The sequence below is a fragment of the Primulina tabacum genome, chromosome 11 (genome assembly GCF_025594145.1).
Source record: "Primulina tabacum isolate GXHZ01 chromosome 11, ASM2559414v2, whole genome shotgun sequence".
NCBI lineage: Eukaryota > Viridiplantae > Streptophyta > Magnoliopsida > Lamiales > Gesneriaceae > Primulina > Primulina tabacum.
The window spans coordinates 1,381,984-1,518,924 of NC_134560.1; the positions used below are offsets into that span (position 1 = coordinate 1,381,984).

General features: G+C 34.7%; 21 protein-coding genes and 2 pseudogenes across 43 annotated transcripts; 14 read left to right on the top strand and 9 right to left on the bottom strand.

The window, feature by feature from the left end:
• Positions 1–5,704: 5,704 nt before the first annotated feature.
• On the bottom strand, positions 5,705–8,853 carry LOC142519329 (uncharacterized). Its single transcript, XM_075622312.1, has 9 exons — positions 8,393–8,853; positions 7,714–8,124; positions 7,511–7,631; positions 7,301–7,414; positions 7,087–7,152; positions 6,939–7,004; positions 6,793–6,846; positions 6,180–6,306; positions 5,705–6,101 (listed from the first exon to the last, which is right to left on the bottom strand). The coding sequence occupies exons 1-9, from the start codon at positions 8,521–8,523 to the stop codon at positions 6,028–6,030; spliced, it is 1,164 nt and encodes a 387-aa protein (XP_075478427.1). The 5' UTR covers positions 8,524–8,853; the 3' UTR covers positions 5,705–6,027.
• Positions 8,854–15,328: 6,475 nt separating this feature from the next.
• On the top strand, positions 15,329–17,204 carry LOC142519319 (DAG protein, chloroplastic-like). Its single transcript, XM_075622297.1, has 4 exons — positions 15,329–15,718; positions 16,377–16,474; positions 16,596–16,661; positions 16,753–17,204. The coding sequence occupies exons 1-4, from the start codon at positions 15,366–15,368 to the stop codon at positions 16,908–16,910; spliced, it is 675 nt and encodes a 224-aa protein (XP_075478412.1). The 5' UTR covers positions 15,329–15,365; the 3' UTR covers positions 16,911–17,204.
• A 1,027-nt stretch (positions 17,205–18,231) lies between these two features.
• LOC142518392 (uncharacterized) lies at positions 18,232–19,827 on the top strand (the record flags this gene model as incomplete). The annotated part of the gene is made up of 3 exons (XM_075621179.1): positions 18,232–18,448; positions 19,076–19,447; positions 19,523–19,827. Coding segments are annotated over 3 exons (645 nt in total), but the record flags the coding sequence as incomplete, so codon positions are not given.
• A 7,330-nt stretch (positions 19,828–27,157) lies between these two features.
• LOC142518890 (protein DESIGUAL 2-like) lies at positions 27,158–28,218 on the top strand. The gene is made up of 3 exons (XM_075621739.1): positions 27,158–27,454; positions 27,573–27,778; positions 27,869–28,218. Exons 1-3 carry the CDS (start codon positions 27,356–27,358, stop codon positions 28,110–28,112), a joined length of 549 nt encoding a protein of 182 aa, XP_075477854.1. The 5' UTR covers positions 27,158–27,355; the 3' UTR covers positions 28,113–28,218.
• Positions 28,219–32,640: 4,422 nt separating this feature from the next.
• On the top strand, positions 32,641–35,011 carry LOC142518398 (uncharacterized). Its single transcript, XM_075621186.1, has 4 exons — positions 32,641–32,766; positions 33,071–33,182; positions 34,297–34,522; positions 34,612–35,011. The coding sequence occupies exons 1-4, from the start codon at positions 32,641–32,643 to the stop codon at positions 34,691–34,693; spliced, it is 546 nt and encodes a 181-aa protein (XP_075477301.1). The 3' UTR covers positions 34,694–35,011.
• A 3,025-nt stretch (positions 35,012–38,036) lies between these two features.
• On the bottom strand, positions 38,037–41,222 carry LOC142519415 (gibberellin 2-beta-dioxygenase 8). 4 transcript variants are annotated; one of them, XM_075622421.1, is made up of 5 exons: positions 41,003–41,222; positions 40,601–40,671; positions 39,497–39,951; positions 38,579–38,900; positions 38,037–38,495 (listed from the first exon to the last, which is right to left on the bottom strand). In XM_075622421.1, exons 2-5 carry the CDS (start codon positions 40,637–40,639, stop codon positions 38,244–38,246), a joined length of 1,068 nt encoding a protein of 355 aa, XP_075478536.1. In that variant the 5' UTR covers positions 40,640–40,671; positions 41,003–41,222; the 3' UTR covers positions 38,037–38,243. The 4 variants fall into 4 exon arrangements, with proteins under 4 accessions (XP_075478536.1, XP_075478535.1, XP_075478537.1 ...); XM_075622420.1 differs by having other exon boundaries at positions 40,601–40,678; positions 41,002–41,222; XM_075622422.1 differs by having other exon boundaries at positions 40,986–41,222.
• An 8,822-nt stretch (positions 41,223–50,044) lies between these two features.
• LOC142517644 (chaperone protein dnaJ 50-like) lies at positions 50,045–53,279 on the top strand. Of its 10 annotated transcripts, none has more exons than XR_012813348.1 (6): positions 50,045–50,227; positions 50,338–50,399; positions 51,671–51,726; positions 51,850–51,930; positions 52,675–52,786; positions 52,960–53,279. XR_012813348.1 is itself a non-coding variant. In XM_075619975.1 (6 exons), the coding sequence occupies exons 1-5, from the start codon at positions 50,109–50,111 to the stop codon at positions 52,720–52,722; spliced, it is 366 nt and encodes a 121-aa protein (XP_075476090.1). In that variant the 5' UTR covers positions 50,045–50,108; the 3' UTR covers positions 52,723–52,750; positions 52,960–53,279. The 10 variants fall into 10 exon arrangements, 5 of the variants coding, with proteins under 5 accessions (XP_075476090.1, XP_075476086.1, XP_075476087.1 ...); XR_012813349.1 differs by having other exon boundaries at positions 52,675–52,781; XM_075619975.1 differs by having other exon boundaries at positions 52,675–52,750.
• Positions 53,280–53,895: 616 nt separating this feature from the next.
• LOC142518308 (uncharacterized) lies at positions 53,896–55,538 on the bottom strand. Its single transcript, XM_075621072.1, has 4 exons — positions 55,382–55,538; positions 55,128–55,245; positions 54,286–54,377; positions 53,896–54,203 (listed from the first exon to the last, which is right to left on the bottom strand). Exons 1-4 carry the CDS (start codon positions 55,395–55,397, stop codon positions 54,139–54,141), a joined length of 291 nt encoding a protein of 96 aa, XP_075477187.1. The 5' UTR covers positions 55,398–55,538; the 3' UTR covers positions 53,896–54,138.
• Positions 55,539–56,155: 617 nt separating this feature from the next.
• Positions 56,156–58,041, bottom strand: LOC142519464 (putative xyloglucan endotransglucosylase/hydrolase protein 8). The gene is made up of 4 exons (XM_075622495.1): positions 57,593–58,041; positions 57,412–57,512; positions 57,124–57,326; positions 56,156–56,655 (listed from the first exon to the last, which is right to left on the bottom strand). The coding sequence occupies exons 1-4, from the start codon at positions 57,786–57,788 to the stop codon at positions 56,250–56,252; spliced, it is 906 nt and encodes a 301-aa protein (XP_075478610.1). The 5' UTR covers positions 57,789–58,041; the 3' UTR covers positions 56,156–56,249.
• A 1,289-nt stretch (positions 58,042–59,330) lies between these two features.
• LOC142518300 (uncharacterized) lies at positions 59,331–60,973 on the bottom strand. Its single transcript, XM_075621066.1, has 4 exons — positions 60,817–60,973; positions 60,563–60,680; positions 59,721–59,812; positions 59,331–59,638 (listed from the first exon to the last, which is right to left on the bottom strand). The coding sequence occupies exons 1-4, from the start codon at positions 60,830–60,832 to the stop codon at positions 59,574–59,576; spliced, it is 291 nt and encodes a 96-aa protein (XP_075477181.1). The 5' UTR covers positions 60,833–60,973; the 3' UTR covers positions 59,331–59,573.
• Positions 60,974–61,590: 617 nt separating this feature from the next.
• LOC142519456 (putative xyloglucan endotransglucosylase/hydrolase protein 8) lies at positions 61,591–63,514 on the bottom strand. Its single transcript, XM_075622485.1, has 4 exons — positions 63,028–63,514; positions 62,847–62,947; positions 62,559–62,761; positions 61,591–62,090 (listed from the first exon to the last, which is right to left on the bottom strand). The coding sequence occupies exons 1-4, from the start codon at positions 63,221–63,223 to the stop codon at positions 61,685–61,687; spliced, it is 906 nt and encodes a 301-aa protein (XP_075478600.1). The 5' UTR covers positions 63,224–63,514; the 3' UTR covers positions 61,591–61,684.
• Positions 63,515–66,242: 2,728 nt separating this feature from the next.
• LOC142518309 (thiamine thiazole synthase 2, chloroplastic-like) lies at positions 66,243–67,656 on the top strand. The gene is made up of 2 exons (XM_075621073.1): positions 66,243–67,254; positions 67,347–67,656. Exons 1-2 carry the CDS (start codon positions 66,358–66,360, stop codon positions 67,512–67,514), a joined length of 1,065 nt encoding a protein of 354 aa, XP_075477188.1. The 5' UTR covers positions 66,243–66,357; the 3' UTR covers positions 67,515–67,656.
• An 880-nt stretch (positions 67,657–68,536) lies between these two features.
• Positions 68,537–70,522, top strand: LOC142519337 (pentatricopeptide repeat-containing protein At4g21170). Its single transcript, XM_075622319.1, has one exon. It carries the CDS (start codon positions 68,656–68,658, stop codon positions 70,399–70,401), a length of 1,746 nt encoding a protein of 581 aa, XP_075478434.1. The 5' UTR covers positions 68,537–68,655; the 3' UTR covers positions 70,402–70,522.
• Positions 70,523–71,727: 1,205 nt separating this feature from the next.
• On the top strand, positions 71,728–73,532 carry LOC142517889 (putative dolichyl-diphosphooligosaccharide--protein glycosyltransferase subunit 3B). The gene is made up of 2 exons (XM_075620386.1): positions 71,728–72,851; positions 73,158–73,532. Exon 1 carries the CDS (start codon positions 71,785–71,787, stop codon positions 72,805–72,807), a length of 1,023 nt encoding a protein of 340 aa, XP_075476501.1. The 5' UTR covers positions 71,728–71,784; the 3' UTR covers positions 72,808–72,851; positions 73,158–73,532.
• A 1,659-nt stretch (positions 73,533–75,191) lies between these two features.
• Positions 75,192–77,693, top strand: LOC142517890 (uncharacterized). 2 transcript variants are annotated; one of them, XM_075620387.1, is made up of 5 exons: positions 75,192–75,417; positions 75,830–75,997; positions 76,112–76,209; positions 76,313–76,397; positions 77,221–77,693. In XM_075620387.1, the coding sequence occupies exons 2-5, from the start codon at positions 75,937–75,939 to the stop codon at positions 77,418–77,420; spliced, it is 444 nt and encodes a 147-aa protein (XP_075476502.1). In that variant the 5' UTR covers positions 75,192–75,417; positions 75,830–75,936; the 3' UTR covers positions 77,421–77,693. The 2 variants fall into 2 exon arrangements, with proteins under 2 accessions (XP_075476502.1, XP_075476503.1); XM_075620388.1 differs by lacking the exon at positions 75,830–75,997.
• A 3,630-nt stretch (positions 77,694–81,323) lies between these two features.
• Positions 81,324–87,454, top strand: LOC142518400 (COBRA-like protein 10; annotated as a pseudogene).
• Positions 87,455–91,240: 3,786 nt separating this feature from the next.
• LOC142518779 (homeobox-leucine zipper protein PROTODERMAL FACTOR 2-like) lies at positions 91,241–96,650 on the top strand. Of its 4 annotated transcripts, none has more exons than XM_075621593.1 (13): positions 91,241–91,600; positions 92,027–92,234; positions 92,894–93,161; positions 93,260–93,377; positions 93,492–93,680; positions 93,784–94,221; positions 94,310–94,411; positions 94,545–94,745; positions 94,844–95,018; positions 95,228–95,499; positions 95,680–95,775; positions 95,862–96,240; positions 96,392–96,650. In XM_075621593.1, the coding sequence occupies exons 3-12, from the start codon at positions 92,941–92,943 to the stop codon at positions 96,225–96,227; spliced, it is 2,178 nt and encodes a 725-aa protein (XP_075477708.1). In that variant the 5' UTR covers positions 91,241–91,600; positions 92,027–92,234; positions 92,894–92,940; the 3' UTR covers positions 96,228–96,240; positions 96,392–96,650. The 4 variants fall into 4 exon arrangements, with proteins under 4 accessions (XP_075477708.1, XP_075477707.1, XP_075477709.1 ...); XM_075621592.1 differs by having other exon boundaries at positions 91,241–91,596; XM_075621594.1 differs by having other exon boundaries at positions 91,241–91,596; positions 92,899–93,161.
• Positions 96,651–97,197: 547 nt separating this feature from the next.
• LOC142519167 (N6-mAMP deaminase) lies at positions 97,198–99,781 on the top strand. Its single transcript, XM_075622099.1, has 11 exons — positions 97,198–97,366; positions 97,551–97,621; positions 97,780–97,871; positions 97,943–98,002; positions 98,103–98,315; positions 98,404–98,480; positions 98,570–98,639; positions 98,734–98,847; positions 98,976–99,042; positions 99,217–99,321; positions 99,431–99,781. The coding sequence occupies exons 1-11, from the start codon at positions 97,290–97,292 to the stop codon at positions 99,538–99,540; spliced, it is 1,056 nt and encodes a 351-aa protein (XP_075478214.1). The 5' UTR covers positions 97,198–97,289; the 3' UTR covers positions 99,541–99,781.
• Positions 99,782–99,914: 133 nt separating this feature from the next.
• Positions 99,915–102,544, bottom strand: LOC142519166 (putative serine/threonine-protein kinase PBL23; annotated as a pseudogene).
• Positions 102,545–104,280: 1,736 nt separating this feature from the next.
• Positions 104,281–108,206, top strand: LOC142518551 (tobamovirus multiplication protein 1-like). Its single transcript, XM_075621340.1, has 11 exons — positions 104,281–104,566; positions 104,851–104,941; positions 105,014–105,066; positions 105,820–105,912; positions 106,104–106,175; positions 106,686–106,758; positions 106,889–106,934; positions 107,050–107,113; positions 107,513–107,566; positions 107,671–107,748; positions 107,819–108,206. Exons 1-11 carry the CDS (start codon positions 104,414–104,416, stop codon positions 107,909–107,911), a joined length of 870 nt encoding a protein of 289 aa, XP_075477455.1. The 5' UTR covers positions 104,281–104,413; the 3' UTR covers positions 107,912–108,206.
• An 8,855-nt stretch (positions 108,207–117,061) lies between these two features.
• LOC142519308 (protein S40-6-like) lies at positions 117,062–118,087 on the bottom strand. The gene has a single exon (XM_075622280.1). The coding sequence runs from the start codon at positions 117,878–117,880 to the stop codon at positions 117,332–117,334; it is 549 nt and encodes a 182-aa protein (XP_075478395.1). The 5' UTR covers positions 117,881–118,087; the 3' UTR covers positions 117,062–117,331.
• A 2,153-nt stretch (positions 118,088–120,240) lies between these two features.
• LOC142519420 (nicotinamide/nicotinic acid mononucleotide adenylyltransferase-like) lies at positions 120,241–123,585 on the bottom strand. 2 transcript variants are annotated; one of them, XM_075622428.1, is made up of 10 exons: positions 123,149–123,582; positions 122,968–123,034; positions 122,643–122,716; positions 122,295–122,380; positions 121,736–121,819; positions 121,493–121,577; positions 121,086–121,165; positions 120,850–120,951; positions 120,652–120,710; positions 120,241–120,500 (listed from the first exon to the last, which is right to left on the bottom strand). In XM_075622428.1, exons 1-10 carry the CDS (start codon positions 123,264–123,266, stop codon positions 120,383–120,385), a joined length of 873 nt encoding a protein of 290 aa, XP_075478543.1. In that variant the 5' UTR covers positions 123,267–123,582; the 3' UTR covers positions 120,241–120,382. The 2 variants fall into 2 exon arrangements, with proteins under 2 accessions (XP_075478543.1, XP_075478544.1); XM_075622429.1 differs by having other exon boundaries at positions 120,256–120,513; positions 123,149–123,585.
• Positions 123,586–129,998: 6,413 nt separating this feature from the next.
• On the top strand, positions 129,999–135,029 carry LOC142518037 (soluble starch synthase 3, chloroplastic/amyloplastic-like). 6 transcript variants are annotated; one of them, XR_012813456.1, is made up of 10 exons: positions 129,999–130,246; positions 130,647–130,710; positions 130,798–131,228; positions 131,339–132,077; positions 132,262–132,390; positions 132,927–133,109; positions 133,609–133,740; positions 133,836–133,947; positions 134,233–134,682; positions 134,758–135,029. XR_012813456.1 is itself a non-coding variant. In XM_075620623.1 (10 exons), exons 4-10 carry the CDS (start codon positions 131,877–131,879, stop codon positions 134,867–134,869), a joined length of 993 nt encoding a protein of 330 aa, XP_075476738.1. In that variant the 5' UTR covers positions 129,999–130,246; positions 130,647–130,710; positions 130,798–131,228; positions 131,339–131,876; the 3' UTR covers positions 134,870–135,029. The 6 variants fall into 6 exon arrangements, 5 of the variants coding, with proteins under 5 accessions (XP_075476738.1, XP_075476742.1, XP_075476741.1 ...); XM_075620623.1 differs by having other exon boundaries at positions 134,233–134,356; XM_075620627.1 differs by lacking the exon at positions 134,758–135,029 and adding an exon at positions 134,058–134,159 and having other exon boundaries at positions 134,233–134,356.
• The last annotated feature ends 1,912 nt before the right edge of the window (positions 135,030–136,941 follow it).

Below are 136,941 nucleotides of genomic sequence, written 5' to 3' on the forward strand. Positions count from 1 at the left end.
CTCTTATTTGAGTCATCTATGAAAAAATATTATTTTTTTATGCTAAGAGTATTACTTTTTATTGTGAATATCGGTAGGGTTGACCTGTCTCACAGATAAAGATTCGTGAGACCGTCTCATAAGAGACCTACTCCAAAATAATTTACTAAACTTCTACTGTTCTCTTTCAACAACCTCAAATTAAATATTTCCACAAACTCCACAAAAGTCAAAAATCTTAATTTATGTCTTTCTATTATCCATTCAAAAATTTATCTCTTTCGTTTTTCGAAGAAATTTAACATCCAATTTGTTATTAGTAAATTGAAATGCAAATAAAACGTTAATATACAAATAAATTGTAAGAACGAATATAATAGACAAAATAATGTTCAAAACATGGTATTCAAATCAAGTTACATCAATCTCTAGAAACAATCGTTAAGCTTATGATGGAAGAATAAAAAACACAGACATACTCAAAAATATCATAATAAATCAAGAATGTAATGTCCTAGATTCGACGACTATCTCCACTATACCAATATTAGTCTTTCCATCATGCTTATGTTCTCACTCACACGTACTCTATGAAAATTCTCAAGTGTCACTTATCCCATAATTGCCTCAAGTTAAACACGTTTAACTTTGGAGTTCTTATGTGATGAACTCCCGAAAATCATATAAACATGCTTGAAAAATTGTCTTGACAGAATGGGGACAATCGTCAAATTTGGGACGTTACAAAACAGTTAAAAGTAACGCGGGTGGTATGGATAGCACGGGTGCACTGTCTCTTCTGAAATTTCCTTTTTTCACTGTTCTTTCATGCTTTTTTTTTTCGTCTTTATCTCATTCCACACTTTTTTACACAGAAAAATGATTATCGTTAGTAGTGTCAATTCGGGTCGGGTCGGATCGGTGCATAATACTATTTAAAAATTGCTCAACCCCAACCCGACCCGAATTCGATCCAACCCAAAAACTCTCAACCCGAACACAAACCCGACTAATCCGATTTTTTTAAAAAGTTAAATAAAATTCAAAAATATATTTTAATTTAAACACAAAAAACAAAATCTCTCTAATATATATGATTTAAATTTAAAATCCAATTGTAGAAAAATAAAGTATATTTACTAAATTAAATAAATCATTGTTTAAAAAATAAAAAAATGCACAAAATAAATATTAAATTATGAAAATTTATGATATAAATATACAATAAATATTTTTTTCGGAAATACAATATATAAAAATGTAGGCAATATTTATTAATTATTTTTTAAAATAAATATAAATTGGTTGACTCGAACCCAATCGATTTTTTCTGGTCAGCTATCAGGTCCAGCCCGATCTGACTCGAATCCGAAAACTTCAAACCCAAATCTGATTTTTTTTCGGGTTAAACTTTGTTGGATTGATAGATCGGATCTGATTTTGACAGCCCTAATTATCGCACAAATTTCTGCACTAGATACAACGCTTGAGAACTAACGTAAATTTGAGTTCAATGCGCTAACATCGTATTTATCACTGTCGAAGATCACAAATCCACCGGAGATAGATTGATAAGGTGAACCCGCACTTCCGATGAGCAAGTAAACGTCAAGTCAAATTCAAAACCAAAAAGCTATCTGCAACTACGAAACAACTTCTTGATAGAGCTTTCTAGTAGATGTTGCACCATTTATATATACTTAGGTACAGTTTAGTGCACTTTATGATGGTGAAATGATACATAATTTTTTATTCTATCTCATGTTTGTTTCATTTTTTAATTGACGTTCTAAAAGACGTCGTCTAAGTACTGGGCGGTCGTCCACCACCCCCCAATTTCAGAAGACGATATCTTCTGGCGCTCTTTAAAAAATCGACCGCCTAATATAATATATATTTTTTATTTAAAAAAAAAACATTGTTCGACATATTTTTCAATCAATTTTTATCGGATAAAGATGTCATTTATTTTGAATTCGAACGTGATCTAAAAGAATTATTAGATAAATATGAATATGAATAAGAATAATTAAATATTTAGGATAAAAAATCGTCAAAGCACAGCCTAGATGGCTGCCTAATGGCAAAGGCGCTAGGCGGTGGGTGGGCCGCTGATAAGCACGAATTATATAACATTTTAGGGACTTTATTTTGTCGTATTCGTGCTTATCTGGCGTGTTTTATTCCGAGTTTCGTGCTTATTTCGTCTCATTATGGCTATTTGTAGGTTTGACCAAAAAGATGATAAAAGCCAAAGAAATAGGAACGAAGTCAAACTTCGCAATACCACGTCAAAAATACCCGGAAAAATAGGAAGAAAACACGAGAGGCCAAACCCAGACCCTTACACGGACCTCGTGTAAGGGTCCGTGTACATCAACCTCCAAAGAAGAGAAAATTAGAGACTACACGGACCCGTTGCCGGACCTGTATCCGGGGTCCGTGTCATTTACTTCCGAAGGAAGACTTTTCCAGAGAGTAGACGGACCTCTACACGGACCTTTACACAGGGTCCGTGTCCAGTGTTCCAGAAGAAATTTTGGGCAGAGTTTACACGGACCTCTTTCCTGATGCATGCACGGGGTCCGTGCCATTGAGATCAGAATCAGATTTTGGCGAAGAATTGTTCGTGATTTGGAGGAGGAAATAAAAAGAAAAAAAAACCTAGACAAACGGGGGGTTTGTTGGATTTTGAAGGGCAGCCGACTTTTGAGAGAGAAAAAAAGGCGAGAGCTTGGAGAGTCTTGAATACGGCGACAGCTTGGGAGATTCGAGAGAGAAACCGCGCAATTCACACGCAAGATCCGCGCACCATCGCTGAGATTCTCTCTTCTCTTGTTTTCTTATTTTTATTCATTACTCCATAAATTCAAAACTAGAAACAAATCTATTAATTGTTTTCTTATTTTTATTCATGAATTCAATTAATAGATTTGTTTCTAGTTTTGAATTTATGGAGTAGTTTTTCTTGTGATCGGGACCACGATTGGGATAAACTTTTGATTTCGTTTATTCGTTGGGGTTGTTTGATTTATAAAATTATTTTATGTTATTGATTTATGTTTGCGTAATTTTCGTGCTTTTAATTTGGCCAATTATTTGCATGTTTGTTGTTTGATCTTGGACTTTTCGTTCATTTACTATAACTTGACCTAGTCCGCTTGCTAGAATTTTTCCCAACCGAAATAGTCGGTCAACCGCCTATCGTTTTTTAGAACACTGTTTGTTAGTCACCTCAATTTCATCCATTGTGGCTCGTGAAGACATTATATATGTGTTGCGTTAGATATCCTCTCCACTCACATGATGAGCATGCGATAAGTATTACATGATAGAAATTTTAAAATTGTATCAATTGACAATTATGATTGATTTAGATTTTGCAACAACATTTCACATATTATAAAATAGTGAACATAAAATTAAAAACATATCAAATAATATGTTATTCTTCCTTATAATTTCTCATCCATATTTTATCATTAATTCTTATTATTCATCTCATAAGGGTATATTACTTTCCAATAATGGGTTCTGTACACCCAAATTTGACTAAAAATATATGTAAATTCCTCGAGTAAATTAAAAAAGTATTTAGATCATATACATAATCTCGGTCTCGAAATTTATAGATATCATTACAAGTGGTGGCGGGGACAAATGACGGTTAATATATTATTTTAAGGCCATCCACAATAACAAGGGTATTTACATCAAATATTTGTGGGTCCCGTACTCCACATCATCAATCAAATATTTCATTACTCAAATATCCCATATTTCACAATCAAATATCACACCAATCAAATATTTATGGGTCTCACTGTTACTTTAATTAATTTCATCTACTATTTGGTATTATATTTTTATTCAAATATAAAATTAAGAAGTTTATAATGCTTATTTTTAAATGACAAATTTGTAAAAAAATAAAATTATTAAAATTAAAAAGTTTATAACGAATATATAAAACTAATTTAACACAAAACAATATTTATAACATTAATAATAAAAAATTACAAACCATAAAACAACATCTATAATAATAATAATTGAAAATTAGTAATTCACGAAGATACTAAAAAATAAGACATGAATTCCACGGAGCTAGAGGGGCGTTCAAAAAATATGGTGGTGGATATGGAAAATGTTGCAAATTCTGTGGGTGTTGAGTAAGAAATGGAAATGGAGGATGTTGGACACTCGGACGAACTCGAGAATTTTCTTCCACTTGAACTTTCATCGATATTTGGAGAGTTCAAAAAATCCCTAAAAAAATTATTAGGAATTATTATCCATTCCAAAAAATTTTGTATGTAATTTTTTTTTGTGAGAGAAATATTTTTATAAGATGTTAAAACTATGGATTTTAATTTCTTACAAATTTATGTATTTATAGAATAAAATTTGAACGTTAGGTAACGTTCAAAACCCAACGTTCAAAATATTCAAAGGTTTGGAAAATAGTGAAAGTTGTGCACAATTCATATCCTATATATATTTAATTATTTATATCATAATTAAATATAATTAAAAACTATTAAAAAACAAAAAAAAAAAGTAAAGGAGAAACCTGCAGCGTGAACGCTGCAGGTTTCTCTCACACGCGCGAACAATGCACGCGCGTGTCTCAAGCCAGCGTGAGTTTCACGCTGGCTTGATTAAATTAAAAAAATATGTAATACCCGGTTACAAATTTGTAACCGGATATTTGAATAGCACAAATATACAGCATCCAAATATCCACCATTGTGGATGCCCTAATTACACTATCAACTTATTTAAAACAAACAAACAAACAAAAAAACCCTGAATTTATCTCTATTTTATTCCTACTCTAGATTTCTAGTGAAAATTTTCGAATGTCTTAGTATTAAATAAATTCGAAAAAATTAAAAATAATTTGGAGTTCATAAATTTGAAATATTTAATATCGGAAAATTGTTGCTGTATATGATTATATCAATTGACGAGAAGTGTAATTAAAAGTAGCGAATTCTTTCAAATATCATTTTAATATTATGATTCTCAGGCTTCGCAAGTTACTTTATAAAAGAATTCAGGATCGTGTTCGTTTGCATTTGTGTGATGCCAATTAATGCTTTCTAATTATAATTAAATTGCATATATATGAGAATATTCATGTATTATATCATACAATTCGTTGCCCAAACTCTACTTTTTCTTTTATAATGAAGTTATAGAATAATCTCAGAGTACGTAATTTATTTATTTTCATGAAAAGAATAAAAAAGTAAATAAAACGACAGATGAGTAGAATACGAAATGTTCTTTAGGGATAAGATTCATCCAGAGGCTGGGGAATTAATGCTAAAAAAAAGTGAACGTTAAATAATAATAATATACACTAATTTCCTATCATTTTATCTGCTAGCTAGCTAGGTTCTTTTATGTACTGAAACATCCCTATATTTCATTTACACAATTTTGCATATTAATGCAGGAATTTTGTTTTCTATTATATTTACGTGTTTGGTATTGTCAATATTATAAAAAAATATTTGCCAATTAATGGATGGAATTTTATTTTGTCCTATAAGTATTATATTTTGTTAATGGGGGTAAATGGACGCATGCACATACACAACTTGTACGTACCTATCTCAAGAATAAGAAACCCTAAAACTAAGCATGCATTACAGAAATGATTTATAAGTTGCAAACTGTAATTCATTACATTCACTACAAGAAAAACGACAAAGGATTTCGTAGTTCATTTAAAATTGCTGTAACTGAGGTGTTATTGAAAGTGTGTTCAAAGTCAACAGGAACAATTCTGAAATCTATATGATCTGCTAATTTCAGACCAAACTGATAATGCACACCGCATCATCAAGAGTAGAAATCAAACTCAAGCTGAATTAAGCACTTGTTCCTTTTCCCTCCATCAATTTAAATCATAGTTGGCAACAAATTTATGAGAATCATTGGTTTTATAATCTGTTCCTTGATCATTCGTTATATGGGCCAGGATTGGCTGTCTTTCTTGAAGGGTGGCCTCTTTAGTTCCCTTCTCTTTTTCTCTGTCTACCTTTCCTGAATTTTTTCATACCCAACAACTTGGCGTCCATTTTCGCAGTATCTTATCTTTATCCAGCTTTCTTTCGGATAGATAAAATTTAGCTAGTGGTAGTCAGTTGTGTTTTTATTAATTCTTAAGCCTAATTGTAATTAGCTACCTGAGCTTCTTCCCAAAGTAGGGGTCCAGAAATCTGAAGTATTCTCAGCAGCAACAGGGAAGGTACTTGAAATTGGCACGAGGCAAAGACCTCTGCTGCTTAAATCTTGTTTTAGGCCTTCTTGGTCCTGCAAAAAATATTATAACTACAAGTTATGAGTAATATCAATGTTATAAATTAAATCTTTAGCATTGAATCAATATCCAAGATTCATTTATGTTGCAAAATTTAAATTCTTTGGGTATATATATGTATAATATATTAGGATTTAGGAATCAAAGGTCTTCCTAACAAACTTCATTGAAAATTTGGGGTTTTGCATTTAACTATGGGACCTCGAACGTTTGAGTGATCTTCAGCCCTGGTACTAAGTTAAAACCTCCTACAATGAAAAATGGTAGTCTCACCACTGGGCAGTGGGCACAACTCCTTGTTCCTCCTCAATGCTTACGAAACTTTCGTGTAATATTTGTTAAACGTATCGACTAATTTTAAGAATTTAAAGGAGGTGCATATTCACAAGTCGGAGAAGTACACGATTTCGAACATATTTTTATTTTTGTACATGATGCTGAGGAGCTGAGTGGATATAGCCATAAGAGGAAACACCTACCTGTTGGTGTTGCATTGGCGGAGACCCATTTTTCAGATATGGAGTGCTGAATACCTGAAACAAAACAAAAAACATATAATAAATCGTTACAGGAATCGTCAGTTGCAATAATATATATATAATATTGCAATTAATTAATGACATACATTGACTTGATCGTGGAGTAACTTGATATATTCAATTGCTTCATGCAGAACAGATGCAGTATCAGTCTGAAAGAACGATTAAATTCTCAGTTAATACAGATTAAGAGTACTGATTTCCTAAAAACCGATCAAAGATCCAAATTATTACCTTTCCGAAAGGTGAAACCAACTGTTGGAGTGCAGTTATACGGTCCCCCAGTTTCTCTTTTCGGACCTGGGGAAAAAAACAGGAGGTGAAAGCTATAAGATTCCACTTACTTGAAAAAACATGATCTTTACTTCCAAAAGAGAACGGGCCAATGTTCACTTTAAAATTTTGTCAAAAAGCTGAATTCAGTTAAAATCAAGTATATTTATTGTACCTTAAAGGTTGGTAATGGTAATGGAGTTTCTAATCTGGGATGCTTGAATGCTGGTTCGTTGCTGCTTGATTTCTTCGCCACTGAGGCCAAGTTCTTGGATTCTTCCTTACCCAGCTGAAATTTTTCAAAATTTTCTCCAAGTTAAGAAAAATCTCAAGAAATTACCTACATGCATAATAAGCAAACATGAAGTATGAATCTTTATATTACCTTTTGATCATCATGACTTGTTCTGGGGGAATTATTAAGACCTGATGTAATGTACTTGGAGGGTGTTGATGGGATAAAATCTGGCGGAGCCGTGGCGGCGTTCCAAAAGGGTGTGTTATTGCTGAAAATGCAAACGATTAGCAGACTGTTGCTTTGCTAAATAGTGCTTAATTTGCAAGGAAGAAGCTTTAGGAAAACCAGACATGAATTCATCGGAAAAATTTGTAGCCGATAAATAATTCATTTCTTGACTATCAAACATAGTTTGTCGGGAATGATAAGAATTCGAGTTAAACAAAGTTCGCAACAAGGTTGAAGTGTAGCCATATGAAGTTGAATTCAGTGGAAAATTGGTCGATAGCCCTTGACAAGTTTCAGTGCATTCGGTAATGGAAGCTAATGGCTGCGGCTGTAAAGAAAAACCGATCTGACTCTCTCGTTTGAATGCGTTGGCAGAAAAATCTCCAGAAAAATTAATCTGGGAATTCAATTTGTCGATTTCATTGCAGTCGTCGACCCCCCTTGTTTGGTGCCGATAATTCATGCTTGAATTCAGGGCTCCAGATGCTTGTTCGATTTGAGAATAATTTTCATCCGATCTTCCAGCACCATGGCTGCAAGATGACAAAAAATAAAATAAAAAATAAGCATCTTAGATAATTGACATACGTTTTCGTATTATCACAACGAAAACAAGACTAAAAAAAACTCAGCTTTTTTTGGGGGTATGTATTACTTTGGTTTTGGACCAGAAGTGGGCTGGTCAATGGGACAAAAGAAGTTCAATAATCACAAGGAACTCGAGTCGGTCGATCTCAACCAAAAACATAAAGAAATTCTAAAAGAACTGAATACACAGATATCGTATTACAAGAAACTTACTGCAAATCCTGATTCCAATCATCAGCAGTGGGCCGCTGCTGAAATTTTTGTACAGCACGAATTATCGTAGGACTGCAAGGAGAAACTGAACCGGCCGAGTTGTCGCTTGACCTTGTTGTTTTCATGTCCATATTCAGTTCATGGCTGCTCCGCCAGCCGAAGCTTCCTGTTCCGTTGGTTGCGGATGAACAAGGAGAGGAACTGAAGAGATTTCTAGGCGAACTCCACCAGTTTGATCCTCCACAAACTCCGCCGTGATCAAATTATTCTGCCATAACTCTAGAAAACTTGTGTCTGTGATCTACTTAATTTCTCAATGAATTTAGCTAGTAATCTGACATCTGGTGAGATGGATTCATTTGGCAGAGGTTGTATTTATACTGGTGGCGTACATGATTGGGGTACGGAGACACCGCAACAAATTGCTAACATTTGGAGGAGATTAGACAAATGAAATGAAAGAGTACACTAATTAACTCAAGACACTACTAGAAAGAATTTCTTTATTATTCATGAACGACGGCGTCTCGAAGTTGGTGGGGGTCCGTTCGGAATACGGGTCAAATGGCTGGCCCCACACAAGTGCATAAGCAGGATTGGGCCCCCACAGTCAAACCCTGGTCGGGTTGTTGACAAATTAAATAAAAATATCTATCTGTTGGGTATAGGTTGAGTGTCTCTGAAAGACATGCTGCACTATAAGTCAATGGGAGTTTAAAACATTGATTTGGACCAACCAGTTATATTCTGTCAGGGGAGTTGAGAGCCGTTACTGAGGGGAGTTGGGATAAGCTGTGGGAAAACAGAAACAGAGGCCAGCTCGTTCTATATATACGGCAACTCCCTGCTGATAGAAAAAGGATAATACAATGGAGAATACGGGACAGCAGATACGCGTCAGAAAGGAAGAGATCAAGGAGAAAAAGCTTGAAAGAAATCTTCTGTAGTTCTATGGTTAATCATTGTATTGTTAATTAGTCCCTGGTGATTCAATAAAGAAATCAGTCTTCTTTCTTCCCGTGGATGTAGGTCATTCAAGGCCGAACCACGTAAATCTTTTCTGTCTCGTGCAAATTTTTTTATTTACTTTGTGTGTGTGCTTCGTGATCACGAGTGGGGAGTAACAAGAGAGTTCGTCTAGAAGCAATAAGCTAACTCTGTGAATTGGCCAACACACTTACAACAAGTGGCGCCGTCTGTGGGAAACCAATCCACGATTGATCGATAAATCAAGAAGATGGGATCAATGAAATACGACATTGAAAAATTCACAGGAAACAATGATTTTGGGTTATGGAGAATCAAGATGCGTGCCATCCTAATTCAGCAAGGACTTATCGAATCTTTGAAGGAAGAAGATTCATCACATGAAGACTCGAAGGAGAAGATGATCAATGCAGCCAAGGCACAAAGTGCTATAATTCTGTGCTTGGGTGATAAACCCCTTCGTGAGGTCTCAAAAGAAACCACAACTGCTGCCATGTGGGGAAAACTCGAGAAGTTGTATATGACTAAGTCTCTTGCTAATAGGCTGTATCTGAAACAAAGATTGTATTCATACAAAATCGAAGAAGGCAAAGGAATCTCTGATCAGATGGATGACTTCATCAAGATTCTTGATGATCTTGAAAATATCGAAGTAAAGCTGGAAGAAGAGGATAAGGCCCTGATATTGCTAAACTCCCTTCCGAGCTCTTATGAACATTTTAGAGATGCCTTATTGTATGGAAGGGAACAATCAATCACCCTTGAAGAGGTACAATCTGCCATCAAAGCCAAAGAATTACAGAAGAGAATTCAGTCACAGGGACACACTCATATTGGACACGCTCATGGGGAGAGTCTGAACACTCGAGGAAGGACTGAAAGAAAACACTGTAAGGACAAAAGAGGCAGATCAAGATCCAAGAGCCACACAAGATTTAAGTGCTATATATGCCACAAAGAAAGACATTTTAAGCATGACTGTCCAGAAAGGAAGAAAAAGGGCCAAGAAAGAACCAATGATGATGGTGAAGCATCTGTGGCTTCTGAAGGATATGGATCGGCTGAAGCCCTTACAATTTCAGATCAAGATACAATGAACGAGTGGATACTAGACTCAGGGTGCACATTCAACATGTGCCCTTCAAAGTCCCGGTTTGAATCCTTGGAAGAATCAGACTTAGGACTGGTTATCATGGGGAATAATAAGTCATGCAGAGTAAAGAGTATTGGAAATGTAAGGCTTAGGATGCATGATGGAGTGGACAGAGTATTACAACAATTGAGGTATGTCCCTGAACTCAAAAGGAATCTCATATCATTAGGCACACTTGAGTCCAATGGATATTCCTTCAAATCCGAAAATGGAAAATTGAAAGTCCTCAAAGGGTCTCTTGTGGTAATGAGAGCTGCAAGAGAGAACTCTCTGTACATCCTCTTAGGGAATACAGTCCTAGGTGGAGCAGCTAACATTGAAAACCAGGACATCAGGTCTAAACTTTGGCACTTAAGACTTGGTCACTTAAGTGAAACAGGGCTAATTGAATTGTCAAGACAAAACCTTCTTTGTGGAGACAAGATCCATGGTCTGGAAACATGTGAGTACTGCATCCTTGGGAAAGCAAAGCGAGTAACTTTTGGGGTAGGAAGTCACACTACATCCAGACCATGTGAGTATGTACACTCAGATGTGTGGGGACCCTCAAGGACAGTCACACATGGAGGTGGAAGGTATTTTATGACAATATTGGATGACTACTCGAGAAGGCTATGGGTTTATGTACTGAAGTCGAAGGACGAAGCATTCTTAAAGTTTAAAGAAAGGGTAATACTGACTGAAAATCAGTTAGATAAAAGGCTAAAACACTTAAGGACAGACAATGGCCTTGAGTACTGCTCTGAACAATTCAATCAGTTCTATCAACAGAAGGGCATTGTAAGGCACAAGACTGCTCCTGGAACTCCACAGCAAAATGGTTTGGCAGAACGAATGAATAGAACTCTACTTGAAAGGGTAAGGTCCATGATTTTAAATGCTGGTCTACCAAAAGCTTTCTGGGGAGAGGCAGTAGCCACTGCTTGTTACTTGATCAATAGAAGCCCATCTAGTGCTTTGAAGTTCAAAACACCTATGGAGTACTGGTATGGTAAACCAACAGATTACTCGGACCTAAAAATATTTGGGTGCTTGGCATATGCACATGTCAAGCAAGAAAAACTAGAAGCAAAAGCTCTCAGATGTATATTCATAGGTTATCGCCCGGGAGTTAAAGGATACAAGTTGTGGAACCTAGAACAAGTTGGCCCAAGGTGTATTATCACAAGAGATGCTACTTTTGATGAAACCAAGATGGGATACTCACATATCAGAGGCATCATTACTACAACCGAAAATCTCACCTCCTAGTTCCCAAGTTGAGGTGGAGAATGTCGGGGAGTCTGAGAGACTACCTCAGGGCCAAACTGATATAGATCAAAGAGTATCAGATCGGGAACAAGAACCTGAATCTGAAGTAGATGAAAACCAATACATGTTAGTAAGAGACAGACAAAGGAGACAGATCAAACCACCTCAGAGATTTGCCCAAGCCGATATGATATCATATGCACTTACAATAGCTGAGCAGGTGGAGTCCACTGAACCTGCAACATTCAATGAAGCCATGAAGAGTAAAGATAGAAGTAAATGGCTGGAAGCAATGGAGGAAGGAAATGGAATCTCTGATCAAAAACAAAACTTAGGAACTTGTTGATAGACCAAAAGGGCAGAGAGTGGTAGGCTGTAAATGGATTTTTAAGGTAACAGAAGGCGGTCCAGACAATTCTAATGCAAGATATAAGGCGAGACTAGTGGCAAAGGGCTATACGCAACTAGAAGGAATTGATTTCCTAGAAATCTTCTCTCCAGTTGTTAAACATGGTTCCATCAGACTCATGTTAGCCCTTGTTAATCATTTGGACTTAGAATTGGAACAACTTGATGTTAAAACGGCCTTCCTCCATGGTGAACTTGAGGAAACTATATTCATGGACCAACCTGAAGGTTACTCAACGAAATTAAACAAAGTGTGCTTGTTGAAGAAGTCCCTATATGGTCTCAAGCAGAGTCCGAGGCAATGGAACAAAAGATTTGATGAGTTTATGTCACATATACATTTCACAATAAGCAATTTGATAGCTGCATATACATGAATGAAGATGGTCCTCACCCATATACATTCTTGCTAATATACGTTGATGACATGTTAATAGCAAGCAAGAAAGGAGAAGATCTGGAATCTCTTAAAAGGCAGTTGAGTTCTGAGTTTGATATGAAGGAACTGGGTGAAGCAAAGCAAATTCTTGGGATGGAAATAAGTAGAGATCGAGAAAGAGAAACACTTTTTCTCAGTCAAAACTTGTATATCAAGAAGGTTCTCCAACGGTTTAGAATGCATGAAGCTAAGAAAGTCAATACTCCCTTAGGACAACATTTCAAATTGTCCGGTGATCAATGTCCCACAGAAAATGAAGAAAAGAGACTCATGGAAAGTGTGCCCTATTCTAGTGGGGTGGGCAGTTTGATGTATGGAATGGTTTGTACTAGACCGGATCTGTCATATGCCGTGAGTGTGGTCTCTAGATTTATGTCAAATCCTGGGAGCACTCATTGGGAAGCCTTGAAGTGGACTATGAGATACCCGAAGGGACTGCCAGATATAGGATTGTTGTTCAAGAAAGGAACTGAATTGTCTCAGCCTTTGGTCGAGTATGTTGACTCTGACTACGCTGGAAACTTGGATACAAGGAAATTCATGACTGGATTCATCTTCACATTGTATGGAACTGCCATAAGCTGGAAAGCATCTCTTCAGTCTGTGGTGGCATTGTCCACTACCGAAGCAGAATACATAGCCTTAACTGAGGGAGTAAAGGAGGCAATGTGGCTTAGGGGAATTCTGACAGAGCTTGGAGTTAAGCAAGAGAGTGTATCAGTGCATTGTGATAGCCAAAGTGCAATTCACCTAACCAAACATCTTGTATTCCATGAACGGTGTAAACATATTGATGTGAAGTTACATTTTATAAGGGATGTCATTGCAAAAGGGGATATCAAGGTGGAAAAGATTTCAACACATGATAATCCAGCTGATATGTTAACAAAAGGGCTGCCACAAGCTAAGTTCAAGCAATGCTTGGACTTGGTAAGCCTGTTGACAGTGAACTAATCCCACAAGGGAGTTGGAAGGAAGAAAACGAGTTCTTTGTGAGACAAGGTGGAGGTTGTTGGGTATAGGTTGGGTGTCTCTCAAAGACATGCTGCACTATAAGTCAATGGGAGTTTAAAACATTGGTTTGGACCAACCGGTTATATTCTGTTAGGGGAGTTGAGAGCCGTTACTGAGGGGAGTTGGGATAAGCTGTGGGAAAACAGAAACAGAGGCCAGCTCGTTCTATATATACGGCAACTCCCTGCTGATAGAAAAAGGATAATACAATGGAGAATACGGGACAGCAGATACGCGTCAGAAAGGAAGAGATCAAGGAGAAAAAGCTTGAAAGAAATCTTCTGTAGTGCTATGGTTAATCATTGTATTGTTAATTACTCCCTGGTGATTCAATAAAGAAATCAGTCTTCTTTCTTCCCGTGGATGTAGGTCATTCAAGGCCGAACCACGTAAATCTTTTCTGTCTCGTGCAATTTTTTTTATTTACTTTGTGTGTGTGCTTCGTGATCACGAGTGGGGAGTAACAAGAGAGTTCGTCCAGAAGCAATAAGCTAACTCTGTGAATTGGCCAACACACTTACAACACTATCCATTTATCTACCTCCCATTCCATCCATAATCAACGATTTATGATTCATTGAAAATTGAATGTTTAAAAGAAGTATAAAATATTCAGACAAAAACTTTGTGTGGGACGGTCTCACGGATCGTATTTTATAAGACAGGTCTCTTACTTGGGTCATTCATTAAAAATTATTACTTTTTATGCTAAGAATATTACTTTTTATTGTGAATGTCGGTAGGATTGAGACGTCTCATAGATAAAGATTTGTGAGACCATCTCAGAAAAGACTTACTCAAATATTTATTAATACAAATCAACGACATTAATTGATTCGTGTATCTTTTTCTCATTCAACATTTATCTAAAAATGATTAAAATTATACATATATAAATATACATTGTGTGGACTGATGGAGTCGAGAGATGAGTTGGACCTACTCTTTTTTAGTTAACGGAAATATTGTCTTCACTCACAATTATTCCGATCCGTTTTATTATATTCCCTACATTTACTTTTGAAATTTACTATATATTACACACATTTTATTATTAAAATTTTGAAAAATAAAATATCCTATCCAATACAAGACACTTTACTCATTTTTCTGCCTTTTTCCTAGCTTAATATCATGATTTAATTTATTCTCTAACGAAAGATACGATACACGCCCTTTGATATTTTTCTTTTGCTTTCTTACAAGGAAAAATAGATATTTATTCACAAAACGAGTGAATGCGGTCCATACTTGAAATGAAAGTTAATATTTTTTCATGTGTCGGGTTGAATACGAGATTCGTCTATAAAATTGACCCGTGAGCCGGTTTTATAGGAGTTTTTGTTCTAATTGTTAAATTCTCATGAATTATTATAGCAATCCATAACTATATATTTGTATATTTTTTTATTGTTTCAATCATTAATCAGCAAGAACAATTGTTGTTTTCTAAAAATCTCCCAACAAATAATTGCATCATCTTAGAAAGAACACATTTTTAAAAATATGATGGTAATAGACAATTTTATAGAAATCTAAAAGAATGGTCTTAAACTTGGGGGCTCTTTTCAAATCGAAGTGATGGGCTTATATTATCAAATGAAACTGGGCCAACTCATGCCCCTTATAAGTAAGCCCAACAATTTTATCCAATCCGATTTGTAGGCAGATTTTTCCGCTTTATCAGCTTCACTGCAAAAAATTCACCAGTCACCTCAGAAATGGCGAGTCTAAACCTTTGCCTCCCTCCCAGAACCCTAGTTCCAAATCCGAGCAACCGTGTCCCTTGTCTTTCGATTCCCTCCACTTCCAACTTGTCATTTATTCCGCGCTATTCCCCACACTCGGCCCCGATTCAATCGAGAAGTGCCGCTTTTCCGGCGGTGAGAGCCTTGAAGGATGGGGAATACTCTACTAGAAGAAGCAGTAGCGACGAGGAAAGGGAGCCGATAATGTTACCGGGCTGTGACTACAATCACTGGCTTATTGTCATGGAGTTCCCAAAAGACCCCGCCCCCACCAGAGAGCAGATGATTGACACGTATCTCGACACTCTTGTCACCGTCCTTGGCAGGTTTTTCTCTTCTTTGTAACTTTGTTTTGTTTATTTTAAGATTATTAGGTTTTTGTCTTTTCATTTTTTCTGTGTATCCTCTGTTTGGCCGCTGGCTTTAAGTTTTCACTGGGGCTGAAAATTGTAATCTTGCTAGATTATACATGCTGCTTCAGTTTATCTTTCCACTGTGTAAGTAGTTATTGCAATGCATAGTAGTTCATTTTTATTTTGTTACATGCATTACGAATAGATTACAAGATCAATTTTTTTCAAGCACTGACTGCACACGAATATACCGTAATGGTTTCTAAGCGACCTGTATGTTAATGCATATTTGCTGGTAATTGTTGCTTTTTTAATTCAAAATATTGTTTGTGCGTTAAGTGCTGATTACTGTTTTTTACAGAAGCGATGAGCTTTGGGAAAAAAAACATAGACATGCATAAGCGATAAGACGCTCATGTAGATAGGTGGCTGCAATCATGATGCTGGTGAATGTTTTCTATGTGCTTATTATTGTAGCAACATTATGGGAATTAAATAGAATAATATTCTTGGAAAGCCGAGTTCTAGTAATGCTTGATATATGTGTACAGTATAGTGAACTTATTTTGAAAGGGCGTTATATAAGAGTTCGATATCTTACATTTCATTTGCTCTCAAATATATGGACCAGCATGGAAGAAGCAAAGAAGAACATGTATGCATTTAGTACCACTACATACACTGGGTTTCAGTGCACCTTATCAGAAGAAACTTCAGAAAAATTTAAGGGTATGTGCTCTCCCTCAAAAGCTTAAACCATTCTTTTACCAGTCACTGGTATATTCCATATGGTTCCCTGGGTTACTTGTCGTGTATCAAGACTTGATAATTTTTCCCCTCGTGCTTGCAGGTCTCCCTGGCGTTTTGTGGGTCCTGCCAGATTCATACATAGATGTTAAGAACAAGGATTACGGAGGTGGTTGATCATAAAATAAGTTGTGATCTTGTATTTGAAATTGGATTTCAGTTGTAAAATTCATTTTTTCTCTCTCGAATTTTTTTTGTAGGAGATAAGTATATCAACGGAGAAATAATTCCATGTCAGTATCCGACTTATCAACCGAAGCAATCTAGAACCTCAAAGTACAAGAGCAAAGCTTATGTAAGACAGAGAGATGGCCCTCCAACTGAACAAAGAAAACCAAGACAGGAATCCGACTCCTGAATTCAGCTGTTCAAAAACGACTGCTGGATGTTAAATTGTTCTACACTCTCCTATTTTATCACAAGCTGTCATCTGATATTGTTGCACACTTTGTTCGTCCAGGTTGCGATGCTATTGACGCACCTTATGGAATGACTTGTGACATTTTTCAAGTCAGAAGGCATATCAGGTTAGAAAATGTTGTTTGTATATCTCAAGCAAGGTCTAGAGATGGAAAATGTTTTGAGTTATTAGTGTGGCCTGGTCTGCTGTTGTATACTAGGAACAAGATTAAGAGCTATTTACTTTCCTCACAACTTAGCATGGTACTGAAATTTATTGAATAAACCAAGTTTAAGGAAAAACACGTAGTTTGGAAATTAATATACATGATTGATTGCCAGATGTTATTAATTATTATGTAACGCTGTTAAAAAACATTAACATAAAGCCACTTACTTGCATGCATATGTTTGTAAGCAATTTTATGAAGATGGCAGCATATGTTTATAATGATATGTCCTGTCCAGTCCAGTCCAGTCTCAATTTTGACCTCAACAAAATAAATAAAAAATAAAAATTTGGGAAGCCAGAATATCTTGAAATCCCCTACCCGAGTTAAGAACTTGATATTTTATTATATATATATTTGTTTAAACAATAAAATTGATTTAAGGTATTATTTCGTATATGCTTTGAATAAGTAGTCGATTAAAATTAAAGAACACCACAAATTATCTAATTTTTTTTTTACAAACTCCAGATATGAACAGTAAGAGGTCAAATGTAGAACAGGCAACAAAACATTTACAAACAAAGCAATGTCCGAGAATGTCAAAAAAAAAAAAAAGAAAAAAAAAAGAAGAAAAAGCAACAAAGCTTGAAAAGTCTGTAAAGTGAGCGAGTGTAATTATACTTGAAGTAGGTATCTTGTAAGATTGTTTCACGAATCTTTATTTGTGAGACGAGTTCAACTAGATCGATATTCACAATAAAAAATAACTCTTAGTATGAAAAATAATATTTTTTAATGGATGACCTAAATAAGAGATCGGTCTCATAAAATACGACTCGTGTGATCATTTCACACAAATTTTTGTTAAATGCTTGGTAATATGTCTCTTGAAAACGCATTGTTTTGTCAGGACGCTTACAATTTACAACTAACGTATGCCACTCTGTCTGAAATGTTGATATGAAATATTTGACATTAAAAATCTCATGCATAGCTCCAAGAAGTATCTAATATATGATTTTTTATGTATGGTTGGCCTCGTATTTTCCGTCGTCGTATTGGATGGAAAGAGGTGAAGTTTGTTCACATTAATGATTCTTTTTAACCCAACCTTTTAGCCTTAAGCCAATTGTCTGCCGTTTTGTTCACTTAAAATATCTTACCAACATTATCTTTTTACTTATTGATGATGTTTATCTAAGCAATTATATTTTTATTTCGTTTTTCTGTACATGGTACATTTATATATGCACTAAGTTGATTTGGGTACGAAGAAATGGATGCAAAATAGCTTTGGAGAAACACAAAAACTTTGGTCTCACGGGTAAATTTTGTTAAATGGATCTTATCCGACTCGATTCATGAGATTTTTTTATTTTTATGTCAAAATTATTATTTTTTCATTTTAATTATAAATCGACCAATCGGTCTCACAGATATCATAAGAGAGAATTTTTTTTGTTCATACTATCCATAGGGTAATGCACTCGTTCACTCAGCATATGATGCGTGTGATGACTGGATAAATCATAATCATTTATTCAACTAAGATTTATAAATATGTTGTCATATTAGTGGATGATGACATTACTAGAAAAAAATGATAGTGATATTATTTATTTATGGATGGTACTATTCCAATTTTAGGTGACATTAATTAATTAATAAATAAATTTTTTTTTTAAATACTGGATGAATCTTAGGTAAATAGATCCCTTCTGGCAAGATGACAGCCAACTATTGACCTTCAAGGATTTTATTTTATTTACTAAGGAAATGAGGCGAATTCGCCTAAAATAATAAAAGACGTAGGGCCCCAACAATTTTCACCAGTACCACCCTCCTTTTTAATCCATTCTTCTTCCTCAACCCAAGCAAGCACGACTATCAATGGCTGTCTCCTGCTCCTGCAGTGCTATTCTCGTTCATTTCTTGCTGTTTTCTTTTATAGCGTCGGCTTCCAGCACAATCCACGACTTGCTCCAAAGCAAAGGCTTGCCCGCCGGGCTTTTCCCCAAGAACGGCGTGAAATCTTACGACCTCGGTGAAGACGGGCTTCTGCAAGTGTATTTTGACAGCCCGTGCGTCGCCAAGTTTGAGACCAGGGTTTCCTTCGGAAGTGTCGTGAGAGCTGCTAATCTCAGCTACGGCGGGCTCATCGGGGTGGAGGGTCTCTCTCAAGAAGAGCTGTTTCTGTGGTTGCCCGTGAAGGATATCATTGTTTATGATCCTTCATCTGGGATTATTTTATTCGACATCGGAGTTGCACATAAACAGATGTCTCTTTCTCTATTTGAAGATCCTCCAGTCTGCGATCCTCAAGGTATGCCAGAATTTTTTCTGTTAATGATAGGGCCAAGAATTCTGAACTTGATTTTTTTTTTTTTTGGAAATGCAGGTGAGTTAATGGAGATGATTCCGAGGAAGGACTTCGGGTTTCAAGTGCAGAAATGAAAATCCTGTTTTCTTAATTTCTAATGTGACATGGCTCAATTATCTAATGTTGTTTGATTCTCCTAATCTAATGTAGAAGCTTGTAGGAGACTAATTAACTACAAAATTCGGGAAGAACAAAGAATTTGTTCTTATATTTTGTTGTGTTTTTCTCTTATGATTTTCAGCTTTTCTGTAACGGGGATCGATTAACTATGTTTTTCAAACGATGTGGAATCGTTGGTCGAAGTCAATCTTGAATTACGAGTTGTTGGCGTTGGGAAAATTTTCAAGGAAGTCCGGTTTAAAACTATAATTTATAGTAGCAAAGAGCTATCATGCCTAATTTCAGTTATGTAAACGATATATTAGTCGTACACTAAAATTGAAGAAGCTAATTTATTTCGATAAAATTAATCAGTTTACTTCAAAATACGTGCGACTGACTCAATCCATTTATGATAACTAATTTTATATTTTTTCTTTAAATGTAAGAAATCGTTCAACTAAGTACCTCAACTTAAAAAAAAAATGTTTGTTGAGGTTGAAGGGTCAATTTACCCTCTCAAAATTACCTGTTAAATACCAACTTCTAGCACAAATGAAAATGTAAAAAAAAAAAAAACTTTTGACCATCGGAGAATCTTGAAATTTGAAGAAAAAATTGAACTCTCATTTTGCATGAAAGCAGAGAATATGACAAAAATGTTGATAAGATGGGTGGCAGAATCATAAGCTGATATTAGGTTAAAAAACACCGCATGCTGTTTGGGAAGGAAACAGCTTTAAAGTTTAGGCTGGCAGACTAGGACTGAATCAGGATGTATGTCTATTTTTATACTAAAAGTTACCATCCTTAGTTCTAACTCAGTTCAAGGGCCATAGGTTTGGGTAGAATAATTGGACTTATCGTTGGTCCTACATTAACCGAATTCAAACATATAAGTAGATGAGACAGAGATATAATTACTGAAAAGGGATTGTTTAACATAAAAGTGCATAAACAATAAATTGTGTATGTTGAACACATTAGCTTTGGTATTAGTGTTAGTAAGCGCATTAACGCTTCTTACTTACTATTCTTCACCCGCCTATATACAGTGTAATCGCCTGTAACTAACTCACTTCTTTGCATTTTCTTCAATAAATTCGTTACTTCCGTTTGCTCCAAAATCAAATTCAACATGGTATCAGAGCAAGGAGGTTAAGCTAAGGATCCAGCTGAACTTCGCGTGACTGGCGATTGCCATAGATCGCGTTCTATTTCTGGACTGGAATTGAAGCTCCGATCCAATTTCTCTGCTATATTTCTGCAAGTATGGGCAGCGCTAACAATTTCAACGATCCGATGACCATTCATGCTTCGGATACTCCAGGTTTGAACTTAATTAATGAGCAGCTCACTGGAGTCGAGAATTACGGGATTTGGAGTAGGGCAATGCTGATTGCATTGCGTGCAAAGAACAAAGTTGCGTTCATTGATGGTACATGTAAACGACCAGGTTGCAGGCAATCTCATGTTACAACAGTGGGAACGATGCAATGCGTTGGTGTTATCCTGGATTATGAATTCGGTTTCGAAGGAGATTTTTGGCGGGATTGTTTATTCCACCGAGGCTTCGATTGTTTGGAACGATCTTAAGGATCAATTTGATAAGGTGAATGGTTCCAGAATTTTTTTGCTTCATCGTGATATAGGTCGATTGGTGCAAGGTAGTAACACTATCTCCACTTATTACTGCAAATTGAAACATCTATGGGATGAGTATGCTTCACTAGTTACTCTGCCTTCTTGTGAATGTGCTACGGCAAGGCAATATGTTGAGCATGATCAACAGCAGCGATTGCTTCAGTTTTTGATGGGGTTAAATGAAAGTTATGTACATATTAGGAGTCAGATACTTATGATGCATCCTTTGCCAACTGTTGGTCAAGCGTTTTCCATGCTATCACAGGAAGAGTCGCATAGATCACTTACTTCGAATGAAACTCAAACATCAGTGTTCTACTTCATGCAGAACAAGGATAAGAATACAGAGAAAAATACAGAGCACAAAAGAGACATGAAATGTGACTATTGTCATTGGACTGGACACACTATAGATTACTGTTTTCGTCTCAATGGCTATCCACCTGGACACAAGTTGTATAAGCCACAACAAGGAAAGCCTTACAATAAGAAGTTTGGCAAAGATTTTCCGAAAAACAAAAAGGTGCAAAGAGAAGTAAACTTCGTGGAGGAAGGATCTGTTGAGACACAACAGTCCAACACACCAATTGGTGCACAAATCTTTACAGCAGCACAATATGCAGAAATTATGAAGTTGCTTGGAAATTCAAATCTTCAATCAACCACTACAGCCAATGGTAAATATGGCAGGTAACAACTTACATCATGCCTCGCATGCCTGGATAGTGGATACAGGGGCAAATGAGCATATGGTTGGAGATGTTTCTTTGTTACAAAATTCGAAGTCCATCGCAAATTCCTCTAAATCTGTGCGAATGCCGAATGGTAGTCAAACATACATAAGCAAGATAGGAACAATACCTCTAACTAATGTCCTTACCCTCGAAAACGTGCTATATATTCCCAATTTCAGATTCAATCTTTTGTCCATTTCCAAACTCACCAAGCAGCATCATTGTTTTGTTACCTTTTATCCGTGTTTTTGTTTGTTTCAGGACCTCAAGACTGGGAGGACAATGGGGATTGGTAGAGAAGAGGGTGGGCTCTATCACTTTGCTCCAAACTGTTGGTCAACACAAAAACTACGTTTTTTCCCTTTTGGACCAAGATGTAATACTTTGACAGTAGATAAGTCTTTTGTTGCTCATATTTCTGTGAGTTTTCATGATTGGCATAAACGTTTAGGTCATATGTCTTTTAGTAGAATGAAACTACTGCCTTTTATCCACCATGCGGTTGTCTTGCCACATTGTTCTATTTGTCCCATATCGAAGCAATCTAGACTAAGTTTGCCATCTGAAAGTTACAGTAAAACCTCTCGGGCATTTGAATTAATGCACATGGATATTTGGGGTCCATTTAACACTCCCACATACAATGGAGAGAAATATTTTTTAACCATTGTGGATGATTTTTCTAGAGGTACATGGGTGTTTCTTATGCATTCTAAACTATATACACTTCAGATGATTCGTTTTTTTCTTGTCATGGTTGAAACTCAATTTTCAACCAAGGTCAAAATCATTAGGACTGACAATGCAAAAGATTTCTTCAACTGTGGTTGCACTACCTTTTTCAATCACTTGGGATAGTGCATCAAAGCTCTTGTCCATACACTCCACAGCAAAACGGATTGGTAGAGAGAAAACATAGACACATTCTTAATGTGGCAAGATCATTGAGTTTACAGTCCTCCATTCCATTAAAATTCTGGGGGGATTGTGTGTTGACAGCCGTTTATCTCATTAATCGAACTCCCACTCCTTTTTTGAACCATAAGACACCTTTTGAATTGCTTTTTCATAAGCCCCCTACATTTAATCATCTAAGGACATTTGGATGTTTGTGTTATGTTTCTGTTCTGCCAGTAGGACACAAGTTTTCACCTAGAGCTACTCGTTGTGTTTTCTTGGGCTATTCGACTGTTCAAAAGGGATATAGAGTCCTAGACTTACATACCAAGCGAGTATTTGTTTCTAAAGACGTGACATTCCATGAGAATATATTTCCTTTTGCCGCTGAACATTCTCAAGCTTCGATTTTTCCTTGTACCACTCCTTTTGTTGGAGATGAGTCTGCATCAGTCCATACGGAAACTGTAGCTTCAGCTCCTATTACTCATCCTGAGATTCCTGCTGATCCACCATTGCGAAGATCCTCAAGAGCCATTGTTCCCCCCATTTGGTTGAAGGATTTTTCTTGTTCTCAACTAACCAAAGCCAATTCAGCCGTGTGTCGTTACCCCATATCAAAGTACCTAACATATTCCAACTTTTCTTCCTCATACCAAGATTATCTTGCTGCTATGTCTTCACTTACAGAGCCAAATTCTTACCATAAGGCTATCACAGATCCTAGATGGCGAGATGCGATGAACTACGAATTGGCAGCATTGGAGAATAATCATACTTGGGATGTGGTTGATTTACCAGTGGGTATCAAACCTATTGGTTGTAGATGGGTTTACAAGATTAAATTCAAGTCTGATGGGACAGTGGATCGATTCAAAGCGAGACTTGTAGCTAAGGGTTATACACAGCAACCGGGGATTGATTTTCATGACACACTCTCACCAACGGCAAAGATTGTGACTATTAGATGTTTTTTAAAAGTGGCGGCTGTGAATCACTTGCCACTATTACAGATGGATGTCACTAATGCATTCCTACAAGGGGACCTAGATGAAGTGATATACATGACTCTCCCCGAAGGATATAACGAAGGATATAACGTGCAAGGAGAGCACAAGTTCCACAAGTTAAGGAAGTCCCTGTATGGATTACGACAAGCTTCTCGACAATGGAATGCTAAGTTTGGGGCTGTTATGCTTGAAGCAAGCTTCCATCAATCTCAGCATGATTATTCGTTATTCGTCAAACATGAACCGAGTTGTGTCACTCTCCTTCTTGTCTATGTGGATGATATTATCATCACCGGCAGTAGTTCGAAGGCTGTCCAGCAACTTCAGTCTTTTTTGCACTCTAAACTGCAAATTAGGGATCTTGGCAACTTAAGGTATTTTTTGGGAATTGAAGTTGCCAGATCCAAAGAAGGAATCTACTTAAATCAACGAAAATATGCGCTGGAACTGATTGCGGAAACGGGTGTAGCGGGTGCTCGACCGTATGATACGCCGATGGAGCAAAATAAGAAACTCACAAGTCATGAGTTAGATGTTGTCATGCGTGATTCTGGTCATGACAGTTCGAAAGATGTCCTGTTGGAAGATCCAAGTATGTAAAAACGCCTAGTAGGCCGGTTGTTATATCTCACAATTACAAGACCAAATATTTGCTACGCGGTGCAACATTTAACTCAATTTATGCACTCACCGAAGCAATCACACATCGATGCAGCCGTTCGTGTAGTTAAATACATCAAGAAATCACCTGGTTTAGGTGTCATGCTATCTGTGAATACATCTTCCTCTCTTAATGCTTATTGTGATTCCGATTGGGCTTCATGCCCAATGACTCGTCGTTCTCTCACAGGCTATTGTGTCAGATTAGGAGACTCTCTGTTGTCTTGGAAGACCAAGAAGCAGCACACCGTATCCAGGTCTTCGGCAGAAGCTGAGTATCAGGCAATGGCCTCCACTACCTGTGAGGTTGTGTGGATGTCCGGATTATTAGCAGATATGGGTCTTCAATTGTCAGCAACAACTACTCTCTATTGTGACAATACAGCTGCCATACACATTGCGGCAAACCCCATGTATCATGAACGTACAAAGCACATTGAAATTGATTGTCACTTGGTGCGTGAACGAGTTAAAGATGGGACAATCGTTACTGCCCATATTCCTACTACCGAGCAACTGGCTGACATTTTTACTAAGGCTCTGGGAAGCTCACAACATTCTTATTTGTTGTCCGAAGTTGGCGTTCGTGATCTCCATCAACTTAAGAATGGTGGTTGATGTGTAGTCAGTAACGTGTTAATTTTAGTCTTTCAAGGTTGCTTTGTTCATTCCGTTGCAACCTTGAGGGGAGGATGTTGAACACATTAGCTTTAGTATTAGTTTTAGTAAGCGCATTAACGCTTCTTACTTACTATTCTTCACCCGCCTATATACAGTGTAATCGCCTGTAACTAACTCACTTCTTTGCATTTTCTTCAATAAATTCGTTTCTTCCGTTTGCTCCAAAATCAAATTCAACAGTGTATATCATATTATAGTCTTGTTGTTGTCAATACTGTTCACGACATGTAGCGGAACATATTATTTATCAAACAGATAAACTTTAATAACCAAGATAAAACTGATTAAATTATGTACAAGTATAAATATTTGTAAAATGTCTCATGACAAAAGTTATCATTAGAAAACTTGTAAATCGTTTATAAAAATCAATACTAGTCCAAGGAAATAAATTTATCTAAAATCAACCAATAAAATCATAAATGCAAATATTATGTTGTATAAAACAAAAACCGCCGAGAACTCTTCAAGCAACACTCCACACGAGTGTTGTTCTTTGAGTGTCTTCAACACGGATCAACAACATAGCAAACTGATCAACCGATCACGTAAAACCTTCTCATATATCATCAAAATGTGTTCAGCTCTCGAATTTTCTTCTCTGCGAAAAACCACCACTCGCGGCCGTCCTCGCTTGCTTTATTTATATCTTTTTTCTTGACTTAGAGTATTCCATAAAAGAGTCATGCAATATATGAAACAAGAGTATTATTAGGAATAAAACTATTTTAAATAATGATAATATATCTAGGTATAAATACCAAGTTATAAACAAATCATCTATCATCTAAAGATAAATTAAATCAAATATCACAATCTAGAAAACAAAACTCTAAATTGATAATATCAGTATAGCAAAATAATCAAGAAATAACATATTCCTTTCCATTACAAACTTTAAGCAATTTTCAGATGACCATTTAAATCTTATATGCGAAATTTAAATTAAATTATTTATTACTAAAAATTTAAGTAAATGGCAAAATCATTAATATCATGAATAAAAACCTGCAGACTGATCAACTTTTAGCGCATTCTCGGGTGGTTTATGAATGAAATCCTCATTTATCAAGGCCTTCTTGGGATGGATTGTCATCAGAAGGAATTGTATGCGTTTCTGCTAGCAGAATCAGAAAATACTCCAATTCCATGCCAATGTCCTCTTTAATTTGAAACCATCCAGTGAAGGGAAAACCTCGGACTTCATCCACGGCAAGCAGATGTGAGATCTTTACCCAGGTTACGACCACGAAGGCTAATACGGATATAAAAATTGATAATAACCCAATCTTAATGGATCAACAATTAAAGGATTGAGCCACCAAAGGTATACTACTCAAAATCAGATGGTCTCAATTGCCGAAGCCTCAAAAGTGGGGGAAGAAGAGAACCAAAGAGAAATCACAGTAGCTTCGAGAGTGCGCAAAGTTCCTGCATGGATGAAGGATTACGTCACCTTGAAGAAGGACCACGCGGTTGAGTGTCAACAAGCTAACCGCACTACCGATCGGGAATCATTTCTGTTGCTTAATTATTATCTTTGAGGGTATAAATGATGTAAAAAAGACCATTGGGTTGTCTTTTTTTTTTTTGTTTTTTGTTTTTTTTATCGAGAGTGAATTGTAAGGAGTTTGGCCTAGACTCGAAGTTTGCGAATTTCAAACGTATTACTAGTGATTATTTAATACATTCATTGAATTTTTTTTATTTGGACAGATACTTTCATTGATTTTCAACTTTGGAATTGTTAATTCTAAAAATGCGATGCGTTCTCCCCTTATTTGAAATGCGAGGTGGATCTCAAAAATGGAGTAACATGGCATGCGGGTGATATATGAATGAACACCACGCTGCCTTTTCTTGTCGCCCATGAAACGAATCTGGTTGTGTGTACACCTAAAAATGCAGGGAAAAGAGATATCTGGAGACAAAAGAACCTTTTTTCTCGAAGCTAGCCTGTCCATATGGGTTTAATCCACTATATTCAGATTCTCGATAGTGCAGCTGGAAGGATTGATTGCTTGGTTTCGTAATTAACGTGCCTGTGAATAAGAAGAGGAGCAACAAGGATTGGAAGACTCCCGTTCTATTCGTAGAGTGAACAGCCATCTGCATCTGTTAAAATCATGGCAAGAAACATGGACTTTCTCGTTTGTATTCTTATCATGGTTATGGATATAGTAGCCGGAATTCTTGGAATCCAGGCTGAGATTGCCCAGAGCAAGGTTTGTCTGATTATGATAGGACACGATTTTTTTCTTTAAAAAAAAGACTTGGAGACTTTCATGTTCTTGTTTCCGAAATCGAATATTTATTTTTGTGCGTGTTTTTCTCGCACTGCAGGTTAAACATTCGAGAGTGTGGATATTTGAATGCCGAGACCCCAGTTATCAGGCTTTCAAACTTGGTTTGGCTGCAATTGTGCTCTTGTCCCTTGCTCACATTATAACCAATTTGCTGGCCGGTTGCGTCCTCATCAGATCCAAAGAAGAAATGGAAGGAGCTTCTCCTAACAAGCAACTCACCTTTGCTTCCCACGTTCTAGCATGGTACTTATGGTTTTGAGTCGTGTCTCCATATGGTTTAATTATTCTTTGAATTTTCACAGACATGTAACATCAATTGTACTGGTGTTCCAGGATCATGTTAGGCATTGCATTCATACTCCTCATCTCCGGAACATCAGCAAACTCAAAATCAAGAAAAGATTGTGGAATAGTGCACCATCGGGTATTGTCCATTGGAGGGGTTCTGTGTTTCATACATGGACTATTTGCGGTGGCCTATTATGTTTCTGCTGCAGCTGTCATGAGAGAAGAAAGGGAACTGCATCAACACGGAGGCCAAGCAAACAAACCAAATCAACAATCTACCCAAGCGTGACGTCTCATAATTAGTAATATATACGTCAAATCTTTCTTCTGTACTCGGCTAGAGCTTGTGCCAGCTTCACATGTTATATTTATATCAAGCTTTATAATTATAATAAAAATTAAGTTAGTAACAAAATTTGAGATCACAACATTTATATCAACCGCTCACAATCTGAAATTTCAGACTATATTGGGATAATAACGCTTGGGTAAATAGTACCAATATTTTTATTACTAATCAAAAGGAACAACATGCGTATCTGAAATCTGGAAACGTGGATTCTTCGGGATCAGGCCGGCTTAGCCATGAAAGAGAACAGGCCACACTTAGTATAATAACGACAATAGAGTCGGAAACGAGCGTAAACGAATATCCGGATTACCATTCGTACGTAGTGTCCGTAAGTTTTCTGATGGAACGAAATATGAGGGAATTTGATTGAGAGATAAGGCTAGGGAAATACGTGTGAATTTGAAGAGGCATGCAGAAAGAAGTTAGAAAGACATATAGTCACATAAAAGTTCTGAATTCTGATATATATGATATAGATTTCGTAAAAGCCGAGGATTTTCGATCAGCTTATCTTCTTACGGTAATTTTGTACGTTCTACTAGAAAACCATTTGCATGGGGAAGCAAAAAAAAAAAAAAGAAACACACATATACACGCATATTTTTTTATAATGCTCACTCACGGTGTCAACCTCTGTGCCCACAAATGAAGTGATACTCACCTATTTGATATACAATTTTGATATACTTCATCATATCTAATAGGTTAAGATCACATCATCGGCAGTAGGACTTCGTCAAGGATCCGCTTTATGTCCTTACCTCTTTGCTTTATTGTGGATGAGCTAACGGAATGTATTCGGACGAGATACATCAGTATATGTGAAGATAATATCAAACACGGCTCTAATATGACATATCTTAGATTGTCGAGTTAATGAAATGCGTAGAAGGATTGGTATGTCATTTAAAACTTGGATAAAAATGGTTAAGGATGATTTCTTAGATTTTGATGTAAGTTATTTCATTTGGGAAAGTCGCTTAGCTTGAAGAACTAATATTCATATAGTCGATCTCGTAACTCGCATGAATGTGTTATGACTATGATTTTATGTTAGGTTGATATGATCATTTAAAAGCTCAAAAGTATATATAAATAAATATCTTGTTATATATATTAATTACATAGATAAACAACAAATTTACAAAAGTAGTTTTTTTTTAAATATTTGTAAATTAAAAGAAGATGAAATATTTTTGGAATCTTATCGAGTAGTTTTTGTTTATCAAAATTTACATGGCACAAAATAGTTATTCTATGCATCTAGTTCTTATGTATTACTACCATCCATTGGCACTCGATGATTGCTTGTGTATTAAAAAAATTTGAAATTAATATTGTTTTTGTTAGACTTACATATCAAAATAAAAACTTTTAAATTTTTTTTTATGTTAGAGATTATATGATAATTTTAAAATTTAAAAGTATTGATAAAGATAAATTATATTTTATTAAGATATGATAATTATGGATAAATAAATATTTATTAAAATTGGTATTTATGATTTTTTATTAAATAAATGAATATGAAGTATTTTTATAATTTTGATTAAATATTGAAAAAATGAGTAGAAACAAATAAAATTTGGAGGTAAGTTTTATCGTATTTATAGATTTTTGTGACTTGAAAGAGAAATCATTTAACAGTTGAATAACTTAAATTATAAGAATAAAGCCAAAATAAATAAAGATACTACATATATATAGTAAATAAAATTATTCTGTGGCGATTCAGCAAGATACCCGGGATACCGTAGGCGGGGAGAGAAGTGATCCGGACCCGTAGTCCATATCCGAGACATGCTCAAATTTTGTATTTTTCACATTATGGATGAATTTGCTTTAAATCCTCAAAATCAAACTTAATTTTGCATTTAGTTCAGAAAAAATATGTGTTTGTAATTCTTGATCCACAAAGAAATGTTTTACACTCCTGGACCCCATATAGTTTTTTAATGATTAAAATGGATATAACATTGAAATTATAATACTAATATATAATATTTTAGTATCAACTGTTAAATATTTGATACAAAATATAAGAATTTGAGTATAATATTAGAACAACTTTATTAATATCAACATTTGTTGCACATATTTGAGTACTAAAAAATCATATATTAGTATCAGATCTGAAACAATTGACACTCAAATAACAAATATTAGTATCTTATTTCAATGTTTTGTACTTATTTTCATTCGAAAAGTCAAATTTGTCATTAATATCAGTACTTGTTATATATGTTTGAATACTAAAAAATCACATATTAGTATCAAATCTAAAAATATTGATATTCAAATATCATATATTAGTATCACATTTTTACTGTTTTGTATCGATTTTCGGCCGAGAAAAAATATGTGAATTCAGATAGTTCAAAAATATTGTTTTTATAAATTTGAGAGTATAGATATATAATTTTTCTGATAGAAACTAAATACAAACTTAAGTTTGTGTATAGAAATTTAAACCAATTTTACTTTTAACATTATTATTTTCCCTAAAGAAATAAAAAGCGTGACATATGCCAAGGAAATTTACTCCTTCCTATCTTTCCCCATTGCCAAGTTTTCTTATCTACAAATTCTTCGATCGATTATTACAACTCAACACCAGATATCATTTCATTTTTCCTAGGTTGTTTTTCTGCCAGAAAAAAACTATTATAAAGAAGAAATTTATAATTTGGTCGTTCCTTCCTTTCTAGAACTGTTTTTGCTTGTTTATTTTTTTTTGCCCTACGGGCTACGGCCAACTAGAGTTCAGGGGTGGATCATGGGTGTCCGGTGCCCCCACATCAAAAATTGATAATAATAATTTAAAAATAATATGATTTTTTTTATTAGAAAAATATACATAATCCTTACCTATTTTTAGTGAGTTTTTATATAAATTCTGTATTGTTACTTGTTGGTTGATTAGAAAGGTTTTTAATTTCAAGAAGCCTGTCATAAGTAATAATTATTTGACGAGTGATGTTACTTTTTTCTTTTTTTTTTTTGGCTAAATATCACCTTAAAACGTGTGGAAAAAATATGTTATTGTCAGACAAAGAAAAAATTAGAAATATTACATAACAATAAGTTTTGGTCAGAGAAATCTTAAATAGTAAATATATTCTTCCTTTGATTTCTAGTTCTTAATTTGTTTTTTAGAGCTAGAAAATTGACATGAGACGGTTGGATATATCCAAAATACGAGCAAAAAAAAAAAAACTCAAATATATAAAATTTTGCAAGGAAAATTAATTTTGTATAAATATTCTCCACATAAAACATTTACTTCATATAAAATTATATTAATGTGAAAATGTAATTAATATATAGGTTAGAAATGGCAACATGAACTGGAATAGGTACTTTCATGCGCGATCCAATTATTTCAACATTTTCAACTCAACACGCTATCTTAATATATATATCCTTAGCTACACTCAATATATATTTCACCACATGTCATTCGATAAAGAAAATTCAAGATAAGTCCCAATAATTAGTAGCGGATTTTTGTTAATCATTAAGCTTTATAATAATGATATTGATGGATATATAAATATATAATAACAAGCTGATAGATGGATTATCTATGAGACGACAGATCGATTAGGAGCTAAAATTAATCATTTTGATGTTATCTAATGAATTTGGTCAAATTTACATATGGATATAAAATTGAACTAATTTCTACTAAATAATAATTGGTTAATATTTTATATCAGTTATATATACATCATGCATTTATACATATATTTATACATATATATATACATATATATAGATATACATATATATATATATATCATTCCCAATCATCCTTGAAATTCACTCTTTGCCAACTCTCTCCTCTGGCCGGTTATTAATTTACAGGATTTGAGTTTTTCTTGTTGTAAATGCTTGAGAAGATGAAGTGATTCTTACAGGGTTTTTTTTTTGTCGATTTAGATTAGATATTTGTTGTAATTAAATTTGGTAGCAGTTGGTTTTGTTGTGCAAATGAATTTGTAAGCTTCTGTCTACCTTACATTCACGAGAGACTTACTACGATAAACTAAACTCGTGATTTCCTTTCATGTATTTGGGCAAACCAAAGTTGACCCGGCAAGATTAATTTGGCGTTTGTTTCTGAGGTTCAATATTACAATTAGAGCAGTAGAATTATTTAATTTGCATCTGATTTAATTTTCTTAATATTGGAGAAACCAAGAAAACCTGATGCTGGTTAGCTTTATTTATTTATTTATTCTTGTTTGGTTTAAGTATTGATGGTTACATACATTACTGTTTTCATTGTTCTTACCGTAAATGCCATTTTTGTTTTTGTTTTTTTTTAAAGTACAAATTAAGTTAAATATATGTAAAAGCTGCATAAAATTCATCGCTCCTTGTACGTTATTTTTTTTTCAGGTGGAGATGGGCTCAGAAAACGAGAGTTCAGTTAGGCCTGGAGAATTGGAATTAGGAATTGATGGAGGTCGAAAATCTTGTGTCTCTGGTAACTCCAGCAATATCAAGTCCGATAGCTTTGTGGTGGAGATGGACAGGTTCTCCCTTCCCGTCGAGAAAGACATCAGTGGATAGTTCAAGAATTACAGTAAGTTCTTGATCAGTTTTATATTTATTATTATTATTATTATTATTATTATTATTATTATTATCTGCTCCGATCTCAAGAAAGCGTTCTACATCTGGATTAAACAATTATCAATTATTGTTCCGGCTTTTCAAAAGCTCTTAATTAATAATATGTATTATCAGGGTAAAAAGTTTGATTAATTACTTTAATTTATCTTCTTGTTTAAAAAGAAAGGATATGATCTTCTAGCTTTTGTATATTATATACATGCATAATTATATAATTTGTGTCATTTATATATCCTTGGTGGATGCAATTAAAGTTGCAGAGAAACCTTTCAAGAAAAGGATCCGTAAAATGTGGAGAGAAGAAAATTAGTTCGATTCTTGGACCTAACGAGAGAGACGCTTGCATGCTGTCAACTTCACCTAGAGGTATGATTAGTTATCCGATCCCCGCAAAATTCTTTTTTTAAAAAAAAAGGAAAAAGAAAAAGAAAAAGAAAATCTATCATTTTTTTTACCTTTCAAGTTTGAATTTTGTTTCTCTCCCTCGTAATTTTCGACCAAAATACGGAAGAATGATATGGGTTTTCCTATATATTTTTTTAAAATTACGCTTCACGTTAGGTCAACAACAAGGCGAAGGTGGTAACCGAAAATTGGTAATAAACGTACGTACCACCATAAGATAATTCTTTTAAGTAAGTAGCAAATGAATTTAATAGAGAAAAAGACTCGAAAAGGGGCAGCATTTTTTCTGCATTTGCTCCGGTTGTCTTTGAGTTCATTTTGTACGCATGCACGCCTTTTGTTTCGAGAGGGTATATATATATATATATATATATATAATGAATTGCTAGAGGCCAAATGCCATTCTTAGCTCACGTTTGGTCACAGGTAGACGCCATTTCAAAACTTGTCTTGTGGTCAACCTTTTTTCACATGCTAAGATTTCATATATTAACTAATTTATAATATTGATTTAAAAGAAAGTTAGTGCGATTTTTATAAGGATGGAAGTCATATATTTTTAATGATACTCCCATCATGCTATTGCTAGCTAATAAAAATATTCGGGTTACTTATAATTAATTATTTGAATATCTTATAATAAATTATTTAGTTGTACATGTTATATTGAGAAGATGTAGTATGAACCTAACTTATGCAGGGCTTAGATAGTCAAATAATCCATTTCAAAAGCCAAAAATTCAATACAACTTGGGGAGTGAAACTCCTCGATAGTGTAGTCAGAATCATTGGACGTAATCGATCCAATGGTTAATGCTACATAATTGAATTTTTTTAAACTAGTATACAATTTAATAACACGACGTTAGATCATGAGTTTCAAGTTCAAGCCTTTCGGGACCTTTTGAGTAAGTTTTTATTCTGAAATCTCACGCATCAACGCTACACTGTCATTCTTTCTCCGTGCCTATTCTTTGCACCCTTACATTCCATTGGGCCCCTGCACAATTTTAAGTATACCAATTAGCATAGTACTACATTCTACAATTTAGCAGAGCATAATTTTTCTATGCAGCAACTTTACACGGAAGCAGCACGCCTGAAAAGCCAACTGTGGTAGTGGCGTTGGGGGCCACCGATCACGCCACCACCCACCAACCTCATCATCAGATTACCATCAATGGAAGCATGAGCAACACAGCTGAGGAAAGTAAATGTGGCAACAAAAGGTTTAGTTTCCGACGTTCTCCACTTTCCTTGACTGTTGATCCCCGGAGGATATTTTTCCTCTTCGCAACTCTGTAAGTGTGAACGTACCAACATTGTTTTTGCTCGAGTGTATGCATAAGATTTTCGAGCACATTGTGTAACTATCTTATATCTGTTACAGGTCGAGCATCGGGACTATAATATTGATCTATTTCACCTTATCCATGACAAAGATCAACGGGGATGACAATGCTGTTAATTAATAACAATTATTTCCAAATTGTGCACAGCCGAACAGAGTGTATTTTAGGATTTCATACTCAAATTAGCTATGTTCCGGATTCTTCTGTCCCAGAAAGCTGGCTTAATCTGCTAAGAGGGAGGGGACAAGATGCAATACAAAAAGAAGCAGGGAAAAAGAAACATGAGGTGGATACCTTTTTAAGTAGTGTTTGCAAGAATTTATTTTGAGTGTTTCCCATCTTCTGCATAACACTACTTTAATATTTCTCTAGTCTCTCTTTGTATAAAGTGCATTGGGGAGAGAAAGTGGGTGTCATTTTGCCACTTTTCAGTTTTTACCCTTTAATTCATATAAGTTTGCTCCTTCTGCAACACAACAAAGGAAACTCCGAAACTGAATTTTTTTAAAAAAACCTGGGAATCTTGTCATTCTGATGTCTGCCACTAAATACGGTTCGAGTCGCTGATGTCTGCCACTAAATACACCCTTTTTCAAACAGAGGTAGAAAAAATCAACGTTATCTCCGTCCAGCTGCTGCACCAGAGGAGTCATAGTTTCTCAAGTAAAATACCCCAACCTTCTCTCAAGTACTAGTTCCTCCAATAATTTTGTCTTAATGCTCCATTATTATGTACTGATAATAAATAAAAACTAAAATGTTCATTGCATAACTAATGATAATGGAAGATTAGGAATTCACTAAAATGTTCGATCACAATATCAAAATTTTTAAGAACTACCAACTGTTTTATTCAACTATGCTTCATATATTGGGATCTCGTTTTTCTCGTGTCCAAATCGCAATGAAAGTTTTAAAATGTACTTTGGACACTCGTATGGTTTGAATTAAATAAACATTCAGTTATTAAATTTTAACTTTAATGAAATTATCATTTGGTTTCAACTACTCCAATATTAGCGAATGTAATTCTTGTTGTAAATCCCTACGAACGTTCTTCGATCTACTAATCCGGTCCACGATTTGAATATTTATTCCTCTTCTGTTTTTGCGCGGAGATAGAACACAGAGAATAAATCGACTCGATGCTATTAATTAGGATTGCTGAAGACTTCTTGCAAAATTAATTTTTGAGAGCAGCAGTAACGGCCGATGGAGAGTTTCTCCCTGTTCTTCAAAAGCTTCGGACCCTTTTTACTATTAACCAAAATAATAACATATTTTATTATCTTAATTAATTTTAGTTTCCTTAATTAATCACATTAATTAAGTTAATGAATGAATTTCAACATATATTTGATTCTCGAAAAAAATAGCACACCACCAATCATGCAATATTATATTCTTTGCGTGCAAGTTTTTAAATTATGATATCATTAATATTTTCATAATATATAAATCAATATCATATTTTATAAAAACTTAATTGGCTATATTTTAATTCAATTAAAATATAATTTAATTATTAAAGTACATTTGAACTTTAATAAATTAGTATGATGGATTTATACTATTACAAGCCCATGATCCATGCTCTCATTATATCAATCTCATCATAATCCCGATTGACGATCCAATATCATCAATGTGACAATTTCAACTTGTTTGTTATTATGATGCACACTTTAATTTCGAGATCACCAATGTCTAAAATAAGGCAAGTGCACTCCCTTTGACTGTTTTAGCAGTCATGCTCTCAAAATTTCTATAAGTTTTTATAAACTTTATTTTTAAGCTTATCGATTCATCATATCAAACTTATTTCTTATAAATTCAACTCATTGAATTTATTATCTCAACGGGAATAAGTAAAACAGCGCTTATGTGACCCTTAATGGTTCAGGAATACAGCTAGTCGTTGGTTCACAACTCATTATGATTCAAGATAATTTCCTTCATTCGGGCATACCCTAATTTGTCCACATCCCATGCACCAACATTTGATCATAAGAATGTCAGAAATCATTTTTTGATTAAACCTATCGAATCATGGTAAGAGAGTCTAGTATCATCGCCCCATGATTCCCTAGATATCACTGATAGTGCCTGCAAGAATCAGTCGATTATTATTAACGTACAGTACGGTCCCTTCATCTCATATATCCCGATCGAATTTGCAACCATTGGTTCATCGAGGGTTGCATATTAATTTGATAGCTATGTGATACAATCATAAAATATTCATAGTATCATCACATGCACAACTAGAGAACTACTTCCCTAATGTCCATCTCACACTATGGCCAGAGATTTCATACACTATTATTTCGTTAGATTACATAGAATATACACACCCGTAGGTGAGTGACGAATTCTCGACTACAATGCACTGGTTCCTACACGTTTCGCAATTGTACCCAACCTCGCTACCTTGTGACCCTCGCGGAGTCGGTAAACGAGTCAAAGTATAATCCTAGTATATAGAGCATCAGTATTGTCCCGGGTCGTAAGGACTAATCATGTACAATCACAACCACAGACTTTTCCTCTCGATAAATGATAACCACTTGGAAAGTCCGAGGGATGGTTGCTCGGTACAACGCCGCGTGAACTCAGTGCTCCACCGCCCGTCCAGTCCCATCAGATACCATATAAACCGGTTCCCTCCAGCCACCACATCCTTTACGAACCTTCCACTACTCTCACATTCCTTACGAGGAGAAGATGTTTGGAATTCAGTTCCATCAGTATTGTCATCTATAACCCAAAGCCAAATTATCAGAATTCCTAACTTCAGCTGATAATTGCTGAATAGGACGAGACGGTCTAATTTGCGACTTGGGCATATGGCGCGATCTCTGGACCAGCGGCTCAACTGACTCCAAAAGCATTAAAATAAGATATTTCAATAACTCAAATAATATATTTATATTTGATAAATAATAAATTACCAAGACTCGAAAAAACAATTCATCAATTTATGATTTTAGTTGCCTTAGGATCAACTCAGATTAAGCTTGGATTGATGGAGTGCATTTGAAAAATTCATTCGTTCAAGAAAATCAAAAAAATTGAAATCAATATATTTAATACGAATTCTCTAGTTTGGTCAGTTTACCTTACCAGTTATCCGCATCAAGTCCAACATATAAGCCCATTCATTCAAACATAATCCGAATTCTCGAGTTTACTTTACCCGTTAGCATCACATTTTCGAGCCGAACACGTTAGAGTTAAGACCGAGGGAGTTGACACTGAAGTTTAACATTGAACATTTTATGTTTGTTTTATGGCCTTGATAGCTCGATATGTCATGGACTTAAACCTAATTCAACTATAAAAACTAATTCAATGTGAGAGAATTATCCAAATTATATATATAATTTCCCGTGATTTTACTCATCCAATACAGAATAATAAATGTACTAAAATAATTATATATATTTATACTATATTTCTACGAGCCAAGAACAAAGATTTTGACCAACAAAGTCACAAACCGAATTAAATAAAAGTCACATCACACATTTTCCACATCCCAAAAAATAAAAGAAACACGATGCTTACTTACTCCTAGTATTTGTGGGGGGGTGAAACCTGTATTATGCTCTTTATATATAATATCTATAAAATAATGTACCTCGGTGATCGATGTATATGTGCCTACAAATTAACTACGGTCTAAACTTGAGTTTAACAGAAAATTAGGAAGTCCTACTTTATACCCCAAACGCTTAACATCTTCTTGCACCTGTTCTCTATATTCTCCGAACCTAAAACTTCTGTAAACACGAGGCTCCATGTTACTTTCTATGATCGTGTAGTAGGACGGACAGAAGAAGTAGGCAGTCGAAAACCTCTCCTTCTCCGCATTCGTCACCACTCTGTGCTCGACGCTTTTGTACACATTGTTGCTCCAAGCCTGCAAATTATTACTCAGTATTATAAGATCCATCTTTTTCGTCAATCGGCACAGCGGATAAAATATAATTGCCAACTATTTACTTGGAACAAATCACCGATGTTAATAATTAGGGCCTCGGGATTGGGTCTAACAGCGATCCATTTTCCGTCTTTTACTAACTGAAGACCTCCTATGTGATCTTGGTGCAGCACGGTGAGGAAATCGCTGTCCGTGTGTGGCATTATTCCGAACATATCAGGGTAACTCGGGCACCTCGGGTACCGGTTCAATCGAAGGTAGCAAGTACTGGGAAGACAAGTTTCTTTGAAATAATCAGATTTGCAGCCCAATTCCTCGGCTAGTAAGTCTACCAACTTTTGTGCTAGTTCAGACACCATTGCCGCGAATTGCTCCATTGTTGAGCTAAAGATTTCATCCCAGAAAGTAAAATAAGTATACACTTTTCAATTAGTTAATAATGAAACTTGATTTGCTTAATGGTAGCTTAACTAATTGAATGGGGGTAACATGCATGCAGGGGAAGGTACGCAGTGGCAGCAGTATTTAGTACTGCTTCGGTCTGTGTCTGAGGATTAGGCACATGGAGAAGACAATGCCCTTTCCACCATGTCTCATTCTTTCAGACAATTTCGAAATACAATGTACATAAACAACTGTCAACACATGAATGATCAGTACTGTATTGTATTGCCATGTCGAAAGAATCATACACATATATCTCACTTGTAAATTTAATTTGTGAGGCCACAAGGATTTGCATTTAGATGGAAAGAAAAGAAAGAAGATATAAAATTGGTAGATAGCTGGATCAGGGAGTCGTCGTTTTTTTTAATTTGGAATATACGCCAAAAATTTTGAATAAAAATTAATATAAATTATATATACACATATATATATAAATTAAATGGCGTGCCCAAAACGACATGTATGGAGTATATTAGAATTTTTCAACGAAATATCATATTGTAAATGAGAGGGACTGGTTCAGTATATTTTACCTGAGATTGTTGTAGCCACCTGAGCCCAATATATCACTCAATAACACATGAAAAGCCTCGGACCAAGATAGCTGCCTCAAGCAGGTAGCGGAAGGCGTCCCCCATCGATAACTTCCGGTCGAGAAATTCAAATCTTTGCTGTTTGTTTTCTCATGGAATGGCTTCTTGAAAAGCTTGATTTGTTCATGTCTCATTCTTTCGAGTATCTCTGCAGAAATTCCGTGGTTTATTACTTGAAAGAAACCCCACTCTTTCGACGCTCGAGATATGTCCTTCTTGCATGCCTGCTTCTCAAAATCTCCAAGGTTTAAGCGGTTGAGGTCGATTAACGGCAGCTGGCATTCTTCCATGACTGGAGGATCGGTAGGAATATTTTTCTCCTTCAAGATGCTATTGAAGAGATTCCTGTAAGTTTGCTCAAAAGGTGGATCAGGAGATTCTTCCATTCTCACAAGCTGAAACACCCAATAATGATCAGCAACATATATAATATATATGTGTGTGTGCGCGCGCGCTCTATAATAGATAAACTGATGAGCAGGAATTTAGAGAAACATCAGAGAACTAGGAAACAAAGATTTGTACGTATAGGCGCTACTCGGTTCAATTAGTTTTGAGTGCAAGGTTCGAGTATTACGATCGGGTATAGAATTGGAGTAGAAACAAAGCGAGCCTCGGACGAGAGCATTGTTCCATAGAAAGTTGAGGTCATGTGGTGGATAGTTCTACAAGACAAGGGAAAGACAATAAAAATCATATTTTGACTATGTTTCTTGTTTTGTCCTCGATGAAAACGTTGCATTGTGTCTCTCCATTTGCACGCCTTTGATGAATTTGAAGACAGGGGCAAATCTGTCATTTAACAAGCGTGGGTGGGTGGCATCGCATGGACAACTAATTCATATATATGTGACAAACATCAAACTGATGCTAAATAAATTGACAATGTTCACCTTTATAGCAGGACCCATTTCCCCTTTAATACACGCCAAATTAATTAACTCGGAAATTAATACAAACTTTCTTCGCTTATCTTTTGATCTAAGTTTTTTATTTTTCTTGGGAAACTTCTAAAAAGAAAAATCAAACGATAGAGGTACTTACATTGTTGAGATATTTCGATCGGTTCAAAGACAACACCATGTCGATTGGTTTCCCACTTCTTCAGAAATGCACTTTGATCATGCAAATATCAATCATAAAGTCAATAATGGCAACTAATTAGAAAAGAACCAATGCAAGGTCTCTGTCATTTTGCACCAAAAAACCCATACGAGAATGTGATTAAATATTTGCATGGCGACGATGCACACACACGCACACCACATGTACATAACTGTGTTCACCAAGAATGTTTAAATGTTCACGTGGTGCCATATTTAGTATAGTACTACTTCATCCAGTCGACTAAATTTCAAGTCTACCGGAACTGTAGTTACATGCTAATGCCCATTTTGCAAGTACTTTAAATGTAATACTTATAAATAACATAAACTTGATGCGTACGTGCTGCCGACTATATATCTATCTCCGCCACCGATCACTCTCGCTCTGCCGAGATATTTAACATGAAGAACAAAGAAACTTGGGTAATATGGAAGAAGATCGAGATGGGGGGGAATAGTACAAAGAATGGCTTTTTGGGCTGTGGAGGGGAGTTTCGGAGTGAGGGTGAGAAGAGAGAGAGAGAGAGAGAGAAAGGGTGGATAGAGGATCGATTAGTTGTCCTAAAATATTGGAGTGGGATAGATAGATACTTATAAGAGAAATGGGGGCCATCTGCAATAATTTTGAATTGAAAATTTTTCTTAGAGATATGGTACTCGAGGATTGAGAATCTATGTTAAAAGAGACGAACACGCAGCTTGTAATACCACCACTAATCACTAATCCGACAATGTGTTTTACCTTTTAACGAGTAAAAATTTGATTCCCCCGTCTGTCCTGAAAATAGAAAGATAATGACAAAATTTGTGTGACGATCACGGGTTGTATTTTGTGAGACGAATATCTTGTTTGGATTATCTATGAAAAAATATTACTCTTTATGCTAATAGTATTACTGTTTATTGTGAATATCGGTAGGGTTGACATGTCTCACAGATAAAGATTCGTGAGATCTTCTCACAAAAGACCTCTCAAAAATAATTGAACTTATGATGTTTGTTCAAGTGGAGGATTAGAGTCGATGTTTACATAGGGACTAGGGTATGACATGGAATTAATATTGGAAAAAATCGACCAAAATGGAATCAATTAATTCATTGGATTCTCCAACATTTAGTTAAATTCAACCAAAGGAAGAGATTACGAATGTAATTCAAGTCAAAATTATGCAAATTAAATCAATAACCGAGTAAATATATATGTAGTGCCCGAGAATTTTGTTATTATAATCTGAAACGATTTGTTAGTAATTGATATGATTATAGACAGAACGGATCGGACCGGAAAAGCCGGAAAGAAGATTTGTTTTGTGCGAAGACTGAGCACCTCGCGCATATGCGCGACCCAGCCGGGCGCATATGCGCGAGGTAGGCAGAGAACCTCGCGCATATGCGCGACCAGGACCCGCGCATATGCGCGAGTATGGCAGAGAACCTCGCGTATATGCGCCGGGCGAGGGCGCGCATATGCGCGAGCTGTCGAGAAGGTTATGCGCCGAGACAGAGTGTCTCGCACATATGCGCCGGAGGGTCGCGCATATGCGCGAGACGTGTAGTACATAGATGAAGCTACTTGGTCCTTGACATCCATACTTAAAATACAAATCTTTCATTTCTTGAATTTGGACAGAAGAAAGAGACGAGACCTCAGGAGAATTGCTAGTTTTCTTCGAAGGCTATTATTGTGAATTACGAGAGATTCGTCCGTCTGATTTTTGATCCGAGCTCAGTACCGTATTCCTTGCGTTACAGGCTTTACACGGACGTAAGTTTTATTGATTTCTATTATGTTTTTAAAATATTCTATTGAAGGAATCGGATATGATTCATATATGGTGTTCTTGCGATATCAGACATCGTATAATCGAAATCGGCTTGAAGAACAGATACCGTATGGAATTGTTACGATTTTCAGAATGGATTTGATTGAGATTTGATATCAGAATTGTATTGTTATCGATTATGAGTTGTGAGAATTGATATCTGTTGAATTGTATTGCTGGGTATATTGAGATTGTGCAGTTATGCCGGTGAAACAGAATTAGATTGAGTTCTGATTATATTCAGTATTGATTTGAGTAGTGTATTGATATTGTACTTCTCGATATTGTCATTACCAGATTGAGTATGGACAGATTTGAATTCGAGACTTCGACTTCGTCAGACCGAGAAGAGAAAGGTATAAATCAATGTTGATCTGGGATTGCACAACTCGAGTTTGATTTAACTTGAGTTTCCCAAAATCACATACTTAATTGTCATTGCCTCGATATGTTGCAATGTGTGAGATTGATATGCTTATTCTATTGATTTATAATTAAGCAGATGTTATGTGAAGAGTTATGGGCGGAGGTGCCTAGTCTTTGGGCTGACGTGCCTAGTTTTTGGGCGGACATGCCTTGTCTTTGGCGGAGATGCCAAGTCTTTGGCAGAGGTGCCAAGACACCGGACGTTTGGTCATATCGATGTTGCTTAGGAGTGGATTGACTTCTATCGCCGAGATTCGATATGGACAGGACCAAATTTCGTAAATAAGAACGTACCGCCACCACAATCGGGAGAGTAGGTGGGAGATTGTTACGTTCTTATTCAGATCGGAATCCCTAGATTAGGAAAGAGTCGAGTAAGAGATTATGAGTCAGAGTTTGATTTGCAGTTTTATATTGATTCAGGTCTTTCAGATTTGATACATGTTATTGACAATTGTTTCATGCTTTTATATCTGTTTATGTGATCGCATGTATACATGATTTATACTGGGAATGTAATTCTCACCGGAGTTATCCGGCTGTTGTTGTGTTTGTATGTGTGCATGACAACAGGTGGGACATGATCAAGGTCAAGAAGAGGATGAGAGATTCAAGATTAGCGTAGAGATCCGGGCATGTAGTGAATGAACAGTAGTTTGATATGATTTATTTTTGTACTTGGATCTGGATATTGATCTTGTAAATGAAATAAGATTTATTTTATATGTTGCGCACTCTTGTATTTTTTTAAAAAAATTTAGACCCTATTTATCTTAATTGATTCAATTATTCCCAAAAAAGATTAAGAAATGAATTAGCGTCCGGGTCCCCACAATATATGTCATGTGCTGGGCCCGAAATGTATCGACACCGAAATTGTTTGACAAATACAAATTCGAAAAACAACAAGTCTCGGAATATAGTATAAATTAAACTAGATAATTTCATAAATAACTTGTCTTCACCACGAAAAATTTCAAAAACGAAAATAACATTGCGGAAACGTTTTACAACTTAATAAAAACGAAATAGCATAAATAATCACGTAATTTCAATTTCTCCTCTCCACAAGTCTCAAAACATAATTTGTTCTTCATCTCCAAAAGTCTCAACACATAACTTGTTCTTCATCGTCTAGTTGCGCTTCGTTTCTATCTGGAGAGGAAGAGTAAGTGGTAAATATTTTGTGAATATTCAACAAATAGTGCGATTGATCATAACAAATAACGAAGGTACATATATATTTAATTTAACAATTCAAAAGATATGCATGTCTAATACAAATCATAACATAACACAACAAATAGCACTGGAAATCATATTATTTTTCATAGTTAATTTATCCGTCCCTAATTTATTCCTCAACTTAATGATTATTATATCTCACCACATCGAAGCGACGAAAAAATGATTAATATATATCAAATTGAAAAATATACCACATTGATTGGATTTTCAAACACATGTGTTTATACGTTAAAAGCACAAGTCCATTTACAGATGATAAGAGAAAGATCTCTTGAAGATCGAAAATCCTGGCTAGAAATTAGCTCGAACTCGGACCAACTGTTGCTCCAACTCGGCAGAGTGTTGCTCGAAAATTTAGCTAAATTTGGTTGTGTGATTTTCGAAATTTGTGTGCTTGTGAGGGTGTAAATTTCATGTAGCCCTAGTGGGGGTATATATAGGTGGAGTAGTACAAAAATTTGTCATAAATCGTTTGATCACCTTTTCATAACTTCAAGATTGCAAGGTTATACAAGAAAATGAATCAATTACGAATTAGGAAAATATATGTTGAAACCTGAGCCCAAGTCTAGGGTTCCGGCTGCAAATTTAATATCTTATTGGGAAAAAACAAACTCCGTGGACTTAAATTTTGATCAATGATTAGAAATTTGATTTCTTCTACCAAAATATTCTCGAGAAATATGTCACACAGAGCTTGTCCAAAGAGATTTATGTAACCAACATAATTTACAAATAATTGTTTTAAGCTGGATAAATTTTGCGGTTACATGTTCACATGTTATAGTAATAATAATGATAAGGCATTAACCGACATAAAGTCTTAGGTAAAAGACATATTGTTGCAGGGTTTCGGAAATTTCAGTGCTCAATATGATAATTAAGTTAAATTCTTTAAACTTTGAGAAATTAATTATGTCACTGAGTTGTCGTTGGTCGGGTACATACGAGAGACGTTCGAAACACTCAGTCGATGACAAGCAATTTCAATGATACAGACATAAAGCTTGGTGCAATAGTCAAGCCATTCACGTGGTTAGAAAAAACATAGATTCCATGATACGTGACTAGAGCCATCTCGTTGGAGTAGGATCTTGTGGCTACCGGATATACATTTTTTTCTTTTCTATGTATTAGTCCATACACCATCTAACTTCTATGTAAGAAATCGTGTGACACACTACTCTGAAGAGGATGTCTGAGTTGGTAGAGTAAATGAACGTTTAACCAACGATTATTTGTTCGATTTTTTCTACCGACACTTTTTCGGACGAGCATGTTGCACAAGACTTGTCAAGTGCAATTTATCTGACTAACATGATTTGCAGGTTATTGTATTAATCTGGTGATTTACCTAGTCTACACCAAAAACAACGGTTGCAGATTATCACGTTATTGAAACACAATTGTGACACGAGGTCCCCATAAGTTCTAATAGATGAATCAGATGATTTAAGGTGTTCTCTCGTAGATGAGACATATAAAATTGACCACAAATTATGATCTCACGGCCGCTAACTTTACATCAAAACGTTTGACGGGTTGTAACATAGCCAAACAGGTTGATTGAATCCAAGTGGTTGAATTTAATGTCATGAAATTTAATTAACATGATTAAGTCATCCATTTTTATAATAATTGTTATGAACTAATTTTACAATAACATAAAACTACGTGAAGTTTTCGTATCCACGGTAATTATGAAAAGAATTAATTTCTATAGATTAAGGTTAGACCATACGTTAGAACTAAATGCATAGTTTGATACATGGGATAAGAGAGTGATTGATAAATATACCTATTTGTATTATGTTAATCAATTTGTGTAGATCCTTTTGATTATTTTGGTGGATGCTTTGATATAGACTGTCCGATGTTTAAGTAAATATGTACGAATTTGAATATTTATTAATTAATTGTCACCGAAAGCCTTCCATCAAGTTCTTTTTTAAAAAAATAAAAATAAAAAAATTCAGCATGGATTGATTTCTAACGAATTTTTTAATATATACGAAAATACAGAGTTGGCAGAATGAGCTTTTGGTTGGTGCTGGAAATTAATGTTTGCCTTTGGGTGAAAAGTTTCCCACAAATATGTCATAATATATAATAAAAATATAAGATGTGCGAGGATTGGAATTATGACGTTCAGGATAGTTCCAACAAATTAAATTATTTAGCATATAAAATTTATATCGTAATTCAAATAATTTATGGAATTATCCGATCAGATTATTGTTATTTTTCAACAAAATCTTCAATAAAATTGAACAATTATTAATGATGATAAATCCACCCATTTGTGGTTGAAATTGAATCAATGACCGTGATTTACCTCATCTCTTCTGACTGACTTGGGGCGGCTGGAGAGTGGGGGAGGAGGATATTGAGATTGGGGATTCAACCTTTTGGACCAATTGGTGAAAAATGACCCAAGTTTTGAGCTCTCGTTTCATTTGGCTGTCCTCCTTCCAAGTCTCTGCTTTTACCATCTCTCCAATGAATCTAGGAACAGTGCACGTTATTAAATACTCTCGGACCCAACTGTATTAACGGCACACAGTCTATTGCTCACTATTTTATGTCGGCATTCCCCAATATATATTATTTATTTATTTTATATATGTTAAAGAAAAAAAAAAAAGAATTGAAATGTAGAGTCCCCATCACATGCCTAATCTCGAGTCCTCGTCAATTTAATTCAGAAGAACAAATTATGTGGAGGACGATAATTTAAAGCCATCATGTGCTTTGCTCGACGAGAAATTAAGGGCACTCAAAAAGTTGTTCCCCTTTTCACTGGCACTCGTGATTTTAATATTAGTAATAATGTTAAATAATTTTCTATATACAATTATTTTTTAACTTTACGAAATCAATTACCGCATAATTGTTCAAATAATTATTTTTTTTTAAAAAAAAAGTTTACTTGACCATGTAGTGTTGGATATTATTGATATGTCCAATTGAAATTGAGAAATTCGACGGAAATCTAACCAATGTGCATAAAAAGATTAGGTTACGTTGGGTTGGGTGCAATAATTTTTCCTGCTTGGTAGAGCGATCGAATAGTGGTGCTTGAGCTGCTATGCGGTTTAAAAGATTTGAATTGCACCATTGTCACCAACTATAGCTTTTGGTAAAGCAGTAAGCACTCGGTCCTACAATTGGTATCAGAGTCAAGATCATGCGTTTGATTCCCATTGATTGCAAAAAGTGCGATTATTGGGAAGGAAATTGTTTGGTGCAATAATTGTCCCTGGTTGGTAGAGCCGATCGAATCGTGGTGCTTGAGCTGCTGTGCCGTTTAAAAGATTTGAGTTGCACCATTACCACCAGCTATAACTTTTGATAAAACGATAAACACTCGGTCCTACATGTTATTACACTAATATCAAATTTTGACCATTTTATTTATTTCTAATCGATCACTAGTTATTAATTTCAAATGTTACAAAGCTATGTAGGCCTACTTTAAGCAAGAAAATGCCTTGCAACACAACCTTGAAGTTCAAATTTGACTTGTCATGAACATTTCGATTTATATTTAGACGTGTTCGAGATCCCAATTCACCTCGGTTCCGAAAGTAAAAGCCGGAACAAATTCAGGTTGCTGGGTTCTTTTGCTTGTTATGAGTGGCTACTGTTGTAGATCATTTGATATTACATGGGGGTAGAGTTGAAAAACTAGTTATTGCCACACAGAAATAACCTATGGTGCCGACAAGCTTATGTCAAAATCATGGACACGACGTCACTTGTCAACAAACCTACAGAAATTACATGCGCACATGATGTGCTCAAATTTCCAAATCAAACATTAGAATAATTAAAAAAGCGGCCGATCTAATCATGGGTTGTGGGCCAAACAATGATATGAAATACGCGAAATTCTCTTTGACTCATTATTGAAATGAAAATACAAAAAGGTGATACACTGCCCTAGCTCGAAAACGTGCAATTCATTTGGTCATCGAAAATATTAATCAAGATTTAATCATTTTTACTATTGCTTGAAAAGAAGCCAATTTCTCTCAACTCAAAAACTTGTCGCTTCACATTCGATTCCCCCTTCGAGCTTCCACTATACAGCACATATGGCTCTCCAGTTTCCACGATTTCAGCACAATCCCATATCCAATTATTGCCCAGAGAAAAAAAAAAAAAAAAAAAAAACTAAACTAGTAACATCTATCTAATAAGAATATAAATGCTAAACAGAATAAAAATGGGGTCGGCTCACATTCATTTTCCTGGCCAGTCGAAATCTGCACGACATTATCTAACTTAAGAGTAAGGGACCCAATGACTGATAATCATCATTAATAAATGATACAAACTTCAGTTGAATCCGTGTACAATTTGGGTACACATGTGGCGGGAACCCCACTTAAGTAATCAAAGTCGAATAGATTTGTACCTGTAATTATCTTCTTTTTAGTGTCGGAACATATTTAATTTTGGATAACATTGAAAAAACTCGATGTGGGGTATCGGATTGCTTCATAATACCACAACACAACACGAGCATTGTTTTTTTTTTTATATATATACTAAAATTCTCATGGAATACTTCTAAATTTGTTCTATTGAAGATGGACAATAAATTTTGGTGCATGAATCAAAATCGCAATTTTGATAAACAAACGGCTGCAGTTGATTTGGGGGTCAATCATTAGGAGATTCGCCCTTTCCAAATTAATCAAAGCATTCCATTTGCTTTCCTGGCCCTCACCACATCCACTTCAATACCACCACAGTCGAAACAAAATTCAACTCAAAATATTTTTTTTCCCCTTTAAAGCATAATTAATACCAATCCGCTACTCTGAACCATGGTTCGATAGAGTGCTAGTTGTAAGTTTGACTGTGAGGCCTAGCGTTGAAGAGGGCGGGGGTGATCGCTGGTACCATAAGGTTGCACGAAAATGAGCGGCTCCTGGCAGGTTTCTAGGCGGAGAGAACATGAATGAACCGATCTTACACCGGAAGGAGAGGGATTCCGAAACTGTTCAGGTATGATACTGTGCAGTTGAGGAGGGCTTAAAAGATTTGATATGTACTACTCATATCAAGAAGGTGCATCTTTTTTCGGTAGCTCATCACATAATAACTCCAAAGTTAAGCGTGCTTGACTTGGGACAATTTCGGGATGGGTGACCTCTGGGAAGTTTCTTAGGGTGCGTGTGAGTGAGGATATAAGCACGCTGTAAAAACTCGTCTTGATACAGTGAGAACAGTAGTCGAATCTGGGGCGTTACATTGATCCCTTGGTATCAATATATTATTCGGTAAGTTACCGTAACTATCATGATTTGCAAGTTTTCTAATGATAATGATTGTGGATTTCACCTTGAAACAAAAGGAAAAAAAAACTATTTAACATAGCTTTGCGCGATATATGAAATTTTGGATGACTATATCTAGTGGCGGAGCCAGAAATATGGCTCCGCCCGGGCTAAAATTTTAAACTATAATTTTTTAATATATTAAATTGATATACCCGGGTTAATATTATATTATTCCAAAATTATCTAAAATTTACATATAATTTTTTTAAAAAAAAATTGGGTCACCTGATCTAAAGCCGGGTATAGAAGCCTTTGGCTCCGCCCCTTACTATATCTGTTTGAGGAAATTAAATTAAGTACATACCGTCACTTTGTCTAATTTATGTCTGAAAATATTTCGTGAAGGTACAAAACCAAATATTGCCTTTGATATTTGGAATTGGCAAATTTTTTTTCTTTTGAAAAGATGAAAATGCATAAAGAAGACTTCTCAAAATAAATAAATAAAAGAAGAAAGTAGACAGCATAAAACTTAAGAAGGTCAAGATTGTAATTTCAGTTACCCTGGACCACCATCCTCCCCCACAAAAAAAAAAAAAAAAAAAAAGAAACTCTGGATCCTCAATTACCAATCGTCCGGAACACTGCCGATGGCGGCATGGCGCCACCCGCAGCTATCCACTGCTGTGTGCTGATAATGATAGTAACGGCGTCCCTTCTCATTCACCCTTCCATCACCATCTGCTGTGACAATGATGACTATTATGATCTCTTAGGGTAGGTGAACCTTGCTATGCCGACTCTACATACGGTTCTCTTCTGTCTTTTAACTCCATTTCTATCCCTGCTCACTGTTTTTTTCTTCACCTTTGTTTGTAATTTTCAAGTGTCACTGAAATGCCAATTCTTCTGAGATCAAGAAAGCTTACTACAAGCTGTCTCTTAAGTAGTAAGTCAATTTTTTTTTTTTTGTTCTTGTGTAATGCCCAGTTTATTGCTTGGTTATAATTCGATTTTTAGAATATTTTATTTATTTTTGTGATATTAATTCAGTCACCCGGATAAAAATTCTGATCCTGATTCGAGGAAGCTGCCCGTGAAAATTGCTAATGCTTATGAGGATATATTCGCAGCTTTTTTCCTCCTGTTCTCCAATCGATTTGATTCATGTGAATTACAAGCATACGGCGTGATTTGTTTCGTCCAAGGGCCCTATATCTCTGTTATGTATTAAACGTCTGATTTAAAACCCAAATGTTGTTCAAGAGGATGTACGAATATTGATCATAAAGAGCAGTTTAGTTAACTGGTAAAATTTCATACTCGTTGATGATAACTTAATGAATAATGCTAAAGCTACAACCAATATATCATTACACCGATATTTACAAATCGCGAGATTTTGTATTCGATATACAATGAGATTTTGACAAATTGAATTTTTGTATTCAATATATAGTAAGATTTTGACAACCTGTTGTCCCATTGTTAATAGATATGTGTGCTGAAATTGTAAAGTATATATTCCTAATAACCGATATGACGATTTTAGAATGGCATCACATTCCCCTGCTAATGGATATGATTGAGTTAGCGGCTCGTAATAGCAGATATACTTACCTTTGGTTTTTAACTTGTAAGTTGGGAAATCATCCCTCCCCCAGATACAAACATATGTACAGAGTGAAGCATGTCCTCGCAGCTTCAAATTAATATCCCTAGGCATCGTTGAATTGGTTTTGACTTGTTTCATTCGTCACCATCAATTCATGTGTTTAAATGAATAATTCACTTCAAGTTCAATGTATCTGATCATTGGACAGCTAACCACATGGAAAATCTGATGTTTCATGCCACTTTCTCTCCCTCCTTTTCCTAATATGTTGTCTCATGCTTCATCTTTATTTGTGCTGTCATTATCATGTCATGTTTTGTTGTCCAGTCATTGCTGTGAATTTTGGAATTCCAATCATTCTAGACCGCTAATTGATTAGCGGCAGATATTTTGAGAGAGATTATTTACATTCCACGTAATTTCATCATTCTATGATATCATTATTCTATGATTTTACTCTTGTAAAAGCTAATCGGGCACTTGGGACAATTAGATGTTCATTCAGCATTTTTTTCTTCCAAAAAGAATGATTAAAGTTTTATAATCTTAACCTCAGTTCTTTGCTCTGATATTAACCAATACTGGCCCTTTCTCGCAACTATTAGGTTTAATTTCTACAATACGGGCTCGATACTACCATGCTTACTATGGTCATAAGACAGTAAGTTCCTTTTCCATATTTTAGTTGCAATTTACACAATTAGTTGTGAAGTGTTAAATCACTTCGTTGTATAAAAGACACGTCATCACATCCTAGTTGACCATGTTAATTTCTATGTGCTAGGATACACGTGCTGTCCTTGTGGGTCTTCTTTTGGTACTCTCAGCATTTCAGTATCTAAACCAGTTGACAAGGTATTATCAGGTAACTGGAAATTTTACGGCTCATCATTTGATAATGAAAAATCTACTAGAAAGAATAAACCACTGCTGTAAATTTAAGACCTTTTTTTTTTTTTGCTATATTGACTGTCAAAATCCTTTTAGTTCCTTACATCCAACACATAAACTTCTTGCACCAACTGTAAGATGCAAAGCTATTCAAATCTGTCCTCTCTTCTCCCTTTACAAGCTGCATGTTGGAGACTCATAAATGAAGTTTCTTCTTCTATTGAGTTGGCATTTATTAATTGAATAAATCCTTACAAAAAATATGTGTACGTATTCATTCGCAAAGAATCGGGGGTGGGAATGCAATTATTTTCAGTTATTAGTGATAATGAGTTTTCAAGTGTCAGTTTCCGTTCAGATTTATGGGATTTTATTTTTGGAACTATGGAGGTGGTACTCTCATGCATATGCTATTGCAAACAATAGCTTATTTTTTCAATTAACTGAATTGCCAGAGCAAGATTTAAGTATGGTTTTTGAGATTGGATTGCAAGATTTCACTAATTGGACTACAACTCTATGATTGGAGTGTAAACGAAATTTGGGAGACAGAAAATTGGGCTGCTGTTCTATCCCTCATCTTGTGCCTAGTAATTTTATATTCGTAAACTTGCCTTGTTAAATTTAAAGAGAAATCCTCTATACATGAAACATTGTCTCTTTCCTCTTCGTTTCATTCTTAGTGGCCAGTTGATCATCTCTTATTCTCTCATTTCAGGCTATTGATATGGTCAAGAAAACTAGAATTGCAGATAAAGGGAGCTGAAAAACCCACTGTTTGGGGACTTCTCGGCGTACGTTTCATTTTACTTCCTTACACTGTGGGTAAGGTCGGTATAGATGCATTTTCTGAGTAGTTGGCAAACTATCTGAAAGCCATTACTTTAATGGTCGATCTCAATTTCTGTAAAAACTGCTCTTCAGTATATTAGTTTAAACAGAAGCTGCTGTTGGAATTTGGAACATATAATAGCAAATAACAACCAGTTACTTTCACCTACAGTGGCGGATATGCGAAAAGAATCAAAGCGCAGAAGATAGTCGATGAAATCCAGTAGCAGAGAGGGCTGCTTGCTTGCAGCTTTATGGTATCATCCTAGCTCATTTGGTGTGGAGATTTTGGAAAATTTTTGACAAATCAACACTTCTATACTTGAATAGAGAGGCCCTAATATTTTTTTCCTTTTCTGCATATCAACTGAACTCCAATAATCATAGAACCTTACTAGGAAATGCTCGCAAATTTCAGTGTTGCAGTTGAGTGATTCAAATTGTTTCAGTGAATATGAGTTACCTGGAATGCTACATAACAATATCGATGATGATTCGGTCTCTGTTTTTTTTTCTTTTGTTGAATCATTGTTGTCTTATTATTATTATTATTATTATTATTATTATTATATCTATGTGATATTTATATTTTTATTTTATGTAATTAATTATTAAATTAAAGTTAGTGAGTATTCGAGTTTAAATGATTATTAAAATTATTTATGTTATATAATGAACATATTTAAACTTTAAATACTATTATATAAAAAATATTTATATTATTTGAGATAATGTTTAAACATGATGACAAACTTTTCCATTAAATTGATTTGTTTACTTTAATTGTGTAAACTATTACTTAAAAAAATAGAAAAAATATCTAAAATTCATATATTATTTTATCTATCAAAATATAAATAATAATAAATACTTTTAAAAAAATAAAAAAAATAGTCATTTATTAGATCGATAAATTTTTATTATTTTTAGAACATGTTAAAATATTTATATCGGAGCTCTAATTAAGATAAATAATAATAATAGTAAAAAAAATAATAACAATTCACTGACAATCAACAAATCGAAATGCACGATGATTTTGAAAAGATAAAAATATAATATTATACAAAAAAAATTATATTATATTTAATATAATAGAGCCTAAATATAGGACAAAAACACATTGTGCGCTATAGTATATGGATTCCCCTGCCATCACAGACCTGTCCATCCCCCTCATCCATTGCGTTCCGTTCGTAGTATTTTAACCTTCTTCTATAGAAGGTATTTTAGTTTTTGCTTATGTGGAAACGATTATTACATAATGATAAAAACAACATGATTCAAAAGTACATGCATTTGGTAGTTCATATCATACTATGAATACAGACGTTTCTGCTCATTCGATACATTATGCATTGCTTTGCTTGTAGAACTTGGTGTCGATTACTTGCTTCCCACACATTGCGCATACCCCTGGATCAGAAAGGGTTAAAAAAAACATAGAATCACCACACACCAATGCTTTTTTCAAAGGTATAAATGGAAAAAAGTTTACCTTTACTGTATGCGCATGTGTGACAATATTTGCCATCCTGATGTACTTGCTGCTTACAGATAACGCACTTTGTTTGTCCATATGGTGTCCACCTGCCAACCCAACTAATTTCAAAATGACAGAACAAAGTGACTGATAATCTATTTTATAATAAAAGAGAAGTTTTATTACAGCATATGCCTTCCGATTTCTAACCATTACCTACTTCGATGGCCTTTATTTTCTATGATCTAACGCTCTCTCTAAGCTAGAAAGGATTGTGTAATGCTCCAGATTCGACGACTGAGACGTTATCATTGGTATCAGAACCAATCTCTTTTAGTATAGTGTGGTTCGAGAGCGAACCAAGCGAATGTTAGTATGCATGTGATGCACGAGGCCGAAGAGGACGGTTGTGATCGCCGGTGCCATGAGATTGCACGGATAACAAGCTTGAAAGTCATATTTTTACTAGTTTCTCTTGAGAGGTTTTGGCTTAGTCCTCCCCTTTTTTATGGTTCTTTTTGTTTTAAATAAATTAGCTGGTGTATGTCGTTCTCTATCTAAAAAACAATCATAATAAACCAAGGAGCAGGGAATTCAAGGATTGCCGATTCCACCATGGTATAAACGAAATGTAAACAACTAATTTAAAACACAATTGAACGAATAAGAAGCGCGTCAAGGCTACAATTTTATACGTTTTAATGAATTCTAAACGATCAATGGGGTTTAGTATAAAGATCAACAACAAGACAGCAAGTAATTTCAATCACCAAATAAAGTCTGTAGCTTTCAACTCACGTGCCATTGCTTGAAAGAACAATAAAAGCAAAAAAATAGAGTAGTGGGGTGAAGGGAACCTGTGTTTCTTGGAAAGGAGTTTGTTCTCGTTAACCTTACGGCCACCACCTTCTGTGGTATTGTGTGCCCCTTCCTTCCACTTGTCCGGCACTATCACCTTCGACAACTTCTTCTCACCTGCACAAACACACAATTCGTCATCATCGTCGACATACGAATCCCCCACAATCTGGCAAAACCCTAACAAACCAATTCCAAGATTATGCGTAAAAATGGCTAATTGATTCGGCAGGAAAGAGGAGAAGAGGCTTACACTTCTCGCACACCATTTTGCGATCGGAACCTTTGGCAATCGAGAAAGGATTTTTACAGCTCGCACTCCATATCTGACGAAATTATTTCTACTGCCAGCTTTTAAAAGGTCGTGGATGCTAGAAATAATTTATGTTTATTGTCAAAATAACTAAATTCAAATTAACTCAATAAAATAAATAATAGAAACAGGTGGGAATACATTTATCTTGTTTAAATTTTATTTATTTATTCTTAGCTTCAGCAACTTTTAATTGAAACAAAAACTCATGTAAAACGATCTCATGAGTCGTATTTTGTGAGACGGATATCTTATTTGGATCATTCACAAAAAAATATTATTTTTTATACTAAGAGTATTACTTTTTTGTGAATATCGGTAGATTGACCCGTCTCACAGATAAAAATTCGTGAAACCGTCTCACCTACTCTTTAATTAATCATAATTAAAGTTTGGAAAAAATTTGTCTCTTTAAACTAGTGTCATTATGCACGCAAATTATTTTTTATAAAAAAACTAGAGATTATAAAAACATTAGAGATGATTTTTACTAATTAAAATAATAATTTAAATTTGAAAATACTAGCTATTTTTGAATTTATAATCTAACTATAGAAAATAATTAATTTTTTTTCTTAAGAGCCATGTAGACATTTAAATTTGGATAAAAAATGGAACAGATATTGGAGTTAAATTTTAGATAAAATTGAAATATTTTTTGTAATACGGTTAAGTTTCCGCAAAAGAGTTTTTTTTTTCAATATTAAATAGTATATAAAATTATGAATAATGATAATTTAATCTACAAAATAAAAAGAATGCATCCCATCAATACAAAACCGAAACCCGTCCGAGCAAAATCAGCTACTCAGTTGATGGATTCATTCAGCCAACACTCCTCAGGCAATGTGGCGAACCTTTTAGTATCCTTACAATAATCGTATATCACGAGGTTCCTCTGCACCCAAGCGTAATCCATGTTCTGATTCTCCGAGAGGTGCCACGCATTGTACTGATCCCACCAATGTTCCGTGGTGGTGGATACACAGGCGGGATAAGGGTCCACCCATTGACACCCATCCGCCACGAAATTGGTGTAAGATGACACAAATGGTGCTTTTTTCCAGTCTGTTTTCTCTAGACCACCTCTCGTTGCCCAGTCATCCGCGTTCCAGATGCTCGAAAATAAGTACATCGGCTTCTGGTTGGGGAAGAAGCTGTTTGTGTAGTTCGTGTTCTTGTATACTCTGATAGGAACTTGATCCACAACAAATCTATTTGGAGGTATCGGTTGATTAGTTTCGGATTAAACAAGATGTATCATGTATCAGTCCAATATATAACAAGGTTTTTTTCACACGGATTGAAGGTACCAGTGACAGAGTCACGAGATGGACCTGATAATTTGGTAAAGTAGTGAAGAGACAATGTCAACATAAAGAATCAAGCATGAATCATAATGCTCTTGTATTTATGGATGAACAAACATAACGAACAAGAATGAAACGTTAAGTAGTGTCGGTAGATCGGATGATAAAGACCGATAAATTATCCATGAGAGGTTGAAAAGGTAACTAAAGAACAGAGATATCGAACTAAATATTGCCCATGGGAACAGACCTAACATGCGACTAAGGATGAACTTCAAATATTTTTAGTTGTATATTTTCTAGTGCTGCTCTACATGTAATTTGATTAGAAGCAAGAACATAATAAGATGAGCAAAAAACTAGAAAACTTACAGTATTTGTTCATTGTTCCACAGAAAGGCGTACTCGTGATAATCCTCGGTGGGGTCGAACCACAAACTATGTCTCATCTCGCGGTTACCAGTTCCATTTTTGTACACGTTTGTCTGTATAATGTAAGGTTGCCCTGTTCTATTCCCCAAGAACTCAAAGTCTAGCTCATCCCTCTCCGGCCCTGCCGCATTTTCAGTGCACATCTGCATCCAGTTAAATAGGAATTAAGATTAACTATAGATTTTTCTGAATATCATTTCCAACGGTTGAAATAAGTTCAAAACTTACATAATAAGCAGTGACCACTCCAGCTGAATCTCCTCCAACAAGTTTGAGTTTCATGCTGAACCAACCGAATCTGTATCTCTGCTTTGTCATAAACCCGCAACCTGTAAGAAAATGAAATGGGCAAATTCAAAATCGTGTTCATTAAATGCTTCTGATACTTAAAACACCGGCCACTAGCAACCTGCTTGTTTATCCAAGGAAAGATACCAGATCTGCCCATCTTCAGAAGTCTTGAAGTTAGTCTCAGGACAAGTCTTGCTGAAATTATCATCGAATGAACCTGTTGACTCTGCGGCCTCTGAAAATGGACCAAGTATGGCAAGAAGATTGGCGGTGAAGACTAGAAGAGAGAGAAAAAGATAAGCCCTTTTCTCCATTTGTCGAGAGAATTCCTCTCTTACCACGTCAGAATTTAGAATTCTGAGATTGGGGTCTGTCTATCAACAGAATATTTAAAGTCAAGTAATCATACTAATCGTAATATGTAAGAATTTGGATCCGGGTCTAAATCAAGATCCATTTTTTGATCAGATTTGAAATTCATATTCAATACTAGAATTATTTGTGAAAAAGGGCATTGGAGAAAAGGAAATGACCGACAAATGTGGAGAGATTGGCAACTACGTTTGAATGGAGATTCGGGGAATCCCCAAAAGAAAAATAAAAATGGATGGGACCAAGATGTTTGCATGAAAGAACGCGGGAGAACCTGATCGTGCCTTAAAATAATCACATATAACAGGCATAGCTGGTTTTTGAACGAGGCCAGCGTAGAAGAGCAGATCTATTGGTATGATATTAATTTCTGTCCCTCTTGTTTATAGATGCATTTTCTGAGTAGTTGGCAAACTATCTGAAAGCCATTACTTTAATGGTCGATCTCAATTTCTGTAAAAACTGCTCTTCAGTATATTAGTTTAAACAGAAGCTGCTGTTGGAATTTGGAACATATAATAGCAAATAACAACCAGTTACTTTCACCTACAGTGGCGGATATGCGAAAAGAATCAAAGCGCAGAAGATAGTCGATGAAATCCAGTAGCAGAGAGGGCTGCTTGCTTGCAGCTTTATGGTATCATCCTAGCTCATTTGGTGTGGAGATTTTGGAAAATTTTTGACAAATCAACACTTCTATACTTGAATAGAGAGGCCCTAATATTTTTTTCCTTTTCTGCATATCAACTGAACTCCAATAATCATAGAACCTTACTAGGAAATGCTCGCAAATTTCAGTGTTGCAGTTGAGTGATTCAAATTGTTTCAGTGAATATGAGTTACCTGGAATGCTACATAACAATATCGATGATGATTCGGTCTCTGTTTTTTTTTCTTTTGTTGAATCATTGTTGTCTTATTATTATTATTATTATTATTATTATTATATCTATGTGATATTTATATTTTTATTTTATGTAATTAATTATTAAATTAAAGTTAGTGAGTATTCGAGTTTAAATGATTATTAAAATTATTTATGTTATATAATGAACATATTTAAACTTTAAATACTATTATATAAAAAATATTTATATTATTTGAGATAATGTTTAAACATGATGACAAACTTTTCCATTAAATTGATTTGTTTACTTTAATTGTGTAAACTATTACTTAAAAAATAGAAAAAATATCTAAAATTCATATATTATTTTATCTATCAAAATATAAATAATAATAAATACTTTTAAAAAAATAAAAAAAATAGTCATTTATTAGATCGATAAATTTTTATTATTTTTAGAACATGTTAAAATATTTATATCGGAGCTCTAATTAAGATAAATAATAATAATAGTAAAAAAAATAATAACAATTCACTGACAATCAACAAATCGAAATGCACGATGATTTTGAAAAGATAAAAATATAATATTATACAAAAAAAATTATATTATATTTAATATAATAGAGCCTAAATATAGGACAAAAACACATTGTGCGCTATAGTATATGGATTCCCCTGCCATCACAGACCTGTCCATCCCCCTCATCCATTGCGTTCCGTTCGTAGTATTTTAACCTTCTTCTATAGAAGGTATTTTAGTTTTTGCTTATGTGGAAACGATTATTACATAATGATAAAAACAACATGATTCAAAAGTACATGCATTTGGTAGTTCATATCATACTATGAATACAGACGTTTCTGCTCATTCGATACATTATGCATTGCTTTGCTTGTAGAACTTGGTGTCGATTACTTGCTTCCCACACATTGCGCATACCCCTGGATCAGAAAGGGTTAAAAAAAACATAGAATCACCACACACCAATGCTTTTTTCAAAGGTATAAATGGAAAAAAGTTTACCTTTACTGTATGCGCATGTGTGACAATATTTGCCATCCTGATGTACTTGCTGCTTACAGATAACGCACTTTGTTTGTCCATATGGTGTCCACCTGCCAACCCAACTAATTTCAAAATGACAGAACAAAGTGACTGATAATCTATTTTATAATAAAAGAGAAGTTTTATTACAGCATATGCCTTCCGATTTCTAACCATTACCTACTTCGATGGCCTTTATTTTCTATGATCTAACGCTCTCTCTAAGCTAGAAAGGATTGTGTAATGCTCCAGATTCGACGACTGAGACGTTATCATTGGTATCAGAACCAATCTCTTTTAGTATAGTGTGGTTCGAGAGCGAACCAAGCGAATGTTAGTATGCATGTGATGCACGAGGCCGAAGAGGACGGTTGTGATCGCCGGTGCCATGAGATTGCACGGATAACAAGCTTGAAAGTCATATTTTTACTAGTTTCTCTTGAGAGGTTTTGGCTTAGTCCTCCCCTTTTTTATGGTTCTTTTTGTTTTAAATAAATTAGCTGGTGTATGTCGTTCTCTATCTAAAAAACAATCATAATAAACCAAGGAGCAGGGAATTCAAGGATTGCCGATTCCACCATGGTATAAACGAAATGTAAACAACTAATTTAAAACACAATTGAACGAATAAGAAGCGCGTCAAGGCTACAATTTTATACGTTTTAATGAATTCTAAACGATCAATGGGGTTTAGTATAAAGATCAACAACAAGACAGCAAGTAATTTCAATCACCAAATAAAGTCTGTAGCTTTCAACTCACGTGCCATTGCTTGAAAGAACAATAAAAGCAAAAAAATAGAGTAGTGGGGTGAAGGGAACCTGTGTTTCTTGGAAAGGAGTTTGTTCTCGTTAACCTTACGGCCACCACCTTCTGTGGTATTGTGTGCCCCTTCCTTCCACTTGTCCGGCACTATCACCTTCGACAACTTCTTCTCACCTGCACAAACACACAATTCGTCATCATCGTCGACATACGAATCCCCCACAATCTGGCAAAACCCTAACAAACCAATTCCAAGATTATGCGTAAAAATGGCTAATTGATTCGGCAGGAAAGAGGAGAAGAGGCTTACACTTCTCGCACACCATTTTGCGATCGGAACCTTTGGCAATCGAGAAAGGATTTTTACAGCTCGCACTCCATATCTGACGAAATTATTTCTACTGCCAGCTTTTAAAAGGTCGTGGATGCTAGAAATAATTTATGTTTATTGTCAAAATAACTAAATTCAAATTAACTCAATAAAATAAATAATAGAAACAGGTGGGAATACATTTATCTTGTTTAAATTTTATTTATTTATTCTTAGCTTCAGCAACTTTTAATTGAAACAAAAACTCATGTAAAACGATCTCATGAGTCGTATTTTGTGAGACGGATATCTTATTTGGATCATTCACAAAAAAATATTATTTTTTATACTAAGAGTATTACTTTTTTGTGAATATCGGTAGATTGACCCGTCTCACAGATAAAAATTCGTGAAACCGTCTCACCTACTCTTTAATTAATCATAATTAAAGTTTGGAAAAAATTTGTCTCTTTAAACTAGTGTCATTATGCACGCAAATTATTTTTTATAAAAAAACTAGAGATTATAAAAACATTAGAGATGATTTTTACTAATTAAAATAATAATTTAAATTTGAAAATACTAGCTATTTTTGAATTTATAATCTAACTATAGAAAATAATTAATTTTTTTTCTTAAGAGCCATGTAGACATTTAAATTTGGATAAAAAATGGAACAGATATTGGAGTTAAATTTTAGATAAAATTGAAATATTTTTTGTAATACGGTTAAGTTTCCGCAAAAGAGTTTTTTTTTTCAATATTAAATAGTATATAAAATTATGAATAATGATAATTTAATCTACAAAATAAAAAGAATGCATCCCATCAATACAAAACCGAAACCCGTCCGAGCAAAATCAGCTACTCAGTTGATGGATTCATTCAGCCAACACTCCTCAGGCAATGTGGCGAACCTTTTAGTATCCTTACAATAATCGTATATCACGAGGTTCCTCTGCACCCAAGCGTAATCCATGTTCTGATTCTCCGAGAGGTGCCACGCATTGTACTGATCCCACCAATGTTCCGTGGTGGTGGATACACAGGCGGGATAAGGGTCCACCCATTGACACCCATCCGCCACGAAATTGGTGTAAGATGACACAAATGGTGCTTTTTTCCAGTCTGTTTTCTCTAGACCACCTCTCGTTGCCCAGTCATCCGCGTTCCAGATGCTCGAAAATAAGTACATCGGCTTCTGGTTGGGGAAGAAGCTGTTTGTGTAGTTCGTGTTCTTGTATACTCTGATAGGAACTTGATCCACAACAAATCTATTTGGAGGTATCGGTTGATTAGTTTCGGATTAAACAAGATGTATCATGTATCAGTCCAATATATAACAAGGTTTTTTTCACACGGATTGAAGGTACCAGTGACAGAGTCACGAGATGGACCTGATAATTTGGTAAAGTAGTGAAGAGACAATGTCAACATAAAGAATCAAGCATGAATCATAATGCTCTTGTATTTATGGATGAACAAACATAACGAACAAGAATGAAACGTTAAGTAGTGTCGGTAGATCGGATGATAAAGACCGATAAATTATCCATGAGAGGTTGAAAAGGTAACTAAAGAACAGAGATATCGAACTAAATATTGCCCATGGGAACAGACCTAACATGCGACTAAGGATGAACTTCAAATATTTTTAGTTGTATATTTTCTAGTGCTGCTCTACATGTAATTTGATTAGAAGCAAGAACATAATAAGATGAGCAAAAAACTAGAAAACTTACAGTATTTGTTCATTGTTCCACAGAAAGGCGTACTCGTGATAATCCTCGGTGGGGTCGAACCACAAACTATGTCTCATCTCGCGGTTACCAGTTCCATTTTTGTACACGTTTGTCTGTATAATGTAAGGTTGCCCTGTTCTATTCCCCAAGAACTCAAAGTCTAGCTCATCCCTCTCCGGCCCTGCCGCATTTTCAGTGCACATCTGCATCCAGTTAAATAGGAATTAAGATTAACTATAGATTTTTCTGAATATCATTTCCAACGGTTGAAATAAGTTCAAAACTTACATAATAAGCAGTGACCACTCCAGCTGAATCTCCTCCAACAAGTTTGAGTTTCATGCTGAACCAACCGAATCTGTATCTCTGCTTTGTCATAAACCCGCAACCTGTAAGAAAATGAAATGGGCAAATTCAAAATCGTGTTCATTAAATGCTTCTGATACTTAAAACACCGGCCACTAGCAACCTGCTTGTTTATCCAAGGAAAGATACCAGATCTGCCCATCTTCAGAAGTCTTGAAGTTAGTCTCAGGACAAGTCTTGCTGAAATTATCATCGAATGAACCTGTTGACTCTGCGGCCTCTGAAAATGGACCAAGTATGGCAAGAAGATTGGCGGTGAAGACTAGAAGAGAGAGAAAAAGATAAGCCCTTTTCTCCATTTGTCGAGAGAATTCCTCTCTTACCACGTCAGAATTTAGAATTCTGAGATTGGGGTCTGTCTATCAACAGAATATTTAAAGTCAAGTAATCATACTAATCGTAATATGTAAGAATTTGGATCCGGGTCTAAATCAAGATCCATTTTTTGATCAGATTTGAAATTCATATTCAATACTAGAATTATTTGTGAAAAAGGGCATTGGAGAAAAGGAAATGACCGACAAATGTGGAGAGATTGGCAACTACGTTTGAATGGAGATTCGGGGAATCCCCAAAAGAAAAATAAAAATGGATGGGACCAAGATGTTTGCATGAAAGAACGTGGGAGAACCTGATCGTGCCTTAAAATAATCACATATAACAGGCATAGCTGGTTTTTGAACGAGGCCAGCGTAGAAGAGCAGATCTATTGGTATGATATTAATTTCTGTCCCTCTTGTTTATAGTTTTTTCCCATTTTCATCTCTCTCTTTTTCTTGATTGACGAATTCATCCCTCGACATTTTAATCTATTCCCAAAATCGTCTCTCACGTTACCTGTCCGTTAGATTTAATGTTGAATTAGTCATGCATGAGAGAGAGACATCACCCATATTTCCTGGTATCATACTCATTTTTGTCCATCTTATTTGCTGTTTTTCCCATTTTCGTCTCTATTCTTTCTTGATCACCATTCACCCCCCAAATTTTTCATTTCTTCCAAAAATTGTCTCTAATGTTATCTCTCTATTTGACCTAACTTTAAATCGATCATGTGAGAGCTACATGTTACGTATTTTTCTCAAATCAGTCATGAAATATAAAACTTAGAACTCTAATTCTCCCAAATCAAACAAGAGAAGTTCGATAGCTATAATGTCACGGCAATCATAATTCTTTGCAATCACATAAATTAGTGAATAATTTATGTCACGGCAATCATAATTCTCCTTCTAACATAATTATCATATAAAATATAATAACAAAACATAAAATTAACACAAAAATATGTTAGAAGGAGAAATTATACGAGGGTGCTTATGTGGTCTACCACGCGAAAATCACGTGAATAATGAGTTATATATATGATTAATTCGGGAATGGATCCTTTACCGTGGGCATCTCCATATTAGGGAATGATGTGGCACAAGTTTTTTTTTAAAAAAATTTGTTTTTATATTTATTTTAATTTTTTTTTTTTGGGCTTTTTGTTTCATCTTTCTTTTACTCGCTATAAAATTTTCACTTTTAAACATTTTTAGTCTTGTTTAAAGTATATTATAATTCTTTCTTTGGTAATTTTTGGACTTTTTGTTTCACTCTTTCTTTTTTTTCCCAATTTGTTTATCTCATTTGTTTTGAGAGTAAAACATATTTATTTTTCAATTTTAGTTCTTTTCACATGATTCATCCATTTTCTTTTCTTTTTTTCCCCATTATTTTTTTTAAAAAAATTACAACAAGGGATGAGAAGACTTGAATATAAAAATTTCTATTTTTTTGATCATTTGCATGTCCATTTCTTTTCTAATTTTTTTACTACCGAATTTATTTATTTTGGGAGTAAAACGTATAATTATCATTTTTCTATATTGACATATTTAATTAGTTGATACATTAGTATATAGTACATAAATATAAATTATAACAAGAAAAAACGATACAAAAATATAGACAAGATAAAAAAGAAATAAAAAATAGTTTTTAAAAAAATTAGATTGTATACCAAAAAAAGTTAAAAAGGAAAACAAAAAACCAAAGAATGTAAAAAGAAAATATTAATTAAAATATATAAAACGACAAAAAAAATTTTGTGTTGCGGGTGTAAAACGACGCCACATCCCCTGCTGTAAAGATGTCCACAGTATGGGATCCATTCATGATTAATTCATTATTTCCTATCTTAAAGTTATTTTATATAAATTAAGTCCATAGTTTGGTCGAGTGCTTGCATATTCCATTGTGTGAGTTATTTGGTGAGACGAAGTCGATAATTTTATCGTATGTTAATTTTAGCATTGATAATTTCATTGTATGTTTCTACATTAATTAGATGATGATGTTGCAAAAATATTAAAATATTAAATTTTTTATCTCATTTAATAACTTTGTATTTAAAAATAAGTGCGATTGAAAAAAAAAATGCAATTACACATAAATAATTTTAAACTTAAACGTAATTTTTAAAAAACATAACATAATTAAATTAAAAAACACATACATAGTTAAGAAAAATACATATAATTACAAGGAGGTTTATTTATAGACAAATACTTGAATTTTTAAAAATATTTCTGTTGTTAATTTTATAATTTGAAAAATCAGCTTTTTTTCGTCAATTTTTACGCTTTTTTTTACATTTTAAGATATTTTTTTCATTTTTACATTTTGTTAAAATCTTTAATGGGCTGGGATATTAAAACGGGCTGGCTAAGTAAGCCAGCTCGCAACCCGCTAAAATCTGCAGTTAGGCGGAGTGGGTTGACCCATCATTTTGGTTGGCCTCGAAATGATCGACCCAGCCTAACCTGTTTTGGGCTTTGGATTAAGTGTGACGACCCGTCTAATTTTTTTATTTAGAAAAAATTTTAAAATAAAAAATTTTTTGAAAAACATTTGAAATGCTAAAAAAATAGAAAATAAATTTTTATTAAATAATTCAATCAATATTTAAAAACATCATTACGAGAACATAATTGGTTTGGTCACCAGTCACCGCGACGAAATTAATAACTCCACATATGGTGCTGGGGATATTTTTCAGAATTTGGATGACCTATCATTTTTTAATCCATTAGAAATTTTATAATTTGTATATAATTTAGCCTCCTCAAATGGCAAAATCCCAACAAAAAATGAAATTAATCTTGCAATGCAAAAATAAGATAAAATAAATGAAACTATGTATGAAATAAACTATATATTAAAATTATTTTACAAAAAAACCAGAAGTAGAACTTAGCACACAGTCTTTGGTCGCAATGGCCCAAAATTATATTCCCGAGGTGCCATCAATGCACACAACCAACTTTACAATAATTCTGAATCGTTCAAATTCTATCTTACAATCTCCCCGTCTTTCAGGTCTTCTTTTCTTTGATATTTTCAAACCCACCCTCACTTTTCCAGCTTACATTTCTCTCTTCTCTGTTCAATGGCAGCCATGGCCACTACCTTCACCTCTCCTCTTTCCAAGACTGGGTTTCTGGATAACAAGAACTCTTTCCATGGATGCGTCATCCCCACTCGTGATGCTCAACCCATCAAATCGACCCGGCGGAACATACCAATTTCCATGTCCGCTACCTTGTCGTACAACCTCGAAAACTTTAAGTTCAATCCCATTAAAGAATCCATCGTCTCCCGCGAGATGACCAGGCGTTACATGACGGATATGATCACCTTTGCCGACACCGACGTCGTCGTCGTCGGCGCCGGGTCTGCTGGTCTCTCCTGCGCCTATGAGCTCAGCAAGAACCCCAGCATCAACATAGCTATCATTGAACAATCCGTTAGCCCAGGTGGTGGCGCTTGGCTCGGCGGCCAGTTGTTCTCTGCCATGGTCGTCCGCAAGCCAGCACACAAGTTCCTTGACGAACTTGAAATCGAGTATGACGAGCAGGAAGACTACGTTGTGATCAAGCACGCCGCTCTTTTCACCTCCACCATCATGAGCAAACTCCTGGCGCGGCCCAATGTGAAGCTGTTCAACGCGGTGGCGGCCGAGGATTTGATCGTGAAGGGGGGGAGAGTGGCTGGAGTGGTCACAAACTGGGCTTTGGTTTCAATGAACCACGACACACAGTCGTGCATGGACCCGAACGTGATGGAGTCGAAAGTGGTGGTGAGTTCTTGCGGCCACGACGGTCCCTTCGGCGCCACTGGGGTGAAGAGATTGAAGAGCATTGGAATGATTGACAACGTCCCCGGCATGAAGGCCCTGGATATGAACACAGCTGAAGACGCCATTGTTAGGCTTACGAGGGAAATTGTTCCTGGGATGATCGTTACAGGAATGGAAGTTGCAGAGATTGATGGAGCCCCAAGAATGGTTAAATAATTAGAATTAATTAAATCAACAACTGCTCTAATTTACCATTATTATTGAATAATCTTGAATGTGAACTCGTGTGTATTTTACAGGGTCCAACGTTTGGGGCAATGATGATATCTGGACAAAAGGCTGCCCACCTGGCATTGAAAGTTCTGGGGCGGCCAAATGCGTTGGATGGTTCAAACAGTGAAGTGAAAACTGATCAGCCTGAATTCACTCTAGCCTCGATGCCATCTGATGAGACTGTGGATGCATAAATCTGCTGTAAATCGAGTGAATAAGCTTCAAGGTTGAAGGCAGGCAGCAATAAATTGTAGTAAGAAGATAGTTTGTAGATGTTTGGTGACGCGTGGTATGTGATTTCTGTTGAAATGCCCATCTGTTTCTGGTTTTCATTTTCGACTGTGGGAATCTCTACTTGAAGGTCGTTCTTTTTTGTTTCCAAAATCAAGTTTTTGTCGATAATTCTCAAGACGAATAGTAAATAAATTTAGTAATGGGTTCAGTAAGTGATGATATATACATATGAAAATACATACAAAACAATCAATTGGTGCTTTCTACGTCAATTCCTGTTGGGAATTAATTATAAGTTTGTCACTTTTCGATTGTTGGCATCCTCAGTGGCTCAGTAGTATAGAAAAATTTATATAATGATTTTTTTATTAGTAATATTTATTCATTGCACAATTTTAATAATTTTAAGTGATTATTCAAATTGCACACAATGGGATGCTAGTTAAGATAAAAAAAACACGTAGATATAAGTCATCTATTATATTCATCTTCATCATAGTGTAATTTAACTCGAAAACTATTTAAACTACTGGAAATCAAGTATAATTTTCATTCATCCTCATTAGGAGTGCAATCGACTGCTCGAGTTCAACTCGAAAAAATTAAACTACTTGAACTCGAGCAGTAATTTTTAAGCTCGAGCTCGACCTGATAACATATTGAGTTACTGAGCTCGAGCTCGAAAAAACTCAATTAAAGGATGGAGCTACTCGAATTCGACTCGAGCTCACGAATAGCTCGACTCGTTTTCATCCCTAATCTTCTTTCTCATGGATATTTAATTTTATCTACATCTCTATGTCTGTCGAATTATTAAATATTCATACTCAACTCATTTATTAAATCGGGATGACTCTTCTATTTGGGCCGTGTATTCTTCTTCAAGTTCCCAGAAATTTGTCATATGCCCATATGATATCGTCCTTCGAATCCAAGAAAAAATAATAAACAAGAAACTTTATAGCGATTTAGCCTTTAAATATTTGTAAAGTGCGACATAAGTTAAAAGCGTAGGAAACCGTAGCGTTCTCAACGAAAGAGAACCACATGTTCTTCCACCGTTCCACCGAGTCTCGGGTGTTCTAACCTCCTCCACCAGAAATGAGCAGAACAAAAAAGTATATAAATCTCACTGAATCCAAACGCTTCTCAATTGCAGTAACAAATCCGATTAACAATTGGAGGATCCAAATAAAGCAAACCCAATTAGTTTCACAAGCCTCCGCTATCCTCTTGCAAAGACACGCCAAATTCTGGACTCCACTGCTCAAAACCCTCAATCTTTCCTCCAATTTTACCCCATACCTCTTCCACCAAATCTTTAAGAGAATCGAAACCCGACCTCAATTATGTCTTCAATTCTTTAAATGGGTGTGTACGAATATTGATTTCACCCCGGACCTCAAGACTCGGTGCAGGCTGACCCGAATACTGTTCGACTCCGGATTGTCGAAACTTGGAAAACCGATTCTAGATTCACTTGTTCAAGACCACCCGCCAGCCGTGATTGTGCATTTATTGATTCAATCGCGCAAAGGTGTTGGTTTTCACAGCGTTTCCCTTGTTCTGAAATATGTTGCTGAATGCTATTGCAGTAAACAAATGTATTTGCAAAGTTTACAGATATATAAGAAAGCTGCGGAATATGGGGTTGAGTTGACTGTAGGTACTTGCAATGCTTTGCTGAATTTGTTGGTTGATAAAAATGAGCTAAGAATTGCTTGGTGCTTTTATGCTTCAATGACTAGAAACGGGGTTTCAGGAGATCAGTTCACTTGGTTTTTGATTGCGAGAATTTTATGTAAACATGGGAAATTTGAGAGAGTTTCCAGGATTTTAGATATGGGTATCTACACTCCCGCGATGTTTAATTTGATGATTGATAACTGTAGCAAAAGAGGGGATTTTGAAGCAGCATTTGATCATCTAAACAAAATGTGCAGCAAAAGAATCGAGCCGAGTTTAAATACTTACGGTTCAATGCTTGATGGGGCATGTAAATTTCGAGATACAGAAATGATTGAAAGGGTTTTGCATTTAATATTGGAAAAGGGATATCTCCCAGAACCAAGAGGTTCAGATTATGATTTGATAATTCAGAAACTGTGTGATTTGGGAGCTACTTATGCCGTGGATTTGTTTCTCAAGAAAGTTTATGATGAGAAGATCGAGCTACAGCATTCTACTTATGGATGTATGCTTGGAGCATTATTATCCGAGCAAGGCAGGGTGAGAGATGCAATCAAGTTGTATAATATCATACAGGAAAAGGAAATTTTACTTACTGAGATTTGTTACAATAAGTTTGTGGCTGTTCTTTGCCAGGAAAATCCATCACAAGATACAAGCAAATTGTTAATAGATATAACAAGAGGAGAGTTATGTCCTGCCACCATTGAACTTTCTAAGTACATTAGCAAATTGTGTTCGGTAGGTCGATGGAGGGAAGCGGAGGAGCTCTTGAATTTGATTTTGGATCAAGGGTGTTTAATTGATTCGAGTACTTGTGGCTCTTTTTTTAAGCACTATTGCTATAACCGACAACTCGATTCGGCAATTTTGTTGCATGATAAGATGAAAGGATTGAAGGGTGTGTTAGAAATAGCAACGTACAATGTATTTCTTGCAGCGCTACTGAGAGAGAAGAGAATCGAAGAGGCAACCAAGGTGTTCGGTTACATGAAAACATGCGAACTGTTGAGTAGTGAAAGTTTTACACTTATGATAATTGGTCTGTGTCGTGAAAATGAACTGAAGAAAGCCATGAAATTACATGATGAAATGCTAGTATTAGGGTATAAACCTGATAGAAAAACATACAAGAGATTGATTTCTGGGTTTAGGTAAATGTTGGGTAATGGTTCATGTTAGTTTCTGCACTTTGCTCGAGGCTACATATCAGCACATTAATGTAGCTTTTGATGTCTACAGTATCTGGACATGTATAATTCATAAACAACTTTTGAGGATTACTGTTTCTCTGGTACCATAATTTCTGCACCCATTTCACCATTTCACGGTGTTAAATAACTTATCGGGGTATGTTTTTTCAAGGGTTTGTTTCAGAAAATATAATGGAGAGTGGACTGACTGAATCTGAATGTTCGGACATAATATAATATATATATATATATATATATATATATATATATATATATATTTACAACTAGAAGAGATGTAAGCTTGAATGAAAGATTATAGGATATCATTCAGAAATGTAAATAAGACAATATTTAATGGTGGGATAATTTTATGTTTGGTTCTATAATTTGCATTTTTTTAATTTTTTTTGTCTTTTTTGGCTGAATTTTTTTTATTTTCTTTACTGAAATTTATGGTGTTAGAGGAAAATTGTTTATGATACGGCACTTTATGCCACATAATATTCTTAAAAAAAGATCATGACATATATATATGTTTTTTTCCCACTATCTAAGCAATTTTCAAAAAAGACAAAAAAACATGAGAATTACGTAACTAAAAATACAAATATCACCGTTAAGGGCAGCCACAATGGATGTTATAACATCCATTTAACACCCAATCTCCAATGTGAGTGGGCGTTATAACGCCTACTCACATGAGAGGGTGTGGAGCGTTCAAACAATTGAACGTCCATGTGTCAGTTTTTTTTTTTAAAAAAATTGGATAATTAACGACGGTTTATGAAAAACCGTCGCTATTTGCGACGAATTTTCACAATGCGACGGATTTTCACAAACCGACGCTGAACGCGGGCCCCACACACGTGATGAAGTTTAAAATAATAATAATTCAAATTTCTTAAAAAAATTGAAATTGAATATATTTAATTTAAAGTAAGAATAAGATGATTGAGTGGACAGCGGGACCTACAAATAATGAGTGTGAATGTTAAAATGAATTTGAGAGAATAGATGTGTTAACGTAATATGTATGTGACATGTGGACCCTACAATTTTTGATGAGGTGGTGGTGGTAAACACCCACCAATGTGCGAGTGGTCTAACAAGTAAAAAATGAAAATGCACGTTACATAAACAAAAATACACTCATTGTTAATAATATAAAAATAAAAATTAAATGTTTATGTTGGCCAAAGGCACAAGAATGAAGTGTCACGATGTGATTGGAAGAGACAAGTGAGGAGAAATCCGAGTCAGCCTTCCATTTGACCAAAATTCAAATAATTACTTGACCATAAACCAGAAGTCTTGGCTTCTATTGCTCCAAACTCTAGTTTCGCCACCAATGGCGATCTCTTTAACCTCTTGTGTCGCCGTCTTCCTCCTCCTCCTCCTCCGTCTCCTCACATCTCATGCCCTCTCCTCGTCAGACTCCGTTGTTTCTGACCTGTCTGCCCTCCAGTCGCAGTCCTCAACCGGCGTCATCCACCTAACCGACCCACTCCTCCGCCGCATCCTCGCCTTACCCACCCCTCGTCCCTTCCACTTTCTCATCTTTTTCGACGCAAAACAGCTCCACTCCAAGCCTGAGCTCTCTCTTCCAACTCTTAAAAACGAATTCTCCCTTGTCTCCTCCACTTTCCAATCCAATAAACCTAACCAGAAATCCCTCTTTTTCTTCGAAATCGAATTCGGAGAATCTCAGGTTTCTTTTGCTCAATTCGGGATTAAATCTCTTCCTCACATCCGTCTAGTCCCTCCGTCGGCCGCTGACTTAAAAGCAGACACGATCCAAATGGAGGCCTCCGATTTTTCCAGATTGGCTGAATCCATGGCCGAGTTAATTGAGTCCAGGACTAAGCTCTCCGTTGGTCCCATTAATCGCCCTCCTGTAGTTTCCAAAAAACAAATCTTTTTGGCAGTCGCTGTTGTATTGATTTGGACTCCTTTTTTCTTGAAGAAATTGATTGTCAGGAATACTTTCTTGCATGATAAGAATATATGGATGGCTGGAGCCATTTTTGTTTACTTCTTCAGCGTTTCAGGGGCGATGTTTAACATAATCAGGAAGATGCCAATGTTCATGATGGACAGGCAAGATCCGGGGAAATTAGTTTTCTTTTACCAGGGCTCAGGGATGCAGCTAGGGGCCGAGGGATTTTCTGTCGGATTCTTATATACAATCGTGGGCCTCTTGCTGGCGTTCGTGACTCACGCCATGGTTAGGCTGAGGAATAGGGCTGTGCAGAGAGTGTTGATGATTTTTGTGCTTTTTACATCTTTCTGGGCGGTGAAGAAGGTGGTTTTCTTGGACAATTGGAAAACGGGGTATGGTATTCACGGTTATTGGCCTTCTAGCTGGCGGTGAGTGCAATGAAAAGGTCCGGGAATACTGGGTGTTTCTGCGTTTGGGTGAGAATTTTGCAATAGTTTAAATTCGTGGGACTCTAAAGATGTATCTCATTAAAGAGCTTTTTACTTCAACGGATATTTCTCTCTTCACTGAGACAATTGATCTATCTCTTTTTTCTTTAGACATGCTTAACGGCAATTCCAACATATTTGATAAAGAGGTGTTGTATTTCAGTGCGTGTCCCACACTACGTATTTAGTTTTGCCGAGTGTTTTTTTATTGTTTGGTTGCAATTTCTAATGCCTTTGTGTTTCTGCGGTTCTGACATAATTTTTGCTTAATGGTGTGTTTGCATCTATCACCAGGTAAGAAATGTCCTTTAAACTTGTGTTCGGTAAGAAATCTGTATTTACTTGCTGTAATATGATGCCAAATGGGGAAAGCAAAAGTAGCAAGAAATGGTGGACTGTGGTGCTTGGGGAACACATTGTTATTGGTACTGGCCTTCTTTTATCTGCTATATGGCAAGTGAACGCGTGGTAATATTATGGGGAGTTACAAGTTTCTATGATTTTCAATAGTAAGAGGGCAGTGTTGAGATGATAGCTATTAACTTCATGAAAGAAATTTGAATTCTGTTTGGGCAAAATAATGAGAGAAAAAAATGTACAGAAGGAAAATAACGATGTGAATGATCTGTATTGTTCTATTCTTAATAATAATTTGGTTTTATTCATTTATGGGTATTGTAAATTTTAATTTTAAGATGATTTTGCTTTGGATCTAACACTGTTGCTGATCTATGCGTCTATTCTTGTTGTCTAACCATCACTCTGAGATTCTACACTGAGACACACGCACTATATACTTGTTTAGTTTCAATTTCTTTGATTGACTTCGTTGTTCAATCACTTATATGGCTGATTTCACTATATACTGAGACACACGCACACCCATGAGCAACACCAATGTTTGTTCGATCACTTGATACTAACAAATATTCTTTTCGACCACTTGAAAATGGAGAAAAAATCGTTGGTCCATAAGTGCCATATCAAAGTATGATTGGTGTATTATCATATCACGCAAATTGTACTCACCCAGATATATCATTTTCTGTTAATCTTTTAGCCAGATATAACTCATGTCCAACCCGAAGACTTGGAATAGTGTAAACATATATTTCGTTAACTTCGTGGTACAACTGATATGATATTATTTTATTCGACAAAATCAAAGTCTTCTGTAGTTAGATATCCAGATACATGATATCTTTTTGATCCACATAAAACTAAATCTCAGACATGTTATGTGTTTAAACGAGGAGACACTGTTATATCAGGGAAGTCGGTGAAACAACGACGTCTTCAAATCACTCTAAGATCATTGCAATGCATGAAGCAAGTCGGGAGTGTGTGTAGTTGAGATTAATGACACAACATATTCAAGAATTATATAGGTTGCCAACAGCCAAATACAACCCAACAGTAATATTCGAAGATAATGATGCTTGCATTGTGCAGTTAAAATGAGGCTATATCAAAGATGATAGAACAAAGCATATTTCACCAAAGTTTTTCTATACACACGAGCTTCAAGAAAATGGTGATATTGATGTCCATCAAATTCGCTCAAGCGACAATGTAGTGACTTATTTACAAAGGCATTGCCAACTTCAACATTCAAAAAATTGGTGCACAAGATAGGAATGCATCAGTCGAAGGATCTTAGATGATTGAGATCAGGGAAAATATCAATTGTTGTAATCTTTTTCCTTCGTTCAAGTTTTTCTCATTGGATTTTACTGACAAGGTTTTAAAGAGGTAGCATTTGAGCTCCCACATCTCTCAGAAGTAATCCGTTGAGTCGATAACCATCTCAGGGGGAGTGTTATAGATAAGCTATTGTAGATGATTATTGAGATATGATTTGTATTTTATCATACTATTCAAACTCTATAAATATGCTCAAATGATGATAAAGTATTTCAAATCATTTTCTCTTCTCTACATTCTTATCATTCACAACAATACCTCATTATTTTATAAAGTAAAATCTCCACTTGCATTGTTCTAAACAAAATCGCCAACTTGCATTGACATAAAGATTCTGCCAAAACAAAATAGATGTCCACTAAGAAAAATATATATTTGCTCAACCTAATATAATATAATTGTTTTACATGGTATGTACCATTTATTATTAGATGTAAAAATATATTATGTAAAATCACTGATAATTTCAAAGGACCTCATCAATTTTCGAGCATTATCTTCACATCAGAATTAATGCTCCACAAATATTTCGTTTCATAATTATTTTAATTATGAAATGTCCTTACCACCTTAATTAATCGAAAGCTTCAACCATCCAAAGCTTTTTCTGTTTTTTTTTTTCAGTTTCGTGCCCACATATTCTTTTTGATGTTCGTGGTTGGATTCTTGCTTCTCCATCCCGTCACTGAAGAACTCTTAATCCAATTTGGTCTGCATGTCTGCTTATTGTAACATGTGGAAGCCAACAGCGTTCGAAGATGTGTGGGGGTTTGAGGCAGGGGGACTGGAGATGAAGCTTCTCTTTTTAATCTCCATTCTCTCTGTGTAATTTAGGCTCTTCACTGTAAAGGTACGTACATACTCTTTCTCTTTTCCTTTTCCTTTCTCTCACTTTGTACTCTTGAAAAAGGTATTGTTGCTTCTATTGCAAATGCAGATGTCGAAATGATTAAAATCCGTATAATTTCATGTACATTTATCGCTCTTTTCTAACGTGGATGCCAAAAAGATTATATTTTTGTTCAATTTCATTCGCATTTATTATCTTTAATTTTGTTTATTGTATAATTACGTGGCCTATGGTTGTTTAGATGCTTTTCTTGTGAGATGGTCTTTCAATTTCAGGAAGTTAAATCACCCATGCACCTTCTTTGATGCCGAAATTCTTTTATTTTTTACCTTTCAAGATTTGGGATGTTAGGACGGAGATTTGTTTAATGAGTGACTTTAACCCTATAATAATGCCTTTGCTCTTGTGATAGGCAAAGCGACACCTTTTTACGTTTTGCTGGTGTTTTCTTCCACATTGTGCTTCATATATCCTAGAAAAGGGTAGCTGGAATTGTATTAGTCCGGTACAGTTTCCCCAATGGGAACAAAAATGAAAGGGATCTATAAAGGATTCATGTATACTCTGTCTCAAATCTTTGGTAATTGCCCTTTTCTAATGTTGCCGTTGATTTTCCCCATGTATGATTTCCTTCATGTTTTGAAGTTCTGTGTTGATTTTTTGGGGCTAAATTCAAAATTCTTGATTCTTGTAGTTGTAAAAGAGCGTGAAATGGAGATTGGGACTCCAACAGATGTTAAGCATGTGGCACACATTGGTTGGGATGGCCCTTCCGAAAGTGCCCCCAGTTGGGTATGTTTATTTTGTACCAGTTTTTAATTTGATTTGGTTACCTACTGTCCTTTAATGATCTTTAACCACTTACTGAATCCGTTCTTGTTTTGTGTTAATGTAGATGAATGAATTTAGGACAACAGCTGATTTCACAGCAACGTCGATCGGTAATTCTGGTTCTGCGCTTTCTCCGTGGTCGTCCCATGGTCGGTTCATGCATCTCAAACGAATTTTCTTTTTTCCTCTATATTGAAGTTTCATTTTCTTATTTTTTTTTTAAGATTCATAATTGATCATAGCAATTCATAAGCCTTTATTACCTCCAACTTAATGTTAGAACCACGTATAGACAGTGACCAGTAAAGGAACTCAAGAAAGGATGATTCGTCCAATGATTGTAATATCACGTTCTTGTATCTTTCAGAAAATATAATTTTTGCCTGAAAATGATAAGCATGCTCTGCATATTTTTGTATTTTTCTAATGATTTGTAAGATATAAATCAATAAGATTCCTAGACACGTGTCGGGGGGGGGGGGGGGGGGGGGGGGGGTGAATTTTGGCTCATTTCTCGTGATATTCGAGTAAATTGTAGGATGCATCTAACCGAAGGGACTATAATAAATTTGGTTTCTGTGCACTGGTAGACTTGCAGCTGCACGGTGAACGGGTTTCCTAGAACACTGGGAATATGTAATCACAAGGCATGTAGATTTAAACATATTATTGAATCAATGCATCATTACTTTGGCAACCATTGACTCTGCTCTGATAACCCAACTATATGTTAAAATTTCCTTACTGTCTCAAGAATTCTTTGGTAACTTTACAGTGGATAGATCAGTCACTGTATCAAAACCTATTGCTACCTCACGAAGAGTGAATAAAAATGTGAATAACATCGGCATTTTTTTCTCTCATTTGCGTTCTCATCATGTTGCTTTTATAGATGTTTTGAGGTGATGAAAAGGTGATGAAGGATCTTAGCAGCTTCTTATTCATAATTTTGTCTCTCTTTTTTATGAACAGATTATGGAGAATCCATGCAACAATCAGGATCCGACATGAATGTTTCTAGTATAAAGAAAAAGCAGAAAAGGAAGAAATCTAAGTCAACTTCCTCCCCTAAGTCTAATTCTTCTTTGTCATCAAGGTCATCACGAGTAGCAAAATCAAAATCCAAATTTGTCGAAGGCAGTTCACAACCAGCTAACATTGAAGTGGCGTAGTAGAAGTATGAATTCAAATGCTCCTTAAAGTTCTCGGAAGTCCTCTTTTTATACTGGAACATCCTATGCGGCAGCTGCGAGGGATCAGAGGGGCTGGAGATATAATGCAAAAGAGTTGTATCTAATGTTCAAATGTGATAATGACTTGGGAAGCTGGATATTTCTTTCTTCCTTTTGTTTTCTTTTCCTCTCGGTGTAAAGAGTCGAAGGTAGCTGGTGTAACTTACTGTATTTGAATGATGCGAGGAATTCTAGAAGCAATTATTTGGTTTTTCCTTTTATTAATGATGATGTTATTCCACTTTTGATACCTAGTCCTAAAAAATATTCTTTTTATCAGCGATTTCCAATCTTAAATTGCGACTAGTTAGTTATTCACATTTAATATCTTTCGAAGATTCAGGCAACAGAAACATGATACATGATTACGAGATCTGTGAACTTTTTCGTGGGCACTACAGTATTTTTTTCTCTAACAGAGAGACAGACGTTGTAGTTGGTACAACTACTTTTCTAATATTCAGTTAAAGTAGTGGAGGAGATTTTACCTGGCCAATTCCTTCACTGAGTCCAAAACCATGAAACATCGTTACCTTCTTTTTTTCTGACACAGATTAAATATTCATCCAAGTAAAGCTTACAAAGGTTCTGAAGCACCAAAACTCAGATGAACCAACTACAATAGTCCAAAGTCGAACGAGAAAAAATCATCTTTGAAATGGTCTTGAGATTGGTAATCTTGTACAGTTTCTTGAATTTCTTTCTAGTACAGATTATGATGATGGAAATAAGCCACCTCCAGAACAAAATAATTGCAACGGGATCTTTCTCACAGACTTTCGTCTCTCGAACAAGGGAGTATCCCTACATAAAGAATGCTAGTGCTCAACCTTGGGCCTTCAAGTCCACGGCAACGATGCTGAATGCGGGCATGGACGAGCTCAAAGGCTGGAAAATATTCATTCGGTTTCAGAATCGAGAGATTTTAGTGTCTGCTACCAATGTTATTCTTGAAGATGGAGATGGATTCCCTGCTCCTGTGGGGAATGGAACTACACTTTCTGGTTATCCCCAGACAGATTTGAAAAACTCGATGGAAACAGCAGGAGATTTGAGCCAAATTAAGACTCGGGTTGAATTAACTGGAACTCAATTTGGGATTAGGCCACCGGGATATCCAATGCCACGAACTATCAAGCTTGTAAATTGATGAATACCGGGTGAATCGATTAAGAGTTTGGTGAGCGATTCACCGGGTCGAGTTGATGAGCTGGATATGATTGTTCGGACACATGGACCTGCACTTTCAAGAGAGAAAGAATGTTAATAGGCGTCGGAAGATTTTCCAGCATGATCATTCGGACGCTCAAATCACGGTTATAGGGAGAATTTTGTAATAAATGTTGCAGGCAATATGTAAATGAATGAATCACTTAATATTAAAACAAATCTCGTATTTATAAAAAGAAAGTCAATGATTACTTGTTTTCAGTGTCCACATATTAATTATGGCAAGATAGTTGCTCATATCTTGCTTTTCTGATACGCAACTGTCCTTTCCCTTTGTCAAATATATGCGATTTTGACAGTAATGATTACTAAGATAAGATATCACATACTTGTGCACTTGAGTGAGGTGTTATTATCGAGGTAACCTGGGTAGAAAGCTATCACCCGAGAACTCGTCTGGAACCTCGGGCTTCTGGTAGCCCAAGGAGATGATGTCTCGAGCATTCATTTGCTAGTGTTAGAGTAGATGCCCTGCAAGCCAACGGTTGGCTAGGGAATTTATTGACTCAAGTGTAATAAACAATCTTTATTTTAATTTAACTTTTTATGGTCTTGTTATACTTTATCTGTATACCCATGCAAACAGCATAGATAAAGTCCTTGATTATGCTTTAATACAAATGAATCGTAATTCGATGTTGAAACTGATTTGTAAACACTGCATATTCTAAATTCGTTCCTAGTCGATTCAGCCGCCTAAAACAGAGATAAAGGCCGCTTGAGCTCGAGACTAGCATCTGTGATGTTGTGTACTGCGTTTCTTGGTAAGGGCATAGAGATGTCCAAACATGCAGATGGGTAGTCATATGATGATTATACCAAACAACCCTCCATCGGACTTTCCAAGTGGTTATCATTCATCGAGAGGATAAGTCCGTGGTTATGATTGTACACCATTAGTCCTTTCGACCCGGGACAACACTGAGGCTCTATATGCTAGGGCTGTGCTTTGACTCGTTTACCGGCTCCAGGAGAGTCATCAGGTGGCGAGGTTGGGTACAGTTGCGACACATATAGGAGCCAGTGCATTGTAGTCGGGGATTCACCGCTCATCTACGGGTGTGGATATCCTATGTGATCTGATGTAATAATAGTGCATTGAATCTCTGGCCAGAGTATGAGATGTACGTTGGAGAAGGAGTTCTCCAATAGTACACGCGATGCCACTATTATAGTTGTCACATAGTTATCGAATTATTATGCAACCCTCGATGAACTAATGGTTGCAGATTCGATCGGGATATATGAGATGAAGGGACCGTACTGTACGTTAATCATAATCTACTGGTTCTTGCAGGCACTATGAGTGATACCTAGGGGGTCATGGGGCGATGCTACTAGACGCTCTTACCATGATCCGATGAGTGCAATCAGAAATGAGTTCTGACATTCTCATGATCAATTGTTGATACATAGAATGTGGCAAATTAAGGGTAAGCCCGAATAAAGGATTATGTCCTGAATCACAAGGAGTTGTGAACCCACGGCTAGCTGTATCCCTGAACCATTGAGGGTCACACAAGCACTGGATCGTTTGTTCCCGTTGAGAGAATAAATTCAAGGAGTTGAATTTATATTATGAGATAATAAATTCAAGGAGTTGAATTTATATAAAATATTGAGAGAATAAATTCAAGGAGTTGAATTTATATTATAATATAGTAAATTCAAGGAGTTGAATTTGTGATATAGTAAATTCAAGAAGTTGAATTTATGAAATTTGGAGAGAATAAATTCAAGGAGTTGAATTTATAAAATTTGATAATTTAATTTATTAAACTCAAAAGTTGGGTTTATTAAATATTAAATTTTGGAGGTGATAAATTCAAGGAGTTGAATTTATAATTTAAATATTAAATTCAAATGTTGAATTTATAATTAATTTAATTTATTAAACTTAAAAGTTGAGTTTATTAAATATTAAATTAAATATAATGAGAATATGTTTAATGGGCTTGTAGGAGTACAAGTCCAACATATTAAATAATTAAAGTTATTAATGGACTTTGATTAATTGATTAAACTAGTTGGACTAGCCCAATTAATTAATCAAGCACATTAATGTTAATTATGGAATTTAGGTCAAGGCTATTGTTTTTAGAAAAAAAAAAGGAAAAATTGACCTAGCCTCCAAGTCTCCCAATTGGTGATTCACGTGAATGGCAATATCAAAAATTCCTCCAAAATATTTTTGGCCATTTTTGAAAAGAAAAAAAGGTTTGAGCCGTCTCTCGTTTTCAATCTCTACGCAAAAGTTCTTCTAAATTTCTAGTGCAATTTAGAAGAGGAACAAATATTCCAGTCGTGGACCGGATTAGGAGATCGAAAAAAGTTCGTAGGGAATCAACAAGAGCTAATCCGTTTATACCGGATTAGTTGGAGTCCAGTGATTTATTCACAAAAGGTATAACTTTTAACACCCTATGAATGTTTATGATAAAATCATACGAGCGCCCAAAGCAAAACTTATTTTGATTGTCAAAATAAACTAAAATTTTAAAACTTCCGCTGCGTTTGGGCGTGTAGAAAATCGAGATCCAACAGCTAGTCTATTATCGGATTAGCCCAAAACTTCTCATAACCTGATTCATTATCCGGGATCATCCAATACCCATGACCGGGACATCTCCGGGTATCATAAGTGATGGTTACATGTGTCATCCACCGAAATCTCGTAGTAAAAACCGAATCGATTCCTTTCAGATATCTGCATTTTTTGCTTGCATTTTACCTTTTCCTGTAACTTAACAGCAACAACTGCTAGTTTGCTGTGGGAGGGATCCTAAGTTCAAGATCAAGAACACAGCAACCAAATACTTACCTCGTCAAAAAAGCGAACGGCTCTGTATCCTCCCGAAAAATGGACAATCCAGGGCATGCTTAATCCACATTACAAGTGGGTAACAATAAGAGTTGATGATGCAAAGTTCCCTGATCCAGGCGGGCTCCAGTCCACAACAGCAGCAATTGCAAGTTGGCAAGTTGTATGTAACATAACCCTACCCAAAACAAGACTGGCGCGGTGTTGTGTTTCTTACTCATCTTATTACAATGATTTTATAATTCCGTGCGACACATGCGCCTGCGGTCGTGAAAACACAGGAAAATGTAATCCAAATGCCCAAGCTCTGCTTGTTCCTCCAGAATCACTTATTGTTCCTTTCGCCAACAGAACAGAAAAAGCAGTAGGTTGGGCAACAATCTGTTAGGTGAGTTTTTAATGGAGGTGGGGTCCACGCGGAATTTAAAAATGTTTTCTCACATATCCCACATCGGAAAATCCTCAAAGTTGGTTCAAGAAATTTGTTATAAATTGAGCCTTCCTTGTTTGCTTTTAGTATCCCAAAATCAAAAGCTTTTCAACTTTGATAAAAAGAGAGTGCATAGAAAAAAAGAGTGTATTTTTTCTTGAGTTCGGGAATTCTCTTGTGTGAGTTAGAAAAATTATTTTTCTCGGTATACTCGGGTTTGGGAGTGTGAGGAATATTGAGTGTATTGGTGTATACACTTGTTGTAATATTTCTTCCAGTTATAAAAGTTGCAGTGCTCCGTGGACGTAGCCTATTTTGGGTGAACCACGTAAATCTTTGTGTTCTTGTTGATTATTTTATTCCGCAATTTTTTCGGCACTATATTATCATCGTAATCGGCATCACTTCGGGGTAATTTCCCAACAACTGGTATCAAAGCCTTGTTGTGAAACTTCTTAAAAATTCTGAGTATGCTCTGTGGTTGCAGCCTTGTCTGATCTTCCACATCAGAAAAGATTTTTTAGATTTTTTGCTAAGGCTAGAGAAGTGATGGCCGGAGATGATGGATCGGGACCGGGAATCAACAAGTTCGACGGAACAGATTTTTCGTTCTGGCGGTTACAGATAAGAGATTATATGTACAGTAAGAAGCTGCATCAACCTCGATCAGGAAAGAAACCGGAAAAGATGGAAGATGATGATTGGGAGCTCCTTGATCGACAGGTGTTAGGTGTAATACGATTGACCATAACGAAGAACGTGGCACATAACGTGGTGGAGGCAAAAACAACGGAGGAGATGATGTCCATTTTTTCGGACATGTTCGAAAAAGCCATCGGCAAATAATAAAGTTCATCTCATGAAGAAGTTATTTAACTTGAAGATGAGAGAGGATGCATCGGTGACTAAACACATAAATGAATTCAACACGATTGTCTCTCAGCTGACATCGGTGGACATCAAATTTGATGATGAAATTCGGGCACTTATTCTTCTGGCGTCTTTACCAGACATTTGGGAACCGATGCGGGCAGCGGTTAGCAACTCTGTTGGAAAAGGAAAACTACAACAAAATGATGTTAGAGATCAAATCCTTGCTGAAGAAGTTCGCAGGAAAGACTCGGGTGAAGCAACATCATCGAGATCTGCTCTAAATCTTGATAACAGAGGAAGAGGCAGGAATGGTGAAAGGAGTTCAAACCGATGGCGCGGTAGATCCAAATCAAGAAATGGAAAAGACAAAAACATCCTTGAAAAGATTATGAAGTGCTGGAGCTGTGGTGAGACTGGTCACCTGAAAAAGAACTGCAGATCAACGAAGAATAATGCCAATGCTGTCACTGAGGAAGTACATGATGCTCTGCTATTATCCATGGAAAGCCCTGTTGATTCTTGGGTTATGGACTCGGGAGCTTCGTTTCATACCACTGGTGATCGCGATGTATTTGATAATTACATCGCTGGCGATTACGGAAAAGTTTTCCTGGCCGATGGAAAACCCTTGGAAATTGTTGGTATGGGTGATGTACGGATGAAGATGTCAAATGGATCTGTCTGGAAAATCAACAAAGTCAGGCATGTACCAAAATTGACACGCAATCTGATCTCAGTGGGACAGCTCGATGATGAAGGCCACAATGTGACCTTCGGTGATGGTTCCTGGAAAGTGAACAAAGGAGCCATGATCGTTGCTCGAGGAAAGAAAACTGGAACACTGTATATGACTTCCAGTTGCAGAGACACATTAGCAGCTGTGGATGCTGGAGCCAATTCAAGTCTATGACATTATAGACTTAGGACATATGAGTGAAAAGAGAATGAAGATGTTGGTGTCAAAAGGAAAGCTACCAGAATTAAATACTGTTGAACACCAACTATGTGAAAGTTGTATCTTTGGAAAGCAGAAGAAGGTGAGTTTTTTAAAAGGTGGTAGAGAACCGAAAGCAGCAAAGTTGGAGCTGGTTCATACTGATGTATGAGGACCATCTCCTGTGACATCCCTTGGAGGTTCGAGATACTATGTCACATTCATTGACGATTCGAGTAGAAAAGTTTGGGTTTATTTTCTGAAAAATAAATATGATGTTTACGAGACCTTTAAAAGGTGGAAAGCCATGGTGGAAAATGAGACCAACTTGAAGGTGAAGTGCTTACGATCTGATAATGCTGGAGAATATGAAGATGATGAGTTCAAGAAATATTGTGCACAGAACGGGATCAAGATGGAGAAAACCATTCCTGGTACACCTCAACAGAATGGTGTAGCTGAAAGGATGAACATGACCTTGAATGAACGCGCAAGGAGCATGAGATTGCATTCTGGATTGCCAAAATCATTCTGGGCTGATGCTGTTAACACTGCAGCATATCTGATCAACAGAGGACCTTCGATACCGCTTGACTGCAGAATACCCGATGAGGTATGGAGCGGCAAAGAAATAAACCTTTCTTTCTTGAAAGTGTTTGGATGTCTATCCTATGTTCATATTGATTCAGCAAGCAGAACAAAACTTGATCCGAAATCAAAGAAGTGCTTCTTTATTGGTTATGGAGATAATGAGTTTCGTTATCGTTTCTGGGATGACCAAAATCGGAAGATCATTCGGAGCAGGGATGTAATATTTAATGAGAAACTTCTGTACAAGGACAAGTCAGACATTGGAGCTGGAGATGAATGTCCTGAAGTCAAGAAGACTGATGAAGTGCCATTGACATATATTCCTGTGAATGAATCGAAAACCAGTAACCAGGAAGATGAAGAAGAAACTGTACAAGATGATGACCCACAAACTCCGGTGATTGAACTCAGAAGATCTTTGAGAACCATCAGACCACCTGAGAGATACTCCCCTGCACTTCACTATATTTTGCTGACAGACAAAGGTGAACCGGAGACCTATGAAGAGGCAATGCAAAATAATGATTCAACCAAGTGGGAGTTGGCCATGGAAGATGAGATGGATTCACTGTCATCCAATCAGACGTGGGAGTTGACAGAACTTCCGCAAGGCAAAAAGGCGTTACATAACAAGTGGGTGTACCGGTTAAAAGAAGAGCATGATGGTAGCAAGCGGTACAAGGCAAGACTTGTTGTAAAAGGCTTCCAACAACGGGAAGGAATTGATTACATCGAGATTTTCTCTCCGGTGGTTAAATTAACCACTATCAGGACAGTACTTGGACTAGTGGCGAAGGAAGACTTACATTTGGAGCAGTTGGATGTAAAGACTGTGTTTCTTCACGGTGACCTAGATGAAGAAATTTATATGAAGCAGCCACATGGCTTTGAAGTACGGGGAAAAGAGAGAATGGTGTGCAGACTTCAGAAGAGCTTGTACGGTCTCAAACAAGCTTCAAGACAGTGGTACAAGAAGTTTGATGGATTCATGAGTGAAAATGGTTTCCTAAGGTGTCAAGCTGATCACTGCTGTTATGTGAAAAGGTTTGACGGTTCTTATATCATACTACTGCTATATGTAGATGATATGCTGATAGCTGGAGCTTGTCTGGAAGAAATTGATAAACTCAAGAAAGATTTATCAAATGAATTTGCCATGAAGGATTTGGGTGCTGCAAAGCAAATCCTTGGAATGAGGATCTTTAGAGACCGGGTGAATGGATTCTTGAAGTTATCTCAAGAAGAGTACGTGAAAAAGGTGGCTTAGCAGATTTAATATGGATGAAGCTAAATCTGTGAGTACTCCTTTGGCTAGCCATTTCAAACTAACCAAAGCACAATCACCATCGACGGAGCAGGAGAAGGCTTATATGAATAAAGTTCCTTATACTTCTGCTGTCGGAAGCCTCATGTATGCAATGGTGTGTACAAGACCAGACACAGCACATGCAGTGGGAGTCGTGAGCAGGTTTATGAGTAATCCAGGAAAGCAACACTGGGAAGCAGTTAAGTGGATTCTCAGGTATTTGAAAGGTACTGCTAGTTGTTCTTTATGCTTCAGGAGGTCGAAATTGGGCTTACAGGGTTTTGTCGATGCCGATATGGGTGGTGACCTGGATGGCAGGAAAAGTACTACTGGATATGTGTTCACATTAGGTGGTACAGTTGTAAGCTGGGTGTCTAAGCTGCAAAAGATTGTTGCGCTTTCGACTACAGAGGCTGAGTATGTTGCAGTTACAGAAGCTAGCAAGGAGATGATATGGTTGAGATCCTTTCTGGAAGAATTGGGTCAGAAGCTTGAAGATAGCACGTTACACTGTGACACTCAGAGTGCTATTCATTTAGCAAAAAATCATGTTTATCATGCTAGGACAAAACATATACAGGTTAGGTACTATTTCATCAGATCGGTGCTGGAAGATGGAATCTTGATGCTGGAGAAGATTCCTGGAAGTAAGAATCCAGCCGATATGCTCACAAAGACAGTAACCATTGACAAACTGAAGTTGTGTTCAACTTCAGTCGGACTGCAAGTATAAATGGAGATATATGAGCTGCTGCAATGATGGTGTGAAGACATGATTGAAATCTAGTCTTCAAGTGGGAGAATTGTTAGGTGAGTTTTTAATGGAGGTGGGGCCCACGCGGAATTTAAAAATGTTTTCTCACATATCCCACATCGGAAAATCCTCAAAGTTGGTTCAAGAAATTTGTTATAAATTAAGCCTTCCTTGTTTGCTTTTAGTATCCCAAAATCAAAAGCTTTTCAGCTTTGATAAAAAGAGAGTGCATAGAAAAAAAGAGTGTATTTTTTCTTGAGTGCGGGAATTTTCTTGTGTGAGTTAGAGAAATTATTTTCTCGGTATACTCGGGTTTGGGAGTGTGAGGAATATTGAGTGTATTGGTGTATACACTTGTTGTAATATTTCTTCCAGTTATAAAAGTTGCAAGTGCTCCGTGGACGTAGCCTATTTTGGGTGAACCACGTAAATCTTTGTGTTCTTGTTGATTATTTTATTCCGCAATTTTTTCGGCACTATATTATCATCGTAATCGGCATCACTTCGGGGTAATTTCCCAACACAATCAAGCATATTCCTGTTCCTAGGCCGTTGCCTTGTCATGGCAACTGCCGGGTTAGCATAAACTGGCATGTTTCCACCAACTACAGGAAGGGATGGTCAGCCCGAATCACATTATTCAATTGGATGGAAATGAATTTCGAGGACTGGTTTGTGGCGGTTTAGTTGAAGAAATCAGGCCCTGGTTTTGAAAAAGCTTATTATTTTAATGGAACATTGCTTGAAGATTTGAACAACACCGTTTTCTTGACAGGCTTACCCCATCGGGGAGACAAATGGGTCAGATCCTGTGAAGGATCCGAGTATACCTGGTAAGCAGCAATCAGTGCTGACATTTACTAAGAACCGAATACGTGACATCGAGATTGTTGATAGTGATGGATTTCCTTAAATGGTGAGGAATGTGCGCTTCCCATGCAACTTCGAAGCGCAGATTCTAGGCTTTATCCTCCAAATTTCAAGTTTCTTCCCTCTCTTGCTTGCATTATATTTTTAGTGACAACAAATATATGATATGATAATTGACATAACTCGATGGATAAACCAGGCCGGGGACTGTAATATTGCCGCTTGCTTACTTCTGAGAGTTCATATTAAAAGAGTGAATATAATGTTAGATCTTACACAGAGCTGTGTATATTAAAAAATAAATTTTTGGTTAAGAATCAGACATTAGTCTTCTGAGTCACATGATACAGCTCAACTTCTACGACCATGTTTTAAGTTATGACTCAATATGCATGTGTCTACTGAGAATTAATACACTAATTTGCACATATTTTTTTTTAAATTTTAAGTAATTTACAACTAAAATGTTGATTTGATGTAGAAAAATGATGTCACACAAAAATTGTTGACGTGATGTGAAATCGATATCAATGACTAAAATTAAAAAATATATAAATTAATGGATTACAATAAGAAATTAACCGATAAAATGTTAAAAATAAAAATTACGTAAGTTATATCGTAAAAACATATATATATATTTTTAAAAAAACCTATATATAATAAATTACTCTAATGCCTAAAATATGTTTCAATCCATTATTGAGGCATGTAAGGTCGGTGAAATGAATGACAAAACAACGTGGGGGTAAAATAATGATAATAAAATTCATCAATCAATTATTGGACAAAAGTTTTTTTTTTTTTTTTGGGGAGGATGGGCTTTATGTTGATTAAACTATAAATTTGTCGAAATCGTATATGGTCTATTCATCTACTATCATAAAATTCTTTTATATGTGTTAAGCATCAAGTGATGAATAATTTTATTTCTTAACAAAATATTATAAAACCGACCATATAACCGAACCGTATTACAAAAAAACGGACCGAACCGTAATAAAATGATTTGGTTTTGGACCATATATATTCAAAACCGAAAACCGAAAAACCGAACCGTTGTAGAGAAAAACCGGACCGAACCGACCGACGCCCACCCCTTACAAATAACTGAATTAATAAAAACGAAGAGTAAATGATATGTGCTTAATTCCTAGTTAATGTCCAATATCTATGTGTACAGACCCTAATTATGTACAGATAAATCATAATTTCTTCTTCTTCATTTATTTTTAAGCACATGATATTAATCATAGGAATTTCGGAAAGATCTATTTGTACATATATGTTATAAAAGTTGTTTGTATCTTTTATTTTTATATATTATTAATTTAACATTTATAAAGATTTAATAGTTATAGAATGGTACGAATCATAGATGATGGAATGATTTTGAAAATGAAAAAAATAACTTAGGTGAAAAAATAAAATGTTATTATCAATTTATGGATATCATTTCAAAATATTAATTTAAAAATAAATTAAGAACTTTGAATACAGATTACAAAACTTGATAAGTGGTGTACTAAATCGTAAAACCAATTCGAAACCAAAATACCGAAATCATGGCAATGCAATCTGAAAGTTTTCTAATTGAATGCATTCTTATGATCTCAAAATCGAGAGAAAGATGTAAACAATCAGGCAAAAAGCAGGGATTATTGCTGTGTAGCATAAACTAACTCGTAATTTTTTATTCGTTTCGATTTCGATTAATTAGATTTATATAATGATATAAACTTCGATTTCATTTTGTAAAACTAATATTTAACTCATGCGATGCACGGGATGATATTATTAAAAATCAATGAAAAATGAATAGATATTTAAATTGAAAAAAATAATGCAATTATAAAAAATAAAAATAATTTTTTCGCTAATTTTAAAAAACTTTTTTAAATACAACGCACGTCGATTAATTTTTTTGGCTAATATTCACTCTCATATATCAAAATTTTAGATTGTGTTAGCCTAAGTCAATGACATGATGCTTATCGTGTTTAGTGTATTGATGTGGACCACCAACCTTAATACATATTTAATTCTTTAATTTTCGAGAAGTTATATATTATTATTTTTTAACATGTGATAAAAAAATAGTTTTAAATCACATTCAATAAAATTAATGAGAATTTTTTAAAAAAAATTCAGTAATTTCGTCTAAATCCACATTCACAAACGATTTTGTGACATGACACGTGTTTGACACATTTAAATGATAACAATAATTATTTCATCAATATCTTTATCCAAATGTGTTGTGAATTTATTTACAAAACCTCTTCATAATATACACAACAGCATATTATTCCGAAAGAAAAATGAAACATGTGATCATAAGTAAATTATGTATAAATCAGAAAAGTTATTTTATTAACATTTACTATGTGTATTCCAAAACAATGTCAATAATAAATTTTATAAGGTATCTTCTAATAAGATGCTAACTTTATTTAAAATTGGTTTAATCATTTTCATTACGGGACATTTTATACTATCATGTATCCGTGAACTTTGTAATATAAAAGAAAATTATCACATTAGTAATACGTAATAATTAAAATTTTGTACAAATAGAAGAATAAAATTTTTTACTTCTCGATCATAAAAGACAGATTTCAAACATAATGTCTCGTTTTTCTCGTTGTTTCCATATGTAGGTAGTTCATAACAACGAACAAATCTAAATTTAAACGAACATTACATCTTGTAAAGATTCAACTCATATATGGTGCTGAAAAGAGGAGTCATTTCAGAATTCAACCAAATGCCACATCACATAACTGTTTTTATTTTCTTTTTTTCATACAACAAAAAATATGAAGACCCAAATAACAAGAATACTCGACATAAATAATTTTGTTAGTGGAATAATTGCCTTTTTTTCGATGCACTACGTCTAAAAAATATAAAATAGGAAATTATTTGAGCCTGAAAATTTATTGCTTGTAGAGTACGGAGATTATGAATTGTTAACGAGGCTATGCGAATTAATTAATACAAATAGATATCATTAGAAGAAGAAAAAAAAGAGGAATGATTATGCGAACATTTGCAACCATTTTTGTTTTTATTATTTTTTACTCATTATCATGCATTAATTTTTTTTGTAAAAATTTAGGAGATATGTAACAATGTCTATTTAATATAAAATTTAGGAGAGAAGATAAAATCAGTTGTGTATTTGTTTTAAATAAATTGATTAGTTCAATTTCAAATCTATTTTCCTGAATAAATTGGTAAAATTACCACTTTTGACATGTTATTTAAAAATTTATTCATTTCATTATTTATAAAATAAGATATAAAATTAGCAATGCATTTTTTATATGATTAGTGCATCTTAATAATTTATATACGACAATGAGTTTATTTTTGAGAAAAAATAGTTTTAATGATAATATTAGATATTATAAGTTCGACAAATATAATTTGTATTTCATTATAAATATATTATTCAGATAATTTAACATTTAGATTGAAATTAAAATTTCGTCTATTGAATAAAATTTTTCTGGCTACATCGCTCTATATAGACACATATATACATTGAATGCACTTCACTAATGGAAAAAAATTTATCCTGATGCTTTGAATCCACCGTCAAATTAAATTATACAGTGTGTACATGCACACACAATGTACACATACAACACCACCAATATGTTTTTAGAACAAGAAAGATTAAAAATAAAATAAAATTGAGAAATTAATATTTCTTGTTATAAACATCTAATTATAGCCACGTATTTGCCGATTTTAAAATATGACTCAAAATTAATATCATAATTAATTTTTAAAAAGTCAAAATTAAATAAGTTTAGATATTTTTAATAAGTAGTGATTAATTTTTATGGAGCAAAATTAAACATGGGATACCAACCTCAAATGGCCTTCGTCTTGTTGACTGCAAGATACTATATATATAAACAGTAGGTGCTCTCCCCTCACACACACAGCCATTAATGCTATCGCATCATCTGCAATAACTCCTCCGCTACCACATCTTCTCCACCTGTTCGCCTTTCCCTTTGCTTCACCTTCTCATATTCACTCTCCCTTTTTACTTGTAACCTCTTTTTGATTTATTTGTCAACCTCGGTACCCACTGTTCGTCTTAAATTCTATTCACAAGAAAGGTGCCATCTTCAGTGAACCTTAGAAAAACAATCTTTTTATACACATTCCTGGGAAAATGAACAAGAGAGAAACAAATAAATTAATGCTTTTTCAGGCTTAAGAACCAGATCTCAACCTTCACTCTTCCGGTTAACCCTAATTCTTGAATGGGGTGATTTACTAAAACTGTAAGTATTTCTTTTTCCCAGCATTTCACATGCATCGTTTTGAGTATCAAGTTCCAAGATCGACAAGTTTTTCATACAGCAGTTGTCTTTCTTCTTTTGCTATGTTCTTTTTCTCTATTTTTTATTTTTTTGGTTTGGTTTTGTTTTCGTTTTTTTCTGTGCTTGCGGAGAGAGAATGTTTGAGTAGGATCCCACCGTGTATCTCGTAGGCGTTACACACACACGTTACACACACATATATATATAGCTGGTGTCAAAAGGCGGTTTCACGCTGTCAACCCCTGGTTTCCTTTTTTGTTTGTATTCTATTTGGCACGTTAAGACAGAAAAGATATATAAAGTCTTCCTTAGAAGCCGGAAACTGGAAAACAGAAGTCCATTGTTAGTCTTCTGTTGTTACACGTGACCCTTTCATTTGTTTATGTCTCAGGCACTGCCGGAAGAATCTATTTAAAGTCATCGTAGTGATCTTTTGAAAGCTTCCATAAAGTTCAACCCGCATTACAAAACAATAAAGCACCAATATTTCTAGGGTTTCTTGGTAAATACTCCATGGCTAATGAGGAGGCGGCATGATGGAATGAATTTCTTGGCAACTCAGAAGATCACCTGCGTGATTCGACGGAGTAATTTGTAAGGTCGGTCTAGCTAGTTTGGGTTCTCACAATGATATAAACTGCATCTTTTTGAAATAATAATTTTTATTGCAATGTTGTACGTTGAATTAAATAAGGGCCTGGCATCCTTTTAAACAAGTTAAAAGTACAAATAATTCATGGTTAAAGAATGCAAATTCAACCATTTATCCCATATCATGTTTTAATGGAGTACTGTTTCTGTCAAGAGTCGGCCTATTAATTTTTTCTAGGTTTTACTGTAGAACCTTTTAAAGATCTGATTAATCCCAGGCAAAATTATTCAGTATGAACTTAAAAAATTATTTCGACAAACACATTCATCCACGCTCTGAAGGTGTTTAAGCAATTATTCTGAAGGCAGTGAAACTCAATGCACCTCCTAGGAGCATGACCAAATTTATATTTTAGAAAAATTCCGTTCTTCAAATTTTTTTGGTTTGAGAAGCGTCTGTATTGTTAACCCCCGCCTGGCCCTCGTCTAATTCATTAGTAAATGGCTGTTTTCATGTGCATATATTTGTTATGGTGAATAAAGAAAGAGATCTGTTGGCTTGATACCATCATTAAATGCTTGAAGATATCTTCAGATTTTATTGTGTTGTTACCTTTATTTTTCTGATAGAAAGATATCTCTGATTTCACTATCTCTTTTATGTCAGATTAGAGACTTTAGCTTTTGGCAGACTCCATTACCATTGTATTTAAGATGTTTCAGCCAAACATGTTTGATAGCCACCTTCACTTGCTGGATATGGGACATAAACCTCCGGAAAACGAAATGGATCTTATAAGGGATGATGAGTATGAAAGCAAATCGGGGACGGAAATTCTGGAAGCCCCCTCTGGCGATGACCAAGATCCAAATCAACGTCCTAAGAAGAAGCAATATCATCGCCATACTCAACTTCAAATCCAGGAAATGGAATCGTACGCTCAATGTTCTAGTCTGATTTACCATTGATCTGTTGTAAAGGGTCATTTTCTCTTCATGATAGTGATCCATTATTTCACTGATGTTCTGACAGATTTTTTAAGGAATGCCCTCACCCTGATGATAAACAAAGGAAGGAGCTTGGCCGTCGATTGAATTTGGAGCCATTGCAAGTTAAATTTTGGTTTCAGAATAAGCGTACACAAATGAAGGTGAAGTGTATTTATTGATAATTTTTTCCACTTTTTTGGTATGTCAGACCGATGCTTTTTAGCCTTTGTTTCTCTTTTATGAAAGTTCTAAAGTTGTAGTGAAAGAAATTACAGGCTCAACACGAACGCCATGATAATACGCAGCTGAGAACTGAAAATGAGAAGCTTCGTGCTGAGAACATACGCTATAAGGAAGCTATCAGCAATGCTAGTTGTCCAAACTGTGGAGGCCCAGCCGCCATAGGTGAGATGTCATTCGATGAGCAGCATCTGAGGATCGAAAATGCTCGCTTAAGAGAAGAGGTATATAAAATTGAAGAACATGACTCTTTTATTCCATTTCCCAAGAATTGATTGTGAGATATAGCATTCTGAACCTATGTGAATTATATGTATATGTTTCTAGATCGATAGAATATCCAGTATCGCTGCAAAATATGTCGGAAAACCAATGCTCTCGTATCCGCATGTTTCTCCGGGAGCATCTCGTTCACTTGATCTAGGAGTGGGGAATTTCGAGCCTCAGGCAGGCATGGCTGGAGAAATTTATGGAGCTCCTGATCTTCTTAGGACAGTATCTGGCCCTACGGATGCGGACAAGCCAATGATTATCGAGCTTTCTGTTGCAGCAATGGAAGAATTGATAAGAATGGCTCAAGCAGGAGAGCCTTTATGGATTCCTAGCATTGGTAACTCTGCAGAGACATTGAATGAAGACGAGTACATGCGGACATTCCCACGTGGGATTGGTCCGAAGCCTCTGGGATTGAAATCCGAAGCTTCTCGTGAGTCAACTGTGGTGATTATGAATCATGCCAATTTGGTGGAGATTCTAATGGATTCGGTATGATTTCTTGCATAGTGCAACATCAAATGATAAAGATTTTGCTCTTCTGCAAATTGTTTCACGTTACATTTGATATTTATTACAGAACCAATGGGCTATTCTGTTTTCAAGCATCGTATCTAGAGCAATGACTTTGGATGTTTTATCTACTGGCGTGGCAGGAAACTATAATGGAGCTTTACAAGTGGTATGACTAGAGATTGGTTATGCTAATCTGTAAATTAAATTATAATGAACTTGTTTTTAATTTACAGATCAAAATAGTTCTTCAAAGTTTTTATATAGTCTATTCCAATTATATTGTTTTTTTTTTTTATCAGATGACTGCTGAGTTCCAAGTCCCATCTCCATTGGTCCCAACTCGCGAAAGCTACTTTGCAAGATATTGCAAACAACATGCTGACGGGATTTGGGCTGTTGTTGATGTTTCTTTGGAAAATTTACAACCTACTTCCTTACCAAGATGCAGAAGGAGGCCATCTGGTTGTTTGATTCAAGAATTACCGAATGGTTATTCAAAGGTAGGAGTAATCCTGGCCAGTTTAAATTTCAATTTGGGTTGATAATACAATAGTGTTCGTCTCGTCATCTCAGACGTGCTCTATTTGTTATTTGCTAGGTTACGTGGATTGAACATGTCGAAGTGGATGATAGAGCGGTTCACAACATCTACAAACCATTAGTCAGTTCTGGGCTTGCATTTGGTGCCAGACGTTGGGTTGCAACACTTGACCGACAGTGTGAACGACTGGCAAGTGTTATGGCTAATAATATTTCAGCAGGAGATGTTGGTGGTACGTATGTATTTATTCCATGAGGCATAATGATCAGTTCTCTCTTACAACATGTAGAATTTTTGGTCTTTTTCCACCAGAAAGACCTTTGAAAGACCACTAACTATACAATTCGTTTATTTGATTTGCCTCTTTAAAGGGGATTGTGCATTAGGTGTTTTGATTCTGTAGCTTTCAAATTTAAATTGTATCGGGCGCACGTGTTGCAGTGATTTCTTCCCCGGAAGGTAGAAAGAGTATGTTGAAGCTTGCCGAGAGAATGGTGATGAGCTTCTGCACAGGCGTTGGCGCTTCAACTGCACACACTTGGACAACTTTATCTGGAAGTGGCGCTGACGATGTTCGAGTCATGACTAGAAAAAGCATGGATGATCCAGGCAGGCCTCCTGGTATTGTGCTTAGTGCCGCCACTTCATTTTGGCTCCCAGTTCCACCAAAAAGAGTATTCAATTTTCTACGGGACGAGAATTCGAGAAGTGAGGTACAATAAAATATATTGTTTTCATATCATTGCGAATTGGGATGAATTAAGATGGTTGTAGATTGTCAAATCCAAGAATTCAACAACTGTCAATATAATAGTATTCACTCTAGTAGTCTCACTTCTTCAATTTATTATTATTGCTAAATCATTTATAGATTTCTTTCTGTGATATTAAAGTGGGATATTCTCTCCAACGGCGGACTTGTTCAAGAAATGGCGCATGTAGCAAATGGCCGTCATCCAGGAAACTCCGTCTCTTTACTACGTGTCAATGTGAGTTCATTAAATTTGACAATCATTTTTATATTTCCCCCTAATATAATTTTATATCATGAACTATAAAAGCGTTACTACTGTAGAGTGCAAATTCAAGCCAATGCAATATGCTCATACTACAAGAGAGCTGCACTGATTCAACAGGATCTTATGTTATCTATGCTCCAGTTGATATTGTGGCTATGAATGTTGTCTTAAGCGGGGGTGATCCGGAGTATGTAGCTCTTCTACCATCTGGTTTTGCTATACTTCCCGATGGACCAAATAATTCAACTAGAGAAACTCCCGAGGTTGGGTCCGGTGGATCTTTACTGACCGTCGCCTTTCAGATATTAGTCGACTCTGTTCCAACGGCAAAGCTTTCGTTAGGCTCGGTAGCTACGGTTAATAGCCTTATTAAGTGCACTGTTGAAAGGATCAAAGGTGCTGTACTATGTGATGCCACATGACCAGAAACTTGTGGTAATTTTCCCAGTTGATAAGCAGACTGGAGTAATGAGTCAAATTTGAGTAGTTTCCACTTATAATACTCTTTTTTTTTTTTTTTGGAAAAAAACTTGGATTAATAACAGTTATCATCTAACATCGGATTTCTTTGTCTTGTACGTTGCAGGGACGATTGAGATGGACTAACCGCAATGAAACAATTTGTTTATGGGCATGAAAAAAAGTGAAGAAGTCAAGAACGCACCTTGCTTTAATCCTCGCAGTGTAGTGCTTTTGTTCATATTTTAAATCTAAAGATTAATGAGAATTCAGATAGATTATTACCGCACCGCAAGTGTAAGTACTGGTTCGGGTATTGACTCTGCCCACTGGAAATCATGTACCAAACTACAACTTGTTATTTAAGTATATGTATATCATGTTTCTGTCTCCGTGTTACAACTAGTATATTCTTTAGGCATTTGATAGAAGTCTGCTTAGTAGGAACTCCGTGAAATCTTGGCTCTTCCCAACGAACATGCAGTGGTTTCCGTTGAATTCTTGATATTTTCTCTCGTAGATGTTATAAAACTGATTAACAAAAAAAAAAAAAAAACACTCGATACACGCACGTAATAGATTATATACTTTTTAAGATAACATAAATTTTGTAAAAAAATTACTAATTTGATAAATTTCAATGAGTCGAGTTGTATATGCATAATGAGTTACATTTTTTAAAATAACATAAACTACTGCAAAATAGTTTAATGGTCACTTAATAAGTTGAATTGAAAGCAATTAAAACTTTTCCGTAATATTAATATTAATTTATATATATATAGTATTTGGTATTTGATATTCGATATTTGATATATATAATTAAAGCCTCTGAAACGGTGACAATGGGCCCATGATATTATTAAAGCCCACCAACCAAAGCCCAATCCGTGATTTGACTGCGTCCGCCTGTCGGGTTTCGGCAAGACGTGAAAAAAATTTCTTCTTGGCTTTCAAAACCAAGGAGTCCCCCCAAGTGTACTTGTCCTAGAAAAAAGTATTGTGGAGCAAGTTGAGTGGGAAACATGGAATGGTGTGTGTCGATGCCCAAGATTGAACTACATGCGCACCTAAATGGCTCCATTAGAGACTCCACTCTGTTGTATGTTTACTAATCTACACATTTTCTTTCATTATTCAATTTACTTGATAAAATTTTATTCTGTTGCATTATTTGATTTCTGTGAGCATTAGAGATGCCTTTTGTTTTAGATTAGATGTTTTGTGTAGTTATGGGCAAAGGGGAATGCTGAGTTTAATTCTTCTGAGTAAAATTTTTTGAGCAGGGAACTTGCTGGAGATTTGAGTGAGAAGGGCGCTATAGTTTTCTCCGATGTGGAGCATGTAATTTTGAAAAGTATGTACCTTTTCTGCCTGTGAAATTTTTGATGATCATAGTGTTGAATTGGGTTCATCAGTTAATGTTAGCTGTCATTTCATTTGTTTGCTCAATGCTCGCTTATGTGGTTTTCTTATAATTTGAGGTTAATTTTGCTCCCACCCACAAAAATTCAGATGATCGATCACTCCGTGAAGTGTTCAAGATGTTTGATTTAATCCATATTCTTACTACTGATCACAAAACTGTCACAAGAATCACCAAAGAGGTGCGAGCTTCTTTTCATGAAGTTTTTCGGTTTCATACACAAAATTCTTATTTACTCTTCTTTTTATGTAGGTTATTGAAGATTTTGCTGCTGATAATGTCGTTTACTTGGAATTGAGAACAACTCCAAAGGTATATGATTTTGTACCACCAGTCGGTTGTAGCTGCGTTGATCTGTAATTGACAATTTTAGTAAGCAAGGAATTGTTTCCTCTCGATAATTAAATTGCAGAGGAATGATTCCAAAGGCATGAGCAAGCGCTCATACATGGAAGCAGTTCTCGAGGGAATAAGATCCGTCAATGCTGTTGAGGTTGATCTTTCTGATGTAGAAACTTCTGCTCGTGCTTCTTTGGTTTGTAATGGAATTGAAAGGAAAAAGATATATGTGAGGCTTCTTCTCAGTATTGACCGTCGTGAAACTACCAAAGCTGCTATGGAAACTGTAAGTTTGTGCACTTTGATGAATGAAGATGCGTCAAGATGTAAATCATTCAAACCCAAAGGAATTTAAAACTCTTCACCTTGTCAAGGTTGAACTAGCGCTGGAAATGAAAAACTTGGGAGTGGTGGGCATAGATCTTTCTGGCAATCCAGGGATTGGTGAATGGTATTCTATTCTACCAATTGTCGTATATAATGTGTTCTTCCATTTAGTTTCTGTAACGTAATTCTTTTTCTGAGTTTATCTTGTACCAGGGTGACGTATTTACCAGCTTTAGAGTTTGCGAAAAAGCAAGGGCTTCCAATCACGCTGCACTGTGGAGAGGTGCATTTGACTTTGCTCCTTGGTCAATTATTATTTCATGATATTGCCATTTGCATTACTCTGAGTATTCTACTTTGCTACTTAGTGCTTATAGGTTCCCAATCAAAAGGAAATCCTCGCGATGCTAGATTTTCATCCGAGGAGAATCGGACATGCTTGTTGTTTTGAAGAGGAGGAGTGGGAAGTATTAAAAAGTCTCAAGATCCCGGTTCGATTCCTAATCCATTACTCGGTTCATTAGAAAATGCAATAACTGGCGCGCGTAAATTCCTGTCAATCCATCATTGCCTGTCACTGCCAATTGTTCCATTTGTTTAGCTTTTTCCTGATTCACAGGTGGAGATTTGTTTGACTTCCAACATTAGAACCGAAACAATTGCTTCGGTGGATGTTCATCATTTCGGTGAGATTTGTTAATTCTGCATTGATACTCTTTTTTCTGGTTTTGCTTCAATTTGTGGGAGTGAACCTGATGACTTTCAGCCTGTGTTTCCCTTGTGCGCCTGAGAAAAACTAAATAGTTTCCAAAACTGACGACCAACAAATTCCATGCTCAACATGTGAGTTTTACTTGCAGCTGATTTGTATAAATCAAACCACCCATTAGTTTTATGCACGGACGATGCCGGAGTTTTTTCTACTAGTCTATCTAATGAGTACAGCCTTGCCTCATCTGCATTTGGTAGGTTCTTGTTTTTTTGTTGATTTTATGTTTTTATGGAGTAAAATTTTTGTTTCCTTGAGGTGTTAGCTTCCTTGATGGTTTTCTTTGTTAAATTCTTCATTGCAAGGTCTTGGAAGGAGGGAAATGTTTCTGCTAGCTCAGAAGGCCATTGAGGTTATTTTTGCTGGCGATGAAGTAAAAGGAGAACTGAAGGAGATATTTGCAACATGCTTTTAGTAAACTCAGTTTCTAATCACAACTTCAGCTGAGGTGTTGATCCAATCTTGGTATGCCTATTTCAGCCTTGCGACATTTAATTGTTCCAAAAGTATGATCTGAATTCAGAAATTCTTGTTTATTTCTTCATGTAAAAGATTTGGGCCATCTTTTGTTTAGGCTTTAAGTAGTTTTATCTGTTGAACTACTGGATTTTAACCTTTGTCATAACTAAAAGAAATCGAAACAGCAGTTCTGTAGAGATCAAAGTTTATCCCTTCAAATTTACACCTTACGGCTTTATTTTGTCAAAAGATGACTTTCCTGGTAACAGAAATTCGGTACTGCTGACAAATTCGTGTGTTAAAACTTGAAAAGAATAGCCACTTACAAATTGGTTTCCTACGAGTGGTAGGTTTGATTATTCCTCTAGAATGGAAGCCCCATAAAAATATTTTCATCTTTTGCAAATTGTAGCTCGCTCCTGGTGTTTTCTTCCATCTTTCTTTTTAAATTTAGGAAAATGGCGCATAGGCAGTAAATTCCAAAAAAATTCTGAATTTATTTCGAGGATATGTAATTGTGCATACTATCATGGTGAGCTTATAAATTTCATGGTTAGAAGGCATTATATGCTCCGCTCTTAGAAATCTTATTTTGAAAGTGCATGGAAATTATTTTTAAATTTGACAGCTACTGCTGTCACCGGAGAGCCTAAACGAACAAACAAACTCAAGTTTAAGCATGGTATGTTAATGAAACACTTTAGATGTCGAAATGTGGGCATGTTGGTTTCTCATTACCCGAGCCCGAACTTCTACTGTTCGAGTCACATCGTGTGCAGAAATATGTTAAAGAAGTGATCGCACAAAGAATTAATGGGCTCCAACATCACGCCTTACACATTATCTCAGACCATCTCTTCTCTGTGCCCTGAAGCCTCTGCCACAAAATAAGCAGTCTATTTTAGAAACTTAAACAAACCCCATTTGCACAGAAGAAGTGCCCAAAACAGAAACAAAAAGGACGGCCAATTTCCTTATCATGCGGTTTTTTTTTTTTTTAAATGATAGCTAAATTATAATCTTTACATAAATATAGCCGATGTGAAAATGCATGCCGCTGTCTAAGTATTCTAACAATTCTCATAACTCGTTATCCCTTTTTCTTCCTTATATGTAAAAAGAATATATTGATCATGTCCATATATGCTAAAGGTCCTAGAAAATTTCTTTAGCTCAGCTATTTTTTTCCGGCTCTGTTGCACTCATATCTTCATCTGTTTCCATGGCTAAATATTCAAGTGCAGTGGCGACATCCCCGATGAGGGGTCGTGTGCTGGCTTCTTCTTGAAGGCACATAGTTGCAATAGCAAGAGCTTGATTCAGACCCTTCTCCGGATATGTCCCTTCGAGCAATGGATCCACCATCAACGTAAAGTTGCTTCTGTCCTTGAAAAGTGGCTTCGCCTGCGCGCACAAGATTCAAAACATAACGTTTTGAGTTTGCTTAGGATATAATTTGGTTCGACTTGTGAAACTGGACACAAATTCAATAAATTTGATTGAAAAATAAGTTAGTTAACTAACCCATTCTACTAGATTGTCCTCTTCAGCTGGTTTTGAATTATCTATTGCTTTCCTCCCTGAAATAATCTCAAGAAACACAGCCCCGAAACAATAAACATCAGATTTAGTCGTAAGGTGGTCTGTCTGAGCATACTCTGGTGCACAGTATCCATACGTCTCCATCAACCTACTGGACTCATGATCTTCTCCACCTTTTTGACCCAACTTAGAAAGTCCAAAATCCGACAGCTTAGGATTGAACATCTCGTCCAACAATATGTTAGAAATCTTGAAATCACGGTATATTATTGAAGGGTTTGCTGTATCATGCAAGTACTCAAGTCCCTGTGCTGCACCTTTAGCTATCTGCATTCTGGTGTACCAGTCCAGAGGCTTCTTATCTGGTGGCAAATCTGAAAACATAAAAAAGTAGCAACTTTACCCACAAAACCACCAAGAAATCGAACCCAGTCGTACAAGTTTCTTTTTCCAATGTTAATATTATCAAATCATATTGAGGTATTTACCATAAAGATGATGTTCTAAAGATCCATTTTGTATGTATTCATACACCAATATCCTTTGGCGGCCATCTGCGCAATATCCAATCAAATTTACTAGATTCGGGTGGTTGACAAGGCTCAATGTCAAGACCTCTGCTAGGAATTCTCTGTTTCCTTGAATCCAATTTCTGTCAAGCTGCTTGACAGCAACAATCTTGGCAAGAAATAACGTGAAAATTATACGTTGAAACACAACTTGAAACTAAAAAGCAGCAGGGAAAGGTGGCAAATACTTGATTGATATTCTTAAGGTGACCCTTGTAGTCTGTAGACTCTTCCAAAGCCTCCTTCACCGACTAGAAGTTCAGGACCGAAGTTTTCTGTAGCAATGGCCAGTTCGCGAAACGTGAATACTGTGGCCGGAACTCTAATCACATTTCCATGCCTTAGTATATCTTCAGCTATCTTCCTTTGTTTTCCGTTACCTAAATATCGTATGATCGAGATCATGTTACAATTTCAGAAACGTTTAGAGTCGATCTTCATATGAGATGGAAAATGATGTAATTTGCAAGAACATGATCACAAACCACGAGAAAAAAAAAAAAAAAAAAAAAGCAGAATATGAAACGAAAAAAGATAGATTTGTTCCTGATTCTAACCTGTATACATAGAAATACTTCTGGCGATTGGGCATAATTCCTCCCCACCATCATATTTCTGTGATGCCTTAATTTCATTGACGTAACTTTTGGAAGTTTTTAATGGATTCTTCTTCATTGCATCGCTTTTATTAATCCTTGCAACAACACAGAATGCCTACCACTTTTCTACCTCTCCTTTAGAACCTTTTCTACTTTGTAAGAGAATCTTCAGAAATTATGCATTCTTGTATCCATGTTTCTCTATGAAGATCAAATGGGTTTCCCAGAAAAATTTATCAATTAATGATTTTTAAAAGATTAAATGTACACATATATTGGAACAAAATGAGGATCTTGAAAGCAAATATTGTGTCCAAGTACAATAGAAACAACCACTTTCCATGTAGTAGATTAATGATGAGATCCCACGTTGCAATTCAGAATCGATTTTCTCGGACAGGTTCATTTAATTATGACATTTTAGATGGTGGTTTGAATTTCTTTTCAATAAAAAAATTTAAATCATGCCCTTTTTAATTTTCAAAACACGTAAATTTTGTAGCATCTATACTATATAATAAGTGATAGAACCCTTTACTACTAGAAGTTGGTATGTCTGATGACACGAAACTAAATTTACATATTGATAAGTAATTATTCAATTTATTATTGAGATCTTAATTAATTATAAAAGTCTAAGCCCACAATTAATTATAAAACCTCAAGTCCACTATACACTCCAAAAATATATATAAATAGGAGATGATTCTCATTATCCAAGGGATGATTTTATGTTTAAACTTTTTAGCTCTCAATTAATATCTTTGAATTATTTTCTGACTTGAGTGTCGGAGTGTCTACGTCGGGCAAATCCCGGCGCCTTTGACGTTTGTTTGTGACGCAGGTGATAATCCACAAAAATTTTTCTTCACCAGCTACTTGGACCCGTTTACGAACTAACAGAGTAAATCGGATAATCACAGTTTTTGGCTACATAACATATATAACTCTATAATTTATAATTATCGTATGTCATCTTTTTAAATTTTTTTAAAATTATTAATAATCTTTTATCTTTATCTAAATTTTTTAATATTTAATCATCGTTAGCACTTTAAATCTTAACTTTAAAAAAAAGGTATTATAAAAGTCATATATTTAAACTAGTGCATCAATATAGATGTTGCGTGTTTAAACACTTTTTTCCTAATAATTAATTAAATTTGTATTCAAATTGGACTAATATAATAATGATAAAAAGTAACGATGAGTTGTATTGTAAAAAAAATTATTATATTTAAATGATGGTTATGTTGTAATTGTAAAAACTAATAAGAGACTAAAATACAATATAAAATAATGAAATTAAAAAGATGAATAGGCTAAACTACAATTTGAAAAAAAAGAATTTTAAATAAAACAGAAAAATAAAATAAATATCATGGAATAATTTTTTACTCTATTACGAAAATTCTTAATAATTAGTAATATCATAATAATCATATTGCAATTTAAAATTATTATATTTATAATATCATATTGTAATTATAAAAAATTACAAAGAATGAAAGACTAAAGTATAATTTGAAGGGAAATCGTGAAATTAAAAAGTAATGGACTAGTTTGAAATTTGGGGAAAAAAAGAATGAAAAAGATAAAATAATATAGCATGACACAATTTTGACTATAATAAATTATTTTTTAGAAATAGTAATAGATAATTGATAAATAGTACAACAAATATACTTGAAATATTCTGTTCAAGATATTTTAAAAACGAGTAAGTCTTTCGTAAAACGATCTCACAAATCTTTATCTGTGAGAAAGATCAACCCTATCGATATTCACAATAAAAAATAATACTTTTAGCATAAAAAATATTATTTTTTCATGGACGACTCAAATAAAATATTTATCTCAAAAATACGTCCGTGAGATCGTCACACATAAATTTTTACTTTTTTAAAAAAAATTTAAAAATAAGGACGGACTATAAATTACATAATACCCCATAAATAATTTAGTTTTGTCGTGACTGACACAAAATCCCTAACTGATGTAATGTAAGAACCTTCGCGTTTATCTGTTCTTTGGGGTTTTCTCTTCCCTCTTCGATTTGATTTCCTCGTATATATAATTGACAGCTAATCAATTTTTATTTTCTACTTTTTGGAAAAGGATGAGAATGCCAACGAGCTTTCCGGCAATTCGTGCCGGAGTCGGAGGACTGTCTGCCGGTTGGTGGAACGAGATCAATGAATCCGTTGAGTGGCAAGACGGAATATTCTTTACTCTATGCGCCGCCTACGCTCTCGTTTCATTAGTTGCTCTCGTATGTCTATCAACAATTTCGTTTGTATTTTTATTATCTGTGTCTATTTAATCAATTTTTGTGTATATATAATGTATAAATTTCTCTTGATGATTCACAAAAAGATCAAGTCTTGTTGTTATAAAGTCATGTTTTGTGAAGTTGTCTTCTTGTTCATTCAGTTTTTCTTCTTAATTTTTTTTCTTGATTATGATATTTTTGCTTCATGTTATTATTTTCTTTTGAGGACTTCTATTTTATTGGGCGGCTTTTTTTTTAGACTTGGTGTCTTCTCTTCTCTGCAGATTCAATTGATAAGAATTGAGCTCAGGGTGCCCGAGTATGGTTGGACAACTCAGAAGGTTTTCCACTTCATGAACTTCATTGTGAATGGAGGTATGAGAAGTTCGCTTAAAATTTTGCCTGCATGTCTCTGTTTTGGTTTAATTATTATGTCATCCATTGCAGTGCGTGCTGTGATGTTTGGATTTCACATGAAAGTTTTTCTTTTGCATCCTAAGGTAATAAGCTTCACCTTCCCAAATATTACTTATGCTATTAACAATTTTGGCTCATGTTATGTACTTTTACCGGTTATTTGCATTCACCTCCCCTCCCCTGTATTTAATGTATTTAGCACTTAACCCCTTTACATATTATTTTTATACTTGACGAGAGAGGTAAGTGTCAAATTCATTTAATACACGGGAGTTGAATGCAAAAATCTCATACTCAGTTAAATCTTCTCTAAGATCGAAGCTTGTCAGTATCGTTTAAAGAGCCATAAGTTTTAAGGTGTTAGCCGACCGCTTTCGAAGTCTTTCTGGACTTGATTAATGGAGAATAATGATTTTTGGGGGAAAAATCAAATATATTTCCTTTACATAGTGTGTTAATCATCCTGGTTTAAACTTTAATATCAGTCATATTTTTTCTTTGTAGTTAATCCATATAACTTTTCTGTTTTACCGGTCGAGGTTACTGTTGTGTTCTGGATCTATTAACATTTCAATCTTTATCGTGTATAATTTGCTTTAACTGTTGTTAGACACTGATGATCGAATAGTTTATCTATTTCCACTCCATTTGTGCTGGTGACTGTCTCTTTCTCGGAGAATCTTTTTTATTCAGTTAAAAGGTGCATAATAGTCAAGTGCTGTGTTTTTTATAAGCCTGTTTAGCACCTGAAATAGTGCCCTTTAGGATCATCTGTGGACTATTTAGTTGTTTAGTGGTTTTATTCTCATCTGCTGATATGAATCATAATAATTCAGGTACTAACCCTGGTGCTGCTGGATCTTCCTGGCTTGCTGTTCTTTTCCACATATACTCTTCTTACTCTTTTTTGGGCTGAGATATATCATCAGGTATAAGTGGAGAGTTATTGACAAACTATGACGGAGTTGGAGTATGAGTATCCCAAATGCAGTCAATAATTGGCTGGAAGGATTTTCTCCAGTCCTGATTGAACTGTTGGTGAATTCAGATGCTTGTGAGTTGTGAATATGTTTATGTGACATGAAAGTTCACGGAAAATTTTATTCTTATATTTGGTCAGGCTAGAAGTTTGCCAACTGATAAACTGAGAATTAGCTACATTTCTATAAATAGTGCCATTTACTTCATACAGGTTAGTGCTTGTGCATTTGAACCGCAGCTTTGGCTTATTTACTCCTATCTCTTGTGATTCTATTCTATTCGTGATCATTGTTTATATTTGGAAATTAGTTTCTCATATTACATCTTGTTCATGTCGATTATAGCTGCCATTCTCATACCATTTACCTTTCAGATCCTTCTTTACTCTATGTTTCTTTTTGTCCCTTTCAGTTTTCATGATTGAGCTTTGTGGGCATCAATTGTTTAGAACTTAGTATCTCTTTCCTTTTCAAAATGGCTTGGATTAAAATTCAAAAGAGAACTTTTTTTATAAATGGAAGGCATAGTTTGTAGAAGCTGTTCTAGCTTTTCATTTAACTAGCCAAACACATACCCCTATTATGCTGGATATATTAATGTGAGTATTTTTTTTTTGGAGGAACTCCTGTATTGAGCTGTCATCTATTCACCTAATCGATTTATTCTCATATTTGTATCTGGTTTGATTACCTAAATAAGATATTGGCTGTGTTGACAACAGGTTTGCATCTGGGTGTACCTCTGGATAAATGATAATGCCATTGTGGAATTCATTGGAAAGATATTTATAGCTGGTCAATCTCTTGTAGTTCTTTGGTTGCATTTTTAATATTTATGTTTTGCCGCAGCTTTGGTTTTATTGGTTACCCTACTTTACTGATAGATGAACTGCCTGTTGTTGATTTTCCTCTTTAATTTCTGCAGTGGTATCATTTGTAGCGGCTTTGGGCTTTCTGATATATGGAGGGAAGTAAGTGATATTTTCGTACATGCCCTTTCTGCATAAGAGCAACATTAATTTCTTTCAACTGATTTCTTAAATCTTAAGTTTCTGCATCACTGAATTGTTTTTTTTCTTTGTTTAGGCTATTTTTCATGCTGAGACGCTTTCCTATTGAATCTAAAGGAAGAAGAAAGAAACTGCACGAGGTTTGTGAATCGAACCGGATGTACATCTATGTAATTATGTTGTACAAGAAATTCTAGTTTCCGCTGTATGGCTAGCTATACCAGTTCTGATTTGGTAGGATTGCCTTTTATCCTGTGGATGCTATTCCTCTGGTTTTTTGAGAATGAAAGACTGCTTGATGCAATTGACTTTCTGATGGTTCATTCATTATAGTGTTCTGCATCATCTTGAGACGGGTCAATTAATAATACTTGCAATAATGTGTTTAACTTCTAGTTTAAACTATTCGTGGTGGACATGGTCGTGGGTTTTTGGCGAGTAATCTAGTGTTCATTTGAGGCCTTGTTGGTTTTGTGGTCCTTGCTTTCATTTGAATTTGTTGTCTATTTGATGGTTTTTTAAGACATTTCTTGTTACAGGTTGGATACGTGACAGCTATATGCTTTACTTGTTTTCTTATAAGATGCTTTGTGGTAAGTTATATTCTAGTTTCTAGACCCACGTTTACTGCTGGGTCTCATTTTCTTAAAAATTTGTTTGATTAGCTCCTGGCTGAGGTTATACCCTTCTACTGCAGGTTACGCTATCAGCATTTGATTCAGATGCAACACTTGATGTACTGTACCATCCTGTGCTAAATTTAATCTACTATGCGGTACTGCTTCTGTCTTTCAGTATAGTCCAACTTAGATATTTTCATGTTCTAATATAGATTATTGAAACAGCTCGTCGAGATTCTACCATCAGCTCTTGTTTTGTTCATTTTGCGGAAACTTCCTCCCAAAAGAATATCTGCTCAATACCACCCCATCCGCTAGTGATAAAAAAAAGGCCTGCACCACACCATTACACAGGTGCATTTCGTTGTGGTTGCATCACTATTGAAGGTTCCCACGGTTCAAATTTTAGTCGGTGGAATTGAAGGTCAAATCATAGCCTGGAAGAAGTTTGAGATTCGTTATTTGTGATGGCTCGCGTCAGGAATTTCGTTTCTTATGCATGTTTTATGCCCAAAATGACATTTTAATCAATTTCCTAGGTTTTGTGCTTGGAAAAGCAGGTTATTTTGTCACAACAATAAGTTTCAATGTGGTGAATATCTTCTGGTAACAATCCTATCGCGTTCAACTTTCACAAGAGTTCATCTACATTCAGGTCGCGGTTCATTTTACACCGATTTGTTTTAGATAAAAGGATTTGAGTGAATTTGATTTTAAATCTATATCTCAAATTCATTACAACGATTGGGCTCAAAATTACAATGAAAGATTTGAAGTTCATTGTGTTGACTAAATATATTTTTACAAAAATTTCTAATCTACTCTTCAACCTAATTATTTGAACTTTATGCATTTTATATCCATTCGTTTAAAATCTTTCCGCCAATCCCAATGTTTCATTCAAACACATGAGGATAGGGTGGAGTTAACACGTGAAACATCATTTACCTGGGGAGGGGTAAATCTGATTTTAATGGCTTAATCTCCATATAAAAAACAAGCAAAAAAAAAAAAAAATTCTTGAGATATTCAATCTAGACATTTATATACTATATAAAAGTTCAGTGATATTCAATGTAAACTCTTGTAAAATTTTAAAAAGTCGTGTGATTTTCAAACTTGAATTTTAAAAACTCTACAAAAATCTAAAGATATTCAAAATGTCAATAGATTTTTAATGAATCCATGAAATTTTATTAAGTGCAAGAATTAAAACTGATGGGATCGTTTGAAGGATAAACATTGAACTAAAATAACTCGGTTCATGAAATATTGAACATGAGAAATTAAATGGAGTTTGGTTTTCAAACCAAGCGGAATATATTCAAAAAAATATCTAGAAAAAATTGATTAAACATTTAAAAGATATGCAAGTTGAACGTGTAAAAATGTTTTTGGTTAAAATATTTTATCAAACACTTGATATGCAATATTTTGTATATGAAAAATACGTAAAATGTTTCAAGAAAGTATATTAAAAGCAGTAGCAACAATTAAATGCAATAAATAAATAAACACGAATTTGTTTATGGATGTTCGGATATTAGCAATTGCTACGTCACCTCTTCTTCCACCTATGAAAGATTCACTAGAAGACTTTGATTTATACAACTATTTGTACAAACTCATTTCAAATTAGGACTATCTATTGCCTAATTGAAACTCTTAGCACACTCGATTGTATGCCGCAATCTCACAATTCACATAGTATTTAATGTCTCTTATGTCAATACTACAAACACAATCTTTAATGTCTTCGTGTATAGACTCACTTATCTAAATTCTGAAGCTCAAATGTCATGTATACCGTGTGAATGATTGTCTGGGAGGATTTTTACAGTATATGTATGTATCAAATGTATTCTCACACTTGGGATTGCTGTATTTGATCTTCAATATATTGTGTTTACAGCCTCCAATAATGACATAGACATGTAATACAAGAATATGACCGTTTAGAAAAGTTGTGTACGGATTCTTATATTGCAATGGTCAAATTTGTATTTCTGGCCATATTTTGAAATTTAGCTGATCAACTGTGCTGATCTGATGGTCTGATCTGGTCTGTTATGAGATTGAAATGTTAGCTTGATTTGGGTTGTTCCAAGTGAGGTGTTGCCTAGCTAATACGAGTTGAGCTATTGACTTTGCTTCGTTATATATCTTGATTCGTCGATTTTTGGACAAAGTGATAAATATGAAAGTTGTAGTCCTTTCTCTTAACTTTCCGTGGAACTAAGAATCACTCAATTTCAAGTTTGTATGAGAAAGACATGTTTGACCGATCATGTTGTTAGCAATCTAAAACTTGTTTTTTATTTTGTGTAGAACCAACAATTTCATCGTAGTTTATCAACTTCTTTTGTCTCGATTTAGACTTTGACTTGAGAAAATTATTTTTTTGATCATTCTCTTAGCTTTGTAATACTTATTGAATCGTTACATTTGAATAAAAGAGTCGAGAGATATGGCTAGCCCAAATACCAAAACTGTTCTATTCAAATTATTGTTGTTTCTGTTTCCATCAGCTCAATTTTACGACTTATATTTCGCCTAGAGAACTTTCGAACCAACTGCATTGTTGTGAAATATGACTTGTATAAAATTTAGTTTTCTATTAAGTCGTTTTGACAGCTAGTCATTTTCATTATCGAACTGTGAGATATCATCAAAATACTGCAGCTCGCCAGATTTTAAGTTTGGTTGATTTCGAGATTCAACTTCCAACTTGATATAACAACTTCACACTTGAATAAACATGTTAGAAACAAAATAAACTTTTTTGTTATCATCAAAATCAAGAATGTTTGTGTTTCTCAATTAAACAAAATCCTAAGCTACAAGTATAAAATTTTAAAATTCTCTTTGATTAAATCTAAAGATTTGGATGTATATTTAATTGAAAAATATCTCAAACACACATACTCACTTTCATTTCAATTAAAAATAGTATCAATACAAACACTAATTTTTATTTTTTTTCTCTTCTATATGTTTTTCTTTTTATCTGAATTTTTTGAAAACATATTTTTATTACTGCCAATAGTTTAAACTAGGGGTGTAAACGAACCGAACACGTTCACGAACTTTTTCGAGCCGGTTCGAATAATATTTGATTCGAATTCGAAATTATCGAATTCGAGCCGAACTCGAACATGTTTGAATATTTTTCGAATCAAATTCGAGCTAAAATTATATTGTTCGATTGTTCGCGAACTGTTCGCGAGCTTTAGCATTATATTTAAAAAATAAATAAAATATTATTAAGTATATATATATATATTATACACTGTAATATATATATATATATAATATAATATATTTATATAATATTATAATATATCATATATATAATATTATTCGAGTTCGAATCGAATTCGAACTCGAGACTCAGTTCGAATCGAGTTCGAATCGAAAATAATAAAAGTTCGAGTTTCGAATATGTTTATTCGAATTCGAGCTCGAGCTCGAATACTGAAAATTTCATAAAATTCGATTCGATTCGATTCGTTTACAGCCCTAGTTTAAACCAAAATGATTAACATCATTTATTTTATTTTTTAAGTTTTGATCACAAAACCTCGTAAAATATTTAATTATTTTTGTTTAAAAATAGAATAAAAATTTATTACATTACATAATAAAAAATTGTAATAATTTATTTGCTCATAAATTTAAAATAATAATTATTATTAATAAATAAAATTCATTTATTTTATTGATTATTGTATAACATTTGATGTTAGTTATTTTATATAATTTTATTTAATCTTCATCTTAATTTTAATTATAACTCAAAATTATTGCACATCATATATATATATATATATATATATATATATAAAAGATAATTATATTAAATTAAATATATTAAAACTTTATAAATTTACACTACAAATTTTAACATATTCTCTACTTTCAGGGTACAATATTTGTCTTTTTTTTGTTAGACATATGGTCAAAAATAAAATTGATATATATTTTATTTAAAAAAATATTTATAATGAATGAAATTATTTTAAGTTTGATTATTTATTAATATTTAAATTATTGTTATATATTTTTTAAAAAATATTAAATAAATAAATAAATATGTTGAATAATTGAAGTTTAATTATGATAAATTTAATATTGATTTATTATTGTATTTCTTAAAATAAATCAATAAGTTTAAATATTTATATTGATAGATAAAAAAATAAAAGTTATTCACGTTCACTTGTTAGTTAAAAAAAAATTATAATCATAAATTAAAAAATTCATAGGTTTCTATAATATTTTTACAAATGTCAATAAAAATCATTGAAAATAAATCCACAATGTTCTATGAGATTTTTCAAAAGTGAACATAAATTTATTAATGATAAGATCGGGTGGGGGACAAGCATTGAGCTACAATAGCTCCTTTCCAGAAATATTGAACATCGAGGAATTAAATCAAGTTTGATTTTCAAGTTAAGCGGAAGACACTAAAAATTATTCATCGCAAAAACCAAATAAAGATCGTGAAAAAAAAAATAAAAATATATCCAATATTTGGTTATTTGAAGAATACATAAAATGCTTCAAGAATGTATCTTAAAAACGGTTGCGAAAATTAAACGTAATAAATAAATTGGGGATTAACAACTCGTATGTCATCCTTTCTTCCACCTAGGAAGGATTTTTTAGAAGACTTTGATTTATATAACTCCGTGTACAAACCCATTTCAACATATAACTTATCAATTGCCTAATTGAAACTCCTATCACATTCGATTGTAGGTCATAATCTCGCAGTCCGTATAACGTTTAATATCTCTTATGCTAATATTACAAACAAGATATTTAATATCTTTGTGTGAAAGACTTACTCATCTAAATTTTGAAGCTCAACTCTCATTGATATGTGTGAATGATTGTATGTGATGAATTGTTCAGTGTATATATATATCAAATGTATCCTCGCACTTGAGTTTGCTCTCATTCTAACCAATTTCTTCATGGCTGCTCATACTTTGAATCTAGCTCCTTCCAAATCTTGTATTGATATTTAATATGTTGTATTTATGGACTCCAATAATGAAATATACATTAAATACAAGAATATGACCATTTGGAAATGTTGTGTACTGATGCTAACATTACAACGGTCAAATTCGCGTTTGTAAATGTTGTGTACTGAATCGTTTTATTTGAATAATCAAGTTGAGATATTTGACCAATATACAAAAACCGGTTAGACCGAGCTGATGGTTGTTTCTGTTTCCGTCAGCTTTATCTTGCGACTAATATTCCGTCTAGATAATCTTCGAACCAACTGAGCTCTTGTGAAATATGACTTGTGACAAATTGAATTTTCTATTAAGTCGTTTTTGCGACTTGTCATTTTCATGCCCGAGCTATGGGATATCATCGAAACATTGCAGTTCACCATATTTTCAGTTTTGTTGATTTTGAGTTTCAGCTTCTAATTTGATATAGCAATTTCACACTTGAGGAAATATATTTGAAACACAATAAAAAATTTTGTTATAATCAAAATTTTGTGAGTTAAGGTGTTATATCTTGTAGGATCATATATTTTAACATAAAAAAAATTTGTGAGTTAGTTTCAAAGGTTAATTCTGTGAAACAGTGACCCAACTCATGAAAACATATTATTTTTATACCAAAAGTATTATTTTTCATAGTAGATTTGGATCAGATTGCCCTGTTTCACGTCTCACAAGACATCAACTATTTTTTAATTATTGAAACATAATTATATATAAACTAAAATTTCAAGCTAACTTTATGTTATATAATTTAATACTATCAAAAAGTTATATATTCAATTGGTTAAAAAATAAAACTTGAAAATTAATATACTAATGATGATTATTTAACATTAAATTGCTGACTTGTGCCGTAGCCGTAAAAAAAATTGAGAATGGAATAGTTTTTTTTATATATATATAAAAAATAAAAATAAATAAAATGAAAGTTATCAATTTTTTTAATTGATATGATAGGAAGGAAATAGTACGAAAAGATACATGCGGAATATGAAACTGAGTAGTTAAAGTGTATTTTTGAAATTATAAAATGATCTTCGCTAACACACTAAAATCAGTTATTATAGGACATTTAACTTTTAATTAATATATATATATATATATATATATATATATATATATATATATTTCTTGTTTGGCCGCCCTCTTGAGATTATAGTAAGTGAGCATTTGATCAATTACATAATTTATTAAACATTACGTCGAATACAGCTTCATCACCATCTACTTTATCACTTTCCCATTAACCCTTTTGTGTTCGAACTATTATTGTTTAAATAATTATGTTTTATCAAATTCAAAAGCAAGAACTACAGATTATTTTATCCCATTATCGATGCAACATTTACTACAAAAAACTCAGGAATTTTTTTTAGTAAATACTACCTACGAATAATATCACGAGATCGAAAACATGGTATATATGTAAGGTTGCCTCGATTTATATCTATGGTACGTACTTTAAAATTATTAACTATTTGTGTGAGTTTTTTTTTTTTTTTTAAAAAAAATCTAATGATAAACACCTATATAAAATTTATTTTATGATATGATACAAATGAGAAAAATATATTTGACATACTACCTCAATATTTTATAGGCAAAAACTTGTGTGATACGGTCTCACGGATTGTATTTTGTGAGACGGATCTCTCTTATTTGGGTCATCTATGAAAAATATTACTTTTTATTGTGAATATCGGTAGGGTTGACCCGTCTCACAAATAAATTTTCGTGAGATCGTCTCACAAGAAACCTACTCTCTTTTATGTTATAAGATTTCAAACAGTGCGCATGCCATGTTTCATCACTCCACGACTCTTCACCTTTTCACTATAAATACTGCACCTAATTCATCATATAAAAAAAAGTAACCTGGAAAAAAAGAAAGAAAGAACCTCTTGTTCATAAAACTAATTAGAAGATGGCTCTTTTGAACAAAAAGTATGCCTACTCAAAGATTCAGAGTGAGGACCCTGACGAAATAAAGCATCGAAGGGCACAGTTCTTGATTTACAAGTCGTTGAAGAAAGCTGATGCAAGGAGAAGGCCATCGTGGTTGAGAGTGAAAATGTTCAGGTTGAAGATCAAGATTGGTAAGAAATTGAGAAAGGGTTTCTCCATTGTTTCGTTCTCTGCTAAAACGGATTTGTGCAGGCAGATTGCTAGTTGGTTAAAGTATTGGCTTCAGCGCAAACAGGATTCAATAGTAACTAATAATGTTCTCCGACCAGTGCTATGAAGCTTGTTGTGACCATTTCAATGTATTTTCTTTCCGCATGCAGCTTGTTTTTGTTTTGTAACAGAATATAGGGTTTCATTGCTGCGTGATCCGTGACACCGAGGCTTTCCAGGCTCGTCCCACCCAAGTACGATCTACCCATAATAGAAATTTTGTTAATAATATATCAGGTTTCATCCCAAAAAGATTCAAGCTAACACCCCGGATCAAAATAATTGGTCCTCCCAGCTCATGGTTTGAATAATCGATCGTGTCCCGTCTGGGTTGATGTTGAAAACATAGATTGGTTAAAAACAACTTGGTTTACCATTTTTTGTAAAATTAGAATGAATACAAAATAGTTGTTATAGTTGTACTTGCATGAGCATGAGCATGAGCTCGAGAATAAAGACAATGGAAGAGATAATTGTATAATTTGGATATTTTAAATTTAAATAACAGCAGATGAAGTGATATATTTCACTATTATTATTGTTTTTCAATGATCTTCTATTTTTTTATTGTATCATCTTACAGCTTATGATACGAGTGTGGAGCAAATGGGGCAATATAAATATCTTTTGTGTATCAAATTTTTGTTGATTCTCACCACATTTTAGGAGCCAAGTTATCTGGAATAACTATTCTTAACAGCTAGCTTATGATAATAAAAATTACACGACTTTGGTTTTAATAAATTGCATAATCAAGTGATCGTCGTTATACTATTAAGACGACCACTTAATAACACATACATGTTAATATTTTTTTAAAGTATTATATATATAGTTATTCTTTAATTTAACAATTAATCTTATATATATATATATATATATATATATAAAAACCCATAAGGATTGAACAGGACTCGGACCCAATCCTACGATTGACTGGGCCTGATTCCTGAACTTGGCCTCGGTCCATAATCTCCTAGTTAGTTGTATGGGTAGTGACTCCCAAATTCAAAAGTCGATCAAGTTTGGTCAAACCTTCGAACCAAATTTTAGTAATTGAACTTTGAACGTCGAAAACTAAATGCGAGTGGGTGTGGTTTTTTATTCTTCATCGAAACATTATTTGATATTTTTCTTGACCAGAACTACAAGACTTTTAGTCAAATGCACGTTACATAACTTTATAAAACATAAATAAATAAAATGGTGTCCTGCAATATGACTATTTTTTTATTTATTAATCCCATTTTTTCCATAAATTTCAATGTCAAATAAGTAAAAAAAAAAAAAAAAAACTCATCGATCAACCTCAATAAAATAAAAGGACAAAACAATAAAACACCAATTAGTACATATCTCGAATAAAAGATATCCATGCATTACCCTTTTCAAAAAACAAAAAATAATACTAAATTACATTCTAACAAATAAAAAATATAGCAGTCTATTTAAACACAGCTACTTTATATAAGTATTGATTGATTGTGCACCAAAAAACACAGCTGGCGAAGTTGTCCAAATGCTGCAGTCGTCATCGGAGGTCTCAATCTTGGTGGTTTAATTATTTCTAGCATTCTAGTAGCTTTAAGAACATTGGCCATGTTAGTCGAGGTGCTAACAATACTAGCACGATGTCTTGAGAAATTTGTTTTGTACTCTTACCAGTCAGTCAGTCACCTTTGATTTGGCTTAAAGGTTTTTACCGGTCATCTTGTTTGATGGACGTAGCTCTATGAACTATTTATCTAATGAATATTTTGATTTCTATTTTTTTATAAAAAAAACCATTTTAATTCTGTTTGTGATAGAATTACCCTATATATATACATATGTTATATGGTAAAATATATGTGCTACATTTACCTGCATATATTCACCCTCTAAGGCCCAAAAATGGCAGTAGTCGTTTTCTTATATTGATGAAAGTTTTGCAATTGTCGGCCAAATGGTCTAGCGTATGCATGTCACCAATTTTCTAACATAGACATGATATATTTTAAGCCTTCTTTTGTTGTTTATATTTATTGTTCACTTAGCTAGATTGGCTTTAACTTGTATTCTCAAGTTAAATTAGATTATATTGAATTTATTTAAAAATGATATTGCATTTAAATGGTACACATTATTTCTCCTTGTGAATGAAAGAAACTGTTACTATTTTGTACAATTGGAATTGATAACACCGAACAAGATTTAATTATCCATTGAACTACATAAATTACATCTTAAAGTGTTTATATAGAGAACTACCAAGAGATAATAAGAAGATAATTTTATTATTGCAGCATATGATTAAATTAATACATGATTATGCTCGATTGTTCCAAATGAACTCACAAGGCAAAAAAATCACCAAAGCTTGATATACATGTGATCGTGGTTAACCATTTAATTTGGTTTAAAATAATTAATTACTTAACTTATATTTATTAATCACCCATCGAACCCGGTCTGACTCCACACTGCATCCCTGACCCGGCTAAGGTCCCGACCCTTAAGGGTTCGCCCCACGCCCTCGAACACGGAATTAGGCTGCAGCTTTCTTGCTGCGTCTGTACTCACGCGCCAGATATTCATGCGGCGGAACAACCTCCAGATCATTGTCGTTGAAATCGTCTTCCCATTCATGCAGTGACTCGACTGAGTCAGCCCGGTAAATCTTGGACCAATCAGGTACGTTCACTGGTGCTGACGCTGCTACATGGCGGCCACGTGGAGATTCCATGTCTTGACCGCGGATTACTTGGTGGACAATCCTCGGCGACGACGAGGTGTTGGAATCATCGAAAGCCAGTGACAAACCACCGACCTGGCGGTGATGGTGGTGTGAGACGGGTGGAGGTGGGCGATGGCTACTGTATATGCTGAAGGTCCCGTTGCTGTCCGTGGAGGCACCTGAGTTCCACTCTCGTTCCGGAGAGTGATCATCCCCGTTGGCCGTGTTATCCACCAAAGACCAGACTTCGTCTTCCCCCAGCTCCGCCGCACCATTTAACGTTTCTTGGCCGTTATTCGAACCAAAACTTCCTAAATACCTTTCGCTGCGACTGGGGGTTAATTTCCGGCCCTTTGCCATGAATTATTATAATTACTAAATCTTAAAAAACCATGATCCCCCCCGGCTACAAGGTTTGGAAACTTAAATCGAAAAACGAGTTTTTGATGAACAAATATAAACCGTATAGAGTTCAGTTACCGGAATGGTGACTTTCCGGCTACCCTAAACAGCGAAATATGTAAGCCTTATGCATGTACTTGTACGCCCGTGGGCTGTAATACAGGAACATCGGCTTCTAAAAAACGTTGCATTTAGATGTTAATTTGAGTTTCATTTTGTCTGCATTTAATTCATTTGCGCAATAAGGAAAAGGCAAATGTATGGTAAGGAATGAGGAGAAAATGTACACGACACTTCCAAAATCTTCACATTTATCAAATTAATTGAACTGTACTGATATTGTAAAATACATGTGACCGTAATTTGTATTGCACAAACATCGTACTCACTCATCATTTTATAAAAGGTTAAAAAGAAACAGCCCCCTGCTTTTGACGCAGACAAATCAAGAAACATGTGGGCACCTACCTTGACCCGTGCCCGAACTAATTTTGTGTTCGTGAAATAAATAAATACCAAAAACATTTGGAGTTAAATACGTAATATGCACATATTACGTGTCAAAAACGCTGATATTATATAATTTCACCATCTTATTTATTTGTAAATTTAATATAGATGATAACTATAATAATAATAATAATAATAATATAAAAATATACGAGAATTCAATGGTAAGAAGAATATTGTAGACCCGCTCACCACTTACGGGACATGACAGCTTAAAACAACAAGCCACCTAACTTCTCTACGTCATCGACTCCAATAAAAAAAATGAAATGACATTTCATTTTTAAATTCTTATTTTCTGCCACATCGATTAATTTCTTCTTTTCCAAATTTTTTTATGGAAAATTTGGTTAAACAATCCATATCTATAAATACATAAATTAGAGTTTTTGACCTATTTAAAAAATTCTTGCCAAAAATAAAATATTTATCAGTATTAATATATTAAATAAATATAATTTTTTTATATAATATTATGTTTTTTAACTTTTTAATATAAATATTTTATAACATATCATAAAAAAATAATTAAAATTGTATTCAAAATTAAATGATAAAAAAATTAACTTTTTGAAAAATATTATCTATTGCTTGGAATTTTGATGAACACAAAATAATATATGAGTACAAGTGAAATTTGACAAAGAAAAACTGTATAAAATTTAAAAGTTGAATTTAACAAACAACTGTAGCTAATTACGAAAAAAATGTCGCAAAGTTGCGATGGTGCGGCCCAAAAACCATCGCTAATTTTAATATTTTTTTAAAAAAATTTAGTTTTATAATTTATTTTTATAATTATATAAAATGTGATGACATTGCTAAACCGCATCGCAAGATAATAAGTTTCTTGGTCGTAGTAATGTTCACGCAAAAAAATTCAATTAGATTGTGACCTGACTACAAGCTAACAAAATTCATTATCATAATTAAAATTAAGGCTAAAAAAACTTACCTCAATGTCGGAACTTTGATAGAAATGAAAGAAGTTTGCGAAAAATTGATGGGAGTGTGGGGTATTTATAATCAATTAGCGATGATTTTTGACAAAACGGTCGCTATTTTTGGCAAAAATTAGCGACGGTTTTTTTAATCAATCTCTAATTTTTAAATAGCAACGGCTTTTTGTTAAACTCGTCGCTAATTTTAGAAAAACCGTCGGTAATGAGCTTTTTTTTAGTGTTTCATTACTCTTTTGACATATTAAATAAAATAAATTTATATTATAATATTATGTTTTTTCAACTTTTAAAAGAATGTTGTCGTGAATTTGTATATGTTAATTGTCCAAAAATTGTTATTATTATTTTTTAGTTAAAACTTTAATACAAGTCTTTTTAACATATCTTCAAAAATAATTAAATTTTTAATCAAAATTTATTCATCTAATATTAAATGATAAATTTTGAATTTTTGAAAAATATTTATTTATTTTTTAAAATTTTGATAGACAAAATAATATATAAATTTTTAAATATTTTTATTTTTATTAGTAATACTTCAACTTAACTAAGATTAAAAAATCAATTAATCGATTATCTTCATTTGAGATAACTATGAAATTATCTCCAACGTAGTGATTTATCAAAGATTACCACAATAAGATGTGGCAGTAAAGAAGTATTACCCAAAAAAACCTCTCATTTAGATATGGCATTCATTTAAATATCCCGAGATATGAGGAATATTTTGTATGCTTTCAAACTATTTGATCCACACAATTTTGGCAAGAAGACGTGAATGTCTCTTGGGAACTCCACATATTTCAGTGGAAACACGTATGAATTTGAGTTCTCTTTTCCTTTCTTCCTTTGTTGGGAATAAAAGCATTCATCGGAATTTCTTTGTAAGAGAATCATTAATAATTGACAAAAAATGTATAAGAAATAATGTTTCCTCATCACCATACATGTTCACTTTCCGGGCAAAAGAGATCCAAACAGTGAACACTTATCTGTTGATAGAATAATCTTCTGTGTGTCTTGTGTACAAGTTATTTTGTTGGATATAGTCAATTACTTCATCTGCTGTCAAATATTTCACAGACTGCCGTCTTGAAATGCAATCCCTGGGCATGGAAACTTGTGCATTGTAATAAGCTCGAATTCGTTGGATCAATGACCAAGATTCTAACTATCTATATAAAAGAAGATTATATATATATATATATATATATATATATAAGAAGATTAATACATGTTCAGAGTGGGCGTTTTTACCTCAAGCCCGTCGAACTGATCCCATTCGGTACAACTTCATCGACAATCTTGATATTATCCTGCAATGAATTATGTTGAACGAGAAAATAGTTCGTCTACAATATGGAGAGAAACTTGCAAGGCTTTTGAAAAATTATATAACCCCATTCGTTCCACAACAACTTTGGAACGACTGGAAGACACTAGGAAAAGTATTACCTTGAATTCATTCAAAATATCATCGTTCAATACGATATTCTCGACGTCTTGACCATCTCTACGGATGCAGACCAACCCAAAGTCTCTACATATAGTTTTCACCTGGAAATAAAACAATGCGCGTGACAAAACTGAGCAAAATGAAGTTTTAACAATTTGCTTTTGCAGATTATTTTAGACATGCACATTTCTGAATTAGGCTTCTTCCTCTACTCGAGCATATTGCACAACTTTACCTGTTCACGAATCCAAACTCCGGGAACGGTAAAAGATTCTAAAAGATCAGAACCACAAAGAAGCATGACTTTCAGAGAGACTACAAAAAAAAAAACAAAAAAAAAAACAATTTCATTAACTTGACATGTAAAAGCATGTAAAAATGGTAACGTCATTCTAACAAAGATATCTTATTTAATCATCAGAAAGAAAACTTGTAGAACAGTAAAATCCAAAAAAAGCACATGTTTTACATTCAGAATGATATTTTCGACATTGCAAAACTCTAATTTTGGGATAGACTCAACAAGATTGTCTATAATATCTCACTGATGTTTCACTTAAACTTTAGCTACTTTAGAAAATGGGATCTACATGCAATTAACCCACAATCAGTAAGAACTAACATAAAAGGAAATGAGTTTACCATGGGATACACATCCGCTCTCGCATAGAGAAGTCCTAACTCTAGACAAAACTGTTAATGTGCGCTGGTAGGTATCCTGACTTGCCTATCAGATAGAAATAGTCAAAAAGACAAAAAAAGGTACAAATTTAATTGCAGTAGCAGAAGCATGAGAAAAAATTCAAAACTTCCGAAATTTAATGATTTGTGTGCTAATTATTCTTTAGTCAGTTAATGTGCAATGTGTGAGAGAGTGAGAGTCACCTCCCATGAATCCACCATAATAAAGTTAGAACTTCTACAAGCGAGATCACACATGGTAACACGGTGTTGAGCAGGTAGAAGACCCTGAAATTTAGGCAAGAACATAAGAAACTGATTGGTTCAAAACCCTGATTAATATAATGAGATCTGGTGGAAGCTGTTTTTCCATACACCCATGACACGCAGGCATAAAAAACAATTCAAAAATTTTAAAAATAAAAAATAAGTTGAAGTTACCTTACTCTGAAATATTCCAATCAGACAGTTGATGAAAAAAACTTAAAAAGGCATGAGTTTACCGATCAAAAAAGTAAAATCCGTTTCCACCCATAGTTCTCAGGGAACTAGCCAGGTGCCATTATACATGTCATTTCTCATGTAGCTTCAGCAACTAATAATCTTATAATACCTTTTCTTTCATTAATTTTTTTCATCTTAACATCTTCATTATTGCTGAAAATTATTCTATCAATGGAAAGTCGACCAAGCTGCTACTTTCTTTGCCAGTAAATCAGGGAATGGGCATCCATATACCTCATGTCGCATGCTCGATACCTAACTTCTTTTTGTATGCATCATTTACAGGTGAGATATAACCACCAATGACACAAAACCCTTGCGAATTTAATGCGTCTCTTGCAATCTCTGACCAAAAGAACAAGAATTGTCGGCAAAACTTCATAGAAATATGCAACAACGAGCAATAACAATTAGCACAACTATCAATTTCACTAGGACAATGCGCACAAGAATGTATTTAACAGCAACTAACCCAAACTATTGGAGAACATCTACTAGTACAAGAAAAGAAATAAAGGGAAGAAACAATAGATAAAAGCTGGGATTAGAACAACACAAGAATTTATCATCATTGCATAAAAGTATCATTGACGATGAGATGTCTCACCAAAACAACGCAAGTGCATGTATGTAGGAGGATTGAAACTTCCAGTTGCAACCAGTACCACATAAACGTTTCTCCTGAAACAAATAGTTCAATGTCTAAGAAGACATAACCAAGGGCCAAGGGGAGCCATGATTCATATGCCAATATTTTTAACTAAATTATCAAAATAGGATATGCTAAAGAAAAGGAAAGCAAAAATCAAAATCGTTATGCAAGCCATTAAGTAAATTTAGTTGAACTAAGTTCTTGATCAAGAAATAGAAAAACTATAATCGGGATGAGAAACAAACTAAAAAAAGTGACAAAGGCTGAGCGACAAACTTACTGTGTCTCAGAGCTGGATAAACCATCTTGATTGATGGATTTCAAGGTTAATTTATCCCGCGGCAGTGCTATAATTATATCAGCAAAGGATAAATCCCAAGCAACAACAGGAGAATTTAGGCAAAAAAAAAAAAGACAATTTACGTATTTAACATTGGCTGTCTGCGAGATATTGAATTTACCCGAATCAAGAGCTGACATCAAATGTGGGCGGAATGACACTAATGATTGCAACTCTTCATCTGCAACGTCATACGATGCCGAGATGCATTCAACGCTTTTGATTTCAGTTGTCGCCATTTTACTCCAAATCCCAGACTCGAACTTTTCCCAATATATGAAATGCCCACTTCGAAAATTGAAATTTTTGGCAGAAATTCGAGATGACCACAAGCAAAAATTCAATCTTTAGCAGAAATCTCCGAAGACCATGAGTGGTCACAAAGTAGACAACAATCTGCTATCGGAGATTCTATCACAACTGCAATTGCAAAAATTAAGCTTTCGAAATTTGTGACCCGGCTGGCAGTTAACAATTGATTGAGGAACGTGTTGTGAAGGAAGGAAATTACGACAAATAAGGGTAATAAGAAGAAAGAAAATTCACTGTCACACTCATTTTTTTTCAAAACCCTTCATACCATTTTCAGTCAGCATTCATAAAATAATGATATATTTATTTTTTTAATTTGTTCAAAAAGGAATTATGACACTTTGTAAAGTTATTTTGGGTTTATATTAAAAAAAACTTAAAACTTCAATTTTGCAAATTAAAATTACAACTGAATTTATGTGAGATTCACCATTTTGAATTTTGTTAATTTTTTTAAAAAAATTGAATTAGGATTTTTTTTTGAATATGTTATTAGAAAATTTTAAATACACCACATTTGTGGAAAAAATACATTTTGAATTTGACAAAGAAGAAGTGTATAAAATTTAAAAGTTGAATTTAACAAACAATCTTTGCTGATTACGACAAAACGTCGCAAAGTTGCGACCATGCGGTCCAAAAAACCGACACAAATTTTAATAATTTTTTTTAAAAAAATTAGTTTTATAATTTAATTTTATAATTATATAAAATATGATGACATTACTGAACCGCGTTGCAAGATAATAAGTTTATTGGTCGTAGTATTGTTCACGCAAAAAAATTCAGTTAGATTGTTATCTGACTACAAGCTAACAAAATTCATTATCATAATTAAAATTAAAGCTAAAAAAACTTACCTCAATGTCGGAACTTTGATAGAAATGAAAGAAGTTAGCGAAAAAATTGACGGGAGTGTGGGGTATTTATAATCAATTAGTGACGGTTTTGACAACACGGTTGCTATATGCGGCGGTTTTAATTAGCGACGGTTGTACTTAAACCTAAACCGTAGCAAAAAACAGCGGTTTTTAAACCGCCGCCGATCTGGTTCTGCGGCGGTGTTATGAAATCAGCGACGGTGGTAAGATACGTCGCTAATTAGCAACGGTTTATTTAAACCTTCGCTAATTAGCGACGGATATTTGCTTAAACCGTCGCTAAGTATGTTAACCCGTCGAAACCATTTGCCAATTTATGATACCGTCGAAAACATTGTCCAAAAGCAATTCTTTAATTTGTGCAATCAAAAACCATCCGCACCAAAAAACTCAGTTGGCGCCGTCGCTGCTTGGATTGCAACCCACGAATCAGAATCAAAACACCCAAATATGAGAAATGCCATGTCGATATGGCCGTAAGTTCACCCCAACCTGGACTACGTATGTTAGCAGCTATGGAAGCAACATTAATTTCCTTGAAATAATCGAACTCCGCGTCAAGATCCAGTCTAGAGCTTGGTTTTACCCACCTGGACTGCGACAAATCGCCATGAATTGAATATTAATTAGACGGCGGCATAATAGCATATTGGGCATTATTAAATTCTGGAAGTAACGAAGAAACCCAATTAACATGAAAAGCTTGGTTAATTAAAGAGCTAACATACTTTCTACACAAAGCTCGCCCCAATCAAGAACACAGAACTCCCAACTCATTCCTATCAAAGTTGTGAGATAAGCCATAGATATATAATTATGTCCTTTATGTTTTTTGTGATGATCACCTTTTCGATTTATATTTTATATATAACCCAATAATACCACTTTATGATGATCAAATTATAAGCAACAATGATTGTATTATACAAATTATTTTTGTATATATTCAAAATATTTTACTCGATTATTATTCATTATACATTATAAAAAATGAAGTACGGTTTCTGTGAGACTGCTCGACCCAGTCTATATTTTGAAATAATATTTTTGATATAAAATATAATACTCTTTATTATCCCGGTCGGATAGGAGTTATGTTTCACAAACTTAACACGTAAGACACTCTCATGAGATTTTTTGTGATATCTTATTATTATATACCAATATTATAGATATTACTCTTTATTATTGTTTTATAATATTGATATTTAGGGATTAATTAATCATAAAAATTTAACTTTTACTTTGTTCTGATATGATTGGATCTTGGTGTACGTAGATCTAAAAGGAAATTTATATAATTCAGGTTAAATAATTCTATAAAATATAATTATTTAATTAATCATGCACATAAATATCATTAATTGAAACTTAATGCATATATATATACATTGTTAATTAAATAGTTTAATGGCATGCATAAACTAAACAGGATAAATACTCTATGCAAGATAGCCATTATTGGATTGGGGTGGCTATCCTGTAAAATTATAATAAATATTTTTTTTAACATATGAAATTAATTAATGAAGTGACATTGATGATGTATCTCTTTTCAAGTGTGATCACATGCAAATGCTGTCTGGTATGGTTTTTAATATGGATGTTCGTTCAGACAATAGGATACTACGTGCATGCATGCATGTGAAATTAGCCTCGTATCATTTTCAAGAATAGAATGGTTAATCAATAATTATAATTACATAAGTGCATAAAATAAAATTCTTATTGATGTTATTATTGTTTATTTATTATTTGATGTTGATAAATTCTTTAGTACATGGGACTATGATCAAGCTGCTGATTTCACTTTTATCATAATCTAAAAATAAAAGCAATATCGATCGGGCCTCAATCGAATATTGTACTAATCTTCAGCAGATTGTCTTGGCCCTTGAAGTTAATTACAAAGAATCTCATTTGTTGACTAAATACCAGTGCCCGTAAATCGTCACCTACTTATTCTCTATACGATAAGTAATCTTTATCATTATGTATGCGTTTATAATATATATATATATATATATATATATATATATATATATATATATAATGAAAATTAACTTTCTAGGTCCGCTTACTAGTCTATTTTTTTAGTTTTGATCTATGAAGTTTTCAAATTTTATATCTACAATAATTTTTATTAAATTTTCAGCTATTTTGATCAAATTATTGACATGACATCGAATAAATCAGCATTTTTCAATGTCATGTCAATATTTTTTCGATGTCACGTCAGTATTTTTAAATGTCACATCATTAATCCGATAAAATAATAACGAAAAAAATAAAAATTAATACACCAAATTCAAATTTTGAAATTTTAATGAAAAAAAAACACCCCAAAATAGAAAAATTTGTAGCTCAAAATATTATTTTCTCATATATATTATATATGGATTATGAAATAATTACCAATAAAGAATATTATATTTGATTTGATTTACTAAATTGAAATTATAATTATAATAAAAAGTAAATTATTATTTTACTCTTAATTAAGCCATTACAACTCATACTAATTGCAAAATTGACTATTATTAAAATTATATTCGAAAGAACCCTAATGCATTTTTACTCATCATACACTCGACAATATCTCGATCCAATATCCATGATCCACCGAATATGTGATATTTGTCATATACAGTACCTCACATTCCACGATTAAGCCATTACATAAATTGTTTACAGACTACAAGCAGCTGTCACCATCTTCGAAAATATAACACTTGAATTAACAAAAGAACAACAAAAAAATAGAAACCCGATATCTGAATTTACAATAGATATTTTGAATCGACGATAAAGTTTCAAGTTTTCTTTTTCCAGAGAAAAAAACTTCATTCAGTCAAGACTACACGGTATGGGCTGGTGAGAGAACTGGATTCCAATTTTTATGGGCCACCCATACTAGTGGGCTAACTGAATTGCATTCGTTTAAATTATGGCCTTCAAGACTGGAAGGCATGGGCCAGCGAGCCAACTGAATTCATCCCAGACAATTCAATACCAAGTTATAAGTCATTGAATATATCTGTCTTGGAGCTATTATATTTGTAGAACCAGCACTGAAAGTATCATGACTTGGCTGTTAAACAATACTTGTCTCCCAATCTCAGTGTGTATATTAAAACTGTTGTTTGGAACTTTGGGTCTGTCTTAGTTGCCACGACAAGAAAAATCACTGTTTCCTATAGAACGTGAACGGCGCAATGTAGCCACTGTTGAGATGGATGGAAAAACCATGATTCAGTTTCCAAGTCATGATAAGTTGCAGAACAGGTTACATTTTATGACTGGAAATTGGTAACAGATTAGCATTCGACTGGCTTATCACCTGCCGTACGAAAATTTGCATGATTGGGTTTTGCCTTAGTTAGAATGAGTTCAGGCATAGCAGCAAGCATCTATGAAAAATCCACAGAGACGGGATGCTGAAGCATTGAAAGCTCAATAAAAGAAGTAAACACTCGCACATGTACTTTGCCGATTTGCACGGGGAAACTGATACATTCAGCATTATGCTCTCATTATCGTATTTAAGCTTCTAAACTAATAGATAGCAAATGAATATTAGTTCCATTTAAAGGTGACATGCAGCATTATATTTTGTGGGGAGACATAATAATTACTTTTCCTTAAATTTGTTAGTTTCCAACATAATAAACTAATATTTTCAAACCCTAGCCTGATGATGACTAGCAATCTAATCTGATCCGATTGTCCAAAGTTGAAACTTTCCATGCTATTTCACAAATTACAAACTATTCCAATGAAAGGGGAAACACAGCATATTGAAACTGATGGGAAGACATACATAAATAAGACTTCTACAAGAGTTGACACCTTCCATGTCCTTTCATCATTCATGTTTCAAGCTTTAACAAATGCAAAAACAGGTTTTATGTTTGTAGCTGTAAAATCTATTAAACATATGATACTTTGAGATCACTCTTGTTGGATAGATAAGATGGCAAGTCTCCACCTCAACAAGAGAGGATCAGAAGAAGAAGTATGTTCAACATTGTTATGACATTCATATTTTGCTTTATTAAGGCATACAGAGTTTTCAGCTCAAACGAATTCTTTGATTATGTATTCAAAACATAAATCATGAAACATAATAATGTTGTTTTTCCAAACTTCAGTCATCACATAAATCTTAGAGTGGAATAGACGTATAACATGATTACCCACGGACATATTTTCATTCTAGTCCAGGGAAAAAAGCGGGACAATGAAATACAAAACATTAATCAGGAAAATATAGCTATATAAAGATACCATGTCAAAGATTAGGCCTACTCCAACCCATCAGTTGGAGAAGATCTTATAAACTCTGTACACATCACGAGATTGAATAGAAACAACGCACAAGTACACAAGACATAGATCATGATTGGTTCCGAGAAGCACAAACACCGAGTTGCATTCAATAGTTCGTTCCAAGATAATTTATCATGTTTCAGCAAGCGTCTACCAAACCTAATCCAATTTCCCAAGTTGTATTCAATGAATTTATCGCAGACAAGGTATGACTTTTCAACAAGCATCTACTATTCTAATACAATCTTACAAAGTCACATCTATTATTATCACGTATCCATGAACAGCTTTCCAATTATAATTACCAAATATAATCAACAAATTTTCGTGTAGAACCTACAACTCATAGAAACTGATCAGTTTTTCAATTTATTCATTTAATTTTTTCTCCTAAATAATTTTTGTGTTCCAATTACAAAAGAGAGGCAAAGCCAAATTTAACGAACGAAAAAGAAACGACCACCGAGGATAAGCCACAATGACAAAACAGAAGATCAGGACTGAGTTTCGTAAATAAATGACGTAGCAGCAGTGAGCTTTTTCCTCTGAAGACACCGAGGATAAGTTGTAACCCTCAAATTGAAGCAAGGAATACCATCCACGGCAAAAGCTGTCGAATGAGGGAGTGAGAACGCTGAATCAGAAGCAGCGTTGAGCTGGCAGAGAGCAATCAGGGCCTGGGCACCAATTTCTTTAGATCTAGCGGTGATTTTTGAGTATCTGAGTTGGGCAAGAGCTCCCGGCTTCAGATAAGTGTAAAACGACGGCGATGTAGCCAGTGACCTGAAACCGCCGCTTCGAACCCTTGCTTTCATGGTGATGAAGGTTTAGGCAAGTGCGGTTTTAGAGGGAGAACAAACAGTAGAAACCCTAGAGAGAGTGGGGATGGTATGGAGAGAGTGGGATGGTATGGAGAGAGTGGGGGAGATAGGGTTTTAAAATGGGGCAAGTGCGGTTCCAGAGGCGGGAAAAAGATGATGGCGGCCTACTGTTGTGGCGCGGCTGATTTTTTAAAAAGTCATTTTTTATGGTGGTTTTTGGGGTCTTCAGGACTCAAGGGGGTATCCACAGATTTTTAGTCGGGGGTGTCGTGATTCGGGTTTAAATCCAATTTCGCATTACTTTTTTTGGTGGTTTTTCCAACGAACAATTATTTTTAATATATATTTATATTTTATTATATAATTAATATTTTAAATTTTAATTCACAGTATTGTTGCTGACTTATTATTAAAATATTATGGTTTGAATGTAATTTAGATAGATTTAGTATTTTTTTATTGTGTATTTACTTTTATTAAAAATGTGGACAAGCCTCACAGTATTAAGGATAAAAGCATGAAATTACGAAAATAGCTATCTAAATACTTTTTATCAAACAATATTAACAATCTACATATTTCAATTATTTATAAATTTTATTATGTGTTGCGTGGATTTAAGAATTTCTCCTCGTCTTTAGCAAATTGATATCAGTATACCGACTCTGCTAAATTTTCGTGGAAACTCGAACCTCTGATTTTGTATTCAGTAGTTTAAGATAGGAGTGGAGCGGAGTCATACGCACGGAAATGGAAGTTTCTCTGCCCTTGCAAAATACAATCAGTTGCAGAACACTTTTTGGCGGACGAACTCAGCTGAATTATTCTGCACTTCTTGGATTTTAGCCTAATGGAAACCCTAGCCTGTTCTCAATTGTAAATATTCACTTCAACGTCCTTTTGTGATTCCGCATGTGCATGTGTTATTGGGTTGTCTAAATTCTTATGATGAATGAGAGTGTGTGGTTTACGCTTAAACCATACTCATTGTCTGATTTCTTAATCTCATTTATTCTTTTGATTTTATCCGTACGTTTATCGTGTGGGGTTGACATTAATGACGTGCGGCACTGCGGCTCGAATCCGTAATGTTTTCTGAAAGTGATTAATTTGTTTTTTGAGTTAGTGCTATGTTGGAGAGTATTTCAATAGTAATTGCTTGTACTCTGCAAATATTTATATCAGTTTGTTCGGATTTCTCGAATGATGTTGGATGGTTTGCTAAAATAGGCCGGATTGAGATTTTTGAAGTATTTTTGAACCTTTATTATTGCAGTCCCATGGATGGCAAAAGGCTCACAAAGCAACCAGGATCACACATCCATTTACTGCTAGTGCCGGTTGGTTCTTTTGATTAATAGACATAAGTCTTTTTTGAATATCGGTTACCTTTTTTCTCATGTTTTTCATTTATCCGTGTGATGTAGACTTTTCACGAAGAAAACAGATAAATTCTTCCACTCAAAGTCTAAAGATTCCACACTGAGGGGATTTATGCCAAGAACGCAGCTACCTACAAGCACCCAGAGAAGGGATACAAAGAATAACGAGGAAAAGGAAGGTTCTGGCACTTCACTATCCAATGATCTTGAGGGCTCCAACACGAAAAAAGTTGAAGTGGAAATCAGAACTGATGAAAAATTGGTCTCCAACTTCAGTAAAGCACCTGAAATTAAGGAGGAAAGCAAAAACGAGAGCAACAGCATTGACATTGAAGCAGCATCAACCAACAGACCATTGTCTTATCAGAAAATAAGTCATTACGATGAAAAATGATCACTTCCGAAAGTGGTTGACAATGTGATGGAGCCAAAAGACGCCGAAAGATTTACCAAGAGCGAGGTCAATATATATGCAGGTAGAACATTATTAATAAATTGATAAATTATTCCTCAATTATTAGCATTCTTATTCCTCAATTATTAGCATTCTGAAAGTCATAAAAATATTGAGATACACGATTTTCAGGAAAAGGAGACATCAACTGGGGATAATGATGTTCCTGAATTTGTAAGAGTTGTTGGAGGAAAACAGAGATATGCTAAACATCGTGAAGTTTTATGGCACGAGAGTATCGAGACAGGGGAATCCAGAGAAGCACGATCAATACATATGGTTGGAAAGAATGCTTCAGATGAAACAGATTCAAGAATAAACGAAAACAACGCTATTTTTAACACTGTGCAGCAGGCTGAAAGTACAAGAATTATTGATGATACTAGCATAAGTCAGCTTGTAAAGCCTAAGTCCGTTAAGGAAGATGACATTTTAATCAGTGATGATGGAAAGATAAGAGATCTTTTTCTAGCACTAAAGTTTGAGGAAGCTTATATCATTCAGTGTTTATCAATATAGTGGTTTATTTTTTAAATTTTATATCTAGCTATTTTCATTGAGTATGTGCTTTTTCCTTTAATCTCTCATTTTTTATGTCTTGTTCTAGAGCGGTAAAACAGCAGTCAAAAGAATCGTGACATTTTCGTTTTCTACTGACTTCGATCTCCTTATGTGTTGCTTGATGCCTGTTATATGCCAGGATATAATTCCTTGTCATGATTGGTCTAGTGCTCCAGTTGCACAGTTATTCAAGGACCAGTACAGGCATTATGGTCTCGGTAAAGCCCGTGTTGTCTTCACCATACACAACCTTGAATTTGGAGCACAATTAATTACTAAGGCCATGGAGTTCTCGGACAAGGCTACAACTGTAATTTCCTCTGAGGCCTTCAACTAAATTATTTTAACGACTGGCGCACTTAATTGCTATTTTCTGCGCTCTCGACTATGTCAATATCTTGATGACTGGGAACTTTAAGAAGTAGAAGCATAAATTGGAATTGCTGTTTGCCTTTTCTATTGGCTCTTGCCATAACTGGTTACTGTGTCTTCAGGTGTCCCCTACTTATGCTCGGGAAATTTCAGGAAATCCTTCCATAGCCTCAAACATTTTCAAGTTCCATGGTATTTTGAATGGAATTGACCCAGACATGTGGGATCCATACAATGATAAGTTCATCCAGGTGAGCCAATTACATTTTAAAGTATCTTTCAATTTGGGCTACAGGAGGTTGAGATAGATGTGTTGACAATACCTTCTTACTAGTGTATAAGTGTCTCTACTGACATTCCATATCCCTGTGCTTGAGTTGGAAAGAGATGTATATGGCCATGCCTTTAATTACCGTGTCGGTTCAAGTAAAACTGGCTGAGGGTGATGTTCTTATGCTTGATAGCTTGGTTACGAAACCTATAACCTAGAGGACGTCCAACATGTTTTTACATGACATGATGATGGATGCCGTAGTTCTCTCTGTTTCTCTGCCTATTTTATTTTAGCATTCATGCATGATTGGCCTGTTCTCCTCATTCCATTTGGGATCCATTTCTTTTTATTTTTTTGAACATTTTATTGAAATACTATTCAATTAACGTCAATAATCATGAAGTCTGATGATTTCAGACCTTTAATATTATGTTTGTGTCATGCTTGTACTTCAAATTGTAATGCTACACTCATTTGTTATTTTTCTGGTGCGAACTTGATGCATACTTACAGGTGTCCTATACTTCAGAAAATGTAGTTGAAGGCAAAAAAGCTGCCAAGGAAGCTTTGCAGCAAAGACTTGGGTTGAAAAGAGATAATTTGCCCATGATAGGAATCATTAGTCGCTTGACTCACCAAAAGGGAATCCACCTCATTAAACATGCCATATGGCGCACACTGGAACGTGGTGGACAGGTTTGTCTAATTTTTCAGTTGAATCTACTCCTGCGTTGTCTTTTTGGGTCATTCATTGAAAGGATGCACTCTACGGAAATAATGAGAGTTTAATTTAAACAATAGGATTTATTTGCATCTGAATTATCAATTCCAACAAATATATAAGGAAGATCAATTTATTTCTTTCAAAATTGTTCAATAAATGCGATGGATTATATCTTGTAGTTCAATTTTACTTGTTTGAATTGAATTGCATGGGTTTGTTTGGACCATTGAATGAACTACTATTCCTTTGCCATGGTCTATTCGTTTATGTTTTGCTCCTGTCCTCACACATATTCTTCCTCAATATGTTGTAGGCATATATGCAAGTATGCAAAGCTCGACCTTCAGTTTTAGATCAAAATCAATTTTCTAATGCTTGAAGCTATTTTTTGTTGGATAGTTTGATTTTTTTTGGGAAACAAGTTAGATATCAACTTACTATTAGCTGTACTGGGAATGAACTTTTTAAAAGGTTGTCTTGTTGGGTTCGGCTCCTGATCATCGGATCCAGAATGATTTTGTTAATTTGGCAAACCAATTGCATTCTTCATATAATGATCCTGCACGCCTATGCCTATCATATGATGAGCCTCTTTCTCACTTGGTATTTTCTCATGGAAACTAGCCACTTTCCTTGTATGTTTGCAGATTATATGTGCAATGTACATTTTCACCTACTTTTATTTGTATGTTACCCAGATATATGCTGGTGCGGATTTCATTTTGGTCCCTTCAATATTCGAACCATGTGGACTTACTCAACTCACAGCCATGAGATATGGGTTAATTCCTATTGTTCGTAAAACTGGTGGTAAGTTGTTTTGGTTAGATGGCTTTAAAGGCTTTAACTATCTAGCAGTTCAAGTTGGTGCGAGTGAAAGACCTTGCTGAGCAACTAACCATCTAAGTTGTTTTGGTTAGATGGCTTTAAAGGTTTTAACTATCTAGCAGTTCAAGTTGGTGTGAGTGAAAGACCTTGCTGAGCAACCAACCATCCAAGTGGAATATGCATGATGTTCCTTGGTGGCATTCTTTTTTGTTGCTTGTCTTCACATTGAACTCATTTAAGCTGGTCTTTAACAAATTTACCATGCAGGACTCTATGATACTGTTTTTGATGCCGACCATGATAAAGAAAGAGCACAAGGTCATGGTCTTGAACCGAATGGTTTTAATTTTGATGGTGCAGATGCTGCTGGTGTTGATTATGCTCTTAATAGGTAAGTTGGTACGGCTACATGTTTTCTTAGTTTTCCATGGTGCTCCACAGATAGTTGCATTTCTAGCCTGGTATGGCATGTAAATAGCTTGGCTCAGACATTTTAGCTTCATCTCGAGGGAAAGGATTTGTTTCCGGAGATTTCACCGTTGATTCTTGTTGAATTTGGTCTCTTGTGTCAACAAGGAAAACTGAAAAAACACAGTTTACGTAATGGTATCATTTGAAACTAATTTACATTTGCATTGGAACAAACGTGACATCTAAAAGATAATGAAGAAGATAACTGGGAAAATGGATTTGATTGAGAAGAGAATCCTCTATAAGGTTCTCTCTATTTCATAATTATAAAGTTTTTATCTTTGCTTTAACGGGAAGACTTACTATGTTTACTGTTGTTAGAGCAATATCTGCTTGGTATGATGGTAGAGAGTGGCTAAATTCTTTATGCAAGCGAGTCATGCAGCAAGACTGGTCTTGGAATCGTCCTGCTCTCGATTATCTGGAGCTCTAACATGCTGCTCGCAAATGAGAATGTTATTACGGAGGTTTTTGTACAGCTTTAGTCACAACTTCCGTTTCTGGTAAAATTTTATGTTTTAAAGTATATTTAACAAATCTGCAAATTCATATCGTTACCGTAAATACTCTCTTATCATCCAGACAATTTTATTGACATTGTAAAATGATTTATTCCTTTATTTTTAGAGAAATTCATAAATGTACATTAGAATCTGGTCGTCCAAATGATGGTTTTGTGACTAGAGATTTGTGATTGATTATTTCTGGTGACAAGATGGAATTTTAGAGCAGGCAAGAGTTGAAAATGAAAATGAAAAAGAAAAGTGAGTCGAAGTTGATTGAAATGGGCCAATGGTTTAGCATAGTACATTTTTGTGCTCCTAATTGTTTTGATCTCATCAAAAGAGAGGATAGAGTTAATGATTTGATATATGTTTTTAATTGGACATCACTTCGGGAAAATGCTCGACAATAAGTTTTAAATGGCCAACATGATTGCGGAATCCCATTTCTTTTATCTATATTTATATTTATATTATAACAATAGTAATATATGATGATATGATTGCATATTGGACCCTAAAGGGGGCAATATGTGGGTCCAGTAAGGCTCGACGTTTTCAAGATCAAGTGCATCCGATCCGCTTAATAATATAGACCTCTTAAAAGTATTTTTGATAAAAAAAAAAAAAAGAATTTAATATTTTTTCCTGTTTTGATTGACTAAATATTTAAATAGATTACCAATGAAGCCGCATCAGGTAAACTTGATCCCGAATAAAACGAGACTCCTTCACTCTCTTTCTCCCATGCAAAATTCTTGGCCCTCGTATGATTTCAAGCATTGATTTGATTTGAGTCTATTTTTCAGATGATATTTATCGTGCGTTTATTTAAAAATCTATTATTATTAAAATCGCATAGCTTGACATCAAATTTCTGTAAAAAATTTGAAATCTGTCATTTTTTTTTGTTTAGTGAAATTATTAAATTCTTTGCTTTCACTATCTGTGCCCGAATACAGGATAATGTATTATATATTTTGCTATAATATTTAAATGTAAGCCACAATAAGCACTGCCCTACAATAATATGCTCTTGATTACTGAAATTGAAATGGGCTATATTGGCTGGCATGATAAACTATGCACTATTAGTGACGGCCCTCGTTTGACTACAAAAGCTCCGCAAATATAGACAACTACTTGAATGTATCATATATCTATCTCACCCACCAAATGGCCTTGACAAAATATTATATGCTGTTTCACAAGATATTAAAATGTAGTCAATATCTGAGCCATTCTATTACATATTAATTTTGTTCGGAGTTCAAAAATAACAATAAAAAAAGAATTTTAAAGTGTGTTTGGTATTATTATTTGAATAATGCCATAACCGATAGGTGGTAATTGTAACTAGAGTTGAGGGACCTCTCATCCTTACAATACTTTTTTTAATGAAATTATTTCCATTAAATAAAGTAAAAGATAGTGCATTGCTAAGCATGTATGACACATTGTGTCTATCAGACGATCTTAGAAAGACGCTGATACAAATCATCAATAACTGAAATCGCAGTAGGGATACAACGAAATCGTAAAATTTTAATTTTCTTAAACTATGGCTTCAACATCCAGCTTCTCAATCTCAAACAAAGCACGATTCATTGCATTCCAGACAAGATAAAATGTAGCTGCAAGAGCAACACTCCTCATCTTATTAAAGACTGAATTACCTCGGTAGACTCCTCTAAAAGCTTTAAGCTCAGCTGTTGAAGATCACATGGACTTCCTCATCCCAAGCCACTTCTGAATTCCATCCGAGATACGAGTAGAGACATTGCACCTGAAGAAGAGATGATCAAAAGATTCAGCATTCACAGTACAAAGTGCACAAGATGAAATTACTTCCTTATCCTTACAATACTTCGTTTAGGTTGGCTCATGATTATCACCACGACCCTATAACATGCCCACTTAGTTCAGATGGTATCCATAACGCCAAAACTAAAGGGTCACGCACAGTACTCGTAGTATGTTAGTGAAATTTACTGTTTTTTAT

Bases quoted from the DNA above. Each gene is read 5' to 3' on its own strand.
- LOC142519329 (XM_075622312.1), bottom strand. From the start codon at position 8,523: ATGGACATGAAAACAACAAGGTCAAGCGACAACTCGGCCGGTTCAGTT. The intron at 7,415-7,510 runs GTAATATAAAGA...GAAAAATTTCAG, and splicing joins CAAGTCATGATGATCAAAAG to CTGGGTAAGGAAGAATCCAA. The intron at 7,005-7,086 runs GTAATAATTTGG...TCGTTCTTTCAG, and splicing joins TGGTTTCACCTTTCGGAAAG to ACTGATACTGCATCTGTTCT.
- LOC142519319 (XM_075622297.1), top strand. From the start codon at position 15,366: ATGGCGAGTCTAAACCTTTGCCTCCCTCCCAGAACCCTAGTTCCAAAT. The intron at 15,719-16,376 runs GTTTTTCTCTTC...TATATGGACCAG, and splicing joins CTTGTCACCGTCCTTGGCAG to CATGGAAGAAGCAAAGAAGA. The intron at 16,475-16,595 runs GTATGTGCTCTC...TCGTGCTTGCAG, and splicing joins AACTTCAGAAAAATTTAAGG to GTCTCCCTGGCGTTTTGTGG.
- LOC142518890 (XM_075621739.1), top strand. From the start codon at position 27,356: ATGGCAAGAAACATGGACTTTCTCGTTTGTATTCTTATCATGGTTATG. The intron at 27,455-27,572 runs GTTTGTCTGATT...CTCGCACTGCAG, and splicing joins CTGAGATTGCCCAGAGCAAG to GTTAAACATTCGAGAGTGTG. The intron at 27,779-27,868 runs GTACTTATGGTT...CTGGTGTTCCAG, and splicing joins GCTTCCCACGTTCTAGCATG to GATCATGTTAGGCATTGCAT.
- LOC142518398 (XM_075621186.1), top strand. From the start codon at position 32,641: ATGGAGGTCGAAAATCTTGTGTCTCTGGTAACTCCAGCAATATCAAGT. The intron at 32,767-33,070 runs GTAAGTTCTTGA...ATGCAATTAAAG, and splicing joins TGGATAGTTCAAGAATTACA to TTGCAGAGAAACCTTTCAAG. The intron at 33,183-34,296 runs GTATGATTAGTT...TTTTCTATGCAG, and splicing joins GCTGTCAACTTCACCTAGAG to CAACTTTACACGGAAGCAGC.
- LOC142519415 (XM_075622421.1), bottom strand. From the start codon at position 40,639: ATGGTGTTGTCTTTGAACCGATCGAAATATCTCAACAAT. The intron at 39,952-40,600 runs GTAAGTACCTCT...TGGGTGTTTCAG, and splicing joins GATCGAAATATCTCAACAAT to CTTGTGAGAATGGAAGAATC. The intron at 38,901-39,496 runs GTAAAATATACT...TGAAATCTTTAG, and splicing joins GGTGGCTACAACAATCTCAG to CTCAACAATGGAGCAATTCG.
- LOC142517644 (XM_075619971.1), top strand. From the start codon at position 50,109: ATGGCGCCACCCGCAGCTATCCACTGCTGTGTGCTGATAATGATAGTA. The intron at 51,727-51,849 runs GTAAGTTCCTTT...TCTATGTGCTAG, and splicing joins CTTACTATGGTCATAAGACA to GATACACGTGCTGTCCTTGT. The intron at 51,921-52,674 runs GTATTATCAGGT...CTCTCATTTCAG, and splicing joins TATCTAAACCAGTTGACAAG to GCTATTGATATGGTCAAGAA.
- LOC142518308 (XM_075621072.1), bottom strand. The intron at 54,378-55,127 runs GTTCCCTTCACC...TTGGGTTGGCAG, and splicing joins CTCCTTTCCAAGAAACACAG to GTGGACACCATATGGACAAA. The intron at 54,204-54,285 runs GTAAACTTTTTT...TTTCTGATCCAG, and splicing joins CACATGCGCATACAGTAAAG to GGGTATGCGCAATGTGTGGG.
- LOC142519464 (XM_075622495.1), bottom strand. From the start codon at position 57,788: ATGGAGAAAAGGGCTTATCTTTTTCTCTCTCTTCTAGTCTTCACCGCC. The intron at 57,513-57,592 runs GTTGCTAGTGGC...ATTTTCTTACAG, and splicing joins TTCCTTGGATAAACAAGCAG to GTTGCGGGTTTATGACAAAG. The intron at 57,327-57,411 runs GTAAGTTTTGAA...AACTGGATGCAG, and splicing joins GAGTGGTCACTGCTTATTAT to ATGTGCACTGAAAATGCGGC.
- LOC142518300 (XM_075621066.1), bottom strand. The intron at 59,813-60,562 runs GTTCCCTTCACC...TTGGGTTGGCAG, and splicing joins CTCCTTTCCAAGAAACACAG to GTGGACACCATATGGACAAA. The intron at 59,639-59,720 runs GTAAACTTTTTT...TTTCTGATCCAG, and splicing joins CACATGCGCATACAGTAAAG to GGGTATGCGCAATGTGTGGG.
- LOC142519456 (XM_075622485.1), bottom strand. From the start codon at position 63,223: ATGGAGAAAAGGGCTTATCTTTTTCTCTCTCTTCTAGTCTTCACCGCC. The intron at 62,948-63,027 runs GTTGCTAGTGGC...ATTTTCTTACAG, and splicing joins TTCCTTGGATAAACAAGCAG to GTTGCGGGTTTATGACAAAG. The intron at 62,091-62,558 runs GTAAGTTTTCTA...ACCTCCAAATAG, and splicing joins TGGAACAATGAACAAATACT to ATTTGTTGTGGATCAAGTTC.
- LOC142518309 (XM_075621073.1), top strand. From the start codon at position 66,358: ATGGCAGCCATGGCCACTACCTTCACCTCTCCTCTTTCCAAGACTGGG. The intron at 67,255-67,346 runs GTTAAATAATTA...TGTATTTTACAG, and splicing joins TTGATGGAGCCCCAAGAATG to GGTCCAACGTTTGGGGCAAT.
- LOC142519337 (XM_075622319.1), top strand. From the start codon at position 68,656: ATGAGCAGAACAAAAAAGTATATAAATCTCACTGAATCCAAACGCTTC.
- LOC142517889 (XM_075620386.1), top strand. From the start codon at position 71,785: ATGGCGATCTCTTTAACCTCTTGTGTCGCCGTCTTCCTCCTCCTCCTC.
- LOC142517890 (XM_075620387.1), top strand. From the start codon at position 75,937: ATGGGAACAAAAATGAAAGGGATCTATAAAGGATTCATGTATACTCTG. The intron at 75,998-76,111 runs GTAATTGCCCTT...TGATTCTTGTAG, and splicing joins TACTCTGTCTCAAATCTTTG to TTGTAAAAGAGCGTGAAATG. The intron at 76,398-77,220 runs GTCGGTTCATGC...TTTTATGAACAG, and splicing joins TTCTCCGTGGTCGTCCCATG to ATTATGGAGAATCCATGCAA.
- LOC142518779 (XM_075621593.1), top strand. From the start codon at position 92,941: ATGTTTCAGCCAAACATGTTTGATAGCCACCTTCACTTGCTGGATATG. The intron at 93,681-93,783 runs GTATATAAAATT...ATATGTTTCTAG, and splicing joins ATGCTCGCTTAAGAGAAGAG to ATCGATAGAATATCCAGTAT. The intron at 95,776-95,861 runs GTGAGTTCATTA...TTACTACTGTAG, and splicing joins TCTCTTTACTACGTGTCAAT to AGTGCAAATTCAAGCCAATG.
- LOC142519167 (XM_075622099.1), top strand. From the start codon at position 97,290: ATGGAATGGTGTGTGTCGATGCCCAAGATTGAACTACATGCGCACCTA. The intron at 97,367-97,550 runs GTATGTTTACTA...TTTTTTGAGCAG, and splicing joins ATTAGAGACTCCACTCTGTT to GGAACTTGCTGGAGATTTGA. The intron at 98,316-98,403 runs GTAAGTTTGTGC...CACCTTGTCAAG, and splicing joins CCAAAGCTGCTATGGAAACT to GTTGAACTAGCGCTGGAAAT.
- LOC142518551 (XM_075621340.1), top strand. From the start codon at position 104,414: ATGAGAATGCCAACGAGCTTTCCGGCAATTCGTGCCGGAGTCGGAGGA. The intron at 106,759-106,888 runs GTCAATCTCTTG...TAATTTCTGCAG, and splicing joins TGGAAAGATATTTATAGCTG to TGGTATCATTTGTAGCGGCT. The intron at 106,935-107,049 runs GTAAGTGATATT...TTCTTTGTTTAG, and splicing joins TTTCTGATATATGGAGGGAA to GCTATTTTTCATGCTGAGAC.
- LOC142519308 (XM_075622280.1), bottom strand. From the start codon at position 117,880: ATGGCAAAGGGCCGGAAATTAACCCCCAGTCGCAGCGAAAGGTATTTA.
- LOC142519420 (XM_075622428.1), bottom strand. From the start codon at position 123,266: ATGGCGACAACTGAAATCAAAAGCGTTGAATGCATCTCGGCATCGTAT. The intron at 123,035-123,148 runs GTAAATTCAATA...ATATAATTATAG, and splicing joins GATGTCAGCTCTTGATTCGG to CACTGCCGCGGGATAAATTA. The intron at 122,381-122,642 runs GTGAGACATCTC...TCTTTTGGTCAG, and splicing joins CATGCACTTGCGTTGTTTTG to AGATTGCAAGAGACGCATTA.
- LOC142518037 (XM_075620623.1), top strand. From the start codon at position 131,877: ATGTGTTGCTTGATGCCTGTTATATGCCAGGATATAATTCCTTGTCAT. The intron at 133,741-133,835 runs GTATTTTCTCAT...TATGTTACCCAG, and splicing joins ATGAGCCTCTTTCTCACTTG to ATATATGCTGGTGCGGATTT. The intron at 133,948-134,232 runs GTAAGTTGTTTT...TTTACCATGCAG, and splicing joins TATTGTTCGTAAAACTGGTG to GACTCTATGATACTGTTTTT.